The sequence below is a fragment of the Acipenser ruthenus genome, chromosome 13 (assembly GCF_902713425.1).
Source record: "Acipenser ruthenus chromosome 13, fAciRut3.2 maternal haplotype, whole genome shotgun sequence".
Classification (NCBI taxonomy): domain Eukaryota; kingdom Metazoa; phylum Chordata; class Actinopteri; order Acipenseriformes; family Acipenseridae; genus Acipenser; species Acipenser ruthenus.
In genome coordinates, this window is record NC_081201.1 from 1790384 (window position 1) to 1920000 (window position 129617).

The following is a 129617-nucleotide window of genomic DNA, read 5'->3' on the forward strand; positions in this document are numbered from 1 at the left end:
TGATTTCCTAAGAAACGCTATGCAGTACAGTTGGCTCGTTCCTCACCTCCTCAAAGACACCTCCTTTTCAAAAGTGCATTCCATGCCTGTGACATCATTCTCCAATCAATCAATCATCAATCAAGCCATCCCAAAGCGCTTTACAAAATAAGCACAAATTAAAAGATTAATTCTCCACACACATCCTTCATAAAATATGTATTTAGAATTGAATTTTTCCCCTCCATCATTCATTTCTCCTGATCAATGATACTGTATCCTTGGTGCCATTTGTGCATGACCGATAAGGTACATACTGGGGGAGCGATATTTCAAAACTTACCAAGAGAAAAGATGTTAAGGCTACCGAGGCAGTGATTAATAACATTAAGTCTGCATTAATCCCGGGGCAGCTATGATAGCTAAAGAAAATAAATAAGTTGTCGAAAAGAACACTTTTGCCTGGAGGCATCTATTAACTTTAAAGGTTTGAATATGCTTTGGGCAATTAGCTCACAGAGAAATGCTGCTTGAAGCACAGCCTAACAGAAACGTTTCTCTCACATGGGAGTCCTCCAAATGGCCTTTCAATGCATTTCTCACTAATGCTCATTATATTTATTCCCTGGATCTACATCATTTCATATGAAATGAGAAATAAAAGATGAATTCAAAAAGCAATGGATAAAAAAATGTCTAGGTCTCAGATAGAAATCTGTCAGCTCTATACTTCTTATTTCATTTATGAATTTCACATAAAGTTTCCCTGAACGTTTAATAAACAAACAATGTTGATAGCCAATTTATGGTACACATTTATTTTCCTTTATTGTGCAGACAGCAAACAATATTTCACTGTCCCCTAACCTAACACATACACAGAACGATACCTTATAAAGCTGACTGCTGCTGAAACCAATCCATTCCAACCAGGTCATAAGGCCTGGGAGATAATTGCATTTAAGTCCTTCGCATTTACTGGCATGCTAATGCTGATGTCAAATGAGATTTTGCCGTACTCTTTTTGTAAGCACATGTTCTAAACTGTGTCCATTGGACCCTTAAATGAATCTATTATTTTACTTAGATCATTATTTTAAGATGTGCATCCAAACTATTTCCTCAAAAACTGCTTGTAGTGTTGCATTGTTAACTCATTGGTGAAGCATTGTACACTGAAGTCTGTTCAGCACAGGTATGCTTCCCCACAATCAGCCTTGTGGAGTCTTTTCAGAAGCATTGCTTGCTGTAATTTAGTTAGTAAGCAGGGACAGCAATAGAGAATCATACAGAACACACATTCTAGGAAATTAAACATGTAAGATATTAAATGTTAGGAACATAAAGATGACTGAAAGCATGCCTTTCAGCTGTAGTACAGGAGGACGGTGAAATCTGTTCATTTGAAACAGTCAAATTGCAGCTGATTTCCTGTCTTCCAGTTCACGAATGATGAGCTGAATAGCACGCACATTCCCAGAGGTTCAAAGCGTTGGTCCTGGAGCCCTCAGGAGAGCCTGCTTTTCAAAGACAGGTGACCAATTAGAGAAGAGGAGGAGCTCACCTGAAGAACACTTTAAAGGCAATGTCCATAGCTTCACATCCCAACTGCGCAGTGTGATTTATTAGGAATGTCTGATAGCACCATGGGCTTCCTGGTTTCGTGAGGACAAATTCAACTGAAAAGTCTCCCTCACTGCTGATATTAAATGAAGCGAGACTCTGGTAGTCATGTGTTCTTACTGTTCACACTGCAGCAATACATGGAGGGAGGGGAAATGTGGAAAGCTACAGGGAACTCCTCTCCTAGACAATTCAAACCTAACAAAATATTATTATACACAATTTTTGTAATGGTAATGGTATAGAACACTCCATGTTCCCACTTTTTGCATCAACCGCCTCACAATTCTCTCATACCAGTTCATAATGTATACATAATAGTATTTCTCAATGGAGCAAACTTGTACACAAAACCCGGGACAATATCTGGTTTGCCAACAGTGTATGCAACTAAAAATGATTGCATGTCTCACTAGTTGTGTGTCTCAACAGCAGTTCCCAAGTCCACCAAAACCACTGCAGCAGTAAGCAAGAGAAATGATCCCTGTAAAGTATTCATGTTTTAAATGGCCTACAATATCTGAAGATACAGGCATTATCATTAGGTTTAGTCCACTGGGCTCCCTTGGCTTTCCCTTGAGATTTCTTACCCATCTTAATGCATGTAGTCATTAACTAATGATAATGAACATGTATCTGGAAGCTTTTGTTGAAATTACTCTTGTATAACCCAACACATTAGGAAGATAAAAAAAAAACATTGACTACTCAATTATTATTATTATTATTATTATTATTATTATTATTATTATTATTATTATTATTATTATTATTATCCCTGTGAAGTAGTGTCTCTAATCACTAATTACCATATAGCTAAGCTTTTCATTTCAATCTAATGGCAGTAAAAAAAAAAAGAGTCAAAACACTTATGGGAATCGACCAATTAGTCTAAATACAAAGCTTCATAATTGTTACCTGTTTTCAGTGTCAGTATATACAAATCGTTGGTAATTTTCCATGTATTATCTTCCAATAAAGGTGTTTAACTGCGTGCTGCTACTAGATAGTGCATAGCTGGTAGGGACTTGTTTTAAAGAACGTATTACGTCTGACCTTCATTATTGCAGCTGACTGCACTTGATAAACACCATTTAAACCTGAATGAATATTGGGGCTCTGAGACAATGTAAAACATGCCTTTGCTTTGACATTCCCCTGTGGCCGTGGCTGCCTGGAAAGAAAGGTAAATGTTTCTGAAATTAATTTGTCAAAGAAAAAATAATAAATCACGGCTTGTAAGAGATGCTTGCTTTTCCTTTCTATAGAGGACAACAACTGCACTGTTCTTCCATATGATACGACAGCCCCGTGGCAAAGGAATAGAAACTGACACTGTTCTCTTAATAAACACGGACTGTTTCAGTGACTCAGGCAGGGGCTGGTGTTACAGGGTTAAACCTCTCCTAGAAAGCACTCATTATAGCAGCTGGTTGTTTTAATATATATGTAGTTTGCATAAAATATAGCTGGGTTACCACAAGTGCATTGACTTCATGAATTAATGTGAGTGTTACTGTCAATACAAAATCAAAATGGTATGTGTCATGTTTAACGTTGTGGTATTTACTTTATATGAACTCAGCAAGAAATCACTTCCAATAATATGCAGTTAATTGCAGGCATCTTCTAATTATAGGTCCCAACTGTTAATAGCTCATTACAATATTGTAATTGTAGAACACACTGTTCTATTGTCTCGCACCTCCCAGGTTTTATAAACACCACCTTATTTAGAGTCACTCCTGATTACCAGATCTCTCTCTAAAATACTGCTCGTCTTCATTTCTTACTTTACAAAGACGTTCTTATCTGCAGACTATATTTCCTAAAAGGCCCATAGACTATTCGAAAAACCATATTATTAAGAAATCTGCAGAACTATCTGAAGACATCACGATTGTGCCAATTGTTAATTTGACTGTCACAAGGTTGGGATAGGAGAGCAGCTTGAGTTTGAAAAGCTGGGTTTGCCAGTCCACTGATAGGGTCAACTTATTTAGATTAGTAAATGGAGACACTGACTTCAAGCCAGTGCCATCCGTTCGAACGATGTATGTGTCGTTGCTTGAAAATCCAGTCTACTGCCACATGCAAAGCCAGTGTTACAGCCTGTGTTCTGGAGCTATTAAGTCTTTAATTGAAGGCAACCACGCACAGAGAGTAACTTTCTCTTCTATTTTTACCTCATATACGGCTCAGACTTGCATGCAAGCTGCAATTGGTTTCAAGTCCCTCCTCCACCAGTGCTTTCTTGCTTCCAGTGGTTATTAAGTCAGTTTCACTTTTCCATCTTTTAAACCATCCAGCCCCATACTGGGACACCTTTAATCCCTAAGTGGCAGTGCTGGGGATTTGGAGCCTGACCTAACCTTGTTCATTCAATTTTTATGTTGTGTAATATTTGAACTCAATGCCAGTTTTTTCAGTAATCCTGGTCTGTTGGACAAGAATATTTTTTTTGTCTAGCTTACTATTCGGCTCAAGTTCTCTATCCGTGAGCATTTGCTTCCATTTCCAATTCCAATGTTTTTGGAACGTATCCCAGTGTTCTTTTGAAAAGAAGCGATCCTGCAGCACTTGATACAGCAGACACTGCATACTAGATAAGGAACTACTGCTATAGTTATTATCGCTATAGTGGAAAAGCAAAGCATCTGACACAGTGAAAGTTGTTGTGCTTTGCAGGCATCCACCTGCGGGATAATTTCAGCAGAAACGTGGAACGGAATTGCTTTAGATAATCCCAGAGGTTTACATTGTGTAATCATTTATAGCATCAACAGACACAATTCTGGGGAGATGTGGAACATGATATGGGTCCTCTTGTGTATCACGTGTGATGGGCATTGTGGGTGAACGTTGTTGACTTCCAAACGGCCTGTTCCACTTTCCTTTTGTGTTTTGTTACACTATCATGTTCTGTGTGAATGGAGCATCATGATAACAGCAGACTTAAACCAGACGACCCCGCAATGATTAATTCCTGCCCGAGGGGGAGTTACTGTTAAGGAAGCCTGGCAGACAAAATCGCTTGGAAGTAATTTCAATATTATTAATTGTGCTAAATCACTTCTACTATATCGCCCACCAGGAGACCACATTCTGTCTGTCTGGTGGCTCTGGGCAAGTACATTACGGATCATCCTGAAAGGATTGGATTAATCCGAAATGCGTTTGTGTTATTAACAGTCAAACTCTCATTTTTAGGGCAATGTAGTCTGTGTTTATTTCAGTGTAATATTTGTAAGTATTCCATTTTTTGGGGGGTAACACTTTTTCCTTATTAACTGTTATTAAATACAATTGTCAAAATATAAAAAATGGTATGCCCTTTAAAATGTCTGTTTGGTGACCTCCTGCCATCAATACTTTACAAGTGTCTCTAATTACTGTGTATCTACATAGTAGTTAAATAGTAAATACATGTGTTCTTAAACATAATTAGTGTTATTATGTATAGTTACAATGTAATTCTTTTTGCATGATATTATGTAAGTTAGGGTTAGGTCTAGAGTCAGGGCTGGGGCTAGGATTAGGGTTGGCACATTAAGTACATTGTAACTATGCAAAATAACATTGTAATTATGTGTCAGAACACCTATATTTACTATGTAACTACTTTGTAAATACACACTAATTAGAGACACAATGTAAAGTGTTACTGGAATAACCGTATCTGTATACAATCTGATACAAAGTGCCCTTGATGCGTTTAATAATAATTTGCCATGTGCTGCTTCCGCTCAACCAAATCAGTCAGGGTTTATTTGTTGTAAACTGATCTGTATTGCTCACAAGCAGTCCCTGTTTACCTCACAGGGCTGCTCTCATCTTCTTGTGTCACTGCTCTACCTGATTATAGTCTTCCGTTCAGCTCACCTGGGGCAAATTTACATTACTGCTCTTCATTGCAGTCAGCAGTAGGGCTTTAAACCGTCAACTGTCAACCCACAGCTCAACAAAAACAGCAACTGACAGAAAAACCAGGGACTACACTATCTGAACAAACTCAACTGTCATTGGGAAAATTATTATTATTATTATTATTATTATTTATTTCTTAGCAGACGCCCTTATCCAGGGCGACTTACAATTGTTACAAGATATCAAATGATTTTTTACATTCAATTACATTATTTTTTTTACACATTATTTTTACATACAATTACCCATTTATACAGCTGGGTTTTTACTGGAGCAATCTGGGTAAAGTACCTTGCTCAAGGGTATAGCAGCAGTGTCCTCCACGGGGATTGAACCAACGACCCTCCGGTCAAGAGTCCAGAGCCCTAACCACTACTCCACACTGCTGCCCCACTACTCCAGATATATATATACACAAGATATATATATACATACATACATACATACATACATACATACATACATACATACATACATACATACATACATACATACATACATACAAACATAAATACAACAGACGAAAGCATGCAAACTACAATTTTACAAAATAGAAATCTCTTAACTGAGAGAACATTGCGAAAGCCCCATCAAGTTCAAAGCTATTGCCCGGTGTACACTGTCCTCTTGATCTCTCATACGATTACCAAACACATTTTGTAAACAATGACAACAGTATGCTATAAAATCAATGTCTGCCATAATACTGTGTGCTGCCAGCCTCAGAATGTGAGAGGCCTGCAAAGAAAGTGCACTGAAGGGAAGATTACTAGAATCATTTTTCTATTACCTTTGTTGAAGGAGTTTTGTGTGAGGGGATTTTTCAACATTTGGCTTAACTGAGCAACAAGGACCCAAGCTTTGGAATCAAGTAAACCAGTGCAGACATTTTTACTCATGGGTTTGTCGGGCTCCTTCTCTTTTTATAACCCAGGATAATGTTACCCATTACAGTTGCTGATGTGAAATGGTGCCTGTGAAAGCTCAGATCAGAAAACCTCTTATAGTTATTTTCCCAGTGAATAAAGAGGTGTCGACTGGTGAGCGGAGAAGCGACAGTGAAATGCAGAGTACTTCAATAGCTGAACAGGATGGCTGCATAGCCTAATAGCCAACGATTTCATTTATATATTTAGGAGCAAGTGGCTTTTATCTTGCACTGAAATACATGTTGCTTTAATATAAATGAATGATCTCCCACTTCCCAGAGGCTAAGTATCAATAGTGAGGTTACTGGGACCATTAAAAACACAAAGACATGCTGAGAGCTGCATTTCCAGTCCTGCATGAGGGTGCTGAAGAAAGAGGCCATGGGTGCTCTTGGCAGATCTGAGCTGCGTTTGTCACGAGACAGGCTGATAGGGCTGCTAATGAGAACCTGGAGGCTCTGGCCATGGGGCTGCAGGCTGGAGGAAGCCAATCAGCCCAGACGCTGTGGGCTATTGGGTAGAGCAGAGGACTGGGATCCTGGGGACGACAGTACAATTAGGAATTTACAGACATCCTGCACCTGGAATGAGGAGATCCGAATCAGTAAAGTCACCTGTGGCATTCCTTCCTTTCTTTTTCTTTTTTTTCACATCCCACAAGCTATTTCCTGTTATGCCACAGATACACATCACAACTCTAGGAGTTGCCAGGGCTCGCTGTCCAGCATGGCTAGTCAAACTGCTGGATGAAATCAATGGCAGTGCTCAGCCCATTAGCATGGTGGAGTTATGATAGCCACCTTGAAGTGTACTGTGCACCAATACTGTTAATCTTGGCATAACCTCTCTAGACTTGTATTCCATGTTTTTTGCAATATAGCTTAACATTCTGTTTGGACTAATCAAAACTTAGTGGTTGTTGTTGCTTGAAGAATAAATTATTTGCCTCAGGAATTTGTTCCAGCATTCATCAATAAGCTCCCAAATAAGATCCCACTGTAGTTTGTAATGCATACATCCTCAAACTTTCTCTTGAGAAACATCATTAATACATAAAAAACATGATATATCAGAATTGGTTAAAAATCTATTCTAAAAAGCAGTCTTTTCTTAAAACGGGGATATTAAATATTTCACTTGTCGCATTATTCCCCATCTCGGGGACTGTAGACATCTTAAGAAGAAAAATACTTTCTCACCTTTTATCTTAAATTAGAATCCCTTTGCGATATTTCATTCAATGAAATCTTGAGCTAGTAAAGGTATTTTTTATCACAGTAATAATTAGTCCTTAAGTCTATGCTGGCATACCTCTGCTTCTTAATGCTGGTAGCACAAAGGTTCATTCCAAAGGCATAAGCTTTTAAGCCACATTGCATCAAGTCTTTTTATATATCTTAACTGGCTCAAGTAAAAGCAGTTTGATACTCATAGCCGTGGTTCAGAAGTGTATAATGATGATTGACTTCATTCCTTTGAGTTTGCTCTTATCAGGGGTCTCTGAGTAATTATCAGAAAATGCGTTATTACCCAGGGAGCCTTAATCTACTGCAGTAATGCCATGGAATGGCTGTGGTGGCATGATAAACAGGACAAGGCTTATGAGTAAGGACACAGTTTATATACTGAACAAGGACAGACAAGGCTTCAAGGACGGTAAAGAGATTCATTTCAGTCTTCCTCTATGTTTTTCATTAGCAGATGGGGAACATTATTGAGGGGCATGTGCAATGTTTTTACTCCAAATCAGTTGGGTTCCAAGTTCATGTTTTATTTTCAGCTAATCCTTTTTTTTTTTTGCTTTATTGCTCTCAGCGCATTAACCCTGGCAGTTCTAGGCAGTGTTTGTGGACACCATGTCTCAGTGGTATGAAAAACTTATTCTGCCTCTGGCTTCAAGTGAGATATACTGTAGAAGCTGGCAAGTAAAGCTTTCTCTTTCAATGACGCGGGTAAAGAGGCTCATATCAGTGAGACACACATCCTGATGAGTCATAATTTCTGTAGAAATAAAAAAGGGAGGTTTGGAATAAAAGACTGAGAGCCTGGGAAAGCAAGTCACCCTGCTTTTAAAAATATTATAATCCATGCAGACCTTCCGTACCGTGCTAGTGTTTTACACATACTGCTGTATTGTTAATATTTTTTGAATCTCTGTTAAATTGAAGTCAGATTCAGTTGTCAGACATATATAATCTTTATTATTGTACATGTTTTATTTAGGTTATATAGGTAGTTTTGGGCACATGAGATTTATGGCACGGATGACAGATTGGTAATGTCATTTAAAATGTGCCTTGTGTGAGCCATACTGGATCAATTGTATATTCCATTACAAGTTATAGGTCATTGCAATGCTCTATTATTCTAAATTATATTACTGGAACCAATTATATAGCCATGATGGACAGAATGCCTCTACAAGCACTGTTCACACACACACACACTCAGATCCAAGGCAAAGGTACTATTACTACCATAGCAGTATTTACATTATGTCAGGGGTGTCCAATCACGGTCCTGGATTACCATTCCACTCCAGGTTTAACATGTAAAATGATATAATTCACTACTTAACTACAGGGTCTGGATCTAGGTTTAATTGGTTAAAACATTTCGAACAGGGTTGGAACAAAGACCAGGAGTGGAAGGACCAACCTTGGCCAGCCCTGCATTATTATATTATGCATATTATTATGCACTAGTATACACTTCTCCAATATCTAACATGATTAAATCAATCCCATTGTATGTTAGGAACACAAGTCAAAACGCAACCTCATCGATTTGGGGGTTAACTGGTCATGTTCGGCTCATCCTCATGCCCCCTTTGCGATGGAGAACCTTGTCAACTCGATCACATCAGTGGAATGGGGTTACAGAAGAATTTATTTTAATCCACCAATTACCTTAATGTGAACTGAGGTTCTGCTACGTACTGGAACTAAGGGACTCTGATGTCTTAAGACAGTAACAAATCCATCTCCCAGAACAATGTAACAGGCCGATTGGCTCCTGGAATACCAACACATCTCGGCTTTCTCAATTTGACAATAAACCAACCAACTCCCTGTTTGAGCACCAAGGTATTTCAACCCAACTTAACCAACATATAAAAGCAGACAGCATTCCATTTCTATTTTTTATAAAATCGACGAACACTTACATTCACAAAGACAAAGGAACTCCCAGTTACAGAGTATGCTTATTTTGCTTGCTTGCTTATTTTTTCATCATAAGATTTTGCCCGTGGCAGATGCAGATGCAGGGTAATTAGAAAACCTGCGTCTTTAGATAGTCAGTCACCAAACTAAATTCCCTTTAATTATAGTGTTATTTGACTGACTGACTCTATTGTTACATCCTAATATGATGGAAGATAAAAAAAAGTGATGTAATTAAGAGCCAATTAAGCCCTAATCACCAACATTATTAATTATTAAACAGGCTCTTGCTGTAGATGAATACCTAAGTATTTCTGCTGTCTGCATTTGAAAGCCACTCTGCTTGTTGCTATAGCTCAAGGTGTATTGTACAGATCTCACTGCAGAGGTGTTTTACCTTCTCAAACCTCATGTGCTGTTGGAAAACAAGCATGAGCAACAAACATTACCAAGTTTGCAAACTGTCCAACTAGGATTTCTAGCCTTTTGTACTCCTGAAAATGTCCATTGGCACAGCTATATACACTTGCTTTTCCTTTCTTACCTGAATTCTCCCTTTTCTTGTCATTGTTGCACCCTTCTCTGACAATCAGCAGTATTCTGTAAGGCTCTGTAAAGCTTTTGCACTATCCCAAGGCAAGACCGCCCTAATTAAAACAGAATGTGTTACTTTGTTTTAAAACCAGAGGACTGTCAAACCCAGCATTTCCAAGTTCATTGGATTGTAATGTCAACCTCTGCTGGGATTTAAGCTCTGAAAACGTAGCCCTCAAAAACGCTTTTATTTATAAACAGCCCTGTCTGTGTTGTGAAGAGAGCTGTGGGGGATTGGGTTTCATCGGCTGCGTACAAATCAATAAGGGAAGCATATTTGGGGTCACAAAACTTAAATGTGATTATTTTAAATGACCTACAAAGGCTTTCTTCCCTGAATACAAAAACATATCCTTATGAAATGTAGATGATGTTTTAACTGCATGCAGTAAATGTCATATCCTAATTTGCTCAGTGAAGCGACAATGATACAAACTGATTAACATTTTACCAAGAAACATTAAGTAAACTAGTTAGAGTGAGTGTGGATGACTTAAGAGATAAATATTTTATAAATGTACAGTTCGCTTAACAATTTTGCTGCTTACATTAGAACCATTACTTAAAGAGTGTTTTTCATGTGGGTTAATCAGAATTCCATGGCCTCATACAAATGTACCAGAATTATTATACTTTGGGTTAATATACTGTCGGGCAAGGAAAAGAAAATATCGAAATGGAATCATTTTGATGGTATAAAGCTAACAAGAAACTGCAATCAGTAATCAGAATACTGAACAACTCCTTCCAGAAATGAATTGTGTTACAGCACTAGAATTGTCTTTTTATTGTCTACAGGTTTCAAAGCAGTGATGATAATAGCACTCTACCAGCATGCATTTTTTCAGACCATTTTATGGTCACAAAAATGAGAAGCATACCAGGAAACATTCTGCTAGTGTCATTTACTTTCGGCTTAAAGATGCAAATGTATTTCAAATTCTTGCCCTCACTTCCAAATTGCTGGCAGGCTCTTTCCTATGCAGCTTGCGTCCCTGCTGCCACTTGGGTCACAGCACACACTGAGCAGGCCTGACACTGAACATCAACTTGGGGCACCAACGCTCAGGACTGCTTTGCATCCAATTAGACTAGAGAGACATTTAATGATAGAGCAATATATCATTTACGGCATGGAATTTGCTGGATTAGTCATGGTAAGACGCAGTTATGGAATTGAAAACAAAAAACACAAAAGCGTTTTTGTTTCTTTAAATGTATTTCTAGGAGAGCTTCTTCCTTTAGGCTGTGTCATACTTTATACAAACCAACAACCTTGTAAACAGAATACAGAGCTGTGACTGGGAACACACTTTACCAACTAATGCTGCTGTCACTGTAGTTCAACATCACTGAAACGGGATTGTAACTGTGGATGTGACCCAGCTAAACTGCAATTTAAGTAGTTTGTGGGTGCTGTACAAAAAGTCTATTGAAGTCTACTTGGGATAGACTTGGGGCCCTATTTTGAAGCAAGTGCAAAGGCCAGCACAATTTGGTGAATAAAGCTAGCAATAAATGCCTCAGAACCACCGTTAAGCTATATAGATATACTGTTTGATTTTTGTATGTATAGACGTTCTCCCTGAGAAAGTGTTTTCAGTTCCTCCTAGAAAACCTTGAAAGATGCAAATTTGTGACTTTTTATGAGAGATTCTGTACCATTTCAGCATGGTAAATCCATAAGGGATACACCAGAGAGTACAGATCTCTCATTGCCACATGATGAATTCTGTAATGACAGCCTGTAACCCTGTCTCAGCTCTCCTATTCAGTAGAAATGGCATTGTCGTCCCACAAGGCCTTCAGCAATAATTGATTTCCAGAGAGTTCTCAGGACAGTTGTATTTAAGTTTTGTAAGTGTCTGTTAATGAATTAATGCATGTGTGGTGTCGATACGCCATTCAATTAGTGGGAAGCCTCATATCCCTTAATAGCTGTAATTAATGTAATGCATGTGAAGCAGAAAAAACGGGACTGTGTAATTAAGTGCTATAGCTGAGAATTATTTTAAGTGATCTGTCGATTCATCATAAAAATGAGATCCAAAAGACTATTACTCAGCTGTCTTAATAGGAATTATTTTGGGACCAAATGGGGCCGAGGCTTTCTTTGAAATTATTAAAGGCAGGACCTGCTACTGCAACACCTGTCAAAACACATTTGTATGTGTGGCACAGTTTAATTGGTGAATATACAACATACGTTTTAACAATTAGAGGAAGGAAGGGAAATTGTGAACATGATTTTACCTGAGATGTTTATGGCTTACATTTACTCTGCTGGCTGAATGGAGGATCACCCAGACTACAGTGCTCCCACTTTATGACGCTATAGTCAGGAATAAAAGGCATGTTCCTCCTTATACCGACCATGAAACTGCTAGTGGAAAATGGGAGCCATGACCATGCAACCTTATAAAAAGGAAGCACAGTATTTAGTGGAGTATAGTTAGTTTTGTGAGTTTAAATCCCCTGCCTTACTTTTTAATGATTGTTAACTCCTAGTTGCTCATTTGTAAGTAGGTTTATTAGTGGGTTCGCCATGATGTTTAACCATTTGGGTCGATCAGTCATTTTTGAAGTGCCATACAGCACAGTCTCGATGTTGTGTGTTGAGACTTGCACCACCATCATTGGCAGGTCAGAAACTTAAAGGAACATGTAAATGAGTCGAATTTGCTAAAGCATCGTTCTTCACAAGAATAAAATTAGATAACTGATTTCCATTTTTACAATTAGAGCTCACCCACATACTTTAAAGTCTGATTAGGTGGGTTATTGTTGTCTCCAGTGCAGCTCATCAGCATGAAGATTTGTTGCACTACAAGATGTTTACTGAGACCATGCACACAGCAAACAGCATTTTCTGTGTAGGGGACTGTGTGTGGCTGAATACAGATTCAATACAGATTCCACCACCTGTTAAATTGATAACTTCTCTGCTCAAATGCCACACGGCATAGAGAGCTATACTGTCAGGCATTCTGAACGATTCAAACAAAGCACAGCATTTGTCAAAAAAACAAACAAACAAAAATAAATAGCTGATAATAGTTGAACCACTTCTTTCAACTGCTGCTTTTTTCCCTTGGTTTCATGTTGTGTGGAAAAAAAACACAGTCTGAAAGAAAGAAAATGAAATCTGACAAGCCAATGAGTAGAGCATCGATCAGGGAGAGGCAGGGGCACGGGAATGGATTTAACTGCAGGAGAGCAACTCCACCATGGGGTTTGCTGTCTGCACTGGATAGAAAACATGTGTACTTTAGTGCCAGCCAAGGCCAGGGAAAGTGTTCTGTGAGGCTGCTTATACTGTAGATCAGAGGAGCCTACTGCAAACCACACATTGTATACAAAAATTAAGAGATCACATACAACCCTGCACCACGTAAATGTAGATGATTCTAAATGTGCACTGACCACTGACTACTAGTGACATACATGCATGAATACATATATATATATATATATATATATATATATATAATAATAAATACATTCATACTGTGCACGCAGAAATACCAGCGAGAAATTCCAGCAAGACGTGCTTATCAATATCTTCAACAAAATGTTTGACTTCCTAGCAATATTTCAGATTACTGTGCATGTAGACAGAGAAACCATGGATCAAATAAATAGACTGGTTCTACAGCATATAGACACGGTTTTCCAGTTCGTCGTCTCCAGATGTTATCTGCACTTCCATAGTTGATTTATTGTCTTCTTTAGCATCTTCTCTTTATTTCTCCTTCTGAAAACTCATTAAAGCCATGTAAAGCACGCTTGTACGTTTGCTGTCAGATCCAATCACTCCTATTTTATTTCTTCTGCAGACTCTTGTGTCATCATCTGACAATTACCAGACAGGATGACAAGAGTTCATTTAATACCTGTAGAATTAGGACCTCGCTGAGCGTGAATGACGCTTACCATACTAACATACCATGTGCATTTCCTTTGCAAATCTTATTTAGAGTTGCCTTAATGGGAGAAACTACAAGATATATGCTATATGACCGTCAATTGGAGATTTCTGGAACAGACAGGCCTGGTTTGAGACAGACTGAAGGATTTTCCAGTTTGATTATTACTGTATAACAGGCCGAGATACTGCTGGTTTCTGAGGACACTTCTCAAGATGACTTCATAATCCCTTAAAAAAAATGAGTTGAAATGAGTATGTATAAAATGGAGAGGATTCATTCAATTCCTACAAGCTGGGGGTGGAGATGTAACCCATTCTATTACACAAGCTGTTTCGTGACAACCCTTTATTATTTATCTTCTTGGTCAAACAATCTCCTTCCATCACCATTAGATTGAGTTTCTGTACTTTCTTTAAACTTTACAGATTGAAGCTCACCTCTAGGTTAGGTAAGCATTAACTACAATGTCACTAGCTTTCTAAGTAAATACAGTAACACAAAAAAATAAAATGGCTATCTAGAGCTTAAATGTACCATACAGCTGTTTACTGATGAAAATGACATGGTTTGAAACTATTCAGCCCAGGTGGACCCCCGTTGGGTACCGGACATTTGTGAAATGCAATCACCTTGCTAATTACATTTAAACACATTGCTTTCTAAAATCCACACCCTAGGGATGTAATTATCCTGATGTTAAAACATTATCCTTACCTAATAGTGCATGGAAGGTTGTTGTATTGCCACAGCATCAGTAACACGTCATTGCATTGTCGAGGTGGAATCAAGGCACGTTCTTAAGGGGCAGTGGCCAAACAGCAGCATGTGGTCAATTTAAATGGCTCCTAGCAGATATAGACACATGATTCACTTCAAGCTTAGCAAAAGTAGACAGAGATGAAACTAAATGTTGGGAGTAATTAAGAAAACAGTAGAATGCCATTTATTATGGCTGGATAGTTTTAAAAATGTAAAGCATTTTGCACAGGCATTTTAACTGAATCTGATACAATGCTTTTCTTTTTTTGACATGCTTTAGATCTCAGAACAAATATCAAACATTTCTGTTTGTGTTTAAAGCATTGCATTAAAATATATAATACATATGAACTAACAACTGTGATGAAGAGCATGGATGCACAGATCACTGTGCTTATGAACAGAACTGCCTCCTGAACTCTTCAAGCCTAGAAACTCAGATATTTCCAAGCTGCTGTATTAATAACCCAGCATCTGACCCTGGATGCTTTTACAGATCATTATAATCCAATGAAACAACCTCCTATTGTCAAGATTGAACCATTTCAATTAATTGTAAATTGCACAATGAAGTGTGGAAAATCAGCACCATGGAGAGCAACACCACACAAAGGCATTGTGATAACTCCACCTTGGTGCTGGCATGTACAGTGCTGTATCCTGTGTAGAATCATACAGACCAGGTAACTTCAATGCTACAGCTCACATGTAAAAACTAAACTGCACCTCACCATTAGTGGCTCTCCCTTTGGCACCCATTTACAGTAGTTTAGCAAGATACAATCTACATGGTCATTTTGCAGTGTAATACTCAATGCATTTATCAAGGTTTATTAATGTTAACCTCCTTTATCTAAGGGAGCTGTGGCATGTTTATTTTATAAGCGGTGGGTACTCAAGAAAAAAGAAAAGGGTTATATTTAATGGGGTCTGTATTAATGATCTGAACAATGGTGGATCTAATCAATGACGCTCTACAGTTTCACAACCTCATTGTTGACTGAATAATGTCAATAAATCACAGCAGAACAATTAATATAGAGCTGAAGAGCGGTGCTATGAAGATCCACCAACATTTAGATCATTTAAATAAACCTCAAATGTGTTTAACACACACACACACACACACACACACACACACACACACACACACACCTTGAACAACCTCTCAAGGAAAACTCTACACCTATCCAAGTCCGTGATCCATGTTCTGTGATGTATGTCTAGTTTAAATACAGCTTGGAAGGCATTAGGTGTTGGTCTCATTTCTTTGGAATTAATTCACGGTTCTTGAATTCATTGATGTTTGCAGTTCCATTACGGTTTCCAGTTCATTGAAGCAATCAGCAGCAAAAATGACAGGTGTCTAAACACTCATTAACAAAGTTGCTGTTTTATTTGCAGAGGGATGTACAGTATAGAAATAATGCATCAATGCCTGAATCAGTTATGTATTTATTTGTTTTTAATACTTAACAGCTTGATGAGTCTGTAGCAAAACAAAGCTCCCATATTATTAAATGTTTAATAGCCGAGTCTATAACCCTGCGGTGGAAGCCTTTCACAGCCATGATTTTATGGGATGTTTATAACGATATCCTGGGAGGCTTCCGAAGACAAGAGCTTTGATACATTTGCTGTAGCAGCCCATTTACCAGAGTGCCACTGGGGACTCGTAGCATTCTCTTCACAGGGATGATAGCTCCAGCATTCTGTGACTGTGCAAGTTAATGTGCAGTAAGCGATTGCTGTTGCATGCTTTAACTACTCTCATTAATTAGGTCCTACAATATTTCTGCTTTGTAACAGCCCCTCTATCGTTCTCAGTAATATCCTGCCAATCAAAAGACACAGTTACGCTTTAAGACCCTCGGCACTCTTTTCCCTGTTCGATGGCGCTGCACATCGTAAGAGTGGATTCAATCCAAAACTACTTGTTCTATGGCATCATTCAATCAAACGTTCCATGTGTGTTTTTATGGGGTAAAGTAATCTTATGGAATGTTAACAGAAGAGTTTTGTATGTTTGCTAGCACAGGGTTAAACTCATGCTGTACATATGAAAGCTCCATTAAATAGCACCATATTGAATTTACATTTCTTCCCTAACACATACATTGCATACAATGAACTTAACAGGTTTATTGGAATATTGCATAACAAGTGCCCGATCTAGTGGACCATAACAAATGTGTAAAGCATAAGGAAGAAAATCTGAATACAACAGTCTTCTCATCCCACTGAAACTGCAAACGTGATGCAAAGAGAGAAATGGTGGAACAAGTGGATTAAGGTCCTAGAACCATTACATTATATATGAAATGAGTATGGGCTAATGACTGTCATGCTACTTGAATACAGCATGACATGAGCTCCACTACGCACATTATTATTATTATTATTATTATTATTATTATTATTATTATTATTATTATTATTATTATTATTTATTTCTTAGCAGACGCCCTTATCCAGGACAACTTACAATTGTTACAAGATATCACATTATTTTTACATACAGTTACCCATTTATACAGTTGGGTATAAATTTATGCATGCAATGCCACTCAGAGAGCCTGGTACTGTTTAAAGTGCCATGCAGAGCTAACGCAGCATGACTCGAACATAGCACAAAGAATGGTGCGGTCCACACAATGGACAGGCATAAAAAAAAAAGATTATGTAAAGACAGAAAGACACATTTTATATTCCAGTATTATCGCAACGTTCTTAGTTTTCCGATGACTTGCATGCCCTGACTGCATGCCACATATACACATCACTCACCCAAATAGCTCTTGTCAGTCACAAAATTGAAAGACAGGTCAGACGACTAACATTTTGGTAGTTACGTGAAAGTGTTTTGTCATTTCCTGATTGGACCTTTAGTGAGTGCCAAGTCCAGGCATGCAGTAGAGACACCCAATTTAATTCAGTCTCATTGGCTGCAACTGAACTTATTAACCCTTCTCAACCCCTCTGAATTGCTATTCACTCTTATAAATGGTACGTCTCAAAAACAGAACAGTGGGGGGAGATGTCATTCTGAGCTTGTTTAGTATTTATATGCTGCTCTGTCTAGTTGACTGAAGTGTAGGGTAAGCATGCATATTTTTCATCATAAGTCCAGATTAATTCACTCATTTCTGTTCTGTTGATGTTCCCTTGCCTAGCTTTTCGTTACTGGCAGTGTATATTCACAGTAGAGTGAATAATAGATTTTAAGCACTTTCTGCTTGTGGAAAGTCCTAAAAATGATTCTTTCAGACATTCTCTCAAATGTACACTCCTGCTGCTTCATAGCAACGGACCATGTTGGTTTAAACCAGTATTCTCCTCGGTGTATGTAACAGTTTCTGGATATATTTTCTTCTTTTATTTAATTTTTTATTGTATTTCAAAAAGATGAAAAATATGGTGATCTCTGCGAAACAGATTCAGTGCTTGAGGGAATTATTACTACAGGAGCTAGTAATAGAGTTCAAATTTAGCGGAGTAATTTCAGAGCACTCTTGGTTTAAAGCCTGTGGGGAATGCTTAATTTTCTGTGAAACGTATGTTATGAATGACTTAGTATGAGCAACAGACCATGAAACTAAATCAGGCTGCAGTGGCTGGAGCTCCTACCAGCTTTACTTTAAGAGGAGTCGGAGGCCACATTTAATACCATTAGACCAGCACGTGCTCTGGTTTACAGAACAACACTTTGAACACATTGAAACTGGAGGTGCCTGCACCATTTAATTGAATATTTAATTGAATTGTAAACTTTGTAAAATACACTGGGAATTTGGTTGCATTCTATTTTTGTATGTTTGTATAATTTCTTGCTTTTTAAAATTTAAAACGGGTTGTCTTTTATCGCCATGCAAGTAACAGAATGAGCTTATTGTGTAGTGTATTTAAAAAATCTATTTGAGCATAAGGGTTTATCTGATAAACCATTTAACATGAGGTATTTCTCAATGATGGACTATTTTAATAAAGATTATATTAGTAGCTAACGGATGCTACTCCCCATGCAGCCTAGACAAGTGCACTGGTAGAAAAGGTCGAGGGGTCGAAAGGGTTAATAAAGAGTTAAAGGGCGGCACAATTTGGATCCACAACAGTTTCAATCATTAAAATAAACCCACCAGCATGTTCCCACGTGGTTAGTTATTGAGTATTAGCATCAATAAAGACAATGAAAAAGGCAATGGATTGAGGTCCGTGAAAGTGCAGGTTTAGAAACGGTAAGAATGAGGCTCTGACACTGTTTACATCATTAACGCAGACATTATAACTCTCGTACGGGTGCACTTAAAGTGTGTGGAAAAGCAATGCGGATCCCAAGTTATCCCCTTTGTTAATAACTGAAATATCTCCTCGCTCTCTCTCTGTTCTGTTATTTCTTTGATGCCTGAAAAGAGGCAAACACCAAAGCATCATCTGCCATAAATCCCACACATTCTTTTGCAGCTGTCAATTCTGAAATCCACTCTTGAGTTTCATCATAAAACGCAAACACGACTAAAGCCTTTAAACATTTAAGAGTACAGCCATTTGCTAACCCTGTTACCAGTATACAGTATAAAATACAAATATTGGGTAGAGATCAATGTGTCCTTCACTGGTATGAAAAAGCTTCTCTTGCAGTTGTAAGAAACCAATAACTGAGCAGTAATGGGTTATGTTGGGCTCCCTTATGGCGTTGTTTATTGGTATTGTGTTTGGCATTTGGAGCTGATTTAATTTGCTGTTATTTCATTGAACTGATCTATTGTCTCGTTCTTTCTGCTGTGGAAGACCATCTGTTCTGCTGATTCAAATCTTAGTGCCTCTGTATTATATGTTTTATATATGTAGTAATTATATAAAGCTCACATACAGCACACTATTGACAAGTTTATGTGATTGCAGGATTAAAGGAAATTCATGATTCGTAGATGGAAGTGGACTGTCTCTCAGATCAGATGGAGTCACTGACATGCATTCCGTAATATATGAACGCTCCCTGACCAAGGCAGCAGACTTTGACAGAAGGATGAGAGTGGACACTCTGTTGGCAGGTGCTTCTATATCCTGTAGGGGTCAACGAAGGTTACACAAATATTGGGAGCACACTTGAGAGCACTGTGGCTCCACACAGCTGCAAGGTAAGCAATTGTGGGAGGATGTTTTTCAACTCATTCAAAAGCAACAAGGCATTGGCAAACTGGGGTACATTTGACCTTGTGTCAAAGACATGTACGTTCAGTGTGTCTGCAACAACATTGTAACTCATGCCAAGAAATTAATAATGTTGAGATAGTGTTGAAAACAGAGTGTAAGCACAGTTCACACAGTTCAGCTTCACACACAACAAAAAAAAAGAAAACCTGTTTGCTGCGCATGGTTGTGCATGTTGACAGAGGAATCTGTCAGTCCTAGTTAAACAGAGGAGCAATTTGTCTGGTCACTTGGCTATTGATCCAAGCAATATTAATATAACAAGCGTACAAGTGAAAGTTCAAACTAGGAATTATTGCTGCCAGGTTCTGCAATGGGATTACTGTTCTGTGCAGCTGTAAGTTTCCCCCTCCGTTAATAAATGCCGTTATTAAAGCCTATATTGAATCAGGAATGTAGTTCACAGAATTTAAATTTTTACTTTTGGCATTCCAGAAAGTTAAAACCCAATTACAGCACACTTTGCCTAGGAGATGGTATGAATCATTGAGCAGAGGCACTTCACAGAGAGAAATTAAAGGTTGAAACAGAAACAAAGGAAGGATATTAAGCCGATACTCGAAAGGTCAATGGAAGTAAAACCGAATCCCCACCACATTCACTTACTGCACATGGATCTCGTTTGAGCTATGAATCTGAAATGCATGTATCAATGAGGGATTTCCATTAATAATCTAGTATAGACAGCAATTCAGTTAGAAGAAATTCATACTGTCCAAAGTTCAGGGGAAACGTTTTGAGGATTTGGGACAAAATACAGGAACATGTGTTTGGCAAAGAAATAGAATGTAATATACCAGCACAGGGTGTCCCATAAGCCAGTTATCATGGGCGATATCACATATTGTGCCGATTAGAATGTTCTCTGTTAAATCCAGCAGCCACACCCTATCTGCACCACAGGTCAAAATGATTGCAGTTTGTTCCTTTTAGTTTAAAGACCAGAAATAAATAGAGTGACAATCTATATTAAAAATGATTCATATGAATACTAAAGGGGAATACAAAAAGGAATGGAAGGGTAATGTTTGAACATTCAACACTAAGCCGCAAACAAGCTTGCATATCCTCCAGCGTTTCCCAGAAAATATCCTCCCCTCTTACTTAAGTGCCTGGGTGATTTAATTAACCTCAAATTAATTAACCTCATAAACTCCAGCACATGAGTTTTTTTTTTTTTTTACAATCGTAAACTCTGCAAAGACTGAGGACAAGAGCAATAAGTGAAGTGGTCAGCATGGCTGAATACCCGCTGCATACCGTACATCTTAGAAAAAGAGATTAAATTAAGCACAGAGATAACTGTGGCTAATGCAGCCTCCATCACAGCCCATACCTAACCGCAACTTTAATATAAATCTTTGATATCACGAATCATTCCTCTCATTGGTGACGGAAGGAAGGCTGGGGCTTTATTTAATAGAGTCAGATCCCAGCCTTCTCTACCAGGATTTGGTCTTTATGTATTATTTAATACAGTCTTTATTACTTTAATAAATAACAAAGATTAACTGTGCTAAATGTTTAATATTGCACACAAACTGCAAAGAGCACAATGCTGCAGGTTATTTTATAGAAGGGCAAGAATACCTGTGAGTACTGGGAAATGCATGTACTGGGGTCTTTCCTTTGCGTGTCGTACTGTTGCTCCAAATTTGTTTTTGGTCTTGTTTGTATGTTGTAATGCAGGAAATCATTTTTGCAATGGTCTTATTTAAATGGTGCTTTTGAAATGGTCGTATAAAACTCCTGTCCTTGTTCCTATTTAGTACGTAGCACCAGAGATCTATTCACCGATCCCCTGGTCTAATCTAAAGTGTTAACAACTCTATGGCTGCAAAAAGTTAACGTTCAACAAGGCGATGTTGCCCATCTCATCTCTAGAGTTTTTTAAATTTTGTATATCTATCTGAAGAATGAGATTGTTGGGCTCACAAAATGTAACACAAACCGACCATGTAGAAAGATGTTAGCCTATACCACAATGTGTGATCCCTAATGTATAGTTTGAATATGTGTTAATGTGTGAGATATAACACCTAGGACCTTATCCTTACAAGCACTGTGATGGGATGGTCTTTGTCAGATTGTCAGCATTACCCTTAATCTATCACCAATGCGTAATTATTCACGTTTGAAATTAACATTGCTGGTCACTCGAAGTGACTTGCAGAAATGCTCCTTTATTGGTGTCACCTAGCACAAGGAGAAGTACACCCAAGCTTTTATTACACTGTGTGCAATAAATCACATTTTACATTCAATTATGAAGTGCAATTTCAGCAATGAGCTGGGGTCAGGCCCTGCAGTTTTACGCTGATTGCTCCGAGACGTTTGGAAGATTGCTGCAAAATGTTCACGTTTAATAGTTTGCTTTTTTTTTTTTTTTTGTTCTTGAGAGAACATTTTTGTTGCCTGACCAGTCAACCCCTCATAAAGTCATAGCTTCAAGTACTCTCATAGTGAAGTGCTTGGTAAACCACCCCCTGCAGCCAAAACCTAATGGACAACCTCGATGCGGAGTGCTCTGATTGCGCCGTCACAAATTTACTCCACTTGATTGTGGAGCTGTGTCAACAGCAATACAGTATGTCAAGATTTGAAAGAAACGGTTTAATAGTAGTTATGCTGTTAAACTTTCAGCAGGTTCATTTTTGACATTTTTTATTTTTAAAGTATTGATTCACTATGTCAATGTGGACCGATGTTGTAATGAAACCGTAAATGGAGTCGATTTTAAGGCTGTAAACTGCGATGGATCTCAATACCACCACCACCATCACGTGCTTTAACTGGCTCTATGCTGGCCATGTATACTCTGTATTAACCATGCTTTCCCACAGATCCCTCCCTGTAGGTCTCCTAAACCCCAGCAGAGCAAATAGTAGGACATGTTCTGTATATTACTGCCAAATTTTTAGCCAGCCGAGACAACTTTCAAAAGTGTAATTGACTTCTTTAAGCATTTACAAAATGATAATGATAGTGAAATGCAAACATTGCCCCCAAGTAATACAAACATCTCCTGACCCCTTGTGGTCAGCCTTTGAAGTGGTGTACCAATACTGACCCTGTAGTATACAAGGATAAAGATATCGGCTTGCTTGGTAACAGAGTCTGTGATGGACGATATGACACACTGTTCAGTGTCTTATTCCAAAATGTAGACATTTATTTGGTGTAAATGTGATCACGTTTAAGGAAAAGTGTGTGAAGTAGATGTGCTTTTTACTGAGTGCTGAATGAAGTTGTTCTCCTTTAAAAACAAACCTCTATAACAGGCTAGAATGTATTGCATGTATCAAACACAGAACTTGCTCTTAAAATGAAATAATCTTTCATAGAAATTTGACTTGTACTATTTGCACATTGCAATACATTAGTATATATATTATAATCATCTTTATATAGCGCCTTTTCATAGTGGACCACCATCACAAAGCACTTTACACGATATGAGACTAGGGTGTGTGAACTATGCGTCAGCTGCAGAGTCACTTACAACAACGTCTCACCCAAAAGACGGAGCACAAGGAGGTAAGTGACTTGCGCAGAATCACACAATGAGTCAGTGGCTGAGGTGGGATTTGAATCGGGGACCTCCTGGTTACAAGTCTGTTTCTTTAACCACTGGACCACACATAGCCCTCTTGTTAGAAAGTATTCCAGTTATAGTGTGGGAATCACACCCCCAAGGGCATGACGCTGTTGGTACTTGTTCTAAATATGCTGCTACTCCGTCCTTGCAATAACTTACTGTATTGGACACTCAGGCTACGGATCCCATTCAAACTGAAACCCAGACATTTTTAACACTCCCTCGTTGCAAATGTTTGATTTCCCAGACAACTGACGAAGTGTGAAAGAAAGAAAGACTATGATCAGCATGAATAAACAGAGATATCTAATGATTTAAACAAAGCAATTCAGGAGATGCTTTGGGATCCCAGCGCACCCATAAATCATTTTAATTTAGATTCTAGTATGAACAAGTCTGTCTGTTAATACTACTCCCGGAACACCACAGAACTGCTAAAGGGACATGAGGGAAGTTAAAAGAAAACATGAACTCATAACTGGTGATCACTGCTTCCTATCCAGCGCGCGTGCCATTAAATATCTCTCATATCCATATCACGGCGTACTCACAAGAGAAAAGCTACATACTTTTAAAGGAATTATCTATGAACTGGGGAAAACAAAAATGTGTGAAAAGGAATGTGATTGATAAGTGATGTAAAAGCTGTGAGGATGAACCCGAGACAGTGATAGTTGTTTGGTAATTAGTGAAGGAACAGATGGAAATAATAAGTAAGTTGTGTTTCCTCTTTTGTTTTACATGGTTCACGTACATTCTAACAATATATATTATGCATTTGATTGTGTGTACACTTCAATGGATTATGGGAAAATGGGAAATGACTAATGTGTTCTGGTACTTACAAATAAAATGATTAACAGAACCTATGCATTAATTACCCCAATATACCGTTTTACACAGACATGTGTCAGACAAAAGTTTCTATCAGGGGCACCCTGTCACAAAAGCATAGCAAAGTGTACTAAAGCATGGAGATACCATAGTAGAAAAGCTTGGTAAATTGCAGATAAGATTAGTAAAAACCGCAACTAACCACAGTTCAATTCATTAATGTATTGCAACAACAACAAAAAAAATTATGTTCTAACGTGACCAGTGCATCTCCCCGTTTTCTCTCAAGCTTAGTGAACCACTGCTTCCCTGACACAGGCATGTGCTTCCTGCATTACATATCCTTAATGCCTATGGCTGCCCAAAGTATATTATCAAATAATTACAACTATAATAATTTCATATCATGTGCACAAGGCCCTGCAATTACCCTGCTTGTAAATCGCTTTTGCATATGTAGAGTGGCTTTGTACTTAGATTTAAATAATGGAAAATGTACTCAGTATTACTGCAGCCGGGGCTGTCAGATTGTGCTTTATTTACAGTTGCTATGACAAAGCTATCAGTGGTTTGCAGTGTTGGAGCGCCTACCCTGTCCAGTTATTACTGCAGTACCAGGATAACTCTCAGCCCAGCCACAGGGCTCATTGAGTTCATCAGGCACTGAGCAAGTTACTGGTGGGAAGGGACAGGCTCCCTCCTGGCGCTTTGGTTCTGAAACGCTGCTGAGTGGAGTCTCTGTTTCTCAAAGGCCAGGTGAAGAGGAATATCACAGCAAAGGACGGGTGGTGGGGAAGGAGGATGTCATGAAGATTCATTAAAGACTATCTAAGCATGGCACCACAAATATTTAAATGCTCAACCAGAAATGGATCGTTTGTACGGCAATAGTTCCACTCATCAGAATTGAGAGTTTCACCTGCTTTATGAAGCCTCTGTGTAGACTTAAGTACCAAACTTGAAGTCCTGTCCTCTGCTTCTTTAATAAAATAAAAGAGAATGAAAAGAGAGAGTGTTGTAGTCATTATTAAAAAAAAAAAAAATCACTCAAAATGGTGAATGAATCGATCATTCTTCTCCTTCACAGTTTATTTATATAGAACTCCAAAACACAGCAGCAAAGTACACAAAGTTATAATGCATATTAACCTCCTTGGTCCTTTTGTTCAGTATATACCGAACATATTTCATTTGAAATTGCCCAAGCTACCGTTAGTCAGGGGGCCCTTGGGTACAGATGCTCAGAATATTGAACATTCATTATTTCGGGGTCCCATATTTGATATGTTTTTGTGGTCTTGTGTAAAGCAAATAACGCGTTTCACAGCCAAATTTCTTTTTCTCTTAACAAACCTGGTCTCAAGACCGAGGAGGGTGTCACAGGCTCAACTATGTTTTTCCAGCTTATGAATTTATAAGATCGAGAATTTTTTTCTTAAATTCTGTTTTAACCAGATAGACATCTATACTTCAGATCAGCATCTATAGTCCGACAATATGTTTACAAACAAAATTCCCATTAAATATTAAAAGCTGAATCTAAACACGTCACCTGAGGAAACAGAATATAACATAAAGATCACCTGCCAGTTCATTTATAATGAAAGGGACACCAGACAAGAGCATGGACGCTTTATCATGACATTGCACGTACTGCATCCCATGTGATGTTATTGAATTTGGATTGACATAACAAATAGCATTTGACATGATCTCAATTTACTCAACTTCATGTGTTGATGCTAAAACCCGCTGTGAAAATAATAAATGTTGCAACTGACGGTAAACGTGAATCTTTTGACTGTGAAGCCAGTGGCATGCGCAGGTCACTGCCTAGACATCGCTCGCTTCCACACATTATTATTTGAAGTCACTGAGCAGACACAATGATGGACGTGGGGGTTTCTGAACCGGCAAACCTCGCGGAAATCAAATATAATTGCAGTTATGCTCAACCTAATTACAGCTGGTTTCAAAACCATCAACATGTTACAAGACATCCCCCGTGGCAACAGTGCAATCCAAACCATGGCCTGCCCCTTGTCATACAATTCATTACATTATTATTTCATGGGGCTCCTGATTTCTATAATGAAAGAGCCCCGCGGAGAAGAAAATGTAATGTACATTACAGTGTGCATAATACAGAACACGGAGAAAAAGCCTTATCAATCTTGCATCGCGTCCATAAATCTTGGTAAAATGAGGGGTTTTGCAGACCTTGTGCTTTGCTGGGATCTATTATTGAACATGCAAGGCTTCACTCCAGCCATCAGACTTCACCAGACTAATTTAGCATACGGTTGTGGGTTTTTTAGCTCTCTGAATTATTTATCAGTCACTTAAAGCAAACTTTTTTTCTGAGTGGACACACATAAATGGAAAGTAGCCCTGTTTTTGGGATCTCTTCTTGTTATTTTAGGACAAGTGGGCTTCCCTCTTATATCAGAATGATACAGTATGAGATATCACCAGAACCTCTCCTCCCTCCCTTTTTACATCTCTCTCCCTCCCTTATCCTCTCACTTCTTTCCTTTTCCCTTTCTTCCATCCCTCCTTCTCTCTCTCCCTTTCCCCCCTCTCTCTCTCTCCTCCCCTTCCCTTGCTTTCTTCCTCTCCACTGTGCACGTCCTGTATGCATTGCCCCTGACAGGGAACCCTGCCAGTTTACCGGATGAGATTAAGACACTTCATGTCCTTGGATGCTATTAGATACACTCATCAATTAGAAGATCAGAGTCAATCACACACACACTTACAGTGAATTATTGTTTTTCTTGACAGTCTAAAAAGTTTTTATCCTCCAGAAACCCTATGCAGTATATTGTATGAAACAGAATGCATGCCACAGGCACCTGGGTTCTCCACAGACAGGGGACAGGTTTAGTTTTTTACCGAACGGCATTTAATCATTAGTATTGAATTCACTACCACCACCACCACAAAGCAGATGGAACATCACAGCCCAAGCTCTTCAGTTTAATGTGGCATTACAGTGGAATTCCATTGGTTGTAATCACTGTTCTAACAGTTATATGCTGTTTATCTATCAATTATGAAACTCTAAATCGTAACTTATGTTGAAATAATTTAATACAATTATTTGACAAATGTTTGGACTAGAAATCAATCAGTTCTACAGTTCCGGTATGTATCGAATGATGCAAGAATATTTTATTGTATGTTTTCCGATTTAGTTTCCCTATTCCTGAATCCATTCTAATTGAAGTTAATTAATGGATATGATCCTTTTGACCTGTTAAATGGCATATTTTCTGTAAAAAGAACAACATATCACCACATGAAGTTTCAAAGAGTAAAAAGTAAAACATAACCAGTGTGAACTGCAGCCAACCAATCTACACACCCCTTCAGAAGAAATGTAACACCAGTCCAATATCCATCATACAACAAGCCAAGGCAACCGTACCTTACCTTTGTAATGTAACTGCCACGGTAACAACCTTAGCGCCAGCTCCAGTCTGTGAACGTTTCTATAAATGATGCATCGCTCGCCAGTATCACACTTTGGTGTATTATATCAACAATGAAACACAGTGGGGGTGCAAGGATTCAACTCCCTTTCAATGCATTTACATTACAAACACACTGCAGCAGCCAAGCAACCCATCGCCCCATCAAATCCAGATGCCTTATGGCATTTCCAGTTTTCATTTTAGATGTTTTTTAATAGAAGATCCTGTTATTTTTTTTTTATAACACTATAAGTAACCATGTTCCATTATGGGTTGTTTAATTTTTATTGTATATCTATGTCTTCAAGTGGAAACAATCACCCATGTTTGCAAGATCCTTTTAAAGGCTTTCAACACAACAATCAAGATAAAAAAGCTTTGCATGTACGGAATTGGAAACCCATTTATTTATATTTGGCAATAAAAATATGTCTACAAGGAGTGAATCGAAATGACACATGCTCTAAGAAATACCTAGCAGAATTTGACCCTGGGCACATGCAGTCTTGATAGCATATTGCACTGTGCGAGGCGTACTAGCCACAGAGCATGTGCTGTTCTTTCAGCAGCCGCGCACACCAGTGTAGGATTTGAATTCCAAATTGCTTTAAAACGTGTCTTGCTTTCCAGCAGGCTAAGACCCAGCCACCGCAGTGTGAATGATGAATGTGCGAATCTGTCATGACAACTGAAGTGCAGTCTTTGCCACTGTGAAGTGTGATGCAAAACCTGTTTGTCATTTCTGTGTTTTCAGGGGGCCTGTCTTCCAAAACTTCATACAATGAGGACTAATTGTATATACTGGAGATTGCAGAAGATATTGGAACCTTCACAATAGCATGTATTCTGCTCTCAGATATTCACAGCAAAGATCACAATACAACCACCCACTCTTTACTCCGGGCTGTTTGGTAACGCTTTGCCTTGAGTGTCTTACCTACACTGTACCTACATTGTAAATATGCAACCACTACACTTGGAAATTCAGCGCAGTTATAAAAGATGTTCGCAGATGTCAGCAGTTTTCATTTTGTAATTAAACATGTTGTTGCATGGTGACAAGCACATGTGTAATTGTTGTTGTTATGATGGATTTTGTCACTTGTGTAACGGATGCTTGTTTTGATACCTCCTTTATCAGAGTGACTGGGCTGGAGAGGATTCTCTCAGTACAAACCATGATGATTCAGTTCTGTTGCTGATTGTAATGAATGCGATCAATTATATGTGGTTTACTATTTATTTATTTATTTTTAATATGTTTTTCTTACAGCTAACGCAATGCATTTAGGGTTAGGTAAATTTCTTTTTATCACATATAAAAGTCAGCTGAACAGAGCTCGTGTGACAATAAAAGCTAGCGTTCCTGCATTCCAATTAGCTTGAAGTGCCACTGGATCAATGCACTTATAACAGTAGTGAGTCCGCGCTGTCCCTAAATGCTTGTTGTACAGGATTTGAAGAATTCAGACAAGTAAATCAATCAGCTTTCCAATAAGGATGTATTGAAATTCCCATCTTGTAACAGCAGTGAAGTTGTCAACTGCATCTTCACAATGGGTGAGCTGCTAGTGAGGGGAGACATGCATCTTTACAATGGGTGAGCTGCTAGTGAGGGGAGGCATGCATCTTTACAATGGGTGAGCTGCTAGTGAGGGGAGGCATGCATCTTTACAATGGGTGAGCTGCTAGTGAGGGGAGGCATGCATCTTTACAATGGGTGAGCTGCTAGTGAGGGGAGGCATGCATCTTTACAATGGGTGAGCTGCTAGTGAGGGGAGGCATGCATCTTTACAATGGGTGAGCTGCTAGTGAGGGGAGGCGTGCATCTTATATTTATAAATATACATATAAATATTTTACAAACTGGGGTTACACTTATCATAAAATGTCACTGGTTCAAATATGTATAAACTAACAGATGTCCTATTGAGTTCATATTCAGGGTACATTCAGTACATTGATGATCAGTACAGTGCTTATAAATCAGCTGACTAGTTAAGGTTAGGGGTAGGTTAATGTTTGTGTGGGTTGTTCACTTTATTTGAATGTAATATAAACACATATGCTTGCTCACGTGTAGTTATATGGGAATTACAGACACTTATTATAAAGTTTTACCCAAAAAGTAATTGCTAGTTTTACCGTATCTCGATTAAATACATACTGTCATAACCCTTTTCAATGATTATACAAGAATATCCATCCTACAGAACGTGAATCAATGCAATAGAGTACCTCTCTAAAAATAAAGCTGTATTCTTGCAATTTCTACCACTGGCAAGGAACCCATTGTAAACAATACAGTGGGTTAAAAATAAAGAGACTGCATTAGAGCCACAAGTTGTGCAGTCAATGATGTGGTGGGTATATTTCACACCAATGTCTGCCACTGCTGACAGCATCACATCACTCATCATATGACAGATGAATACATTACAATGTTTTAGACTTCCTGGAAATATCACTTTGTCATCATTTCTATCAGATTGTATAGAAATACAAAGACCAACTACGTCTGTCATGCACTTATTAACAGCATGAAAAACATCATCTGTTTTGTAATGCAACTAAAGCAAAGAGGTTTTGTGGAGCAGCCAGGCACTTTTTTTTTTACTGTGCATAACCTCATAAAAGCTCTGCCATTGTGGACACTGTTCATAAACATATGCATCATTATCTGCCATTTTGAATCTTCATTTTAACAGTCACATTTTGTTGGCCTCAGTTCAGATTCTGGGAAAACTCTGCATAAAAAATACATTATTTTATTACATACAACTCTCCAGTGAATACATTTGAGCATTTTGAGTGATGAAACCATACTGAGTAAACTTAGTTAGACAAACACATAGACATTGTAACTGTATACAGTGAGTGGTTTGGTCAAACATCAGACAACAATAGACATTTACTTTCATTACCACTAACCACCTGGTTCTAATTACAAGAAACGAGGGGATAAAATAGAAATGGTGTAGGAGACAGTGCCATTGCTCTCCATGGAAGAATCATGCTCCTAAATCATCTTCTTCATTTCAACAAATACCTTGTAGCAAATTAAACAACGTATTCAACATGCATCTTGTCATGTCAGTGGAAATGATGTTGAGAAAATAAAATAAAAACAGGATGGCATCGTAAAGATTTCAGTCTTAAAACTGCAAAATCCCCTTTTTTATATATAGCTTCCTTTCTATATCAGCAATTAGGGAAAGAGAAAACTGCCAGTGTTAATAATGGCCCATCAAGCTATCCGTCCACCTGACCTAAACTGCCAGTCCCTCCAGGGTCATTGCAATAAACAAGTAAATAGTATTTTCCTCATTTAAGAAAGGCTCAGTTATTTCCCTTAGGTGAGGCAAGTTTGCATTAGTAGGAATGGCACCCGAGGAGAAAACCTCCACATACGAATAAAAGAAATAGCCTGAGTCATCTCCATGTGGCTGCCTGACCCAGACAAGTGTATTACATTTACAATCACTGTGAATTATTAAAAAGCATAAAGAAACGATATTCCGTGTGGTTTTCGAATGTCGGTTATGGCTAGGGAGACAGCATCCCTATCCATCACCAACATTAAAGAAGCAACGTCTAAAGGATTGAATGGGAATCGCATTTGGGATTCCAAGATGCACTTATAAAAACATCAGATATAATGGTATCATTACCTTCCAACAGGTATATGAAAACTAACAATACTGAGCATCACAAATGGTAAATGATGCGGAAAGATAGATCAAGAAGCTAGTTTCACAAAGCAGTCCAATTCACAAAATTTAAAATAACACATTCTGTTTATCCTTTAATCATATAGATTGCTGAGTGGATTTCTACTACACTTTATCGTTTTATATTATATTTTTTTGTTTAAACAGATAGCTTGTTACAGTAGCTAGCAGCCTGCTAAGTGCTAGCAGTGCTTTGTGAAACTCGTCCCAGGTGCCCAGTTTGTACATCAATATTTCTCGATTGTTCACCTTTCTTTTATTTCTTAAAATCTGGATAAGGCAGACGGGTGAGTGGAACGCAACCATCAATGATATCCACAGTAATCTGTTGTGATAACAAACACTGACATCAGGAGCAATGAGCTCTCTGCATGCTTTAATAAACACAAAGCTGGCAATGCAGCTTTAACTATGATTCATTACTGTTTCTGCATCTCCAACGGGGATCAATGCAAAATGCGCATTACCCTAAATTGCTGAGTGTACTGGATTGTGCATTTAAAATACTGCGTTTTAATTCAAAACTCCTACGGTTCTATATGTCTTTCACTTGAACAATGAAAAGCAGGAGGTAGGTACATACAGAATTGCCATATGCTTCTGTTGTTTTATGTTCTAGCGCCTCTGTCATTGCAAATTCTCACACTATCTCAAAGATTTGCAGAATAGGTTCACGCTGTCTCTGAGATGATGTACGATTACTCTCTCTGCTGTTGTTAACCCTGTTATAAACAATACTGCTTCCCTTGATGTGGCTTCTGAATGCCTGCAAACCTGTCTCTTACTGACTCTGCGGAGCACTAGCCAGCTAGTTATATATGCCAGAATTATAACACGCGCGGTGATTTGATTTCTCTATAAATAGAAGCCATTAGAGAGAGGCGCAGACAAATAAAATGCAGTGTCTCGCTGTTTTTTTTTTTTTTTTGCTTTCATTTTTCATATGACAAGAAAAGTAACCCATTTTTAAAGCCTGCTTATTTTTTAAATATGTTTCTATGAGAGCAGGATTGTTTGCGTTACTTTGGATAAAAGAGGGATGTCATAAGCTTGCGTAGCTGAAGTCATTCCCATGGGCTGGTTCATAAAGTTGAGTCATGGTTGTTAGAAAGTCACATCAGGAAAAGCGTAATTGTGTCATTAAAAAGATAACCCATTCACTTTTCTTGCGGGAGATAAATTGTCTGTTGACATAAATCCGTTCTAAAACCTTTATTGTAAAACACAGATCATATTGCGCCTAACGAGAAACACACCTTTGATACAGTATTTGTTGTACCAACATTCTCATTCCTTTTTCTTTTAACCTGGACTCGTTTTATCCTGCTGTTTCTGATGGCATCACTGTGCGTAATCACTCATCCTTAACTGATGCATTGTCTGGCTTTTGAGTGGTACCTGAAAAGGGGGACAGGGTCCTAATCAACCCTCTAGCCTGGGTCCATAGTAAAACCATAGCAAAGTGTAATAAACCATAGGTAAACATTTTAAAGCCCAGAGAGGTATGGTGAAGCATAAACAAAAATGACAAACCATGGTAAACTATGGGAAATGCACAGCATAACCATAAGGAAAAATCATAGGGAAACTGAAGAAATCCTGTGCAAATTTACCCTGGTAAACATTTTTAAAGGCAGTCGAGTTTGATCCTAGAACCCATCATATTGTATGCTGTCCGTTATGAGAGATGTGTCAGCAGGCTGTGTTAAGCCAGGGTTTTTGCTAATAGAGATATCAGTTTTATGTTACCATAAATTGCTCACAATTGTACCAATCTCCACAACGGAAGGATCAATACATACCAGAGGAGGTAAAGTGCTGATAAAGGGAAACAAAATAGCCGAATTAGAGCAGTATTTTAGGAGTCCAAGGGGGTACAGATGACATTGCTAATAAGTTTTGATTTATTGAAGGTCTCTGTAGAACACTTCTTTTCCTGGCTTTAAAACACACAGCAGCTGCATCTTAATAAAAAGTAATAAGAAAACGCAGTTGCTGACAAATCACATATAGTGCCAATTTAGTTTACATTACATGTTTTCCAGTGCCTCGATAAATATTGTTTATGTTACCAACAAAGTTTCAGCAGAGACGTGCTCATTAACAGGATCCAAGGAATGTGTTCTAATTTGCATTTTAAGTGTTGAGGATGACTTTACATTAAATATTAGAAGACGTGAATGCTCTCCCTCGCTTGAGTAACAGGGCAGAGGCTGGGCCCGAACCTGAGACCCCGCGCACCGCAAGCAAGCGTCTTAACCACAATGCAAAAGAGCCGGGCATCTCCTCTCATCCAACGGGACAGGACAGAATCCATACTGGCAGTGCATCAAACATCACTGCCCGTCACACATCAACCCGACAGCATCACACAACACTGCCCGTCACACATCAACCCGACAGCATCACACAACACTGCCCGTCACACATCAACCCGACAGCATCACACAACACTGCCCGTCACACATCAACCCGACAGCATCACACAACACTGCCCGTCACACATCAACCCGACAGCATCACACAACACTGCCCGTCACACATCAACCCGACAGCATCACACAACACTGCCCATCACACATCAACTGACAGCATCACACAACACTGCCCGTCACACATCAACCCGACAGCATCACACAACACTGCCCGTCACACATCAACCCGACAGCATCACACAACACTGCCCATCACACATCAACTGACAGCATCACACAACACTGGCCGTCACACTTGTGTTCTTTAAGAAATTCCTCAATGTGTCCAATGGAGCAACCTACAGCACTAGAGGCGTAAAGCCTGGTGACTATGTTAATAAATCATTCATTACAAATTCTTCCTCCCATATGCAGTTGTTGATAGCAATTATGAAGAGTGACCCATTTTATTTCTAATTTGAAAATTGCTAACAAAAATCTGTTGTACGTTTAAAAGTGAGAGATTCATCTTGGCAGTGTTTAGTTTAGCTTTTTCCAGTAAAGCAGCCTACCTAATTAGTGTTTTACAGGGAACAGGCTCTTGGGAAGAAGTCAGAAGACCAGCACTCTTAGAATCACTCTCATTGCCTTCATATTGCCAATTAAGGTATCTACAGATTTCTTATTACGATAGAGCGCCTAGAAATGGATGTGCCTCTGAGACAGAGGTGACGAAATCACTTCAATTATTTTACTGTTGTCTTTATATGAGAAAATGAATCTGCAAGAATCAGAAGTTCACTGCAAATCCTATCTACCGGTCTGCTAACTGTATTGACCTTGACATTGGTTTAAATTAATGAACAGACAATGCCAACAATGGACTGTTTATACTCTGAGCTGCGGCTTGGCACTTGTTTAGTCATAGCATGCTTTCAGGAGCTGGGTCGGACTCGAGACAATTAATCTAGAGGAGACATTTAATTATGGAAAAGGTCAGCATCACCAACCCCAACAACAAACAAACAAACAAACAAACATGCAAAAATGGTGAAAACTTAAGTGGTGAATTCGTGGACCTTGCATGTTAAACATGCATTAGGGAAAAAGACTGCTGCCAGTAGATCATCTAGAAGCAGCTGTTGAATGAGTATTTCATTTCAACAAGTCCAGGGAGCTGCATATTCAGGTTCTGCTGTTTGATATTCCTCAGATCAGGTAGCGTGCATAAGTAGCATAGCTAATCATCAAACCACAGGCATATGAAGACTCAAACTTAAAGAGAGTGCTTTATACTCTCCTTACATCCATTCATTATAGCAGCCACAGTGCATTTTTCTTCTGATGCAATGCTTTCAATACTAAAGGACAGCGGCTGAATGCAGGTACAATCCAAAAAGAGCTGTGTCATCCATGGGCAGCACATATAGGCTGTGTGGTCCAGTGGTTAAAGAAACGGGCTTGTAACCAGAAGGTCCCCGATTCAAATCCCACCTCAGCCACTGACTCATTGTGTGACCCTGAGCAAGTCACTTAACCTCCTTGTGCTCCGTCTTTCGGGTGAGATGTAATTGTAAGTGACTCTGCAGCTGATGCATAGTTCACACACCCTAGTCTCTGTAAGTCGCCTTGGATAAAGGCGTCTGCTAAATAAACAAATAATAATAATAATAATAATAATATAGTGTGTGTGTAGTGTGTATACATGTGTTATTCCATGCAACAGTGTATAGCACGCAAACTAACACAATGAACAATGGTGCGTTGGCTATCAGAACTGGGAGTCAATCCATTTGATCTTTACGGCAGCTGATCTAAGTATCTCCACTGCTGGATAAAAGGTACAGGGTAATGAAATATCAATGTTAGCCTCCAGTTTATTTCTGCCTGTGAAATTGAACAGGTTGAAGCCTAAACAAAGAAGACCACTTCAAAGAACCACTGCTAAAAAAAAGAGTACAAACTGCTTAGAGGGGTGATCTGAGATAAGAGATGTCCAGAGACTTAGAAATAGGCATTGAAGTGCATCTAGAAGCAAAGAAGAGTAACCAGATCAATGCAGGCACAACCCATTGAAAAGCAAGCAGGCGGCTCAGCTGTGCAGGCACGCAGAACTCGTCTTGGAATCAAAGCCTGTCAGGCGATAGCTTGCTCTTGTGTCTTGAATTAAGTTGACATGGTTGTTACACCGGCTATGCATGCATGGAGTATGACTTCCTATAAACAACAGAAGCACTGGAAACTGAACTGTTTGACCACATGGCAAGCAGAGATGATAGGTCTAGGGTTAGGGTGAGACATCAGGGCACTGGGTCCAGGTCCAGGTCACTGGAAGGGAATGGTGGTGGGGGATAATATGCAGGTATTATCTCAAGGCTTTGCAAAGAGTAATATATCTGCAGCCCACTGTACTGTACCTGGACCTTGTAGTAAGATTGTAAGAAGGTGTTTGTGAGATTAATGATCACTCTGGGTGTTTCCTGTTATTAAGCCGTTTACCCATTTCTCTATACTTGGCTTTGAGCTTGCATGGGGAATCCTAACTGCCAGGCAGTGGAACTTCCTCACTCCATTAAAATCCAGTGACAATGTCAACTCTGCTGGCCACACCTGCTCAAAGCCAGGTAAAGGTAAGGATACAGAGGGAAATGACAATAGCCCAGATCCACTGCGGATGATTGCAGACATCACTGTGTACAGTGTTCTTAACTGCAAAAGGTACACAATGCCACTATGCTGGGATGATGCAATCCCAGCTCCCATGTGTTTTTACAATTGGCAGGTCGGACCTATTTCAGTCCTTTTCTATAGGACTAGAGGGTGTCTCATATTCAATAAGTGACAGACAAACCCCAGCTTGATTTGATCAAATATTGGCCCACATAATACACATTACCAAAAAAATGATATTATCTCATAACTCTTTTCAGCCTCAGGCAATATTAATATAATCCTAATATAATCCTACATAAATAAGTGATGACCTTATAATTTAATAAGGCACCTGCCTCCTAAATTCAGCATTAGCACCAGGCTTGGCAGAATAACAGTGTAACCATCTCTTGTATTTTAAAGCGCTGCGTGTTTAGTACTGTATAAGAACTGGTCTTTTAAAATAACACATAGAAAGCAAGAATTTTCAGATTACACATTAAAAGTGAGAAGCACCATACTCAACCCATCACTGCGATTTGTACAGACTGCTGAATTGGCCTTCTTTGTGTACCAGGCGTCTTAAACTTTGGTTAATGTTTGTTTACAGAACAATAATTGGTAAAGTTACAGCCTCTGGAATTTACATACTTTTTCTACTTCAAATTACCAGCTTCGATCTGATGCATTTGGAAAATTGCCAGTTCCGAGGGATTTGAAACTGATCAATCTGGTTTCTGTTCATCTTTTTAGTACTAAACTGGATACACTACTGACTGATACTTGGAATTGTTAGATCTGCATAGAATGATATGGGTTGCAGTGTTTTGCTGTACTTATTTTAGAGTTGTGTATGTATTTTTTTTTTATGATGGATGTTCATTATATGTTGTCAGCTCACCATTGTAAATGAGAACTTATTCTCAACTGTTTTTTTTTTTTTTTTTGTACCTGGTTAAATGAAGGAATTGAATTGAATTGCGAATGCTGATGGAACAGGGTGGAAGCTGGGAGAGAACCGGCGACCCCACACACCACAGGTGAGCATCTTCAACACCGGGCTCCTCCGCATTCATAGTTTTAGAGCTTTTAACCTCATCTCACCGGCAGGGAACACATACAACACTGCCTGTTACACTGAAGCTCTTTTTAAAATTTAAATAAAATAAAAGCATGCAAACGATTCGCTCATCGTATACCGTACAGATTTCTTTGATTTGCACTTCCACTGCTGACAAAGTAACATTCCTGCGGTGTCTGGTATCCAGCAGACATTAGCAGTCTCATTCATAAGTGCTACGGAAAAATGATATCAGCCCATTTATACCCAAATATGCTTCTTGATTGGCAGCTTCATTCTTCAGCACTACTTTGTCTGAAAGTAACACGGATTGCTCTCCAAGCTGCAGATTCCTGGCCCTTGTTACATGAAACGAATACTCTGTGATATCAACAGCATCTGTAATATTGTGCTATACTAGAAAGAAAGCGCATCCCGTTTCATCGAACACACTCTCCTCTTAAGGCTGCTCACCGCACCGCCCTCTGCCTCAGGAAGTGACCTGTATACAGAATTGATTGCAGTCTTGCGTAATCAATAGCTGTAACTAGTGGGTTGTGATTGACATGGCTCTTGATCTTATCTCTGGTACATGGTGCTGAGCTGGCCAGCCATACACATGAGGAAACTGCTCTTTAGATCCTCCGCAGGCATGGCAACCTCTCAAACTCCAAAGAGTTTGAAAGTTTCTAAAAATGACACTAAAAATTCATGGCCGGTGAATGCGTTGTTCAGATGCAATCCCAGACATTTATTCTGAATTATATGAAAGCTGCATCTCCCTGCGTAAGTCAGCTGCAGTCACAATATGCCGGGCAACAGATCTGACAGTCGTTGAGCAGGGCAGACTCGTCACACTCAATCAGTGCCGTGCTCAAGCCCTGTATTAAAGATTATTCGAGCACATAAGAGCCAGAGCATGAACAGGGCATTATCATGGACCCTCAGCAGGCGGATAGCAGGTGCTCTGCTGTCCGTAGCCTCCGTCTTCAAGACTGTGCAAATTACTATTGATGTTTCACAGAGACGATCATCCGTGTCATTCAAATTACATTAGATTTGAATAATCAGATTTCAGCTGGAAGCCTAAAGAGAAGAGCTGGGCTGGGATGAATAGCCGGCTAGATTGAAAAGGAAGTGAATACATCAATCAGATTGAAATGCGAAGAAGAAACGGGTACATGTTGCACTGAGTCGATGCCTAAGCCAATAAGGTAGTAGAGAACTAGCTTTGGCCCTAGACGGGTCAGAAAGCAAGAAAAGGTGAAATGGTATTGACAGAGGAAAGTTGAAAACAATGGCAGCTAGCAGGTCAACTTAGAGGTGCATTTATTTAATAGGGGTGGAATTGTAATGAATACTGTATACGTGCGTTTGACCAATGGCATGCACAAGGTGGCCCATGAAAGAGACTTGTACTCTGTAAGCAGCATTATTGATCCTGACATGACATAGAAATGTTAAAAGGGGCTCCTGCAGCAGCACAAGAAACAGAAAGGAGACTATTTCAATGGGCTACCTTAATGGGGCAGACATGCAAGATACATGGGGCTATTAGGGAGGTCAAACAATCCACTTAAAAAAAAAGTGGAAACTGAAGTGCAAAAACAGAATTCATTAAAAGAGGAATGGCAACTTCTTAGAAATTATGTTTAAACCCTTGCAAAGCTGATATAGACTAAGGAACTAAGTATGATTATTTTTCAGTCGTGATCATAAATGTGTGTCTATCTTTACTACACATCTATGTTTTTCAATTTACCAGCAATATATGTATTCCTTAACATGTATTCCTTAAGACATCTAATATTCAGATCATTTGGTATCTATAGAAATCTTAAAGATATGTGATGTCATTGGTTTCTGAAGTACGTGTGATCTTCTTGTAAGAGAAAAAATATGGACTGTTTTCCAGGGAGATGTTTATGGTACATCAGTGGTCAAATCTTCAAAGCCTTTAATCCTTTACTTGAAATACTATCAGGCAGGATATGTCATCAGTTAGATATGGCCTCAGTTAGACAGTAACAGGGAGGAGTCTGGGAGCGGACCGGCGACCCCGCGCACCGCACGCGAGCGACTTAACCACAATGCATTCATTCATGGTTTAGAGCTTTTAACCTCATCTCATCTCATCGACAGGGGACAGAATCGATCGGCAATGGCAGTGTATCACTCAACGCTGCCTGTTACACATGGTCGATGTGTTTCATTTATCAAAGGTTTATTCAATATGCTGGACAAAGTAAGGAAACCATCTTAAATATTTGTGCATGTCATTTAGTTGAAATGAATGCACATTGTCACCGGCAATGGATTTTCATTGCTAGAACAGATGCGGTAGTTTTGACTTTGGAGTTTTTTTTTAAGAACGTTTGATGATGTAATACTGTTTGTGCTTTGAAGGCATTCAGAAGTTATAAGTCTCACACACTTTGCTGGGGTCTCTGAAGGGGGTGTCACATTGGCTCCGACGCTCCCAGGGGTGAGGGACGGGAAACCTGCAGAGACTACTTCTCCTCATCGCGCAACATGGATAAAAAGCAGAGCTGATCTCTGTTCTCCGAGATCGGTAGCCTGCTCTGGATTGCTCGGTGTAAAAGCGATTCTGGCTTTAGGCTTGTGAGATCGGAGGATGCTCACACACCCTCAGAACGTCTGTGCTGTGTGGGGACCCGCTGCATTGAGGAGAAAAAAAAACCTAATTGGACATTTCAAATTGGGAGAAAATTAAATAAAAATAATAATTGGTCACTAAATTAAAAAAAAAGAAAGAAAAAGTAAAAAAAACAGCAAAAACAAATCAAACCATCCAAACAAGAAAAGGTATAAAGAAAATGTCTGCACATCCGGCTCACGTATAAAATAGCCACTCCTGGAGTGTAAAGCTTTCAAAATGAGTTGATTTTTGAAACGTTCAGCAGCATTGGCAATTCAAATCATCCATAACTTCAAAACAATCAATCACAATGTAAGCTTGTAAGAACGCGAGTCTGCAAACTGAAGAACGCACTGGCTGAAACTCCTATAGTTTTACCTGACAGTTCAAATTAACCTCAACAACAGAGAACAACAACAATTACAACGTCATGCTGTTGAGAGAAAGGCTAAATAGAGCCGGCTCCTGACCCAGTTTCACTCTGACTTCCTCGGTATGTTTTGTTTTTTTTCAGTGGTTTGTTTCTTGGTTTGGAAAGTAATAAAAGTGCATCTGCCTGCAAATCAGTGATTCACTTGTTGGGTCTGATTAAAATCAGAGTCAGACCATGTCAGGCCTCTCAGTTCTGTCTGCAGAACGCACTCCGTTTTGTTATTCTGATTAGGTACAGCACAGAACAAAAAGGAAAGGCGAATCACGAGAAGCAAGTTTGTAGAAAGCTAATTCCCCCTCATGTCTGTAACAAACATGCAAAGACCCCGACGAAGAGCAACAAGCACATTCGCTTGACAATTCGATCAGTTTGAGTCGCTGGATTGAGGATGGCAGCTACTTTAAAAGAGATGAAAAAGTACCTAATCATCTCTAGTGGCCAAATTAGAAATATTATACAAAAGCAAGAGAAAGAGAAAAGGATCTGCCAATGCCAGAGGTGGTGTGTGGGGTGGTGGGGGATATTGGAAAATCGGTCTTGTTGACCAAAGAATTCTCTTTATTGAAAATACAATAAATGTGGTGACCTTAAAGGGCAGGCATGCAGTGGAAAAGAATCAAACCTGGTGATCTCGGTGGGCTTCACAGCATCAGCAGTGATTCCAAATGCGGCCGCAGAGTTTCTCGATGGAGAGGGACGAGGTGTGAAAGGAATTCCTGATTGCGCCCCTCTGAAGGGTAAAATGATCTCCCAGACGTGAAGCGCTGAATTACTGACATATAAAAAGGATTACACACGGGGAGGTACGCTTTCATTTAACTGGCAGCGGTTTCTGATGGCATTGTTACATTACAAAGTTGTCAAATGCTCACATCCCGAAAGGACATTGCTTCCAATTTCTTTGTGAAATGGCACAGCCTGTAAATCTATTTCCAGGTCATGCAGTAATACAAATAGAGTTTAGGACAGACCTTCATATGTACAGCTCCCGAAAACATACAGAACAAATGATCAGCGCTATGCAGCAAGGAATTCAATCTGAACGCGTCAACTAAATGCACATTACAGTACATTAAGGGTCCCTAACTATACAGTGCAATTGCAGTGTTATTAGATATGTCCAGTGTATAGTCTTACCTTTATTTAATTTAAAACAACTAAAGTACTGGTATTTGTGATATTGAGGTTATCGACTGATGCTTTTCAGAATGCAGTTCTCTGCAGCCGTCATCTTCCCCTGACAGTCACCAGAAGTTATTTTCTGTGATACTGCAGCCCTGATCTCCTTGCTGTACCCCCTATTCAAATTTAAAATACATATCAAACGTCTTTTTTTAACCAGGATAAGAACCTTTGAGATATGCCACTTGTGTCCGCACCCCTAGAAAGCAAATGTCTTTGAGACAAGGGACAGCAATAGCTCCTTAGAGGACTGCTTCTTTGATGCAAGCTCATAATGTACAGGCAACACAGACCCCTGGGAGTTCTCACTGTCAGTACCATGCTGTAATGTATAGGGTGATATGGTTAACTTTTTTGTTATCTAAGAAACTCGACATTTCCATCGCAGTCCATTCCGATTAAAGGAAAAAAAAAATGTAAAAAAGATCAAATGTAATGCAATACATTTCTGCTAGCTGTTGCGTTCGCTGGCACAATGCTGCTGCAGTGAGTTAATTGAAGCTGCTAGAGCAGTGCTCAATATAGCCAACATTCTAATCGATAAGGAACAATCCTTTTACAGACCGGTCTGCTGGGAATATAAAATCCTATTTAGGAGGGAGCCAAGATCAGACTGTGCTAAATGGGAAGGTCACAGGGACGTGGGACTGTGTGTGCATGACGGAGAGAGATAGTGGTGTGTGGAGACTCACAGTGCCATGCCACGTGTGATTTGAAAACTTGAGATGGAGGAGCGGTGACTCAGAAACAGCAGGGAAACAGGCGGAGGCCACTGGAGGTGGCATTCAGAACTATTTAGACCCTGACACAGGTAATATGGTGATCGTGCCACGGTGCCCCCACACACTAAGGGGGTTCTTCACCCTCTTATTCTCCTGCTAACGATACCCATCCTAGTGGTTGCAGCCTGAAATATACAGCATTTAAAAAAAATGAAAACGTCCCAACATCAATAAGGTTATTGACTGAACCGATTAGCATTAGTCTTGGACTACTATATCTAAGTTAGTATTAAGTAGCCCAAGATCCCATGTTAAAAAAACAGCTGTTAGAAAAGTTGCTTATTAGGATCTGGAAGATAATAAAATTTGGCTCGAATTAGAGGAACAGAATTCTTAGAATCAGTGGTCATTGTCCTTGGTAAGTGGATTGCAAGTAAACTGACTCATTTCTAATCATTTTTTAAAAAGTTAAAAAATCTGCTTTGTTTTTGCATTTCAACTCAGACTCTTTGCTCAGAATAGTCAAGTCATTGAAGTAAACATGCAAAGAGAAGCAGACTCACCACAAGGTACTCTACCAAGCTTTAGAAAACTGGCCCTCCGTCACATGGTTTTGAACCTCTGTGCAGAAAGATCCAGTTTGTTAAGATACAAAATTAAATGAAATGTAACAGCTAAAAAAAGTGGATACCTCCACCTCACAGGTCTTGTCATTAACTCCTTTTTCCCAGTCAGTGTCAGATTCAAGGTCTTCACACAAGTGCTAAATTAGACAGTTAGAATGGCTTTGTTTCTTCAGCCTTGAGGAATCAATTGCTATTGATTTTCTTATGAAGTTCCCGATGGCCTCTATCAGATTGTGTCAACAGGGGGCTGAGAAAATAAAATCACAAGTAGATAGCTTAAGCTGTCCCCTGCTTACGGGGAGACTAGAAATTACTGAGAGCAAAATCCTCTGAAATCCTTATAGCATTGAACACGGCAGGGTGGATTATATTTAGATGGGTAATGAAATGTTTTTTCCCCTCCCAATATTAACCACATTCATTTACTTACATTCTGCATGAGTCAGTGATTACCGTTACAGTGTGTGTTCATACATATGAGGAACTGTCCTAAACAAAGGGATATACTGCCCGTGTACCACGTTCATCACAGCACACACAAGCCAATATACCTGTGGCCAGTATATTTCCAGTATATTGCTACATCTAGATGATGTGTACAGGGCAGTATATATTGTACCAATAACATTATATTAAAAATCTATTTTATATATATAGATATATATAGATATATATATATATATTAGCTCAAAGAGCCAGCTGCCCAACGTTTCGATATGCTGTACATATCTTTCTCAAGGGAGCCTGTGTTTGAATCAAAACATTGGAGGTATTTATAGGTTTTTGACGGCATGACAACTACTTGTTATTGTTTACATTCAACACATACATTACCACACAATAATGTGGAACTGGAGTTATATTCCTAATACTGTAGCATAACTATTACGATAGTATAATATTCGACTATCATCATGTTTACACAAGCAATGAAAAAATATGAACACAACTTTACCATATGCGAAAAACTATTACAATGCATATTTTTATATATATATATATATATATATATATATATATATATATATATATATATATATATATATATATAGACTTTATTAAACAGTTACAACTTCACACACATTTTTATATGAATCTATCATTCCAATCATATTGTAAAAATAAATAATGTTAATCCTTAATAACAATTGTCAAAAAGTCAATCATAGATGCTTTTTTATTGAATTCTTAAACTTAAGTGTGACCAGTTCATCTCCCTGCAATACAATCCAAGCTTAGCGGTTTTATTTGGAACTGCAGGACGTGTTATTTGAAGAGTATCCGTCCTTCGTTGCAATAGTACGCCGGGAGTTTGCACGTCTTGGATGACTGATATACATCAGTGTTAGTTAATAGACAGTGGCATTCAAAGATGTCTCGGTGTCGCTGACAGTTAAACAGATCTGTGATTGTTTGGGATGACTGGTAAACAAGCATGACTGACAGAGCTCCCCCTGTGGTACAGAAAGGGATTACAGAAATAATAAATCTCATCACATGGGAAATCCCTTGTGCCCCGACCGAATCACTGCCTAGAAAAAGAGTGCTTCCAGGCTGCATTGCCAAGATACAGGCAGTGAGACAGAGAAATCCCATTACTCGGCACCTATTACAGAGAAAAAGCTAACGTCAGTATGGTCAATCAGGAAAGCTATTGACACAGAAATAAGATCTTTTTTTTTTTTTCAAACATTTGGCATTTCATATTAAATATTTAGCATTCTGCCCAACAAATAAGACTCTAAAAAAAAAGGCGAGGTCTTATATGTGATTAACATTTTGCCTAGAACCTCTAGCAGCGCTGTCTGCATTTCAGATATTGGCACAACTGCACAGAACGAAACTAAATGAAACTTTCCCTCCACCAGCTGCTTTATTTTACAGGCTGATTAATGAAGCCCATCTCAAAGGATTCCTCTCATTGATTACAGCTGTGGAAAATCAGCTCCTTCCCTCATCAATCTGTACACCCACCACTCCACGCTGCCACACTAATTGTTGGATTATGTTGGAAAAATCAACCTCACAAATCGATTTAAATTCTTAACCCATTTTTCTCTTTATTTATATTGGGTCATCCATCCTGTCCCAAGTACTGTAATTCACCTAATGCTACACTTCTTTCTAAACTTCAACTGCAGCGACTCTCGATCCTGTTCTTCTGTTCTACTGTATTGTACCACTCCAAAGTAATACCCTTTAGACTAGAAATACCGTGGTTAGAGTGCCATCTGGTGGACAAACAATCAATCGTCTTTTGCAAGTCGCATCATGTGATTTATACCTGGACAATAGCAAGTCAACATTTAAATGCGACAGTACATTCATATTAATGCAAGGACTACTAATAGAGATAACAGCCAAACGTCTCAACCAAATAGAAAGTGCATTATATGTATTTTATGGTGAAGCCGTAGCTTGATAGGTATGAAAATGAAAAAAATGTATCTATTCCTTTCATTACAGAGATGCTGATGCCATCTGGTCAAAAATATAAACTACCTCACAAACAAACACACACACACAGGTGGAGATCAAATTTGCATTCAGTGATAAACTGGAGCAAGCTAACAGCTGAGCAAGTTTCATCTCAGGAAAGCCGCCAGGCAGTTAGTCATGGAATTAGACAACTGCCAGGGACTCTCCTGCCTGCATTCCAGACATTCATTCACTTCAGTATTTAAACTGGATTCAGAATGGATGCCAAAAAGATTATTTTGACATTCAAAAATGCATGCCAGGGAAGCAAAATATACTAATTAGCTTGAATGAAAGACTGATGGGTACCAGTGGCGCTAAAGGCTAAAATTCATTTCACTGTGGAACTATCGCCCTCTAGTGGTTGACCATAATGACTGCACGTACATTTAAAAATACAACCAGATTGTTACCTCCAGGCCCTTGCCGGCTTGCAAGAGCTAAACCGTCAGGCGTGGCTTTAAGGCTTTACTAGTTAAGACAAAATTAACTGTATTTAATTGGTGTTATTACCGGAGAGTTACTACACTACCCTGTGCAACCCATATACTTGTTTCCCCACCCCACTTTTTCTTGGAAGTCAACATTTGAGCGAAGAAGGATGACAGAGCAAGAGGAACTTGCAGACCTGTGTCACTGTCTGTGTCTTGAACAGGACTTGTCTGTGGCAGAGCTGAGAGATGGATAAGCCTCCCTTAGCTGTACAGTACACCCCAAAGAGACAGTAGCCTGGTAGAAAATACAAAAGAAGATTTCAGCTCCAGAGCAGGATGGCTGTGTTCCTGTGTCCAGTTTGAGTAATCACTGGCTCATGGCTCCACAGATCACAGTTGCACCAGTGTCAGCATAGAGCCAGCATATGTGTTTCATTAGACAGGAGAGGTGGTTTGAATAGTGCTGTAGCTATGAGATGCCATGGTCTTGCCCTTTGGGGGAAAAACAAAACTACCAAAACTTAAGTGATGACACTTTAGATTAAATGATAGATTTACAGTATCAAACATCTATAAGCTTATGGTATTAATTAGTTTGACAATTATTAACAAGTAATACGTTTATTTTGCGATATCACTGGAATGTTTCAATGCCCGTGTCACATGTTTAAGCCTGTGTTGGTTAACAGATCTGCTGAAGGGAGAAATCCTGTCTCTAAACTGCAGGGCAGCAGTGTGGAGTAGTGGTCAGGGCTCTGGACTCTTGACCGGAGGGTCGTAGGTTCAATCCCCAGTGGGGGACACTGCTGCTGTACCCCTGAGCAAGGTACTTTACCTAGATTGCTCCAATAAAAACCCAACTGTATAAATGGGTAATTGTATGTAAAAATAATGTGATATCTTGTAACAATTGTAAGTCGCCCTGGATAAGGGCGTCTGCTAAGAAATAAATAATAATAAACTAGAGAGTAAACTCTGAAAGGAACCATTAGCAAATGAAGTAGGCATATCAGGACTTCACATACACACAATCAAAGCCAAGAAAAAAATGATGTACATTTTCAGTGTTTTATTACATTTCACGTTTTTGTCTGGTATGCCCAACTTCATGTATACAAACATGTTTCACTCTTCAAAGAAATGCATTCCTTCAAACATAAAAAATAATAAAAACTTCACATATTAAAAAGTGCACACACCTCAGATAAAACATACAAATAAATTAACAAAAAAGGCATGGACAGGTCATGCACTTGCCCCAGAATAACTTAAATGGTACATTTGTTTTAAAAAACAAAAATCTACAAAACAACTTTCCTGTTTTTCAGTTTTTTTCTACTTTTGTACAGTTTAACATTAAAACACAACCTAAATAATAAAAGAAGTAGTGTACAGTAATATGGCATGCCGTCCTCTTTTGTTAAAGGACAGTATTTAAAAGTCCAGTGTATAAACCAAATGAGAAAACTGACTGAAAAAGTTCAATGTCATGTGTTTCTGGCTCAAGGACCTAGAAAAACGAATAACACATTTAAAACAGAATCATGCCTTTCAGAATTTCCATGTCTCAAACCATTCCAATATGTACTTACAATACATAAAAAACCTATTATTAACCTCCAGCGCTGAAACGCAGTAAAGCACCAAGAACCATGTTCCCAAAACACCACAAACAGAGAGACTGTTCTGCAACGGCGGTGAGACGGCTTTGATGCATGAATTGAGTGCCACATTGCGTATACTGTATGCGACTTCCACAAATTCCAATGACGCTGCTCTTTTAGGATTTTGAGAACAGGGTCACAGGTCAATGAAAACAAAGTGTTCATTTGTTACTCTGTTACCTTGTCTGAGGTGTATGCCACCAAAGAAGCCGACCAACTCATCCATGAAATCAAAAAGGGGGCGGGGCTGTAACAAACAACAGCATATAAACTAAATGTAACAATTGCAAAGGTTGAAAGGTATGCTACTGTACACAAGCGGTACAGAAAACACTTGAAATGTTATTGGCATCTCGGATAAAAAAAAAGAAATGAGGCTTAACTTCCCCCGCAGATTTGTTCATGAAGAATTAGTGTTTAAAACAGCATGGGATAGACCAATAGCAAGAAGCGCTAACCTGCTGTAGAGGGACACTCTACAGGGTAGTATGATACTGAAGACCTGAAATAATTCTACAAAATGCCTATTGCGGTGTGGGAACTGACTATTTACACTAGCCTGAAAAACATGTTTAAATATTAAAAAATAACCTAGATATGTATAGTATTGTATATATTTATAAAGGATTAAAACCGGTTTCAAATGTTGTCAGAGATTTAAAAAAAAAAAAAAAAAAATAGCCTATCTCTTATAAATAAGTTTACTGTTTAATTACTGTTTACTTTACGTTCTGGCAAGCAGATTAGCAACACCCATTCTCACAGCAAAGAAAATCCATTAGAAACGATGTGCAAATAAAGCAAATGCTGTCTTGAATACACAGTCAGCTTATGAAAAAATACAGTAAAAATATAGTCTAGTCTTCTACATTAGCTGTTTTACTAGCTCAGTGCAGCCCAGTTGCTTGCATAGTTAAGTGCATGCAGAAGCATAATCATGCAAAATTGCTTTCATAAATCTTAAAACTGCATTTTCTTTCTGCTTGTAAATTAGTGCTGTGAAAAGCTATTAGCTATGCTTTTAAGCATAAAAGCCTAAATTGGCTACGTATACAAATGGTGGTGTAATTTCACTAACATTATTTTACTAAGGAGGTGGGTACGGCTGTATTTGATATGATAAAACAACAAATCTTGAAGAGGGCACTGCAGTGTTGTGCACTGGTAACAGTAATCTTATCACAGTGCATATCACTCATTCTTAATTCAATTCTTATGAAATGCTTACATGCAAACCCAGTTCGGTCAAGCATTTGCTATCTTATTCCAATATATTCTTTTAGGCAAACAGTTCCTTAAATGGGCAAGGCATTTGGAGTCAGTCGTTCATGAAAATGAAAGACTGAAACACCAGAGTGAATCTGGCCATAGGCTGCCAATTCTAATTGATATATATATATATATATATATATATATATATATATATATATATGTATATATATGTATGTATGTTGTTTTATTCAGATTACTACTTTCATCAAATAAAGCCAGGGTTTGTAGTCCAATGCCCAACCTAGTATCTGGGATTGACACCAGGGCGTCTATTATAATGATATAAACAGTGGCAAATCTAAATACCACCGCCCTTTATTCTTGCTGGAGTTGTCCCATGGGGTGATTTATTGACCCTGCTTATTACATTATTATAGACCAGCCACTTCCAGTTTAAGAAAATAGACCCCTAGAATGACTACAGCATAAAAGGGTTGACTGCTTAAACACTGTGACCCCCTGAAGCTTGATGGCAGGTAGGCTACTTTTAAGACGGCTATAAGACTTAATATCTCGCAGCGCGCTCAGCAGGGAGATGTGTTGTGTCTGACTGCAGCAGTGAACAGCAAAAACATAACTGGGCATGGTTTGCTATCATCATGCAATCTGGAGGGCAATATTTCACAATGTAATTTGCAGAAGTGTTAATATCATCTCTGTGTTGCTGCTGCTGCTGCTGCTGGTAAAATACCACACATTGATTAATGTGTACTAACTCAGCAAAAGGGGTATTTAAAACAATGGTGTTCACTTAGTCACAGGGGCTTTGATTTTCATGTTTTATTACATAGAGAGTCACCCACTGATATGCAGTTCAGCATATCTGCATGTGACTTGATTCACATCTGACAGAGTTACAGAATAATAAGTAACTCATTTATAGAACACCCTAGTCACATGCTCACTATAATGGCCTTCTCGAACAGAATAACACTTGCTTTTAATTCATTACCCAAACAACACAGTAGGCATATCATTACATTAACATTTACTCTGTGCTACTAGTGTTTAATTCTTCACTTAGGCTCAGTTCATTAAATATTTAGTTACTGGTATAAGGTACTGGTGATAAAACTCTTTCCTGAGTGATATTTGCAGTAGCAGATGCCTTTCATGCACTCACAGGTGTGAGAGGTATTAGAGGTTAAAGTTAATGTATACCTAGCTCATATCATTCTGTACATTGTGTTATTTGAACTGTGTTATTTGTATTGTATTGGGGAAAAAGCATTTCAGGATCATCTGATGCCCTTGCTGTTCTGTGAAACTACATGCTACTGATTCTTTGTACATCAAAAGGATGCTCTCCCTTTCTGTAGTCCTTATGCTAGACACGGCAATAGCTTGAAATTATCAATTTATTTCAGATATTTTAAGTACAAATGTTGCTAAGCACCAATGTCTATCCAAGTCGGTGTTCTATACCTAATGTGTAGTGCAAAGGGATACATTTCACTACAAATGAAGAGGGCTGCTTTGTCTCAAATTGTCATCAATAAAAGGTTTCTGCTCATCACCTTGTGGAAGTCCGAAATTTCAGAACCCATTACATCGTCGACTTGCACGGCTCGTGGAACACAGTGAATAATTTGGTCGCGGTATGTTGGAACATTGCTTTAGGGTGGAATGTCTTTCCCAGAAGTACACACAGACTGTGTTTTATCAATCATTTCTTTGTAATATTCTGGTTCTAGTTATATTAAACTAACGTAAACCATTTGTTTGGCGGCTGAATGTAGTGGAGTGTCACAGAAAATAGAAAAGGATACTGCATTATTTTATGGATTGGAGATTTGTTCAGTCCCTGCAAGTTGTAATTCACTGAGGGGAGCAGGTGGTTTGAAACATAAAGACAGTCATGTTCCCACTCGACACTTTAATGTCATGTTGGCTTTCACAATGCTCTGAGCTCTGAAGCTAAAGATTATGAAGCTAGTTATCCATTTCTATTGCTCTGTAATAGAGCGGACAGTTTTGGGTCACAGTTGTAAACACTGTCCTCGGTAGTAAGAAACAAATATATACACTTCTCAAAATGCAGGCTAAATTAATATTTTACTAAGCTAAGTGCGAAGCCACTACATTACTGCCCACTTTTGAAAAACTCTAGTCCTCTTTGACGTTTGATCTTTGATTTATAATATTGCCCTTTAAATAGCTTGAGTTAAAAATAAGCAGCCTCTCAGTTTTTTTTTTTTACCTTAAAGTCTGTGCTGTACAAATACAACACACTATACTGTAAAACCTATTTGCCCCTCGTCCATTAATAGTTTAAAAAAAATCTGCCTAAAACGTACCTCTTCAAAGCATGCTACAGTAACAGGGAGTTTAAAAATGACCTTGTAATCAAATGTACAGTTCATGAAGTTATATAGCATTCTTCGGCAAAAAAAGATTAAATATATACAAAGTGCTTTGTTAAACACACTTCTATACAACTATTCAGTCCGTGTGAACAGTAGACTTAGTATCAGATCTGGCAAATGGCAATTATTTGGTTTGATGGCAGGATAGAAAGATGGTTTCACTAATTTACAATACGTTTTCTTTAAGAAAAAAAATATAATTTATATTAGGCACATCAACAAAAGAAAAATAATCAAAAATTAGCTGCATTACCAGAAAAAAAGAAATAAACTGCTTTGCAAAATATCACTGAGGCTTCAGAACAGACCGTGCAGGTGATTGCATGCTGGAAGAAAGTTTTCTGGAGGATGAGGTCTTTTCAAGTGGCTTTTTCCCATTAGCAGGAGAATGAGCACCTATTTCTGGTGTGGAAGACTTTGCTTTACTTGCAGACAATAAAGACCGTTTGACAGGGGTGGAGTTCTTAGCAGACTCCTTTTCTTTCTCAGAAGCCTTGCCTGTTTTAGGTTCTGGTGACTTACTTGTCACCTTACTTGTCCCCTCAACTGCCCCAGTGCCATTTTTCATACTAGATTTCGTGGCCGCTTCTTGGGACTTCTTAGACAGAATTGTGGTCTTGCCGAAATCTGCTGATCTGCGGGTCTCCTTTTGCCGCAGCGCGGTTTTAAAGAAGGACAACCCTTTGTCCTCCGACTTGCTGTTCCTTCGGAGATCAGTCTTCGAGGAAACGCTGGGAGATCGCAAGCTTGTAACAGAAGAACTGCTGCTGGAGCTTCTAACTGGCCTGCGCTCCACTCGAACGCTGTCACTCCCTGTCACCAAAGACCTGGCAGAGCTGCTGGTTCTGGCCACACCAGGTTTCTCTGCAAGGGGGCTTATGCAAGAGGACTCCCTGCTCAGGCTCCTTTGGGACAGCTTTTTCCTCCCAGCGGACGGGGTGGAAGAGCTCCTCTCGGTTGCCGTTGAGGTCTTCTTCCCCGCTGGCGATGGTGAAGAGGACTGAGGTGAAGATGCTCTGTGCTTCTGAGGCACGGCACCTGAAAGAGTTTCTTGGGAGGAATCCTTTTTGGAGTGAGCCGATGAGGAAGAGGCTTTCTGGCTCCCCGGCTTGGTGGAATCTGCTTTGACTTTCAAACTGGAGGTCTTCTGGGAGCTTTTGCCTTGGGGACTGGAGGAAGCTTGAGAAGCAGGAGATGACTGAGCGGATGAGGTCGTTTGTTTTTTCTTTGAACTCTTCTCCTGCTCCATAACTGCCTTTGAGGAGCTCCTTTTAGCTGCTGTGCTCTCCACTTTCTGAGTCGACACCCCCGAGCTGCTTCGAGGTTTTGTATCTTTCGATGAAGAGCCGTGACCAGAATGACTCTGATCGACAGAGTTTGTTTGGTTGTTGTTATCTATAGAGTCTGCTTTGGACACCCTCTTCTCTGTCTGTGTTGTACTCTTGGTGTACTGCTCATCTAGACACGTACTGGGTCTCTTGTGACTGTTCTCATCACTTGCTATGCTTTCCATAACAGCGAGAGGTGCTTTCCCACTGGACTTGTGCTCGTGTTTACTGGAGCTCCCAAAGCAGGAAGTAGAGACTTTATCATCGCATGCTTCCCCGATCCTTTCTAAAGTAGAGGAAGAATGCGAATCTAAGGAGAAGCGTGACGGGGAATTCGATCTCATTTGGAGTTTGGCTGACAGTGACCACAAGGGCTTGCTTCCATTTTCATTCATCGTTAAAGGGCTAGCCATTGAAGATCTGGAAGATAAGCTCTGGCGTTGGACACTTTTTACAAAAGGTCGGGTTGAGAATCCTCCTTAACAAAAACAACAGAAAATTATAAACTAATGCATCGAACAAACAGAACGGTATGCACACAAATACTATTATAATATTTTTGGATTGTCCCATCCTTACGTTTATTTCATATTCTTTTTACCCCAAGATTCAAAAAGGTATACCAAGAGAGAGCCTTGCAGGTTTGAGCTGCTTCTACTGATGGCCAACACACTCCAACACCATGTCTCCTCTTGTGTGAGGACCCTTCTGAAGTTCAACAAATAAACAGATACACATATATGCTGCTCACCCTCATCCTCGCTCCGGTCCCCTGCAAACTCCACAGATTCCGAGAGAGATGCCAGCGAAGTGCGCCTTGACGACGCTGCAGAGGCAACGCTGGGCGGCTTGCTACCAGGTAGCCTATTGATCCAGTGATCACACAGAGACGAGCTCGTGGAGCCTGGAATAACCACAGCACATCACCAGTGAATTAACAACCCGGAAACTGAAACATATTGATCCTTTTAACATATTTGCTATCCTAAAGACACACGTATCTCCTTCTCACCAGAAAACTAAATTCAGACTAGTATTACAGCTACTGCAAGGGTTGGAACAATAATACCCCTTCACAAATATTGATAATTGTACATTGTAAAGTGGTCGGATATGTGTGATACTGCAGTAAGAACCTGCTATTCCTAATGTGCGATTGCAATGGTTTAGGAAGTTCTCCTCACCTGCTACAGAACTGTTGGCAGACCAAGACGGAATGGTTGTCCTCCGCTGATAAAACAGGATATACGCGGTCTGTTTGCAAAGATCGTCGTCCGAGATCGGCTGAACATCACTGTCATCAAAACAGTACCACTGGCCATCGACCGAGTTTTTACAGTAAGCTGTGAGGGAAAAAGTTAGAAAACTTCACTCGTATATCCACAAAGGAAGCTCACTGAGGTGGGTATTTTCAGAAGTTGGCAAGCGAGTTTATGTTTTCCATTGTCATTGTTGAAGCTGACACCCGGGGATCCTTCAAGAAGCTGCTTGATGAGATTCTGGGATCAATAAGCTACTAACAACCAAACGAGCAAGATGGGCCGAATGGCCCCCTCTCATTTGTAAACTTTTCTTATGTTCTTCTTATGTTCTTATATTCTTATTACAATAAATAAATGGAAAATATATGTGGATTAATGTGCATTGTGAGTTAACATATGTACCAAGGTGGGCTGCTGGTAAATTAGAGATAGCCTATAGTCTATTTTTTAAATCTATTTAGCTATGTAAAAAGGCAACTGGCAAAATGGCATTTATCAACAAACCCTTTTAGGAGCAATTTGTTATATTATGTGTAGAAGCACTACATTGAACAACCTAGTATTTATCTTATGATGCAAGAAAGAAGTAACATGGATGTAAAGCTATTCACAGATAACAGCTCAGACTGCAGCAGCAAAGACTGCTAGTTCCACTTATACAAACCTGATGAAATGGATACACATCCAGAATGCTTAACTGATAGCATCATCTCCTTCCACTCAGAACACTCTAGCACGTGTTGGCACAGTCTGAACAGATGACGGCTGGTAAACTTCACTTGCTTAAATAAAAATGACCTGAAGGTTGCAGCAGTAAGTAGTTTGCTGCTTATACAGTAGAATTATTCAGTACAAATCATTAGAATTATTCAGTGCAATATTTTTTGTTGAATAAAATATTAACTTTTTTTTTGTGAGCTGTGAAAAAAATTTGATGTTATTGTATTGTGTTGTTCTGCTTGGTTCTATACCTGTATAATGGCCTCCATGCATTGTCCCGTGATGATTGCACACAGCATACAGATCATACAGGTAGTCTTCAGGGTCTCTGCCCAGTCCGTAGGGCCGTCTCCAGGGTGACCAATGGGAGGGCAAGCTCCAGCTGCTCTGACTGCGTTTCACTACGTGAGGGGTCATGTCCAGGCCAATTAGGGGGAACTTGACCATGTTCTGCATTTTCATTCTCCTGTCGCCTTCCTGTTACAATACAATACAGCTGAAAACTTGCACAACATACCTTGAGACGTTCCAGTAAAATAACATTATGAAATCAATACAAAACAAGGATAAAAAGCAAGCTAAAATGCAGCTGCCTCTAGGGTTTAATGTGGCAGCCAATCAGCACCATAACATCATAAAACAGCTTTCATTTTGTAAGTAAATGAAAAAAAACACACACTACAGAAAATTCAAAGCGACTTACATCCTGTACAATACAATATAACAACCAACACACAAAAACCAAACCAGTGGTTCCCAATGCCAAGATTTAGCTTTATTGGAAGTTGGGAATGCAAAGCAGTACCTGCCTGAACCTTTTCAGGTGCAGTATGAGAACATCAGGAAGCGTCCACAGATTCAGCTTGATGCTTCCCTGCTGCAGCTGCTTACAGTGAGGACAGCGCCATGCATCATCGGGAGCCAGCTGGAACAGTTCAAAACAAGGAAGAGGTGAGGGAAACGCTGTCTCTGTGTATGACCAGCGAGAGAATGAACTGCAGAGCAATGAAACTGATGGGGGCACCACCTGACAACAAGATTCTAGAACCACCACCAAGTGCCCTACATTCCATACACAGGAGTTATTTTGCACTCCCTAACAAGAGAGATTAGTTCCATGCATTAGGACATCAACAAAACAGTAGAAGGCAGCATCTTCCTGCTCAACGCCTCTTGGCAGATCTCATCTTTCGTATTATACTGTGAAGTGATGCTCACACATCGCACTTTACATAACAAACGTGACACTCAAGCAGAGCTCAGATTTCTAGCATGGAGTTCCCGTGCAAATATAAGCAGTATTTATAATTTGGGTCAGCAGAGAAATTCAAAATTGAGATGCGAAAACTGGGACTGGGTCACTTATAGGGCTTTTCTTTTGTATCATTGATGACTGCAACACATAAAAATCATAGTAGTCAGAACAATAACACACATTTTATATTCCAGAACACGGACAACAGCACAGCACAACAAGGCAGTATCAGGTTTAGCACGAAAGTTAGTTTCCACTCTGTACCTGTTCCTCTTTGGTGTACAGCTGGAAGCACTGCGAGAGGGTGCAGGTCTGAGGCTGGTGGTGTTGCTCTCTCTGCTGGTGCACACTTTCTGAATCAGGGACGTACTCATCCTCGGTGTGCCCAAATAAACTAGATTGAGGCAACCAGGAAGAGCAGTGAGGAAACAAAGCATGTCAATACGAATCAAGTAAGATCTGTTAGCTTTTTGAGCTAGTAAGGGAAACAATGAAGGCCTAGTACACTTTGTGTCACTAACATCCACCACAATTAATTGCACGTAGGTAAACAAATTAAATACAAATTCAATAAAAAGAAAACATGCACATCACTATTTTTTGCATTACATTAGACACATACACCCGTATGACCAATTAACATACTTACTAGTCCTTGGTCTCTTTGTCCCATTCCACAACTACCTTTACATGAGGAGGCCCGCCTTGACCACAAGATTTGAATGCTCTAAAAACAGAAGATAGATTTTAAAATAGACTGTTGAAAATAAGGAGTTAAAATATCCTGAAGTAAGAAAAGATACACAGAGTGGAATTCAACCCCACTTCTGTCAATTCTCTAGTCCAGGGATACACACACGCACACAGTAGTATTCCCATGGTGAAAGGCACACACTGCTGATGTATAAATATTATGCAGTCTATCAAGGAAACACCTGCACTTACATAGCTTTGAAGATGAAGATATCAGCAGACAGACACATGTTTGGTTTCATTTCATTATCTTTGGAACAGATCAGAAAAGCTCCCACCCACAAAACCACTCCCAATGAGAATAACCACTTCTTTTTCAAAGAGATAGGGCTCATTCGTTCAACAAACACTGCCTGCTGACATCTGTGACATTTTCCCATGCCAGCCACCCGAGGATCCGCTTCAAATCTAAACCCAGGACCACATTTGTAATTAAGGCGCCACTATCATCATATCTGCTTTTCAAAAGTATCAAATTATAAAACAACATTGCAAGTATTTATTGATTTCTGATGCTTTTTGGCATTTATTGAATCATGACCGCTTTAAAAATTGAACGCAATTTATTTTGTACTTTTTTAAAAGCCGCTAGAAGGGCAGCGGTGCCATTATTAAAATGTAACAATTCAGAAAGACATATTCATTTCCTTACCTTTCCACAGTGGGGTGGCAAAGCGGCCGCTCTTCTTGAGGTAAAAGGTATGTAATCCCTACAACTCCAACTACACGTAGGCTAAAGGGGCCAACCTAATGACAATGTAAAAGAGGGAATCAGCCACTCAAAAAAAACACACATTACCAGTGACAGACATGCCCATAAATAATACAAACATAATAAAAAATGTATATTTGGCGTATTTTTGCATAGAATCTGAATCATCATCATCATCATCATGAATATTAACTTCCATAGCCGTGATTAAATAACAAACAAATTATACACAGAGCTTTGTTTCTGTTTGTTGTGATTGGTCCTGCTGCTTAATGCATTAAAGTCCCCTGCAACATCAGGCAACTTTGCAAGCAACGTTTTTAAGAAATGCTGTCCAAGTAGCTCAAGATTTCACAGATATTGTAGCTTGAATTATTCTTATGGTGAACACTGCTTAAAAATGACTACATGTATGTTTGTACATTCCACAGTAAGGGAGTAATGCTCCCATTGTACTATCAGTAACTGGAAGCTCTACCCACCTGAATATACACACCAGGCCTTAACAGGTGGCGCATCTTCTCCAGGATTTCTTTCTGAAGGACATCCCAGGTCACAGTCTGCTCCACACACAGCACGAAGGGGTGGCCGAACCTCGGGGGTGGGGGGAAACCCACAAGGGTCCAAGTTAAAAACATTGCAAGTATTTCACTTTTGCAATTTACAAACCACTTAGTCCCTTCATTCTTGACTGCTTCTTATTTACAGCATCTATGTTATTTTATTTATTGATTTCTTATTTTTAAAAAGCAATTCAATTCAAGGATGAAACGTGGTGTTGCCGAGCATTAGGGAGCCTAGTTCTTATTTTTCTCTACTTGAAAGGTCTATGAAATGTAAATTCTACAGTCTTAGTTTGTACCAGCAAAAGAGCATTGACTTTATTGTACAGCAAGACCTGCAGAAATGCTGCAAGCTGAAGCAGGTTAAGGATCTATTCTCATTGAATATCCTGGCATGCCTGGAAAGACAGGAAACAAAGGAGACGCTGATTCGACTGTGCACAATGCCATGTGTATTTTACTAAATCGTACATAGGAAATGGTTGACCACACCCAGTATCATGTAATTATAAGATTCCAAGTTCAAACTGTCATCATTCATTCAATTTAAAACTGCAGAACCACCAATTTCTCTTAAAAACAGAAACGTTGAATAAAATCCCTCATAAAAAAAAAAAAAAAAAAAAAAAAAAAAAAAACACACCTCAATTTTACACAGTAAAGAAGTTGTTATTTAGTGGGAATCCCTTGAATCATAAACAGTGACTGGCAAACAGAGTAGACCAACTCTCAACTATACCAAGTATTCCACAACTGCTCTCTTCAAACAAACACACTCTACTACACTGTCTTCTACACTCCGCAAAACAGGGGCGATGCATCAAACTGTTGCGACTTTGATAAATACAAATACAAACATTTCTTCTACACTGGCCACTTAATAACTGTACTGAAATGAAAGGACATGACCACATTTTTGATAGCCCCTTCACGTTGGGGCATCTGGCTCTTTAAAACATTTTTTGACATAGCATCAGATGCAGTCTAGTTAAGATTGTATAGTAGTTTATTTCTCAGCACCTGAGTCCAGTCCATGTGAGCCCTTACCTTCTGCCCTGCTGCCCCATACAAGCCCTGTTGCAAACCAGAAGAATGATCTTCTCACTTCCACTGTTCTTATTGGGAGATAATACAGGCACCACTGCTCCATGCATGTATGAAGAAGTCCTGTTGTGCTCTGTGCCATACTTCAGGTTGTTCTGGTTTAAATTTGCATGCAGCCCTTCAAAATATGAATATGAACAAAGAAATGCAAATAAATCAAACAAACATGTTGCAAAATCTAATTTAACATGTACATAAACCTACATTAACACAAATGATGAGTACTGTAAAAATATTTGTAAGACTTTGATAGCATATCAAGGGACCTCTAATCTCTTGTCAACTGCAGACTAAATGGGACACAAAAATATTATTCTAAAATATACATGTGGTATGTATGTAAAACATGGCAAATAAAGAAAGTTTCTCAAGCAAACAGTGAAATGGTATATAAATTGCTTTATCGTGATCTATACCAACTGCAAAAGCGAACAAGTGAATCGGGTATACCTCTTTGATTTAGAATGGTTTCTGGCCTGAATATTTCTGGAGTTTCAAAAGCAAAAATACAATCGCTTTCTTGGATAGAGTCCAGATCGTCCTCATCATCACAGAAGGACCGGTGAAATCCATCATAATACATCTCCGTCAATACTATCTGCACAGAGGGATGAATAATATATAGTCAAGAGTGTTACACACCCTATATCCAGTCTTTCAATTAAACCCCAGTGCTGTACCGGGGATACAAATTTAAAAAAGAAAAAAACATATATTTGGGCATTCGTAACAACTTAACAATTAAACTTAACCTGTCTAGCAGGGTCTTGGGGATACACAGCAACTCAGCTATGTGGGTACACTGCAATATTTGTATACCATTGAATGCAAAGCTTTCAGAACAGCACAGTAATACAATTCGGCATTCAATTGTCTGTTATTGCATTCCACTGTCAAGCAGGATGAGATCACAGTACGTGACTTTGTCCCATTGTTCAGATATCAGGAACCTAGTGGTAAACCAACAACCTGCAACTTAATTTATAGCCTATTGTTACCATGTGACATTGCTACATGACATGCGAGTTCATCAAAACAAAGTTTAATTGTTTCATTTCTCACAATAGCTGCTTCTTTTCTTTGTTAACAAAGGACTCCATTTCACATGACATCGGCTCACATACCAATAGGATATAAATAATGGACTTGCCCCAGTTACTGGATTTAAAAAAAAAACAGCCAGAACGTTTAAAACGAAGCAAAATATTATAACAAAGACCACAGATGTGCTTTTGGGAGGGGGCTGTAAAACAAAGCCCTTTTTTTGATAGAATCATATTTCATTTGTGAAACCAACACTTGTGGCAAGTAAAATCAGATTTGTCAGCACACTCCTGATAATAACCAGATAGAAGCGCTACCTGATCAGTAGGAATCTTTGTTTCCTGTGACACAGCTTCTCGTAGCCTGGATACTGTACTGGTCAAGGGCACAGCCACTCCGATTCTCATGCAGTGAGAGCATTTCCCTTGGTAAACCACGGTGACGTACAGAGGTCTGTGGGGGGAACAGTAGACATATTTTTAACTTCATTGCACTATTTAACAAAAAATCAGTGATCGTTAGATGGTCGTTAATGTACTGTGCCAGCAGATTTTTTTAAAATTATTATTATTATTAGATCTCTGTTTTTACATATAAATCCAATTCGGAACAAATATAAAACTACTGCAACATACGATTATCTGAGAAAAGCGATATTAAGCAATGTAATAAGAATCTACTTTTCAGTTTGGATGGAAAGCATAATTCAGGTAAGCATGTTGATCATTTCTGTGATGTCATTGGACTGGTTTAAACTGGGCTTCTGTTTTTTTAAGTTGATTTCTTAATAGTGCCAATAGGGCCAAATCTGTTGCTAGGCAGGAACCCAGAGACACTGCCAGCATGCAAAATGAAATGTGCATAAATGAATATTGAGCTTCCACAGCTGACTGCTCCGATTATCCAAGAGCAACGATCAGATGCAGGTTTCTACTGCCTCTACTATTAATACACTCTGCTAAAGCTGTTAATAACCACTTCCAACATTAAATCTCTTATTTCATGAACATTAGCTCTTTTCAGTGTGTTGCAAAAGGTATGAAGTGGCTAGGAAATGACACACCAGTAACGATAAGCTCCTGATTTAAATTCAGATTCAATCCTCTCTAACACATGATAATTCCACAGGTTGCCCACATAATCAAACTGGACCTAGAGAAATCATAAAACACAGATGTCAAATAAATAAATAAATAAATAAATAAATAAATAATGGGCCTGGTGGTAATATTGTCCATTTAATATAAATACTGTGAAGGCTTGCAATTTGCACACTGGGAAAAATATACAGCCTAAAATCTTTCTCATCTATAAAGCAAAAATAGAAGATGAAAACAATATGGCGGACACATTAGGTCACAGGTCAAGATTCACATTTGTTTATTTTAAGCTGCTGTTTCAAACTCCCCTGCCCTAATTAGGCAATCAAATATTGAACACAAACAGGTCTCATGAAATTTGATAGCTCGAGTAGTTGTGCCCCGTCTTCTTCTGGCAAGTGAGAACCAGCTCTCACGTGGCCGTCATAATGAGAATAATGGAGATACTCTGTAGCACTAATGCATCTGTCTATCTTACGGACAACAATTTCCAGAAAAACTTTGACATTCTTAAGCACTTAATCTCTTTCCAACAAAAATGATTTTCAATAACCAGCATGCCCTAGTGCACAACGCACTGCTGTTGTCCAGTGGTGCATGCTTTTAACAGCTTTGCAGACCATGGAATGTAGTGCACTTATGGACCCCCAGATACTGAGACCAATTTGGCTTAAAAGGTACAAAAGCAACATAGTGAGTGAGATTGTGGTGATCTTTTAAAAACGTGGGGAGACCATCAAAGACATTCCAACTTCAGACCTCGGCAACACAGCAAACAGTCTTCATCAGTTAGTTTTTCTTTTCTAAAACAGTTTCTTCCAAACTTTTGCTAACCCAGCAACAATAATTAAGCCTGCAAACTAATTCCTTCATGGAAAAAAAACACACACACAATAAACTGTAATGTCAGTCCAAGGACAGTTAGCATCACTTAAGGCATTCCAACTTCCTGTCTACCCTAATTAGGTTGTAAGTGTGACAGGCAGATATTAAAACAATTGCTTTATGCCCAAAGCAAAACTGGCACCAAAGCTGTATGATCCACTGCATGCCACACACCAAGCACGCTTTCACAGAGCATGTGTTCCTGGAGCACAGCCGTCTGAACAGCAGCATTCTAAATGACAGAATCTCATCCGAAGGCTAACAGCCAATTCCAATGTCAGTTTATTACAAGCATTATATAAACCCTCTCGTGTAAAACAGGATTATAGAGCTTTCTTTAGCACTTGCGTGGCTGCTCGTTTTCAGCTAGACTACAGTAAATAATTCATGCTTCTTACCCAAGATGTCTACAGAAATAATGGGGAAAAGCCAGTTTTATTATTTTATTTCTTAGCAGACAAATTATTTCTTATTTGTGTTACAATTCTGACTTTAATATTAACCTGTCACAAATACAGAGCTACTGTGATAGGCGTGGCCACTGGCTACCCTATATCCAGCACTTACCAATCACTTATTCTAAATATTAGCACAGGATAGGCAGTTGGAAAAAAAGTCTGTTCAAGACGTGAGTCCACCACCACCCCTCAAAAAAGGGCATCAGTCCAATTAAAAAGCCTAGCCAATAGCAATTTCAGAAATCCAGAATGCCAGTGTGACATTTCAATAGCCCGCATATTTCCCTAACAGAGTCACATCAAAGGTGTATCAGGGTTCTCGCCAAGAGTTCTGTTCAGCCGGGCAGCAGAACATTATAGCCGGAGCACTTTTAACGGAACAATAAACTTGCCTTTTACCTTAAATATATAATACGACAAGAATTTGAATAACGTGTTGTCTTTCCTTGACTATTTCTGGTTGCACTTTTTTATATTCTACATTTTCTTTTTCATTACTGTTTTTTTTTTATTATGGTAAATGACCGTGCTTATTTAGGCACTCTACAATTTGACTAAAAGATAACGGAGGGTTATTGGAGTTCACACACAAAAAAAAAATAATTAAAAAGAACTGTTATTAACCTTTTTTTTTTTTTTTTTTTTACACAACAGTGCTCGCACTTGTTTGTTCACCATCATAATTGCATGAAACCGGAGGGCAATAAACCAGCACTGAAGCATTTGAGCTGACAAGTTCAGCTGATATCCCAGCACGCCTTTCTTCTTAAAGGTGTATCAGCCTCTATACATGAACCCCCAATATCTCTCACAACTTAAACACCTGGGTACATATTTTTATGATATCACGATAGGAATACTTTTTTTGCATATGTATAGTTATTATGTACTATATATCACCTTACAGTGAACACAGAAAACCTGCCCCTTCAGCTCGCTGTTTGGTTAAATATTGTGTCAAGACGTAACACAGCTGTCATGTGGTTCCAAGATATATTTATTTTGTTCACCCAGCAAAGTGGTCTAGTCTGCTAGAAGCACAATCAATCCTTATTGTTAAAGGCACAGTAGCATCTGCAAGACGGGAGGATCGGGTTTCTTCAGCCGGGCGGCGACAGACAGACCTGAGGAGAACCTTGTGTATATTCTCATCACTGATTTACAACTCCAGAATTCCCAGCAGGGGCGCTACACTAAGCGCAGTGCTAAATCCCAATACAATATACAATGTGACTGATTTTACTCTACTGCACACATTGCATTATGTGTCATTATAAAACAACCCATTAACAAACCTTTACATCTGGTTGATCAACTTTCAACAAGCCAATAACTCCCAGTGAGATGCATCAGTTCCTGCTACGCAAACAATCAATACTTCATGCTATCTTGCTGTGATCAGCAAGTCAAAACTGTATTTCAGAAGCAAAGGTTAAATTCGAACCAGCCCGACTGCCAAGCAGAGACAAATATGCATCACATACAGTAAATTTTACACACCGCTGACAGAAATGTCACAGGGCTACAAATTATGGGTCAGGGCAGACACTAAATTATGACAACAGGCTGAAGACAGGTGTTTTAGAAAATAAAAGATCTAAAAGATACGGATTTGCAAACTTCCAAGGGCAAATAATCAAAGGTCATTTATAGTTGTGTAAATATACAGTTGTAGTCAAAAGTTTACATACCTCAATGGAAATGTATAATTTCTAGAAATTTCTTTTAAACAAATAATTTTAGGAAAAATCTTTTGTAGCAAAAGTTTTGCTTTTGTGCATGAGGGGAAAAAATTTCTTTAGAAATTTCTTTTAAACAAATCATTTTAGGAAACATTTTTTGTAGCAAAAGTTTTGCTTTTGTGCATGAGGGGAAAAAAAAAAAAAGTTGGAAAAAATAGGAATACAAATTTATTTTTGTAAAACTCAAAAAATGCTAACTCAAAAGTATTCATATCCTGACAAGGAAAATGAAATTAATAGCTAGTTGAGGCACCTTTAGCAATAATAACCTCTTATAAATGATTAGGATATTTGTCAATGTGACTTTTGACCATTCTTCAAAGCAAAATTCTTCCAGTTCATTCAAATTCCGAGGACTTCTCTTGTGCACAGCCTTCTTCAACTCATACCAAAGATTCTCAATCGGACTTCGACATGGACTTTGACTAGGCCATTCTAGAACCTTGATTGTATTCTTCTTTAACCATTCAGAAGTAGATTTTGGTGCGTGCTTTGGATCGTTGTTGTGTTGGAACGTCCAGTTGCGCTTTAAACCAAATTTTGTAGCGGAGGGTTTCAAATGATTGGCCAGTATATTTTTGGTATGCTATGGAATCCATTTTACCGTATACTGGTACTAAATTTCCTGTGCCACTAGAGGAAAAACATCCCCATAGAAGGATATTACCACCTTCATGCTCACAGTATGTATGGTGTTCTTTTCTTTGTACACCTCACCAGACTTTCCCCAAACATAACGACCGTCAGCGTGACCAAATAGCTCAATTTTTGTCACTCCACAATTCACCATGCAATACTGGACCAATGGTTGAAATGGAAACCCCAGTCACACTTGCAGCAAATTCACTTTGAATATCTTTGGCAGTCAATCTCAGATTCTTATTAACCTTCCTCACATTCTTCTACTTGTTCTTGGTGAAAGAACCTTCTTTCTTCCAGATCGAGGGAGCACTGTGACAGTACAATGAGTCTTGATAATAGAAAAAATAGGTGAAATTGGGATACTCAAACGCTTGGAAATCTTCTTGTATCCTTCTCCAGCTTTATGTCAATAATAATTTCTGCCTAATGTCTTCAGATAGCTCTTTACTTTTTCCCATATTGACTTATTGGTAATGACAGCAATCATCCTATGCCTAACCCTTTTATACTCTTTAAAAATATTCACCTACAATCCAGCATTTTCTAGACTTTTCTAGAATTAGGTTCTGCATTATAATAGTGAAATGTCTAGCACCTTGTAGACAATACTATCATAGCATCAAAGGGTATGCATACTTTTGAATTACCATTTTTGGAGTTTTGCAAAAAAAATTGCTGAAATAAATAATTGCAGACATCTAATTCTTGTAACTTTTTCCTCATCCACAAAAGCAAAACTTTTGCTACAAAACTTACTAAACTTCTTTGTTTGAGAAATTTCTAGAAATTATACATTTCCATTGGGGTATGTAAACTTTAGACTAGAAATGTGTGTGTGTGTGTGTGTGTGTGTGTGTGTAAAATATATTATATATATATATATATATATATATATATATATATATATATATATATATATATATAAATGGGTTGTAGGGAGATATGCAAATAAAGCATTACAAGAGCCAATCAAATCGTGTGAAAGTTGCCTAACGGCTTCTACATTCACAGCGTTTTAAAAGTCAAAATACAGTAGCTGCATACATGTTTCGCCCTTTTTGGGGCTCATCAGTACAGCACAACTGTATTTTGACTTCAGAAAGGCTCAGGAGAGTAAGTAAAAACAAGTAGCTTTCGAGTTAAGGTGAGTGAAAGCAAAAAACAAATTTATATATATATATATATATATATATATATATATATATATACACACACATATATATATATATATATATATATATATATATATATATATATATATATATATATATATATATATATATATATATATATATATATATATATATATATATATATATATATATGTGTGTGTATATATATATATATATATATACACACACACACACACACACACACACACACACACACATACATACACATCTCATACTTACCGGGTGTGAGGCAGAGGGATAGGTAAGGAAATGCAAAGGAAGGGATCAAAAGTGTTGCTCTGCTTCTGGCAGTGAGGGCAAGTCAACGAAGACCTGGAAGATAATATATATATTTTACTATAATGCCCAAATCAAACTTTATCTTGACAGTTAAAGAAAAACCCAAATGCTAGTAAAATAAAGAATAATAATTTACTGGAAAGAATAGGTTGGATTTCATAAATATTTCTTTGAGTTGTCTTGTACAGTACTAGTGTTGTAACTGGGGTTCTCTTTAGATTGTGAGTAGCAAGGAGTTCAGGATTGGTCATTTTTAATAGTGCAGCTATCCTACCAACACACTGGTGTAACAGTAAATACTGGGTCACGCCTTATATTGCGTGGCATAAATTCATATTAAATAGATATGCAACTGCATATTAAATTAATGTTAAATTAATATTTAATAAATATGCAATCGCTGGTTTCTTGCTAAATGTTAAACAAATGTCGATTGATAATGTAATTGCATATCACATCCATTTATATTATGTTTTGTTACCCTTGAAAATATGTAATAATTTCCCATTGTTTACATGTTTTTAATTGAAAATAGTTAATCTGACAAATGTTAATGAAAAGTAACAAGGAATAATTGAACGTAAATTTAATATCAATTGCATATCTATTAAATATTAATTTAACATTAATTTAATATGCAGTTGCATATCTATTTATTATTAAAGCAATATAAAGCTTTACCAAATATTGTTACTTTATAAAAAAAAAATTACAACAGACAGCTTTTAACGATGTTTAAGGATTCTTTTTCGTTTTCATTATGAAGGTCCTCCATTACCTGTACTGAGCCTGGAAAAGCTCCTGTACAAAAGTGCTAGCGACTGGAAGGGATGGTCCTTCAGAAGCTCCATCTTCTTCTATTGGAGGCTGGAAATAAAAAGGAAAAAATAAGCCAAAGGCTCCCTGTATATATACACACCACTACAGTAGATATTGGGTTATTTTAAGTTTAAAAAAAAAATCAAAAAATGTGCTCCTTTACATTTTTATATTAAGGCTGTTTATTGAAATATTACTGCTTGCCTGATAACTAGTGATCAAACCATATTCATTCTCCAGCTGTGCAGCCTACCTTTATAGAGGGTCTACCATGCGGGTTCACCCTGTTGTTCAGGTCTTCATGCACCCGGTCCAGAAGCCACAGCAGGAACTCCTGGGCATCCTGCTGCGCATTCCCCCGGTACTGCAGAGCACTCTTCGATACGGCATTCTGAAAAAAATACATCATAGCATTTGTTACAGAAATATTGTAGGTGAGCTTTCTTGCTCTTTGGGCTCCTGGGGGAATGGTTAATATTACTGAAACAGCACAGTCAGTCTTGGTCAGTGGGTGGTGCTGTGGTACTACTGCTGAAAGAAAATCACACTCCATGCAAGGACAGAAAAAAACGATCTGGAAGGCTGTGATAATGAGACAATGGTTGTGAATACTGCAGAGTAAAAATAATAACTATGTAGTGAATTAGGTAGACAATTTATTTAAATATAAAAATTAGTCTCAGTCGTCCTCTCATGGACGTTAAAATGTAAGAAATGAGACATACCAAGAAATTTGATAAAATGGCACAGATCATATCTCCACAACGGGAGTAATCGCTCCACTAAATCAGGACAAAAGCCCCGAGGTAAAACTGAGACATGGGATAAACATAAACAGAGCCCCCAAGAGTCGGCAGACAGTCAGTCTGACCTGGGCGTGGCTGTGGCAAGCTTTGAACCAGATGTACTCTCTCTCCTGCCAGTGGTAGATGTGAATTGGGTTACAACAGCCAGGCAGCGACACGCCCCCCTGACGCATGACCAGTCAGGGACACTCCTCACTCCTATCTCAAACTGAGAAAGGGGGGTGGGACGGGGTGAACTGCTGGAAGACTAGCCTGCCAGCAACATTGCCTGTGGGACTTTAGAAGTTTCACTTCTGAAGTGTTTTTTTTATGTTTTTACCTCAAAACTGACTAATCAGAGTGTGGCTCTTTTAGCTAGTTTAACGTATGTCCACAATCTGGAATTATACTTAATAACCAGAGTGCATGCAGTGTTTACTAACCCAAGAGTGAAGTAAATAAATCGCTGCTAATTTGACAATTACTTTGATATCCCATGCTATACTGGTAAGGCTGGACTAACATAGTTTGTAGGAATACAACTAATTCAAAGTCCAAGATTAAAAAGCGATCATGCAATATGATCCTGAGTAATTGACTTATATTTCAAAATATAAGTCAATTAATCTCCTTGTGCTCACCCAAAAGACTGAGCACAAGGAGATAAAGTGACTTACCTTATCAATCTTTTTAAACACTATCCTGCCGTTTACGCCCTCTGCCAGAATGGAGATTTCCTTCCCCACCTCCCTAGTAAGACGGAGTTCTCCAAAACAGACTCAATTACTGTGTATCTCAACATTTTATCTTTCTGATTCAATACCGAGAACTAGCGTGACCATGGACAGATACCTGGGAAATGATGTGGCTGTGTCACAAACCTACTCTGTGCATGGCAGTTTACTGTATGAAAACACAGACTCCTTCGGCACTGCTGTATATGCCTGCAGTTTAATACAGTTGTACCAGTACTGTCTAAAAATGGATTTCATAACAAGGGTTTCCGGTAATGTTGAAAGGATAAGAGGCTCAGCAAAATAATCCCCTCCATAACTACAGCACAACAATGTCTGTAATGAATGACATAAACAAGAGATGTACAGTACATAGGCTGATCGCTCTGGGAAGGAAGTTGGCATGGAATCTTAGGAAGCACTGTCGGAATTTTGTTGCAGAAAAGCTCCATATGTTTTCATGCAAGTTACAAAAAAAAATTAAAATAGTTACCAGTCTCCAAAATACACAATGTGGCATGAGTTAATGCCGAGAGGGAATGGGCACTTCAGGACAAAACTTGCCTGCAGTACACTGGCTGCAACTACACAATCGGCCATCCGCTTTTCCAGCTGGCACAGGGATTTCTACCAGTGCAATCACTAGAACATCGTTGACACAAATCCAAAATAACAGATCTTAATACCCTTCATAACACTAAACAGACAAGCACTGCTTGGTGCGCTATGGACACCCACACAGTAACAGTGCAGATTTAAAATAAAGAACTCTAGTGTTACACTGTTAGAGAATAATCAGCCATTTTACAGAGCTTTTCATAAGAACCATCAACGAGTCTGCACAAGGTGAATTGGGGCTCCTTATACAGCACTAGGGGGCTGGAGCAAACAGTGTCACATTTCAAATTCCAGAGAAGCAAATTCCTTTCACTACTTCATCCTGCACACCTGGATAAGATTACTGGACTACAGCAGGGTCACAATTCTAAACCCATACCACTAATGCTTATAACTTGCCCTGAATTTTGCACTGTGTATACAAACAGTGAGCTGCATTTGTTTTATTTGTGCATAAAAACAGAAGGTTATCAAAAGGCAAACAACTTCCATAGACTGACTCAGATACATCATATACTGGCTATGTCTTGCTGTGGGGTTTCTAAGAAATGCATAAAAACAGTACTTTAAATTCTAGATAGCCTTTCTTTTAAATCTGTTGTCACCGATGTGTTTCTGCACAATTCTTTTGGAAATATACAAAATGATTTTGTAAGCAAAAGGATTGCTACAGTATATCTTCGGTTTCAGTGGTAAACCAGGCAGCTACAGAGATCTAGTGGTGTGCCTGAAGGTGACTGTAATACAAGAACATCCTCACCAGCATGTCACAAAGCCACAAGGATGAACATGACAAGCTTTCTTTGCTTAAAGTGAAATGCTGTCCACTTTACAAACACACAGCTGGTTGTTATCCCTTCGGTTGTCAAAGAGCTGATAATCTGTGATGAACTGCAGTATTACACTAGATCAAAACTGGTAAAAAGGTCACACCAGCATTTAATTATACATGTCCCTCACTGATAAAACATGTTTACACATAACCTCCAATAGAATATAACTAAAGTGCAGTGTAATTAATGTCTTGGGAACATTGCAGCATCACTGTTATTTCCCCAGACTTTGTTCATTGGAGGTGCAGCACTTTGTTTTCTTCAATGTCTTGCTTTTCTTTGTCAAGCAACTTTGACAAAAAATAAAAACTGGCAGATTGAAATACATGGACACAGCTCATCTATCAGACTAGGGTTTAGAGATATAAACAGGTTATTCAGGAAACATGTCCTGCAAGTTAACTCTGTATGACATTTAGATTGGGTTTTAAATGAATTCCCTGAATAAAAACAAAGCAGGCATTTGTTTTGCCTCAGAATGCAAACATACTCACCTATGAATAAATAAATAGCTACAGTGAGTTGTGAGAGGTTAAATCTGTAAATGACAATTTACACAGATGATTTAAATGTTTACTCTAGAGCAGCACATGCAGATCTGCAGCCATACTACAGTGCACTGATGTGACTTGCTTGATAATCAGACCCATGCCTTCCAATTACATAAACCGGGCACAGAACAATCTATTTATTCTGAGAGTCGAATAATAATATCATTGAGTTCATTTGTGTGTCATGGGAGGGTCAAGAGTTAAAATAACAGGGCTGTCCAGATACAGTACGGCAGTACTGTATATTATACAGAGACATGGCAATAACAGAATAAAGAAAGGGCATGCTGCTTTCATAGATAGCATGAAAGTGTACCATAGCATGGTATTCAAGAAGAATAGGTCAGCCAGGATTTAAGCTCATCAGAGATATCTGATACTGCAAAGGCTCAGGCTGAAACACGAAATGGTGTTGTGGCTCTCTTGTCCTTAAATAGAGAGCAAAAGCGATGATCATTTGGGATGGATTTGTGCCAGAGCAGGAGGCAGATTTGAAACCCAGTAGCAGGCAGGCAGGCAGAACTCCGGGTGTGTTAGAAACCATCAATGAAGCTAGTTAAGCAGGCGTGTTTTACACAGTGCCACACCTGGTGCGGCCGATACCTATTACTCTTCAACTACTCTCACAACTAGCTCCAACAATGACAACTCCGACAGAATGCAGAAGCAATACAGAGACCCCCCAGGTAAAAAGAGGGCTCTCGTCTGATATGGGGGTGCTTTAGCTCCCCCGAGCACCTGCATATTTTGAACCCTGAGTCAATTAATCATAATATGCTTCATTATATTGTACTCTACAGCTTATAAATTAAAGCAGAAGTGTTAGCTTCAATTTGTATGAAGGCTAATTAAATTAACTAAGCAATATTTTCAGGGTTGAATAATCATAAAGCATTTAAAAAATGCTGTTTCACGACTAGGTACATAAATTAATCAGACCACTTTAACATATTGGCTAGTCCAGGAAAAGCACCGAGCTTAGTTAATATTAGGTCTTCTCGTCTTCCAGACCATCAGATAAGTGACATGTGAAAATATATATACTGTACAGATGCTAAATGTTAAAAGCACTCTAAAGATTTCCTTTAATTTAAATAATATAGGCACTGGTATTATTAGGCTACAATACAAAAATGACAAGCTTACTGCAGTAGGCGGCCACACCTAACTAATTGCTTCCTTCTTGGAATGTGTTTTTAATTATAAGTGTGTTTTCTTCTGCTCTGAATCCAAATAAATGTAATTGAAGGACCTAGAGTATTTAAAACTGAGTCTGTCACTAGTGTATTCCTTCATTTTTGTTCTAATCCAGTTAGTTAGCATACTCATTACCCTGCTTCACCAGTTCCTATTCATTCAGGAAAGAAATTATTTTTTACTTGTTTTCTTTTGTTTTGTTTAAGGATGCATATTGGTACTTAGAACTCAGAGTGGTCAGGCTTTGTTTATAAATTGTGCAACCGGATCACCACCACTATAATATTCAAAGAGATTACATATGCCAGTCCTACAACCTCTCTTCAAATTCAACAAAGTTCACAGCAAAAAGCAGTATAGGTGAGGCTAAACTATGGATGAACGTATGTCATGTCTGTTTATTTATTTGTAAAACTGAACTTTATTTCGGGGTATAAATTAAATAAGTGTCTTGTTGCATACATCTGATTGAGTCGCTTCTCTCTCAGCATTTGACCTTAGAACATAAGAACATAAGAACATAAGAAAGTTTACAAACGAGAGGAGGCCATTCAGCCCATCTTGCTCGTTTGGTTGTTAGTAGCTTATTGATCCCAGAATCTCATCAAGCAGCTTCTTGAAGGATCCCAGGGTGTCAGCTTCAACAACATTACTGGGGAGTTGGTTCCAGACCCTCACAATTCTCTGTGTAAAAAAGTGCCTCCTATTTTCTGTTCTGAATGCCCCTTTATCTAATCTCCATTTATGACCCCTGGTCCTTTTTTCTTTTTTCAAGTCAAAGAAGTCCCACGGGTTGACATTGTCTATACCTTTTAGGATTTTGAATGTTTGAATCAGATCGCCGCGTAGTCTTCTTTGTTCAAGACTGAATAGATTCAATTCTTTTAGCCTGTCTGCATACAACATGCCTTTTAAACCCGAGATAATTCTGGTTGCTCTTCTTTGCACTCTTTCTAGAGCAGCAATATCCTTTTTGTAACGAGGTGACCAGAACTGAACACAATATTCTAGGTGAGGTCTTACTAATGCATTGTAGAGTTTTAACATTACTTCCCTTGATTTAAATTCAACACTTCTCACAATATATCCGAGCATCTTGTTAGCCTTTTTTATAGCTTCCCCACATTGTCTAGATGAAGACATTACTGAGTCCACATAAACTCCTAGGTCTTTTTCATAGTTCCCTTCTTCTTTCACTATCTCCCATATGATATTTATAATGCACATTTTTATTGCCCGCATGCAATACTTTACACTTTTCTCTATGAAATTTCATTTGCCATGTGTCTGCCCAATTTTGAATGCTGTCTAGATCATTTTGAATGACCTTTGCTGCTTCAACAGTGTTTGCCACTCCTCCTATTTTTGTGTCGTCTGCAAATTTAACGAGTTTGCTTACTATATCTTTGTCTAAATCATTAATGTAGATTAGGAATAGCAGAGGACCTAATACTGATCCCTGTGGTACACCACTGGTTACCTCGCTCCATTTTGAGGTTTCTCCTCTAATCAGTACTTTCTGTTTTCTACCTGTTAACCACTCCCTACAGTAAAAACTGTAAAAATCTGAAACTCATGTGTTGCTGCAGCTTATAGCAAAATTGATCAAAATCTCAATAGAGAAAAAGGAACAGTGTGTCTTCATGTGCCAAAAGCACAACTCTGGTAAGCAGTTTAGCAGAGGTAGGCTAAGAACAGGACAAGATCAGTGGTAGCAGAAGTTGCAAAACCAACTTTCAAAATGACACCTGAATCACCTGTCCTGTAAAATGATAGATAGATAGATAGATAGATAGATAGATAGATAGACAGACAGACAGACAGACAGACAGACAGACAGACAGATAGACAGAATACAGCTATGCTTACCTTGAACTCCCGGCTGTGCTGCGGGGTGTACTCAAACGTCCACAGGGCTCTGACCAGACCAGAAAGCTGCTCCGTGACCTCTCCTCTCTCCTGAGAGTCTTTCTTTTGAAACAGCACCCCATTAGATTTGGGCTGCTCCTCTTCATCGTCCCCTTTGTACTGCTCCAGGGCGAGGTACTCGGCGAACAGCTCGGTGTTGCTCAGACACTGAAGGATCGCATTCATGAAGCAGGTGTTCCCATGGTTCTTCAGACCTGCTAACCCGGGGGTCCTGTCCCCAGTCGGCAGGAAGCCTTCACAGTCGCTCACATCAGATTTACCTGAGCTTTTGCCACCAGCCGTGAATGTCGTGAAGCCACCGTCATCCTTGTCAGCCTCTACCGTGTGTTCCTCGGTACCGAAATGAGATAAGGTGGAGAGGGTTTTGAGTACTCGACTCATAAAACTCCCCGCCGATCGCACGGTACCCTTCCTGAACAGTTTCTTGCTGAACGATTTTTTCTCTTTTGTGGCCGCTTTAGACATTCTGAAGACTCTCACTTCAAAGGCATTTCTGAAAGACCTTTAAAAAATGTTTAAAAAAAAAAAAAAAAAACACATTACTGTTTGGCACAGCACAATTTGTCTGGGCTTAGGAACTTAGAAATGTCATTAAAATCCATGCTTCCAACTTATTTTATCAAACGCTTGTACCGTTTTATGGTTGCCCATTGTTAAATTCGCTAAACTAGAATATTAAAAATAAAAACGAATTAAGTTCCCTTATGAGTTTCCATGGAAGTACTAAACTACTAGTATCAAAAGTCAGTCACATCTCCTCTCTCACTCAGGACTCAAATCTTCAAAATAAGTCGTAGTGTCACATCAAATTCAAGGTCTGTAGGGTCATGGAAAACTAATAATATTAAAGCTTAAACTTTGCTATCCCATCACAGGGTATTATGATGAAAAGCATTAAAACTCTAAAATATTCTTCGCTCGATTGTCGCTGTGTGTGCGGTTTTTTGGTTTTTTTTTTCACGCCTCTCATGTATTATTAAACAAACTGCAGATTCACCGCTGAAATGGGATTCCCGATGACTTGCGACTCCTAAGCACGACACCTTTCCCGGAATCAAACGATTATTATTATAATTATAATTATTTTATTTTTCCATTCACTGCCAGTATGCAACCCGTTTAAATGCCTGCCGGTGTTGATGTCCTCTCCCCCCGCCGCTGCATACAGGAAACCTCCCTAAAGCCCACAGGAACTGCAGAAACCCCCATTCACCGGGATGCACTCGCGGTGCCTTTCATGAATCAGAAGAAATAAATTCGCTGAGATTTAGATCGCTTCTTCTTTGTCCTTTTGTAATTTTAATATGTGGAGATACCGCCCAAATCCGTCTACATAGCAACGAAGGCCTCCGCTCCCCTCTCCCGCATCAGCTGAAATCACTGACAGCGCAGGGCGGTGGTGGACTGTGACGTCATAAACAAAACAACACGAGTGTCCACAGAACAGACTGCAGGTAGCAGTTGGTAATGTCTGAGAGAGAAAGCGTATTCCAAGGTGGTCTTTCTCCTCCAAACAAAATCAGATTTAATGAATGAGAAACCCCCCGGTCTTCTGGAACGGGAGCATGCAACTATGAACTCTGCAGTCGCGTAAGTCGCGAAGGAATAAATACAAAGTAAAAAAAATATATAACTGCTTTTTACATTGATGAACAAATGTATAGTTTAATAATATTAATAATATTTGCAATGCGTAAAGCAAAAAATAGCCAGCTTGATTATTAAAAAATCAATTCACCCATAACTATGTATACTGGTACATTTAGAAATACTAAATGGAGCTTTAGGAAATTCAGCAGCAAACATTTAGACTATTTTCAGTGAAATGTTTTTTTAATACATGTCTGGCATAGTGGCCCTTCGTTGCCTCGGAGGTAAGTAGCCGATTTGTGTGAGCTGTGCCGTGGTATTCAGCACTGACAAAATATAAATTCCTTTATTCAGGTTGCATGCATGTTTGTGAGTAATAAGGACCATAGGTCACGAACCACATTGCACCAGCAGTGTAAAAGCATTCCTTCAAGTTGCATAAGTTTGTGGATACACAAGGTGTGGCTGTTGTGTGGGAGCCTGTTAAGAGGCAACAAGTGCCCTTCAAAATGAATGACTGTTCTATGTGTCTCTGCCTACTTTCTGATTTAAGACTGTAATGTCCCTGAATAGTTTTTGTTTGTTTGTTTTCAAGCTTTGAAGTACTGTGGCACTGCAATTTGATGGTATTAGTCCAGAAATGCGTTTGCATAATGATGTTGGGTTTAGCATGCTTTGAATACAGAAAGGGTATGGAAAATAAATCAAAATGTTCTGGATCGCCAATCTATTCCGAGTTTAATAGGTGTAATTAAATGAGGACTCTGGTTAGACGTGGAATTGGTTTGAACAAAGACCCTGGACCAGTTTGTGCCAATGTTATCTACCCTTGGTCTAAGCTGCCCTGTAAAACAAAACTGTTATTGGCACAGGGACTGCCTTCCAGCTTGAGTGATTGTTACTACTGAAACGATTAGTGGAGTTAATCTGTGTCTCAGCACAGGCCATTGTCAATTCAGCAGCACCCTTCATGTATTAATTGTGCACTTTTATTAAGAGCTGTCCTAGGAAATTACCTCCGAGCATCACTGCTATTAACATTTCTATTAAACTGATCTAAACCAAAGCTTGCTGACCCATCCTGGCATGATTTATCATGTTTTAGGAGCGTTGCTAATGCTGAGCTTTCCCGGTTGAGCTCTCTCTCTGTTTTTAAATGTTATTGCAATGGTTTTATTTAGACACCTATTCATTTTCACAAGGGGTGGGGGTGCTACTGCGACTGCACAGAATAACAAGCCATGGAGATCACAATGATGCAATATAAAAATCCCCCTCTGGGGGGCGCTGTTGAAGTTCATATGTGTATAGTAAGCATGCAAGCTTCCATACCCTATTTGCATCTCAATTGCCTTTACTCTCAAAGACAAATGGAGGCTGCAAAATCAATAACACTGTATGTGACTCCTCCTTCTTGCCAAATATACCACATTGAACAATTTAGTGAGCACCCCAGTCATTTCATTCCTGCCTACTCCCACATGTTCTCAGAAATGGCAGCTCTTTTATGAGTCAAGTTTTAATTTGAGTATTTAAAATTTTACACACATTGTGTCTGCCTCTGACTGCAGCTTGCAAAACGATAGGCAAGTCAGTCAAAGTGTTATAAAATGTGATGAAGTCACCTCCAGTACAGCAAGTGTTGCAGCGATGCCCGGCACAGGTCCTGAGAATACAGAGGGTTGCAGGTCTTTGGTTTGAATAATATGTCCATTCAAAGTTGGGGAGTTTGTTTTTTATTTGTAACAGCTGTATTTACATAACTGACAAGCGAATCAATACAAAAGAGGAAACGGCAGACATACAGTTTATGTTAAGAAAATACATTTTAAAAAGTGTGTCTTCCTCCCGCGCTGTCCTGTAAAGCCTAATAATCTAGCCTTCTCATTGCTGCGAAGGTGGAGGCCAGTCTTCTCGGCAGGGTTTTCGCTGTTTGTCTGTAGTCCTCCGGTTTGGTCTTCAGAAGAGTTACAATCTGCTGCAGCATGCGTGACGGCTGCAAGCCCAGTGCATCCATCACATTACTCAGGTAATCTGGGGGGAAATGAACAGAAATGAACATGAATCCAAACGTTCTTTTACCATAAATCTGTCGTCAATCACTCAGCCTGTATGCAAGCAACAGATCCGATTGCACAGAAACACAGTACCATATTTAAAACAACTCCCAAGTTAAGAAGAGTGTGGTCAATATTCAGAGAGAGTTTTTAAAGTTAAACCACCCTATGCTCAGTACTGTCCTTAATAGATGCAAGACAATACTCGGTATTAGCCACAAACAAGCACCCCTTACCTATGTCAGTAGCCAGCTGTTTGGTGGAGTGTGGAGTGAGTTCTGGGATCTGCAGAATAACATCACAGTAGGTCTGCATCGTTGCTCTGGCAACTGATCCAAGCCAATAGTCTGCGATATTGTCCAGTTCTGGTAAATCATCACCTATTAGGAAAGAAGAAAAAAAAAATAGAATTAGTAAGACTATTTAAAAATACTGAGTTTTTTTATTTTTATTTAGAGATCACTTTTTTAATAACTGCTCCAGCACCTGCCAACCCGACACCTCCTCTCAGCCCTGTATGTAAGTCTGCAAGATTTGCAACCTCAACATAGTAACAAGGGAATCAACCTTGTAAGGTTTTGACTTTACTTACAACACCTAGATCATGAAGGAAAATATCAAATCAATATTGCAGATCGGCCCAGTAAGGTGTGTTCTCTGTCCCTTGTACTGCAACCACCTGATGAAGAAAAGCCAAATGGACAGTATGGACAAGTGCTACCTTGCTCTGGAGGGAATGGCAGTTTCCCTGCATGTAATGCCAGCTCCAGGGCAGAATCCTCCTGGGTGACAAAGGGCTCCAAATGCAAAGGCAGTGACATGATATACTGACCAATCTAGGGAAGAAAACACAAGTGTTGGAATCGTTACTGAGTGCAATTCAAGCATGCAAATAAAAGCCAATGCCTAAACCTAAGAAGCTTTGAACGGTCACTCCACCAGCAGACAATAAACCCTGTACGTTGGTGATGTATTCAAGAGGGGACAAGCTGAACGTGGGCAAGGCCTCCGTAAGAGTCTCCCCACTGCCACTGGAGCTCCAGCTCTGTGGAATAAACACAATAAAACAAGCACATCACTAAACATCATGTACGTATTAAAAAAAGGATCGATATTTAGGTACTTGCTAAATAAACAATGTAACCTTCGCAATAAAAAAAACATCTTGCTATGCTTAACAGAGAAATACATTTGAGCAGGTCCTGGTTTATTTGTTTCTACGTTTTAGACAGACATCACTGCGGTACGGAATACTGTAAGTCTCAAAGTGATTTTGGGTAAAGCAGACTCCATCTTCATCTACCTTTCAACCCCTCTAATCTTTGCTTTCATCTTATTCGCTCAGTTCTAGGGCCGAGACACACCTAGAGCTACACACATATGAATCGGGCAGTCGAGTCTCTAGTCTCGTTTCATTCAGTGTCCGTGATGAAGGCTTTTAGTCTCACCTCCAGCTTTGAAACCAGGACGAGCTGCTGTTTGATGCGCAGGAAGACCGAGTCAAAGGCCAGCTGGTGTGCCTGCTGGTTCAGACGGGTCAGTGCAGAGCGAGGCTCAGCCAGCAGGCTTGAGTTTCCCGTCCCCTTCTCCTAAAACAGGACCACACTCACTTTAGATCCAGGAACCCTGAACTGCCTGCTTTACCTCCTTATACTCTTGTAACGCAAAGGAGGCACGTTGAGGTACAGGTGAGGTAAAGGTGTTTAAAACGAATCAGTGCCATGATCTGTGTGAGATTTATTTTCAAGGGTAAAAATCACAATGGAAATGGAGAACAGTACAGAGTTGTGGCTTGACCTGTTTATTATTATGTGTTACTGTTCGTTGAACATTGTCGGGTTTATTTTAGTCTGATTGCTGTAGCTGATAACGTATTGTGCAGCGTCTTGCCCCAAAATGTTCTCTCGGAATTTAAAGCTGCATCGTACTTTGAGATCAGCGTAAATGAAGGGCTTTCTGTCATACTGCAGATCATTGCTGTGAGCAGTCATCTGCATCTAACCACAATGTAACTGCATCCATTAATGCATTACACAGCCCCATCAGAGCACTGGAAACGTTAGCAATATCTCACTGTGGAAGTGTGTTTTAAAATGAGTTCTTACCTTTAAGTTATAGAGGACATCCATCAGGCTGGCATACTCAGCTACGTTTCCCTTCAGCAAGTAATTGTACTCCTGCCACGGGTTTCGAGTGGAGCTCCTTCTGTCTGCAGCGCTGGCCTCCTGAATACCGGTCAGGCTGCTGGGGCTGTACGAATCAGACAGGTATCTCCCTGCTGTCAACAAGAACCTACAAGCAGACACGGTGGGTTCAGTTCACATCCCCATGGGATAAAAAAACGAATTACAGTATGTCACATGAATGGTGTTTCCAGTGATGCTACACGCTTTAGGATAGCTGCTTTTAATTTTAAAATCTACATGCTGTTTCCATATAGTTTTCAGATACATATACCCTCCTTCTCATGCCCAGGGTAATCTTACCTGTTTGCCAACTGCTGCTCATAAGCTCCGCACTGCCTTAGTAGTTCACCGCAAGTTGCTATTATTCTGAAAGACACATTGAATCAACCACAATTTTTCTTCAAGCTTAAAAACAGTTACCGTTATTTAAAAGAAAAAGTCTGTATCCCTCTATAAAAACGACAGCACAAGTTTGCCATGACTTCCCCTTAAAAGTTCCTGGTATTGACAATCAAGTTTGTTTGCAGTAATATCTGGCTATGGTGGAATCAGTCAATTGTAATGAAGGTGTCACTGATGGGTTTCCTGCTCCCTTTCCTATTCCGCAGTAAGACAGTCAGGCCTGAAGACACTGTGGTTCACTTATCACCACTATCACCAGACCGCAATCTGAAACAACTGGCAAACCAACCTAACCTAGCTGAACTCTGAGACTCACCTAACAGAGTTCTGAAAAGCCGTCCAGTCTTCTTGAAACAGGGAGCCGTTCGGCATGTCTTCCAGTTTGCATTTCTTTCGTATAGACTGCAGTGTGCCAGCAAAGTCAGAAACATACCTAGGTGTGAACAGAACATGCAGCAAGACAGTTACAAAGCAAGACTGGTACAGCAGTTTAAAAAAAAAAAAAAAAAAAAAAAAACCTAATGATCCCCGTTGTTCCTGTGCACACATGGAATTACTTTTTAAAATTACGTCTGTAATGTAATGTTATGTTAGCCACCACTTTTGGTCCGTTTTAACGCAACCGGTATGAACAGTGACGTAAATCTTCTTAAAATCCATGTGGTTTCTTGCTAATAATGTAATCTACAACATCGTTTTCATAATCGGAAATTTCACAGTGTCATGATACTTGTCCATGATCTGAGAGAGATTACCATCAGTTTCACATAGCGTACTTTGTAAAAAGAGCCTTCAGTGCTTTCAGCAGCCCACACATCCCCAGGCCATCCGTCAGCTTGATGCATCGGTCCACTGCTGCAGTGGCCAGGCTGAAGAGCTTGTTGACAGAGTGACTCAACTCCTGCACACAGTCCATCACCTCCCCTAGTTCCTGCAGATCAGACACAAGACGAGCACGTACAGTACTGGCACCCAGCAGCCAACAGAGCCAGCAAGGCACACACACTAAGCCAATACACATGTATCGAAAAACAATATAACTCACAGTGATGAGCATGGGATATATTATATCTATATATGTATCCTCCCCAACAGGGTTCAAAACTGGGTAAAGGGGCAACGACAAGTACTGTAAACTCCTTCTTCGAAGGAGACTCAGACGAAGTTTCAACTTACCAGCGGCACAGCACTGATCTGAATGAGCAGGTGGGATTCCTCTAGCTCTCTGTATTGAAGCTGGTATTGTCTATAAGGTCCGTACACCGTGGTGACCAACTCCCCAACTTTCAGCAGGTTGCTTTCACCTGCGGAGAACTAAAGACTCATAACCTGGTTCATTTTGGATCGTTTTTAAAAAGGCATCCTGAAAATATTTCACGGGAGCTATGCACAGGAGGAAAAGGACACTTCAGACACATACCAAGGTGAGGTAACATGGCAGCTTCTAGTCCCTTAGCAAAGTGAGCGGCTGTTTCATAGAGATCCAGCAGGGTCAGGAGCTTGGCTTCCTGTCCTGCTCTCTCCATTCCTGTGATGAGGCACACTGGGATTGAAGGCACCATGGCCCCAAGGGTCTGAATCAGAAGAACTGTCACAATCTCATAAGGGTTTTTAAATACCTGTTGAAAAAAGACAAAATCCTTTAAAATTTGTGAATGCTAACAATACAGCAATAAAAACACAAGTTAAAAAAAAAAAAATTCTAATAAAATAGAAATCCAATATTATGCAACAAGGCCACACAGAGGTTTCATAAGAGGATAATTTTATGCAGAAAAATTGGAAGTTGGATTATGTCTTTTGGAAGTTGGATTAGGGGCTGTTGAATGCTTATCATAGTTAAACAGAACAGTGCTCCACAGAGTAATAGTGATCAATACCAAAGAAGGGCGCAATTGAGTTATTAGATAAGCAGATAAACAGTGCTCTGCCTTTATAACGCTGCAGTAACAGATGTACTCTGCGTGTTCCACATTATAACGAGAATGTAAGTGCAATAGTGGCGTAATGGGTCGAATGGGAGATGTGACCATACCTCCTAATAAACAGCTTGGCGGTATAAAGGGCCGTCTTGAAAAAAACTATCGACTTTACAGTTGTAAGTTTATGCTAGTTGAATGTGTGTGCGTGTGCATTGCATGTTTGCAGCTACAGTACTGGACCTGGCTGCTCCACTGAAGCTGAGCATGCCACGTTGCCAGCAGTGTGTCGTAGAATTCTGTCAGCTGCCTGTCCAGACTCAGCTCACTCTGGCACAGCTCCTGCCAAACAGTCACCAGCTGGCCCTGCAGCGAGGAAGAGGAGGATGAAACAACACAGGTGAAAATCAAAATACCTATACCTATACATAAAAAATGAATTCACAAAGTATTTTTACACAAAGACTACTCGTTCAGGGGTAAACAGATGGGCACAGATACACATATTATACTAGTTTACTGATACTAGCATAGTGCTCTGCAGATTTGAGAGGAGCACTCTTTCCTAATCCTGTATACAGATCTGCAGTGTTAAATCATACATACATATATATATTAACGCATGTATGAAAGGACACCTTGTGGCACTTGTAGTAGTAGGTGAGGAGCTGGGGCATCCTGTCAATCTCCATGAACACTTTCACAAACACCTTGGCTTGCTCTGCAAAAGACACAAATTACTACCGTTACTGTGCACGGTACTGTAGCATTTGCACAGCTCTTTTCACGGCAAACAACACAAAGAGCTTTACAGATCAGGAAACCGTCACAGAAACTCATGAGTCTCGTGACAAATAAGTCTTTCATTCTTTTATATTGTAATGAGTGAAAGACTGTTGGTAATTCAATAACGTTTTTTCAGCAGTAAACCAAAACATACAGTGTATCGAAAACTTTAAAAACAAACAAACATGTCAACCCTGCACTAACATGCTTAATAAGACAGTCAGTAGCAGAATTTAAATGAGTCATTTTATTAATAATAATATCCTTTTCGTAGTCATACTTAGGGTAACCTTATGATTTGGAAGCGATTCCACTAGTATGTTAACACAGCAGTGGTGCCGTCTGAAGGTAATTTGTGGCATTGCAGCTCCTGTCCAGTGTGCAGTATTGTAACGCTCACCTAGAGACTGTGAATTGAAAGTGGCAACGATCTTAGGGCTGGCCATAGCCTCCAGCCTGTTCTTCAAGGCCTCCAGGTGAACACATTTCTCTGAATAATCGGGAGTATCCACCAGCATGGCTAAACTGCTCTGCATGCTCGTCAGCTTTGAAGAGATCACGACTACGTCCTGTGAGATGACAGTCATACAAAGTGACAGTCTAGTGTTTATGCAGCTTGTACAAAAAATCATGTTGTGTACTGTGCTGTCAGGAAGAATGCTGTACCCAACACAAACACTGTACTAACCAGTTTCAATTTAAGTACAAATATACAGCACACAACGTGGGTCAGTAAATGCTCAGAGCGCTGGGTTGAAGTTACCTGTGTTTTGAACGTCTCCTCGATATCGGCACTCAGCGTGCTCCACTTGTCTGCTTCTTGCAGTGCCTCGGCAGCATCCTGCATCCTCGATTTAACCTGGTCGATTTCCACGAGAACCTGAAACACAGAGCAAACCAGGGTTCCGCCACTGGCAGCAATGAATTGCCCATTCTTCTACAACGGCACACTGTGAACGAAGCTACCAGATGTGGAACATCCAGGCATTCTGGGGTGACTGAGATGTGGTCGACTGTGTAAGACAGTTTCATAATCTGTTCATTGCTTAGATTTAGGGATTTGTTGGCTGCACGTTTGGTTCAGAGGTTTTAATTGCACTCGTTCAACACCGACGGAAGCTTCGTTGACATTGCCATTTATGGTGTTACCATAATCAAGCTTGTCACTGTGGCAGCTTTGAAGAAACCTGGGTCGTATTTCCTGTTCTGGGTTTCCCAAAACATCATAACCGTCAGCATCAATACATGCATACTCAGCAAATGAAATAAGTTGGTCTCAACTTATCTCTGCTTTGTAACACCAGACCACAATGATCTGCTCTAATTTCAATCTTCACGAAATTTAACTAGACGAACAGCACGTCACCATGGCTATGTTTCACATGCTAGTGAACAGATGATTAAAAAAAAAAACATTTTGTTCCGGTTAGAAAAAAAACATATATGCATGAGCTATTTTGTTTTTAAACTGATGATGTCAAAATGCACATCAGTTTGTTTACTAGAATTGAGTTTGCAAATCCTGTTTTGTACTCATAGATGCCCATACATTTCTTTGCTAGAACCGTGTCCAGCTTGTGAATGGAAACATAGCCAGAGGTAGCAGTTTTGTGTAATACCAGCCTGTCGACCGATCAGATCTGATTCAGACCTGATTCAGACACAGTCACAAGCTTCCCCATTTCTCTATACGATTGAGTGGTGGTCTGTCTGAGCGGTGGCTCTGGTAATACCTGCATGGACTGCACTGTGTCCTGTTCAAACTTCCTTATGTCCTCTTTCACAAGGACCATCTGCTCTTTCAGGAAGGAGGCCTCCTGTTTCAGGGCCTCCACATCACGCAGCACTCTGGGCATGTTCTGCAGGGCCTGGTGACTGCTCTCTGTGCAGTCGAAAAAGAAGGGAATCAATGTGGACGAGGGGTGAAGAAACTGGTCCTATTGTGTAGGGCTGAGTTTCAGCCAGACCAAGTTCATTAGACAGACAAACAAACTCAACCACCACACTGTTGTGGTTGCCATGGGTTACTCAGAAATACAAGCTTGTGAGGTCATAACGCCTTTATGACACAGAACTACACTGCATTACGACGTTCATGGCAAAATGGAGGGGTTTTCGAACCTCATGTACCATGTCTTTCTGCAAATCGGTGGGCGGTTAATATTATAGTGAGAGACTAAAATTTCCAGGAAGTATTTGCTATGACTTCATGCCTGACTGTGAAGTTACATTTATTATAGTGGAACACTTGCTTCTAGTCGGCATAAAAAGATTTTACGAGAGTCACAGAGTTGGTGAGATTGTGCTGGGATTGAAATGAGTGCAATATATTGGTATCAATGTGGTTGTCCCGTTACCTTCAATGGCATTATTGACTTCTTGTATGAAAAGCTGTAACTTCATGACCAGAGTTGCGGCATGGCCGTCCACTTTGCCAGGTGCGTCCTTCTGGACTGTCTTAAAGGCCCCGTTCACCCAGTCCTTCACATCAAAGTCATCATCCAGAAACTTGGAGAAGTCCATGTTCCCTCCTGCTGACACTAACCCTCAAGAAGATGACCCCTGGAGATTTCACATTCCTTGGATCTCTTGCCTGTAACAAACAACAAGTCAGTGTGGAAACCCTCAATAGCTGTTAAATAATTATATTTCACCTGCTACCAGAAGGTACTTCCAGTCCAAGATAAAATATGCAGTCGTCTTTTCTTTTTTCTCTCTCCCTATTGGTACAATGCTTTCTTCGTAATTTTGTAAGGCAGGGGTGTCCACAGTCCATTCCATTCCACCAAGTTTAACAGTTAAAATGATGTAGTTACCTACTTCAGGGTCTGGGTGGCGGTTTAACTGGTTCAATTCAGCAAAAGCCCTGCACCTAGACATCTTATTCAGAAGGAAACCAGCGTTCTAATATGACATTATTCAGAAAACACCAAGCGCAGTATCGTGACAGTGCTCAACAAGTACAGTTTCACATGAACATCGTGCGTATGAAGGCTACGAAACCGCCTCAGACTTCGAAATTAAACAAGCTGACGAAATGGTTTATTAGACTCGAAAACAGGATGAACCGCACAACCCAATCGAGAAACATTCCATACTGTAGTCTAATATTAAGCTAAACATCAGTATCTACCTGTCTATTTCCCAATAGCAGGTCTGGCTACGAGGATGAAATACAGCACCCAGGAGAAAGATATAGTCATAAAAATGAACTACAGGTCGATCAGAGCCACAGCATAGTGCAGAACAAATCCTTAAATACAAAGACAAGCAAAACCACAAACTATATGCAAATTAAAAAAAACTGAATATCGAAACCTGTCCGCTTAATGCGGCTTCCTGGAGACCAAAACAACGTTTCGCTTCCTCTGGTTCCTACTAGACTCACATTAACTGCTGAGAGAAATGCAAGAGTTCATACTTAAAACTAACATTGCATCACATGTTAGCAGTGTATGTTTATGCACTGTCATTACATTTACAATTCGGGTATTTGCGTGTTAAATAAGACACAGTACTTTGCAGCTACGTGGCCCGGTGTTCCTTTATTTGAGTTCCGACTAGCGCACAATACAAGAAACGTAGTTGAACTGGAATTATAAAGCGCTGAAGCACACTAGCCCTAACTTAATGTAATTACAACAAAAGTGCTCATTTTTGTGAAATCTTGGTTAATAAACTTCAAAGCACTGTATTGTTTAGATATATAATTACCAGAATTATATTATGAGATACTATGTAGGCGTTTTAATTCTGATTTGAAACTAGTTTTGGAAACCTGTTTTGAAACATAAAAAAAAACAAAAAACAAAAAAACATTTATAGATTACCAACTGGTCTATCAAAACCCATAGCGCAGGGTTATATATTATATATTCACTTGATTTATTTATTTATTTATTTATTTATTTATTTATTTGTTTATTTATTTATTTTTGGATGAAACATTTAAGACCAAATGCACTGTAATGACTGAGTTATGCTATTAAAAAAAGGTGGTTCAAAAGTAACTTGACTTGACCATCCCAAAGTAAGCGTGCGCCCCTCAGCAATGGAGCTTGCCATTCAGAGGAATAGGCTTGTCTCCAATCCTAGAGAGAGTGCAGGTGTTCAGTGTGCCCACAGCACTTTACAACCTATGGCCCTTTAAACTTATAATTACGAACCTTTTTTACTGGTATATGTTTAGACGATGCATCTACCATGGTTGTGTGCTTTACCATGCTGTTAGCTGTACTTATAACTCATAACACAATTGAGAACGTGTGAGAACATGAACGCGAAAAGTTGAAATAACTGCCTTTTCGTTGCTGCTGTTGGACTAAACTGCAACCAAACCACGTGGTTTCAGGTCCTTGAACATCATTTGAAACGTTGTATCCAAAGTCTTTTAGTTCATAATGTTTTTGTTTTTATTATTATTATGTGTTTGCCCTGCTCCTCTGTGTGGTTTGCTGAGTACGTGTGCTGTTTTTGTCTTAATAATTAAGAGGTTTTTTGTTTTGTTTTGTTTTGTTTTTTCCACTAGCTTTGAAGTGGGCATGATTTGCATTATAACAACCCTTTCTTCCTGTCTCACAAAGCTGCAAAATATCTTGTTTTACCAGTTGTGCATGAAAACAAAAGCCTTTTCACAGGTGCTGTTCATTTTCTGCAGAATAATTGCAATGTAACTGCTCACACATCACACAAAAAATAAACAGATTTAATGCAATTAACAAAACATTTCCCAGTTGTGTCTTTTGTATGTGAAGGCCAGGTTTACCATCTAAAATTTTTTCTGGTATATTTTTTCAAGCTACCTGCATGGTTGCACGCACTATATAATAATGCACTGTATGACCTAAAGTCACAAGTTACATAGGAACTTGTACAGTCTAGTCATGCATTGAATCAATATGTTACAGCTCAACCAGAAATGACCTTTACCCCCACCACATTTCTTAGAATTAACCAATTGGTCTCGGTTTAAACTGATAAATACTTCCAAGTAGAGTTCTTCAATAAACTTTCACTACATGTAACTGTTTTCACTATGCAATGTAAACACATCTAAACATGTAGCATATTTGGCTTACAATGTACTTGAAGATAAAGCAACAAAATCATTTTATAAAAATGACTCAATAATAATTTGGGCAGTATGTGCGTAAGTATCAGCATCCTTACAGTAAAAACAACAAAACCACCCCCAGGTTCTGCTATGATGGCATTGATCTTCTTGAAGATAAAAGAGAAAAGATGCCTTTCTCAGAATGAAAACACTAACAAGAAGGAGCATTTCAAATGTTTGAATCACTTCTGCAGACAGCTTTGTAAACCCTGAGACACTAGCAATTTTTTTTCTGCACTATTTTGGTGCAAATAAAACAGTTAACTGACTGCTCCCAACCAGCACTCCCTAGAGGTGGTCCCACAGGGGCAGATTTGAGAAAGGCTTGCAGGGCAATGTGGGAAGTTTTGATTGACACCTCCCACTTTGTATTAAGGGGGAGCTCTTTGGCCCCCAGTGCAGCAAATTTAAAAAAAAAATTAAAGAACATTACTTTTCAAGTTAAAAGTAGCCCCGTTTTTGGAATTGATATTCTCTTGTTTTAGAAAGTAGACCCATTATTTTGGTTAGAGGAAGAGCCTTAACTCTTATTGTAGTTACTGTAGATTTGCTTTTGTTTCAAGAAACCTGAAGTAGGCTGGAGAAACATGAAGTGCTGTGTTTTTACTTGTTAGAAAACTAAGTGCCTGCTTCCTGATACAAAAAGCAAGAGAAAAACACATAGTATATTATGGTTCCACTGCTGCAGTTTGCACTGTAATTTTTGCAAAGGGAAAACAAAACTAGCAAACAACTTGGGCACCCTTTTGGGTCCTTAACTCTTTCAGCACTGAGTAACTTTACAGAACCTCATTATTAAATTAAACCGTGTTAGTAATTGACACTGAAAAATCATCTAAAAATGCATACTGGCTATATAATTATTTTTTACTGGTTTGCTGTTTTGAGTGGAATTTTCAGTAGGGGAGACCAGGGACAGTTGTAACACCTTGAATCTCTTCAATCAGAAGCAAGCTACCATCACTCACTCAATACATGCTCAATTCGGGTCTCTGTCTGTCTTTGGCAGAGGAGCTGCTTGTGCGAAAGCCTTGAGATTTTATCTTTCAAGATATTTTTTGACCTAGGAGAGTACATTCCCCCTCCCCAGTTTCTTTTTTGTGATTTATGCCTGTGTTTCCCAGTTTGGCTCCAGGCTGTTAGCATTCTCATCCCTGATCTCTACTTATAATTCACACAATTTATTGCTCTTAGTTTTGTTGTTTGTTCATGGAACATGTGGTTTAATAATGGCTCCCTGGGTTGGGGCTGACCCCATACAACTAAACAAAATGTACATATGTCACAATTGTGACTCAGAGTGACATATTTGCTTGTGACTGATTTTTTAGATTTTCTTTCCCAAACCACTGGTGCAAAGTTTGGATTAATAACTTGGATAAAGTCCTGTCCATTGTGATGTCCAAAGCCGCAATGGCCTATCCTGAAACCTGTCTGGTAAAAGTTCTCTAAACAATACAATAACTGGAGCAACTTGTGACAAATGTCCTTTAGTGAAGAGACCGAATACTCCCAGTCACCCACCCCTTTCACAGACGCTCTTCTGCAAAGCGTTTTGTGTAGGTGAGATGCATGATTTAGAACTTGGTTTGCTCTCAGCAACCACATCCTTTCATAAGCGCTCAGCTTCAGAAAATGACGTTGCATTTACATTTGATTATGTACCCGTTATCATACAGGAGTTACTCCTGCTTTCTCACAAGCTAATCGGTGCCTTGAAAATAAGTTGTAACACCACTGCTACTGAAACAATTGCATTTCAACACGTTATTGATAAAACAAACAAAAAAAAGACGACGACAATAAGGCTTTCTGGATCATTCTCTAACGGTCTGAATGAAGATAAGGTAGGTAAAATAATAAGTACATGCTTTTATAAACTGCAAGTGCTGTTCTGTGTATGAAAATGAACAGCCATCTTCAGTGAAACTGCACAGAGTTACATTAAAATATAGGCTGGAGATCTTTGTGCGGAGGCATTATACGGGTTAAATATTTCATTATAAATTAAAACGTCTCCGGCCAATGAGCGGTACTTGACTGGTCTGAGTATCCTATTTACACATTGACTTCGCACTGGGTACTGTATGGTGATTACAGTTTATTTTGTTTGTTTTGTAACTTAATTGACAGTTTGTGTTTTTCTTGATATGTTGAAGTATAGTACAGTATGTATTGTGAATCACGGGTACTTTGTTGGTTATAACCCGTATAGCCTACAGCTTATCAGCAATACACCAAAACTGTTTCAAAAAGCAATACAAATCGTGTTCGATGGGGAAAACACACTTGTAGATTTTTATAGGAGATTTTTTTTCTTTTTTTTCTTTTTTTATTATTATTTTAAATAAATAAAATACAGTTGAATAATCGTGAAACAACTAGTGCTGTTGGCTTCTTTAACAAGAACAGTCTAGATTTTTTTTTCTTCATAAATATCAAAATTACTTGTATTTAATAAAACATACTTTGAATAAAATATTCTTTCAATACTTCCATAATGTGTAGGACCCGTTTTAGAGTGTAGGCTACTTACGTATTGTAAGGTGTCATTGGAAAAACAAAACTAATGTGGTTTAACATTGTCATCAGTTCCACACAAAAGCACTAGAATTCTATTTGTGTTCCATAGACACGCGTCATGAATTTCGCACTGCTATTAGAGGTCAGAATAACGTATGAAACAATGCGCAGTACAGTTTAATAACAGGTCGCTATTATTATTTTGCAGTGGAATTGTTACAAGCTAATTCTTATCTGGAATGTAATTTCCTCTATATAATAATCATAATAAGTCATTCATGTTTTTGTCTTGTTTTTTTCGTGTTTAATACTTGCCTAATATGGTTATTCATGATGCGATATTTAACAATAAAACGCTGTCCGGCCTGTATTAGACCAACAGGTCAACCTGTGTATACTGACCACTTTGATGAATCCCCATATAACTATAGATAAATAGCCTGGCTATAACGGCCACTAGTCCATAAAGGCCATTTTCCCAAGTTAGACTGTGGTTAGTAAGTCTCGCTTAAGGTCTGTGTCTAATAGAGCGTTATTAAAATGCAGTGTTCTCAGTTCAAACAAAAAAAAAAGACGCATTAAGAATGCGAGTAATATCAGAAGATGACACAGTAGCTTCAATTGCATATTGCTACAGCTTTCGCGTGTAGGGATTTTCTACATTTGCATAGGCTGGTAGTGCGTACAGTATAAACTGAGTTGGGGACTTTTTCTAAAACATGAATAAACTTGTGCTTTCAGCTTATTTTTATAACGTTGCTTATTTTAAAAAAAAACTCACAGCCTTTATTATTGTAGGTACATCTTCTTAACTGTACGAAACAGCGTTAAATCAAACACATGCTGTGCACGGAAAGCTCTCTTGAGAGTTGCAGTTACAATAGGCAACCAAATCTGCAATATATTATACAATTCCATGAACACATACTGCTCAGGTACTGGAATGGAAACGAAAAATCTTAATTAAAAACATGGTATGCTTATGGTAGCTTCTCTGACCACATCAGTCCCCAACCCGATCACACCCGCATCCCACCCATTAAGTTTTTTGTTAACTGAAATATTCACTGTTCCGAAATCTAGGGTCAATTTTGCAACCGGTCTATCAGAACGAAACCATCAATAAGTGTTTTGAACTCAGAAAATGGATTGAGGCTACAATAGAACTACTTACTGTAAAAAAAAAAAAATGTCCAAAATACAACAATCTTAGGAATGCTATGTTTGTAAAAACCCTCCACTGTACTTCAGAGCAGCTCCTTTGTCAGTACTATTTCTTGTCTTAGTGTGAAACTCAAATGAAGCAGTTTCTTCTTTACTTTTTGTTTTGCTTTGTTTTTTGTTTTTTTTTTGTACTATTTCAAGAGACCCAGCCCTACCAGTTTGGTATCAACCCCAAAGGAGAACAGTGACAGTTTCATGAAGAAGTGAAAGGTCCTTTGGAGGTGAAAACAACAACAGTACCTTCCACCTTCAATTTAGAGGACCAAAGCATGAAAATAGATATTTAGTTAGTTCAAACATAGGTTCTGTAATGCTGCTCACCAGATGGACACAATCGGAGCGTCCCAGTTTTTGTTTGCAAGCTGGCTAGGATATGATCCTCTGTGATCTGATATATGACTTGGTTTTCTTCTGCTCTCCAGGTATCATCAGCCTCATCAATGAGATTCTAGAATTCGAAACCTAGTTCCATCTTTCCATCATGGGAGTTCTGCGATCATTCACGTTTTCATTGCTGCTCTGTGGCCTGATTGGAAACAGTAAGTCTCTGTTTAATTGGCATCAGGTGCTTGCCCTTTGCCTGGACTGTGTGCCGCACTGTCCTTTGCCATGCAAAAAATGATCATCTAAGAATCTGGGAGATAAACAAAACCGGCTCTTGAAGTCTCACATAGATGAGCTTTTAAAAGAAAGTGCTCCTGCTTAGATTAGTAGATACCATGGTATTTGTTCAAAGGACCGGTTATTAAAATCATTGGTGCAGTGAACAGGTGCAGTGGAAATTAAATGTCTTCTGTTTCTCTGCAGCTACGTGCTCCTGTAATGTGACGGACTGCTTCACAGACTACATCAGCTCATTGAGCTGCTTCTGCACCGGTGCCCTGCCTTCCTCCCAGTATGAGCTGCTAACTCAGTGGTAAGTTTAGGAGTTTTAGACACCACCTTCCCTTTTCTAAATGCCAGGCTCTGCAGAAAGGGCAACTCTTGTTTTTTTGTTTTTGCAGAATGACATTTCAAAAGTGCATCATTTCAGGACCACATTTATTTGCCTTTTTAATAACTTTTTCAAAGATTTTAAAAATAATTATTCATTGTGGCATTTGAAGAACATCATTAGCATGAGCGAAGAAATTCTGTAACATTGCCATGCATGCACGCAGAACATATTTATTTTATTTATATATATTTATTTAAAGAAATCTCATGAACTCATGGATCTCATGAACCGTTTTCTAGATTGGATTTTCTGCATTGTTAAAATTATACATTAATTGCACACAGTCATCATAGTTTTTATTATTTGGCATTTCAATCCTAGGACTAGTGTATCCTTATAAATATTGTACAGTATATTTTTTAATGAGCCATATATATTGATGATGCACTCTTCTGTAGCTGTGATATCAGTGTGAGACCAAGTCAGAGAAGGGATATAAATGTTTGTTTGTTTTTTAAAGGGATAACTACCTGTGGAATTCAAGCTGTAAACTGGAGCCTGTTGAAAGTGATTCTGTGGCAAGGCACTGGTGTGTTATGAGTATGGAGGATCTTTTAACAAATCCGAATTACACTGTGTGTGTGCGGAAAGTGAGCAGCGAGCCTGAGGAGGAACGCACAGGGTGTGCCTATGTGAGCATTGCGGAGAACAGTAAGTACAGAGAACATTCCTCCAGCACCCCAAACAGAGACTGTACAAAAAGATTTGGCTAATGCCTTCACCAGTGTTATAACAGGGACAACAGAGGGGGAAAAAACCTGAAAAGTAGCTTGAGAATGAATTCACAATCCAAAAAGATTTTTGTAAAATAAAAAAAGTTTATTTTGAAAACAATGTGTTTTTATTCATTTCACTGTCGGGAGAATGTTTTGAGATATTACGACTCATTTAAGATGAGAGATGAGAGAGAGAGAGAGAGAGAGAGAGAGAGAGAGAGAGAGAGAGAGAGAGAAATTACTTTATAAAGGCATATGTCCTTACCAAAGAACATACAACTAACGTGGGACTAAAGTAAAAGGCAACACTTTCAAAGGGGGATTAGGGGAAGTTTCCTAAAAGACCCCATCCATTATATGAGCTTCACTTTCACCTGCGTCAGAGCTGTCACAGACCAGGGCTGGTTTCGTTTTCTGTTTTCACACCTGTAAAATATCAGTGACTCTTTCAGGAAGATAAATGTGGTTAACGCCTCACCCTTGCTACCTTGTCAGCAGATTGACTCAAAACAAGCTGTACTTTTTCATCCTGAGCTGTCCGCACTGATAATGATGGTAATATTAATAATCGCACAATCTGATTCTGTGAAAGTGTCGATGTTTCACGGCCCTCTTCAGCTTTGCATTTTGAATCCACAGTATGAATCCTGACTGCTGCTTTGGCCAAGTCTGTCTCACCCTTTGTTATGTGTTTCGTTTGACAGTAAAACCACCTCCACCTTTTAACCTTGGACTAACAAGTGACGACAAGGGTTTCAATATCTCCTGGGAGATGATCTACACTGAGGAGGACTTGCTGAACGATGAGCTGGAATACGAGGTCCGCTACAAGAAGAAGGAGCAATCGTGGGAGGTAGGAACAGTTTTCATTGTCAGCTTGGGGAAGTGAAACCAGGACAGTGTACGAGGCTCCTGCTGAGACGAGGGAATGCCAAATTCAATTAATGGAATGCCAAATTCAATTAATGTTGCATTGATTTCACACCTTTGGTGCCAGCATCAGTTTATACACAAGGCAATGCACTGTGCAGTCAGGTCCATTGAAACATTTTCCTTTTTTCGCAGAGCCAAACTAAAAAACATATAGAGGAGGACCAGAGAAACATATTCCTTCCGTTTGACAAACTGGAGGACTGTGCGATGTATGTTGCTGAAGCCCGGGCCGGACCCAAACAAAGCAACGGCTATAGTGGTTCCTGGAGCGAGTGGAGTCTGCCGGTCACTTGGAAGACTCAGTGTAAGTGTGTATGGAGGGGACCCCTGTTCCATCAGCCCCCCTTCGAGGAGGTGACCCAGCAGGTCCTGTCACTGCATGCTGCAGCCTGTATGTTCTCACACTGCAGCCCTGTACCTTAAACTCCCTGGGGTAAAGCTAAAAGATTCACTTCTGTTCATTTTCGTTACCAGCAGACAAGTCATTTTGAACTGGGACTCTCTCTGTCCAAGTTAGGATTAGCAGATAAGATTTGTTCAATTGCCTTGCTGTCTTTCACATAATCTTTCATACGCAAATGCCACTGAGAATCTGCGGGAAAAAAACAAGCATACATAACTAACATAAGCAAGTGATGGCCACGTCAATATGGGACACATTAATTTCTACTTCGTCAATCTTTCACACTAATTGTTTAATGTACAGCTGTCGCTCATTAGATTGCATTAGCTAGGGAGGGGTGGGTGGGGGCTTCTCTCATACAGCAATATATTGAAAATCCTAGAAGCACCAGTGTCTTTTCCTGAATATGGTTTGAAAATAAACGCTAGTACAGATGGAAACAATGAAATGTTGTGATGACGTGCTGAGTGCTTAGTGTTGCTCATGCAGCGGCAGTCCTCTCATTAGTACTGGGTGTGGGCCTCAAGAAGACACTGATGATTTCATTCATTTTATTTCTAACAGGTAAAGGCAGGCTGCGGTACGAGATCTACACAGTGTTGGCTGTGTTGGTGCTGCTGCTTGCAGTGGGGCTCTCAGTCGGAATTAGAACAAAGTAAGCATCGGGGTTATAAAATAATACAAGAGAGTCTGTCTGTCTGTCGTCATGTACACTGGATCGGATCAGACACTTTAATAAACTCAAGAGTGAATGCTGAAGTGTCCTGAGTGGGCTGATGCTGGGATCGCCTGGGCAACAATGGAATAGGTGGAGACTTGACCCTGGTTTTAATCCGCCCAGATCTTAACAAAAGAGCCAGACCTCCTGCCAATGAAATCGAAACAAAGACCCTACATGCATCCCATCTCTATCTATACACTTTATGGAAATAATGTGCCCTAGCAGCGGCAACATCACTTTGTAACATTATTGACATTAATATAGTTTTCAGCATAGAGATCATACCGGATGTGTGGTTAAGATGACTGTAAGCTAGCTATGCATTGATCTGGTCCCTTATATATCAGAGTAGTCACATACTTTCCTTGCAATACCTCCTACATTTGAAAACCACAAACCTTGCAAGTCATATATAAAGTATCTGAGTGGAAAATAAAACGGAGTGGAAGCATATGAATACAGGAAATGAGCTTTGAATCCTGTCTTAGCGGTATTATATGCAAAACTTGCACAGTTTACAAAATCTAGAATAATACCAGAGCTTTGATTGTTTTAAACAGTAAAGGACATTGCTGAGATGAGTGCCCAAAGCTAACCAGCTTTCTGAGAATCACTGTTCATACACTTCAGCACTGCTGTCACAGAAACACAGTCATATCAAAGCTGTTTGTGCAAAGCAAGGGAGACGTTGAATCTCTTTCTGATTCACTGCTTTACTGCTGATGCTGAGACTGCAGGGTGAAAGGCTGGGGGGCTTCAACACATTCTTACACACTTACAAAACAAAAAAATAAAAGAAACTTAGTTAGAATTGTTTTTTCAGCAGGTATTTAATTAATCCATTCATTGACACTGGAGACCAAACGCTTTCCTGGCAGCCAGCCCTGTGCTTATCTATATTGAATTGAACAGAGATCTCTAAAGCACAGGCTGGTACTGTCCCTCTCGTTTGCACACCGAAACTCTCCATTTCTGCTGTTTTTATCTTTTTTCCAAGCGCCCACTTGTCAGAGGCCCCTGCAAAAACAAAGCTGCTGACATTTCACCTGTGCTTTTGAAGCCATTTTGCAGAGGAGGATACAGACAGTCCAAAGCCCCCACTGCCATCCCACACACTCGAAGAGCTTTTAGAGGGGGGGGGTGCACCTGTGCTGGCTCTGCATGCACAAAGTGAATACACTAAACTCAATTCTGTAATTCATATTAGATTCTCTATAACTGCATATTTTCCTATAGTTAACATGTTACATTGTTTAATGATTTTTCATAGCAATGTAATGAATGAAATCCTCCCCAACATTCCCCCTTGCACTCTGAGAGAGGTGTAAACAAAAAGGAAAGTGCAGGCTGAGTTTTGGGAAGAAGGGATAAGGCAAGCTCTTTCTGATTGAGTTGGGAGCCCTCCTTGTGCTTCAGCTCTGCTCATTAACAATGACAAGGGGGTCTGGACTTATGTCTTGTTTCTGTTTTCTCTGACAGAAGGCTGCAGAAGAAGCTGTGTTGCCTCATCCCCAGCCCGGAGGATTTCTTCAAGCCACTCTATGTTCTCCACTCAGGGGACTTCAAGGTAGCAACACTGATATCTCACTGCATGACTCATGCAGTCTGCATGGCGTTTTCTATATGGTGGGGAGTTTCACAGACAGAACGGAAGAGGGGAAATTGTAGGTGGGGCATTTTGACCACAGAGTGCGCGTCACTCTTCTGTGAAGAGGTTCGGCAGCAGCTGTCAGCTCAGCGCTCAGTGGAAAGTACCATGAGCAGCGTCTCTAACTCAGATGTTGTTACGTTTAGCTCTGAAGGGCTATTTTTAGATGTTTTCTGTTTCAGGGGTAGTTTTTAAAATATTCCAAAGGTTTTTTTTTTTTGTTTTTTCTAAAGGGGCTGGGGACTAAAGAGCTGTTCTGAAAAGGAATGAAAGTCATTCATATTAAATCTTTTTTTTAACTTAGAAATGTTCACGGGGGGGGGGGGGGGGGGGACGGGGGGGACGCTTTTTCTGGACTTAGTTAAGGGCCCTTGTAGTGGAGTTGTTTATTCAATGTGGAAGACACTAGAATGGTCATGTAATTTCTGTTTGTTATCAGTAAGGTTATATAAGGACTGCAATTATATTTGCATTACAGTACAAAACTTGTATTCTTGTATTAAAGAAAACTTGGTAGATGTGTAAAGTAAAAGAGTTCTATTAACAAATGGGTCTTTTTGGTGTTTTAGATCCATTTTGGATCTCTTTCTGTTCCAGTCATCTCATGCACCACTGTAGCCTCTCAAAAACAAGTCTAAGTTCATCTGGTAGAGTGTAATCATTAGCCTGCCCCCTGCAGCGCTCTGCTGGGAGTGCATACAAGAAATGTAATAAGAACACATGTAGTAATTATTATATCCACTAGAGGGGGTGATAGACATGATGCTGAGAGCTATTGTGCGACTGCTCGGGTGCAGTGAACAACGAGAAGTGTGCTATATTTCAAATAAATCTTGAAGTGCTGTTGAAACACTGATATAGGAATCAGAAGTAACACTAAGTTGTGAGCTTTGCTTGTGAGCAAATTATAAGATATATACAGTGCAATGAAATGCATGACAGATAAGCTTACAGACGATTTAATCAGCTATAACCACTTTGTCCACAAGGGGGCTTTAATCTGTAACTCGAATCCTATTGCTTTTACAGATGTGTTTAAGTCGTGCATGCTTGCCTCTCCTTACGGCACCCACTGCTTATGACAAAATACAGCACAATGTTTACCAATTGAATTGCCTGGTTAAATAATGTTGAACTGTGCTGGGAAACCTACTATAAATACTTTGAGTGTGGCACCATGAACTGACAGTAGGTATTTTTGTCAATATGAAAACCTTAAGCTTTCAATATGACTGTCTGTGTGACTGATTAACAATCGGTATGAAATGAATGGTGAAAAACTAAAGTAGACGCCTCTGCATGCAAAATACACACCCGCTACGTGAAATGATTTGCTATTCTCAATACGAGAACAACAAGATCCGGTTACAAGAATCCTCTCACTTTGTAGGATTTTACATTTTTTCCTATGAGAGTGAGGCAAACAAGTCCACACATACACAGCATGTGCACACACACACACGTACACACACACACACTTACAAGCATACATACAAACTCACACGCACACGCACACACAAACACACTGACACACAGACATACATACAAATTTTATCGGCGCATCAACACGTCCCAGCTTCCTGTGTATCTTGAAAAACGCACACAACATGCTTCAGATTGTTTGTTTAGTATTTTTTTTTTTTTTTTTTTTTTTTGTGGCGGGTCTTACTGTATTTAAAGCAGAAGTGGTACAGTTTAAAGTTCCCTGCCTCTGGTTTAATACTGCACCGTGATTAACCACCAGCAGAACCATTAGCAGTCGCCATTTATTTTCTTTGTGAGGATTCAAAACGTTATGTTTCAAGGCTTTTACCTGCAATGCACTCTCAATTAATTCTAGAGTATAAGAACTATGAAAGTAAGGGCATGTGTTTATGAACTTAAGGATCTTTACGATCAAGAGGTCATTCGACCCATCCGTGCTCGTCCGGTTCCTAGTAGCTGTTTGATCTGAAAATGTTGTCAAGTCGGGTCTCAAAAGATCGCAATGATTCAGCATCCCCAACACGACTAGGTAGCACATTCCAAGCCCTCACCGTCCTCTGTGTAAAGAAATGTCTCCTAAACTCATTTAATTTCCAATTGTGTGGCCTGTGGCGCTGGTTTCTGTGCTGCTCTCAAGGTATTGACTTGGGTTAGCTCTGTCAGCTCCTTTTAAGACTGGAAAGACTTCCAGTTTGTACTCTGAAGCGTTGACCGTCACAGTTTCTCAGATTGACCCTGTGGCACCAGTTTTAAACCTGGAGGTTATGTGAAATAATATCTGGGAAGATTCTGTGCAAGCTTTACTGGGTAGAACTTGTTTTTGTGCAGCTCTGTGCGCCTGTTTTTGTGATCTTTGTGATTACAGCAGTATGTATCAGTCAGGGTTACTTGCACAGCAAACCGCTTGTCAACCCACACACTTTATAAAAACAACAATCTCTTATAGATTTGAATATGGAGATACTGAATCTTTGGCGGAAATGCATTTTATCTTACAAAGCGTATATGCGAAGTGCAGCACCCAAATAACAAGCATAAGCAAATCGCCTCTGTGCATCCAATTATAGAGACAGAAGAAAGGTTAAAAGTTGACATACATTTTCAAGAGGCAAGTGCTGCATTCAGCCGGTAGCTAAATGGTTTAAAAATACACACAATACATAGCAATACATCAATAGCTGTGCTGTTTTATTTTTGTGCTAAACACTGTCACGCTTTTATTCTGGTAACCAGATATCCGGGGTTATTGCTGTTTTTATTTGTCCAGTGCAAATCCATTTCTGGTCTGTGCCATTCGGGAGCAGTGCTTTTTACTTTAGGAGTGTTAATACAACCACAAGGGGAATGTTGGTTATAGGTCTTGATGACATGATGGCTGATGCTTTTGTCTGCGTCCGACAAGCAGAATACTTCTGAACTTCAGATAAACCGACACATGTATATATAAAAAAACACTGCAGATTCAGAGCAAGGTGTCTGCCGAAGCGATATAAAGATGCTGCTCCTGCCTGCTCGTTCTCCTTTATTACTTAACAGGCTGTCAGCTTTAACTTAGAGTTACCAACAAGCTCTCTTCACAAAACTCTCAGGACTGTTTAATGGATTGTTTGTAGAAATCTGGATTCTTGTGAGCTCTGTCGGGAGCAGGGTTAGGAACTAAAAAGGGTGGCTTGATTCATGTACTGTGTGCCTCTTATACACTGAACTAAGTTCCAAAGATGATGAAAGATACAAAGGTTATAGCTGGTGTTTTGATACCACACATTTAACAGGGTGTTGAAACAGGCATTGTTCATAAGTGCATTCTTAGCTACCATAAGGTCTTCTAGCTAATGATATATACTGCACTAGGATTGAATTGTATTATGTAACATTGTAATTGCTTATTTGCTTATTTACTCAGTCATAATATCTGATTAAAACCAAAGTACCTTCTTCGTCTTGTAGACAGATAGAGAGAGTATTTTTCAATAAGGATACTTTCATTTTTAGTCAGATTTGGCACAAGTTGCTGTAACATGAAATAAACAGGCCAGTTGAAGTGTGTGTGTTCTAACAATGTGACTAACCTCACAGTTCACAGGTATTGATAACGAGAATGTGGATCTCACACCTCATATATCTTTTATCTGCCACAATATTTACTTCATAATGCTTTTGAAAAACATCAAGGCAAATAAGAAACTGTCGTCCAAATGTCCCACAAGACTAAACGATGACTTTCGAAAGTGAATGGCTATTAACTTTTAAAAAGGTGTGACACCTTAGGGTTATTTTTCATTGCCAATTGTACTGCAGTAAATGTGTTTGGCAGAAGAGCCGGCCAGCAGTTTAATCAGTTGAATGTGTGGCTGTCAAGACAAGGCAGTCAAACCAAGCATGGAAACAAAGGACTGTTGACATGATGAAGTGAAAGTGTCAATTAGGCTCCTAAAGTTTAACTGCTTCTTTAAATAGAAATGTAAACACTATTTATAGATAGGCAAACACGTTTTAGTCAGCTACAATAATATCAAAGCAAAAAAAAAAAAGGCGTCCATCCTAAATGTTTGTGTATTTGTGCTTCGTTTCAGAGCTGGGTCGGCCCTGCCTACACATTCTCAGCGTTCGACTTTGCTGAGAACACGGCAGTTCCTGTCGTGAACGTCCAGCAGGACTTCCGGAAGAAGCTGTGCGAGATTGAGGGGGAGAGCTCAGGCAAGCACTCGGAGGAACAGGGCAGGAGCAGGGACTCCAAACTCTATTTCTCCAGTGGAAGCGTCACCACTGACCAGAGGGACAAATCTACGGGCCACGTTTCCATCGACACGGTTACGGTCTCCGACGAAGATGGGCTGTGCTGTCCTCAGTATCATGAGTCTGAACAGGAAGCCTACAGGGCTGGCCGGGGTAGTGACATCAGCTTGGACTACCCATCTGCTGGGGATCTAGACAGCTCCAGCAGCTCCGAGGAGGACAGTCTGCTGGGCAGCAGGAGGGGCGGCGTGGTCATCTCGTCCGGCTGCTTGTCAGTGGATCAAGGGAGAAGCCACGAGGCAATGAACTCAATGCAGTCGCCAACTCTTGGGCAGCTCTTTCACTCCCATGATTGGGAGCCCGAGCCTGGAAACCTGTACCCTCAGCGCGACGCGGAGAGACTCTCGCTTGATTCTTTTGCCTCCAACGTTCGATCCGAAGAGGAGTACGGGTATCCAAGAATAGACCTGGACACTATTGACAGTGGGTTCGTGGAATCGGACTGCAGCAGTCCAGTGGAGTCCAATTTTGACAGCAAAGGCCAAGTGAATTGTCCCATTCTAAGTGACGAAGACCACTCAACGAACTATGTGAAACAGTGGGTTGCGTACGCAGCCGCGACATCAGATGAAGGCTGTTCCTCCAGTTAAAGCAGGACAATAATCTTTCATTTTCATAACAGCATCTTGTGGTGAGGAGATTGCAATGGCCCTGCTCTTGAATTGTCTCTGGTGGTCCTGTTTCTGAACACGGTGGTTCATGGTGTATTAGTGACAGTAAATAGGTCACAGACAAATTACAAATACTACCTTGAACTTGAGTTTTTTATTTGATCACACTTGGATTGTATTGCCATGGTCATGAACTTGAACCATGGACTAACCATGGGCAGAATTACCGTAAGAGAGCAGTGAAGACTATTGATACCCTAGAATGACTCTGCCTGACCATAAAAACAAAGAGCATCATGCTCTGGGTATTATAATGATCAGTACTGTCTGCCGTATGTGCCAGCTGTAGGCAGTTAAGAAAAATAGCATTGTTTGTCAGATTTACTTTATGAACAACATACTTATTACTTAGTCTTACAAAAAATCACACAAGTTTACAGGAGTATAAAATTAAGAAGCGAATGAGTGCTAGGCTTTCTGACTCAACAGCATACAATGCATTACATGTAATCTGGTGTCTCTGTATAGCCTGTATTTATAAATATTGTTTTCTATGGTACATTTTCACAGTAAATTAATATTGTTACTGCTATACATTTACCAAGCTCTACATTACAACCCTTTGCTTTACCAGTCCTTTACTGTATTTTACTACACTTTCAAATGCATTTACCTTGGTACTGTATATACTGTAGTAAACTTTTAAATGGCTAGTAACAGCCATTACTGCAATTTTAACTTGTTTTGTGGACATTAATATAGGTTCTGCAGCAGTTAATGTATACTGACATAAACAAACTTTTATATTACACTAGAAGAAAAGCTGTCATGCAGTAGCTGTCCACCAGTGAATGATTCTGCAAGGTCAGCTTGACTATTGACACTTTGGCATGTAACTGTTTGTTTAGAAAGCTCTAGACAGTTGTAGTGTTCAGTTGTAGTTGTAATGTCAGATATAGTGTATCCTTTGCATTCAAAACACATACATTTGATCAGATTTGAATTGCAAAATACTGACTTCATTTTTGTTTTTCCGTCCCATATATCTGCTATGGAATGTTGATAATAATGTATATTATGAGTTATGAATGTACTGTATACTTCACTTTTGTTTTAAGAAATACCCTTTTGGCCTACCATATTAATGGTAAGCAACGTCTTCTCATTTGTATAATGTCAATAAAAGTGGAATGGAGATAATATTTCTTGGAATATAAAATTTTCTTTTGAAGTATTGAAACTCTTGATAAGTAACGCAGGAAGTGGATCCCTCCAGGATAAGTACAGACGGTAGGAATCCTGAAAATGACTGATAAGTTCCTGCAAGACTAGAGTCCTCCCAGATTGAGCAGCACCACCACTCTCCCATCTCCTTCATGAAGGGCCTACAAGATTCTGTAGATTCTAGTTTTTTTGAAGTGCAGAGAATATCTGTTCTGCTGCTATAGTCGAAAGCATCATTCGTCTGAAAGGAAAAAATAACAATTTACTGTTTTAAAACTAATCAGAAACAACTTTAGACCACTCGCAAGATCCTCAAAGAGATGTTGCGGTTGTTCAATTCTGGTTAGGAAACTTTATTGTCTTTTATTACCTACAAAAGTCATGCTAATGACAGTATGATAAAAATGCTATGAGATCCCAGAGAGGTATGGTAAATAAAGCATGGTAAAGATGCACAGTTACCAGAAATTCCATCGCGGTAGTGTGTTCTAAGTGTATGGAAACAGCACACCTGTCAGTTAAGGGACAGCTTGTCATGGGGTCAGCAGGATTTAATCATTGTGAGATGCATGGCATTTAAGTCTTTGGATGCCTTCATGGGCTCTGTGACAGAATGGTTGTAGCTGAGGTAATTTTAACAGCGGTAAGGTCTTCATGACAACTCCCAGAGCAGAAAAACCAAGTTGCTTACCAGCAGGAGGAATGGTCTGATCGAGCTGATAGCGGTGTAGTATTTGAGTGGTATACTGGCAGGGTTCTGCAATAGAAACACTTTTCTTTTTTGCTTTCAAAATGCATACTTAATCGATAGTTAATACGGGCCTGAAGTTCTTACACTTCCTGGTGAATGCATGTTGTTCAACACGATGCCCCCAAGGGGAGAGCCAAGGGGATTGCATTTGACAGTGTGTGTCGATAGTGTTACATTGTAGGCATCATTGATGGGGGAAAAAAACACATGTTGCCTCTTGTATCCATAACTGTTGATCCTCAAAGCAGGATGAGGAATAAATACTTTAAATTATTGACCATTTGTGAAATAAGTGTCAAATGTGCAGCTGTGAAACATGTTCGAGGAAATATACATTTTCACTTTGTAAAAATGGCATCTGGTTCTATACTAGTTTAAAGGAAGTTCTCAATTTGTTTACCTTTACATTACTGTTTAACTTAGGCCATTTGAACTGTCACTGGCTGCAAAGCATGTCACTCATTAGGGGAAGCAGCTGGTTGGTTACTTGCAGCAAATAAGCCGTTGAAGGGGTAGAGACAAAATGACCAAGGAAGAGCAAGACTACTAAGGTAACAACTACCATTTTTTGCTATAACACAAACCTCTTTCAGAACTGCATACTTGACACCAATTCGAGCTCCTCAAACTGAAACGACAAGGCCACGTGTGAAATGGAATTTTTTTTTTTTAATCTTTAATATGCCCTAAGCGGGTTTCTGAAAAGAGAAGGCATTATGTCTATAACCGTGTGTCAGTAAGTGTGTTTGAGCGAGTACAGATGCTTTTGGCAGGCTGCTTAAGCACATGGTATGTCTCTTATCTCTATAAATGATATCCTGTAAATAGTTTCGAATTTGCTTTCTCTTCATCTTTTTTCATAGATAAAGAGTCTGCAAAAGAAAGGTCACAAAACCCCCTGTGACTAGACCAGTCTGGCAGTAACTTTTAGAAGAAAACACCTGTATTTTTTTTATTTATTTTTACCATTACCATTTAAGAATATACAGCTTTGAATGTAATTTCATTAGTTGCCTTTTCAGGGTGTTTGCCATAATTTTGAGTGGTTCTAGATTATGACCCTTTGCTTATCAAATCAGATCATTAAGCATGTGATTGTATTCTGTATTGAGATCAGGTAACAACAAACCCATTCACTACCCAGTACTACAGAGTTCAACAGCGAATCAGACACTATTATTATTCCAAAAGCCCTGACAGCAAGTGGCATCCAAATTTGGATCATTTTTCGTTTGAATTTTTTAAATTCCAAAGACGACACTCCCAACCAGCACATGGTGCAACCTCTGTTTTCAGTACGACATCTTTGCCATGATTCTGCAGCAGCTTGTGTGACTATGAGCCTAATCACCTTTACTGAGCAGTATTAGGGAGACAGGTAGAATGGGGAAAGCCTGCTGAGGTGACACTCTGAAGACTCTTACAGCTTAGTGTAATACCAGCCTTCATGTTCCGGTATTCTACAAAATGAAAACTGAAGCAACGTTGCTTTCTGGAAACGGACCATTGCTCATTCCAAGAAGCTATTGATTCGAGATAAAGATTACAGACGTTCGTCTGGCTGCCGTTCAGGGTAGGGCAGCCAGTGCTGGTCATGATCGGCCACCAAAGCATTTCTCTCCTGTTCAGAACCATGCTTGTTCTAATCAATGGACTGTCTACGGGGGCCATTGCATCGCATAGCAACCAGCCCCCTGCCTCTGTTTAAATTCGGGTTGCATTTTTGAATAAGGATGGTGAAGGGAGTGCATTCTCAATTTCTTCAAAGTGTTTCATTGCTCTGTGGGCCCTATTCACAACACTGTTGTCAAAATCCGTTGCAATAATTTAAATGCATATTCATATCAAGAGAAAGAGTCCAGAGCAGTTACTTGAATATCAAACTCTGTTTCATTCTTCAATTAACTTTGCGGGTAGGGTCTTGTCTTACTGTGAAGTTTCTTTTTTTTAGTTCTCAAACTGTCATCAATGTAACCCCCTTATCTCCAAGGATCAGCATCCGTTAGCTTTTCTGCCTTCTCTTTTCTAGTTCTTCGCTTTCTATTTCTTAGTCAGCTAGTTCTCCGTTAGCAAGGTTATTCTGTTTTCTTAGCCGCAAGGTTCACCCCTCCGATGAGGCCCACAAGCAGATCTTTTGTTTCTTTTTACATATAGTACATTTGTAATTTTATATTGAATTCATTCACATGTTGAATGCTGTAAATTGCGTACTGTTGCTTTATGGAACGTCATTTAACCATGTGAGTGCTACAGTCACACAGGGAAAGAAGGTTATTAATGGCAGTGTACCGAGATGGAAGTTAAACGTATTAATTCTCGTTGGACAAGCAGAAATAAATGCTGAAAAGTTTCAGTGCTGTGGGTGAGACTGTTCAGCCGCTTTTAGAGATTAACCGTTAAGTGCTTTCAGCTAACAAAACCCTATCCAGTGCTCGGTTAATGGTGGCCCGGTTGCCTCCTTGCCAGAGCTGTAAGGGCTGAGCGAAAGGGGAACTTCATTTTAAAAATACCGCAAGGGGGCTGTCATGTGAGATTCCTCGTATGACCTTCATATAATTCTTGCGAGTAATCAGAAAATTAAGTGTTTTGCAATATTGATTCCAAAATACAGTAGGCCTACTTGCTGATTAGGATACATTTATGTCCACTGTTTACAATGGTTTGAAAAAGGTCCCGCTAGAATTGTCTTACAGCACACCCTGTCATGCGTTATTTATTACATAACATATTTGCATATATTTTTCATTTTGACGTCATAAAACTAGTCCACAAAAATAAAACATAATAAATTCAACACGAAACGTATTTGTAGGATTTGGCTGATTTATTTCTAATACACACATAAGTAATTCATAAAGTTCACGGGTACAGTGACCTACAGGAGAATAAGGGCATGATCTGAGGTGAAACAATAAGGGCATGATCTGAAAGAATAAGGGCATGATCTGAGGTGAAACAATAAGGGCATGATCTGAAAGGATAAGGGCATGATCTGAGGTGAAACAATAAGGGCATGATCTGAAAGGATAAGGGCATGATCTGAGGTGAAACAATAAGGGCATGATCTGAAAGGATAAGGGCATGATCTGAGGTGAAACAATAAGGGCATGATCTGAAAGAATAAGGGCATGATCTGAAACAATAAGGGCATGGTCTGAAAGAATAAGGGCATGATCTGAGGTGAAACAATAAGGGCATGATCTGAAAGGATAAGGGCATGATCTGAGGTGAAACAATAAGGGCATGATCTGAAAGAATAAGGGCATGATCTGAAACAATAAGGGCATGATCTGAAAGAATAAGGGCATGATCTGAGGTGAAACAATAAGGGCATGATCTGAAAGGATAAGGGCATGATCTGAGGTGAAACAATAAGGGCATGATCTGAAAGAATAAGGGCATGATCTGAGGTGAAACAATAAGGGCATGATCTGAAAGGATAAGGGCATGATCTGAGGTGAAACATCCTCGCGCTATGCGGAGAAACTAAAGTCCGACCAAAATGATTCAGATTTGCTGTGTTAATGAATTCAGTTTTCAGCAACGACGATGCCTGCAAATCTACTCGTTCTAGTTGCAGATCCGCTTCGTCGATTGCGGGAAGCACTTGCTTCTCGTGGGACGAGAAATCACCATCGGTGTTGATTGAAAACGGATCACAGACCAAAACGATTAGGTGCCTGCCTGAGCAATGCTGAAGTCATCTCTACTCGACACATGCTCAGTTCAGGACTCCGTCTGCCTGTGGAAGAGGAGGTGTCTGTGCCACATCCCTGAGATTGTATCTACAAAAAACAATTTTTCACTAGTACATTTTTCCCCAATTTACATTTTGTGATATATACCTGTGTTATCCAGTTTATGGATCCAGGCTTTTTCTCATCCCTGATCTCTGTACTTATAATTGACACAAATGATTGCTCTTAATTTTGCTGTTTCTTGCTGGAACATGAGGTTTAGTAATGGCTCCCTGGGTTAGGGCCAGTTGTAACACGTGCTACAATTGACCCCATACACCATTACCAGAACACATGAACCTTGCACTGAAGGAAACAACATGTTTATATATCACAGTTGTGACTCAGTGACATATTCTTGCTTCATAAGGACTATAATTTTAGGGATGTTAAAAAGTTTTAAAAGTAGGACAACAACAAAAAAATGCATTATGTGAACATTTTTATCTTTCAATAAAGATATTCAGTTTTTGAGTTAAATAAAAGCAAACACATTTGCTTTATGTGAAAATTGATCTTATTCAATAAAACCTTCAATTCTTGAGTTAAATTAAATGTGTTGTTGTTTATTTAATTATTCTTCACAGAATGTTACATCTGACCCCACCCCCGTTACAACTGACGCTGGATATGGGGTCAATTGTAATAATGGACACATTACATTCCAAGCCCTCTTTCTGCATTGTGTCAGCTCTTAAAGCAGGATAACTATGGGGATTGGTAGAGGATAGATGTAAGCTGTTTGTATCAGTCTGGTCAAACTAGCTCAAATCATCTGTGCTTAATGGCGAGAACGTTACAACTGTCCCCGGTCTCCTCTATAGACGTTCCATTTTCAGCAGTGCAGAATAGTTTATTTAGTGCATGTCAAACTATTCCAATGATGAAAACGAACTTTTAAAAACGCATGTATTGTTATAGCAGAATAGTGGTGCTAATCGGCGTCATTTCATTTTGAAGATTATTTGATTACTTCAAGGAACTGATAACAATCGCTGTTTAAACTATGCAATCGTTTTGCAGCATGCTACCTTGGCTTGAACACACAGAGAGTGAGAAAACAATCTCATTGTGTATATTATAAAAGATATGTTCATAACATATGCGAACCATTTTAATTATTACTATAAGCGTACACTAAGCATTGCATTATACCATTATTATTTTATTACTTCATGGTACTCCTTACACCTTATTCAGTGTATCAGTATAAACTTTTGCTCACCCCTGGATCATCATTCATCTTATCTCTGTATTATGATCTTGCACTTGAATGGTTCAATAGGATGCGGTTAGTGAACAACCTGTTCCTTATTTTATGTTTAATTAAAAAAACGCACTAGTTCGACTTTACTTTTTTGATAGCTGAATGTACCATGCGCTTTTAGTATGACAGTGCAATGAGCTCAGTGGAACACCCCCTCCCCTCCCATCTGTGGTGTTCTTTTTAAATCTTCTTTTTGAGTCGCATCTTCCACTCGACAGAGCAAAGAGCCGGTCTAGCAGGGCGCTGCGTCCGATGACAGTCGCTGATTTACAGTCAGGTAAGACATTCTGCAAACTGTTTGCGCTGCATTATCAACCAAAAAACAAACAAACTATAACTATCAAGTTCGTTACATGTCTGTCTAATTTACAATATGCATGCCTCTGTAAAGCGACAAAGACATGTTAGAGTAATCAAAATTGCTTTTGTTTTTTTGGTGAGTGTTATTGATTTAGTCTATACAAATATATACATATCATAGTAAAGCGTATATTAAATATACACTATCAGGTACTTGTAATTCACTTTCTATACTTTATTCATCACGAGAGAGAGAGAGAGAGAGAGAGAGAGAGAGAGAGAGAGAGAGAGAGAGAGAGGAAGGAAGGGAGAGAGAGAGAAATTTGAAATAAGGTATAACTGCAATGTACATAAATGAAAAAAATGAAAAAACAAATAACAAGCTTACTTTTCTTTCTATACAGCTGAAGGAAGGCGTTTGTAAGAATATAGATATATCAGAGTCCGAAACGTGTTGATATAATAGATTTTTTTGTTTCAATTATTCACCTTTGTGTGTACCTACATTACCTTTTTCTTTCTGATTTTGCACCTTATGCTACACAGCAGTTTTCCATTTGTATATTCTTATTGTCAAACAACCAGTTAGTGCATTTAGATTTTTTTTTCCACTCCAAATCGCATAGAAATGTGTATTTCTGCGTCACCTGGTGTGTGTATGTGGGGAACTTCCTCCCATCAAGTTTGGAAAATGATCTTGCTTTTTAATTACAAAGGTGTGTAGGCACGTGTAAGATGGTACGATGTCAACAGATTACTCATAAAGGCTTTCAGTCGCACTGGAAAACAACCTGGCAAGAATGGGTCTTGGAAAATGTGAAGATGTTCAAATCAAAGGAGCCCGGTGTTGTACTAACAGCATCCCATGCGTACCTGTTTTTTTTCTGTCCATAGGCGTGGGTTTATTGCTCACTATAAGTAATTATAATTTCGTAAGGGAATCTTTTAATGGTATGTTTTGGCAGTAGTAATGTAAAATAAATAATCGCTAAATGGAGAATAATCGATCGCTCTCAATCTTTCTCTCTGTCAATATAATTCATATTTACAAAGCTAGTGTATATAATCTAGGATGCGACCTTGCTTTTAACAGGTTTTTTTTAAATTAAAGGATACCGTACTAGTAACAAAACGGGTAAACATCACGTTTGTTTTGTAACATCTCAAGCTTTATTTTCTCTTCGCTAAAATTATGCACAATACGGTATAACCACAACAATTGCGAAAGGAAACACACAACACATTGTATGTTTATTTTAAATTATATTCATTAATAACAGCACGGCTTGACTCATCAAGGTGTGGGAGGCGGGGTTGGGCGGTGCACATATTAAGAGATGTGCAATAATGTCATTTAGAGGTTTTGCAGCTGCTGGCCCAGTCTTGAGTCAATCCAATACAAACGCAGGTGAGACTATTTTAGTTTTTAATGACAAGAGAAGGTCGACTTATATTAAATAAAGGGGTCTGGACAATATATAGAGCCCTAAACAGTGGGTTTTCAAAAGCATTGCAAAATAACTGGCATTTGAGCCACCCACATTGTGTCACATGTATCTTATTCATAGTAACAAGTGGTTTGAAGGGTCTGTTTCCAGTATGTAAATTATACCACAAGAACAGGTCCAGTAGATGGATGCTGTATTCTGCTATTGTGGAGTCAAGGAGTGAAAACTATCATGCCATTGTTGGGATCCTCTTTCCCATGCAATGATTGCAGAAATTGGCAAAGCCATCCGTCTAAGAATTTGATACGCTTTTGGAACTGAGAAAAGCATGTCTTTCTATGGCTGTTACCATGTTCAAGATCCAACTGTCTACCTTATATAGAGCTACTAGGACAGCTACTGCAGTTCTGTTCTGCTAAGACAAGAAACTCTGGAGACACACGCAAGGGGACCCTGGTGAATCAGCACGTAAAAGCACCATCGCTTATAAAAATACATCAATAAGGAAATGTAGACAGGTACTTTCCAGTAGACATGATATACAGATTGCAATACCATGCTTTAACATGCTTTATCATGCTTTATCATTATGCCCTGCAACACTTTGCTTTTACAATGGCGTAGTGCATCACACAAACAGAGAGATTCCTAAGAGAGGGACTGATGTTATGTATGCATGCACACTACAGTCAAATCCAAACAGCACATTAATAGCAAGATGTTTGTTCAAAAACTGCTTTTAGTTCCGTTTCTGCTAATGCAGATTCTTTATCTCTGAGCGATCTCTTTCTTCCCGTCACTGACTAGAACTAATTTCTGGACACAAAGTCAGTTCAGTGGCTGCAGTTTATCAATCAGTACTCATAAGCACTTCGATGGCTAGTCAGGAGTGAACATAAAGGAACCTCTTGGACTGTCAATGGTGTTGCAAACGACAGCTCTGATCTATTAAACTTACTGTGCCATGATGGACATTTCTGTGACTCGAACCTCTTTACTAAACTTACTGAATACAGTAGAACCGTGATGATCCGAACCCTCATTATGCAGGCAGCCCCTTGGTAACTTGTCTTGTTGTGTGCTGTGCTCTTCTGCACTGTTGTCTTGGACTCTCTGGTATTTACAGTAGGCCTACAGTACAACCACAAGCAAGTTTGCACACTCGCAGTCAAGGTTAGAAATGCATGCCCTGACTTTAGAACATGAGCATCAATTCAAGATTCCTCATAAAACAGGACGTTTTCGGTTGAAAGTCTGTGAAATACAGTGATTTATTTACGTTTGACTTTAAGAAATACATTAATTTATTTACGTTTAACTTTAAAATGTCGACATGCAGACAGAAACCTCATGTTCTCGACCGGACGTCTTTTTTAATATCTTCAGTTTCTAAAGTGTCACAGATATCACAATACTTTCCCTTCTGTGCTCGATGTACTTGCTTTTTCTCAGCACTTATGCAAGACTCAGTCGATGTACTTGCTTTTTCTCAGCACTTATGCAAGACTCATACAGTGCTGCACTATTTCAGATACAAATCTGCAGTTTTGCCTTATCAGTGAATGAAGTACATCCGCCTATGTCTCAACCCTCCCATTAGTCACACATTTACAGTCAATGATAAATCAGAAGCATGGCATTTGCTTTGTTTCAGTGTATGAAGTTTATCTCTCAACACAAGCGGGTATTTAAATTGATTGTAAAGAGCAGTTATTGGTATGGGTAGGAAAAAAGATTCACTTTGCATATCATTTGCTGAATGTTAAAGCAGTGCTGTGGTTTCAATACAGCTCTCAAATATGTCTTCTCTCTAAGTACAGGTGGTACACCAGGGTGTAACCAAACCCCCCCCCCCCCCCCCACAACAACACATTAGTAAGAAGTTCCACATTCTTTTCTTGCAGCTGCGGGTGTGTGACAGGTTAATGGCTCCACTCTGGTGCACCAGCTGGAGTAGATTCTTTCTCTCTTCTGTCTGTTAACAGATTCTTTTTCCCAAACTCAAAAGCATTGCTGTATCTCAACAGGTACCCCTCAAATATGTTGTTCAGTCAACATCTCCTTCTCTTCATGAGTTGTGTTACCAGCTTTCCATCAGCAACAAAGAGAAGTAAGCGACAAATGAATGTTGCCCAATATAATATATAGGACCGCCTGTCAATACAGGCCATAATAGTGTGTATCACAGTATGATAATGTGTATGTGTGTATATCTGTATGGAACATACCTTAATATGTTAAAGGGTTCACAATTTAATGTAGACATATACTTTACAGTGCTCTCCTTTTATAAGGCAGGCCCATAATGCCATTACACTAGCACTTTATTTCTGGTTATAAGGTAAAACACAAATAGCACAGTGTCATTACCATGGCTCCAGACTATAGCACTGTACAGGGGGAGCAATGTATGCCATTTCCATTTTGGGTCTCATACATTAACAAATGGTTAAAAGCATGTCAGCTATCGTCCTGTGAACTGACTCACTTTCCCTCGTCTCCCAGCAGAAAAACCTGACCTCACGTGTCTGAATAATTACTTACAAACCGTGAGCTGTACACTCACAGTCAGCAAATGGAGGAATTCTGAAGAGGAGAATGCTACCGTCATTGTAGAATTTAAAGAGTAAGGACTGTTACAATTCAGTGAAGGTATCTGTGCACTTAAGGGGTGAGGGAGCAGTCTCCATGCCTCAAGCCTGCCCTGCTCTGTTGTTAAAGGCTGAGCTGCATCTTTCTTATCACTCTCTTCTGTCTGAATAGCTCATTTTAGCACAGTAGTATTTTTTCTTCATATATTAATATTAACTCTGTCGTCCTTTTTGATGTGCAGTAATGTATTGTTATCAGATGTATGTTGCACCTGTCTTCTCTCCAGTATTTGAAATCCTCTGAACAGCAATATACACGAGTTGCACAGTGTTAACCCTTGTCTTTGTGTTCTAATATAGCTTGTATACAGATGATGATCCGCCTGTGCAATGCACTCTTGTGAAAGAAGCTGAACATTTTGGCAGAGTAAGCTACAGCTGCTCACTGGACTTCGAGGAGAACATCATTAGCGATGACAAATATCAAATCAGCCTTCAGAGACAATTCAACGGCACAACAGAAAATACAGTGGCAGATACAGATTATAAACCATCACTGCACAGTAAGTAACAGGCTTTATGCTGCATTATTGTATCGGTGTAAATATGGTAAAGGACAGAGCTATCAAGGTTATTGCAGTAACTAATAGCAGTAATTTAGGATTAGGCTCAGGGTTAGAGTAATAGGGTTAGAGTAGGATGGTTAGGGTTAGGGTTAGGGTTAGAATAGTAACTCTTTAAAAACATTCAGAATTTCTGCAATTTCTTTGTATTCAACATGTAAAAGGGGCACTAGAAACTAATACAATACACGTTTGCCATAATATATGCATCTTTCATATAGAAAAATATAAGACCTACAGATTAACGGTAATACGTATTAGGTAAGATTCACGGAATCGTGTTGTTTGTTCTCTGTGTTAGAATGAGACCTAACAGCAGCCTTGACGCTCTGATTTGTGTTCACAGTTAAACCTCTTCGTCCGGTCAATCTGTCTTTCACTTTGAGCTCAAATCAGTATAACTTCACCTGGGATACAGGCTACCCTGATCATCATTATCTGGACGATCACCTGCAGTTTGAATTGTCATACAGAAAGAAAGAAGACCCAATGCACTCCGAGGTACTATTGCTTGAACCGCTTTGGTCCATTGCTTTACAGTATTTAATCCTAGTATTTCATAACCTGGCCAGTGATATGGGACAGCGATAGGGAACCCATACAATTGCATATTAAAGAGGAAACTAATTAAATCTTGTGAAAAAGAAGATGATAGAAAGTATCCCTTTAATATTTATGTTTTAAAAAAGTTTGTTATGCTGGCGTGATTTAATTCACAGCGATTTCACTTTTAGTCTATTTACAGGGGTGGTGAAAATAATACTTGATTTGTGACTTGCCTTGCAGGAAAATGCATTGTCCCGTGCTAATAGCATGAGGTTTATAGATCTGAAAGCATCCTTTCTTGAAGCAGACACTGTCTACGTTGCGAAAGTCCGCTCCGCACCCAACAATATCAGTTACACAGGACACTGGAGTGAGTGGAGCCAGCCGGTGGAGTGGAAGACAGGTAGACACTATTCAATATGCTTTCATTTCATTTTGAAATAAGGAAAAGGCAGCATGTTTGTTCAGATGTTTATATTCTGCTCCAGTAAGAAGCATATTCTAGTTTCGTTTTGAAAAAGTGGCTCTAATGGCCAAGTGGTTTGTGGGGCGGTGTGTAAATGCGGATGGTCATGTGTTTTTTAAAGATTAATGAAAGAGCTCCATTTGTGGCCTACATTGTGCTTTATATAGTTTCCGTTGTATTATTTTATTAGGTGTCCTCGCAAAAAAGAAGTCAGATATTATAGTAATCATCGGGTCGATTGTCATACCTTTATTACTGGCAGCTGTCATACTGGTGTCTCTGTACTTCAATCTCCCAACAAGGTATTGTCTTTAAGCTTGTTCTTTATCAGTTTGAATTAATAATGTTTGCCATCTATTTTTATATATACAGTATATCCTTGTTAAGTACCGTGTTAGAATTTACTTAAACAGTTTTCAGATTTCTAAACAGACTTGCTTAAATGAGATTGAAATCTAGCCGTTCTTTATGTGTTTTTATTACAGTGTGATTATGCTTATTGTAACCTTATCAATGGAGTAACTCCAAGTTTAATTACACTGTGAATTAATACAAATGTCAAAACGGGAATTCCTCTGCCTGCGTCAGACTGACGCTGGTCTACTTTGAGTGTTTTATCGAAGGTGTCAGGAGTTTGTTCCTGGAGAATAAATAAATAAACATAATCTGTGTGGAACACAGTCTCTTTTTGAATTGCTTGGATCGGAGGCAAATAAAAAAGAAACTTCAAAATAACTGTGCAATTACATCTTGCAGGTTTAAATGTGTGCTGTTCACAAAGATACCAACACCAGAACCATTCTTCCAGCCTCTCTACAGCAACCACAAAGGGAATTTCAGGGTAGGGATATTTATATACTGGGTTTATATCTCTTTATTTATATATAGTGCCTTTCATAGTGGACCACCATCACAAAGCGCTTTCCAGAGGCAGGCTGTGAACTTTGCACTATATGCAGAATCACTTACAATAGGACATTGATTTAACATGTCATCCACAGGACGGAGCACAAGGAGGTTAAGTGACTTGCTCAGGGTCACACAGTGACCTTCTGGTTACAAGCCCTGGACTTTAACCACTGGACCACAATGCCTCCTATTTAATAATGCTGTACTTAATCTATTAGTGCACAGATAACAGCATGCCGATCGTACCCTCCTCTTCATCATTACCTGCAGCATTTGCTGCTAAGCTCAATTGCTCTATAGGTTAGAGACTGTGATGGTACAATATGGTATTGTGTTAATGATAGCCTAGGCATGGGATGTGTAAGTTATATTAACTTCGAATGAATGTTTTAACTCAATCAGACTTCTAGACACGTTGCTGAACATTCCACTTCAACAGCAAAAGAGTCAGAAGCTGTACTAACATTCTGTAAGTCGCAATCTGGCTGCCGTTTAGCATTTCCGTTTTACTGTTCACTTGCAGAACTGGCTCAGTCATCAGGGGGATCCACTGAGGAAAGAAGAAGAGCTGACATTTGACAGCCTCGTGCAGACCAAGCAGGCAAAGACTGAAGACAGCTTCTTCCTGTGCACTCAGGAAGAGGTCCTCAATCACATCACTTACATCAAGCCAATCTACCATGAGTGGAGCTGCCCGGCTAAGCACGGTAACGGTGATGACAGCAAGGGGACCCAGGAGGTTGCCTCTGACATCGCGAGTAGCCCCCTCGCGGCACTGCCTAAGTCCTTACAGAGTTACGATGAGATGTTTAGCGCGCTCTCCTTGGATCTGGCAGGAGTCACCGACAGTGATTCCGGGTGTGACGATATGACAAGGAGTCCAGACAGCAGCTGGCAGCAAGCCACCTTTTCGTTTGAGCTGCCCCCTGAACCAGAGAGCCTGTGCTACAGCGATGATTACTGCACACTCTCGGACACCAACAATGGACTGATCCCCACCAAAATGATTCGGCAGGTGGTGAAGAGCGCGCAGAGCCCGACTGACAGCTGCCCCCTGGCTGCAGAGTCCGGAGACGACAGCAGCGACCCGCAGGATTCCCAGAACGAATACAACCCCGAATACGATTCCTACAGCGAATGCCTGACAGACTCCAGCTTCTCCCCTCACAGCTCTTCCCGGAAGGGCTCCTCAGCTCTGTAAAGGGTTATGTCACACATGTTGCATTGCTTTTAGCTTGTTCACACCCAATAGGGTTTACACTTTATGTATGTCAGATTGTTGTTCATATACCACAAACATGTGTTATTATTAAACTAACGTGAGAGCAGTGCACATTAGAGAGCTGTGATTTCCCTATCAGTGGTTATTGGGGGGAGAGTAAGATATTGAAAATGCCGTTGTTGGGCCCTTTCTGGTTTCCTACTCGGTTCAGGATAATGGTTCACACACACCTCGACACCTCTAGTGCTTTTCACACAGCGTCACTTATTTAATTCAGTTGAATTGATATTCACACACTGGAGCACTGAGCTGCATTGCATCAATCTGCCAGCGGGTTCCAAGCATCTTCAGTATTCATTCTATATACTCTTAATTGTTATAGAAGTTACAGCTTGCTTTCCAGTGGGACTGTCTTGTGAAGGCTTAGAAACCAGCTGTTTTTCTGTATAAATATTATAGTTCGAGCCTTTATTAACTTAGTTTGTAATTAACTGCTGCCAGCTGTATGTAGCATTTTAGTTTTGTGTTAGAAAAAAAAAAAAAACAATGTCCCACCAAGAAGTTACGTTTAAAACCACTGACATACCAAACCTGTTCCGCAATCCTTTTTAACCTGTGTGAAACCTCAGTGCAAACTGTGGGAGGGTGTCAGGAGAAAGACGCAGTTGGGACTCCATAAGAGACTCCCTGAAGGGGAAAGCCTCTGTTACTGCCTTCTCAAGAGAGCCTGGAAATTTTGTGTAGTGCTACATTTATTTGCTGCTTTACGGTTCAGGTATTTTGCTGCTGTTCATAAATAAAAAAAAGTTAAGTATGTCTGAAATGTGCTGCACATTTTATAGATATGATTTATACAGAATGTGTTGTGTTTCAATGGCAATTCTGAGCCACCCACGTTATCAGCAGTCTAACAGTACCAACACAATAGAAGGCTTCCCAGCACAGAGAGTGGGTTTAGACAGAGGCTGGGCGGTGCAAGTTTTCTTCAAAATGAATATGTGCTAATGGCAATCACACACTCCTAGTTGTGCAGTCCGCTCTTGTAACATAACAATAGTAAATAGCTATATTGTTGCATTACTGTTCTGAATGAATTAGTCTGTTTATTAATTGAGTCAGGTGATGGACTGACAGAAATGAAGGTCCCATATGTCTACAACAAAATGATGAAGAGAATTAAAAGAAATACTTAAAAACTGTACAAAAAAACCTGAATTGCTGAATGCAGAAATTCTCAAGAAGTAAACGTATTTTAAAGTGATTCGTCATTTAGTCACGTTTACTTAGTAATGAAAGAGATTTATGCCAAAGATGATTTCTAAGTTAGTAATGTTTGCTATTTTTATTTACTCGTTATTAGTAACAACAACACAAAAATCAAATGACTTAAAAATAATTCCCATTTCTGTCATGTCATTTGTAATTTTTCCCCACTCTTGTTTAGTTTTTGTTAAAGGCTTGTTAACTATCCACAGACCCAACCTAGCTAATGATTTTCAGCTCTGGTTTTCAATATGTTAAAAGGTACAATTAAAACAAACTGTATTTTCTAATACAGTACGGGCTGCTGTGCAATATGGGAACACCCCCTCACACACTTACCCAACATGCATGATTTTCCATGACCACGTCAAGCTTTTGTAACTGCAGACGAGAATTGCTTTTCACAGTGCAGTCCACAGTGATTAGGGGAGCAGTGAAATGGTATTTAATCCTTTAAAGCAAGGGCTGGCCAAAGTTGTCATTCCACTCCTGGTCTTTGTTCCAGCCCTGTTCTACGTTATTTGAATTGAATCAATTAAACCTCCATTCAGACTCTGAAGTAGTTAACCTTTTGGCCAAAGGGGAATTCCTCAGAATGGAAAACAGCACTTAAGAAGCACATGTGCTGCTCAAAAGGAGAGTGAGGTACAGCACTGCAGGAGTGGGAGAAGAAACAGGGTTCTAGTGAAAGTATGTGGGCAAGAGCTGGCTTTCTATCTGCAGCTTTCTCCATTGTTGATGATGAATTGACATTTTCTGCAATGAGTACTTTTTGATACTTTGAAGGAAAAGATTAGATCTGGCACCTACTCTTTTTGGTGTCTCGTTTCATGAACGACTGAAAAGACAAAAATGTTTTCTTTTGCAACTTTATAATAAATAAAGTTGAAGGTAGTTGTTTGGTTTTGTAAAAATGACTGGGGTTTTACCTTTTTAAAAAAAAAATAGGATTTGATTTGAGAATGGAGAAAAATATGGCCCACAGTATGTTAATCTGTAACGTAGCAGTGATATGACCATTCGTGCTGCAGTTTAAAATTGTACCTGCATGAGCTCAGCTCTACCCTTCCCAGTCTCTCACAGACAGCAGGCAGAGGAACACAGAGCATGTGCAGTCTGTTTAGCTCAATCACAGTAGAAGATAATGCCTGCTTTTGTGGTGTGTGAGAGATGTTCTAACCGGGGGGGGGGTTCATCAGGGCATTGCTTAGAGTCACTTCAAATACGGACCTGTGCTACAACTGTTCATTTTACTTTTTTTATTTTTGTATTTGTTTCTGTTCTTTATCGTTTCTTTAATATTTCATTTGATTTCCAGGAAAGTACTTCAAGATGACACATTTCCTTTTTTTGCTGACAAACAACCAGAGCTTTAATTTGCTAGCACTTGATAAGGTCCTCTTTTTTGAAACTGAGAAAAGCGTGTTTAATGTTCCTGGCATCCTCTTAACCGGTCAGCGGCTTCTTGCTTTGACTAGGTATCAGAAACACTGAGTATTATGCTGTGACTCTTGAAGCTGCGTCTTCTGTTCCATTGCAACGCATATTTACATGAAAGTGTGTGTTAGACCCGATTGCAAGTGTGTATCCAAACATGAAACTTTACACAAGTATACTGCAGTATTTAATATGGTATTGCTACATTGAACTACAATATAAACAGTATAATTAAGCAATACCGCAAACTATGTAGGGTTAATATATATATATATATATATATATATATATATATATATATATATATATATGTATATATATATATATTGTGAGGGATTGGTTAAAGGAAACGAACAAAAAAGGTGAAAGACAACGTAAACCAACTGGTTGGTAAACAAAGAAAATTAATAAAAAGTGTTTGGGATCAAAAATGAATGGGTTAAAGAATACACTTTGTAAATAATAACTGTGTGTTAAATAAGGGAAAGTACAAATGAAGAAAAAGTATGGTTTAAAACAAATATTTATTATTGTTCAGAGACAATACCTGGGGGACACTAGGACCAGGTGGAAGCTACTGGAGTCAAGGCTGGCTCCAGTTCAAATCAATTATCCAATTTAATTACATGTCAATTGTTTAATGATATAATTGGTTACCATTTAAAATGTCTGTTTGGTGAGTGTTTGAACGAGGGTGATGGTAGGAGCTGAGTGGGAGAGTGGGAGAGTGGGAGAGTGGGAGAGTGGGAGAGTGGGAGAGTGGGAGAGTGGGAGAGTGGGAGAGTGGGAGAGTGGGAGAGTATTGGGAGAGTATTGGGAGAGTATTGGGAGAGTATTGGGAGAGTATTGGGAGAGTATTGGGAGAGTATTGGGAGAACATTGGGAGAACTGGTTAACGACATTTTGGAAAGGTATTTTGGATTTGGGGTTTGGAGACGAGGTAACAGGCTTAGCCTGCCCCGTCATTAGTTAGGGAACGATTTGTTTAGTTAGGACCCGGGACTGGGTTAGGTTTTGTTTTCTTTATTTTATTTTCAGTGTGTAAACAATAAACACACGCTACAGCGTTTCTTTGCATCTGGTTGTCGAGAGTCTGATTGAAGCAAAGTCTGCGATAGGAACGCAGATCATCACAATATATATATATATATATATATATATATATATATATATATATATATATATATATAATATATATATATATATACAAAACATTGGAGGTATTTATAGGTTTTTGACGGCATGACAACTACTTGTTATTGTTTACATTCAAATCCATGATTTATTCTTACATCATTTTTACTTCTATCTTTGAATTTGTATTAATTCTAATTAACACTACTTTATATAAACTTATATTTTTATTATATCATGCAATGCTGGCTCTGAGGATCAGTCTAGATTTGGCCTCCCCAGCGCATAATTATGCACAACTTTTGAATGAATTTTGTTTATTTATTTAAATGTTATATATTTATTGATAAGAAAAGAAGATTAAAAAATATTTTATTTTCAGGACGTTTCGGGCAAAAGCCCTTCTTCAGCTGTTTAAAAAGAAAAGTAGACTCAGTGCAGTAAACTTGTTGTTATTCAAGAATGTAATTATACAAAAATTCTGTGGATGATGTCATGATTATTAGAATAGAATGTTCATACCCAGAGGTTCCAAAGTTCCCAGTTTGAAGATAAACTCTTGTTACTTTTTGTTTCCGAGCAACATTTGTTCCATGGCACTGATTGATCACACAGACTGTGATGTCTTCAGCACTGTGATCATCACTGTTGAAGTGATGGGCTACTGGAAATGCAGTGGTGTTAATGCGAATGCTTCTTAAGTGTTCTACAAACCGGTCTGCTAAACGCCTTTTAGTTTCCCCAATATACAATTTGTTGCATTTCTTGCAAATAATGCAGTAGACTATTCCTTTAGAGGCACATATAAAATATTCATGAATGTTGAGTGAAGATTAAATGCCTCTAATCTCTGTTTCAGAATGAATGTATTTACAGGTATTACATCGTGGTCTATTCCATGGATATGTGCCTTTCAAAGGTTCCCCAGAAGGATGAATAGCACTGTGTGTCACATATCCTCTTATATTCTTGTCTCTTCTATATGACATCAAGGGGGGAGTCTTGAGAATAGGCGCTGTAGATGGGTCTTGTTGTAAAATTCTAAAGTTTCTTTGCACAATTGTCTGTATCTTTCTGTTGGTATGGAGCAGCAGTGTGGATTAGTGGTTAGGGCTCTGGACTCTTGACCGGAGGGTCGTGGGTTCAATCCCTGGTAGAGGACACTGCTGCTGTACCCTTGAGCAAGGTGCTTTACCTAGATTGCTCCAGTAAAAACCCAACTGTATAAATGGGTAATTGTATGTAAAAATAATGTGATATCTTGTAACAATTGTAAGTCGCCCTGGATAAGGGCGTCTGCTAAGAAATACATAATAATAATAATAATAGGGTGGTAAGTGAGGACCAGAGGGATTCTATTATCTGTGTGTTGTATATTGTTATTATAAAAGCATTTTTTCTATTTATATTTGAAATGCGGGATTTAGCTTTAGTGATGATCTTCTCTGGAAAGCCACAATTTCCAAAAAACACACACATTTCCTCGCTTTTGAGGAAGGAATCTTAATCATCGCTGCAAATACGTCTGAGTCTTAACAGTGAATAGGGAATCGAATCACGGCAAGCCTTAGGGTGTGAGGAGTCATACTGCAGATATGAATGAGAATCAGCTAAAACATCAGAATCAGCTAAAACAGTTCATTCAGTCAGTAACACATTTCTACCCAGCCCTGGATTTCACATGGAACACATCAGAACCTGGCAACAGTATATCTGTATTAGACATTCCATCACTGTTTTGAATTCCACCATTAACACCACTATGTACTTAGGTTCTGATGTGTTCCATGTGAAATCCAGGGCTGGTTGGAAATGTGTTAAATCCTCACTGGAGTTGATGGAAATTCCAAAATTCCAAAATGATGTATGGTCTTTCAGCAGAAATAATCATTTAATTCACAGTACTATATATGTAACAATATAATATATAATGAAGAAAAGTAATTGATAAACTGAAAAGTCACTATTATGGGACAATGTATATATAGATTTATTTATATTTATGTTCCATAGAGGTGTGTCTATAAACTCTCTCTGAGTTTGCGCACTGATTGACAGCACAGTGTTTCAAAAGGGCGGAGCGAGGCCGCGTCCTGCTAGGAGAATCATTACGACTTCATCGCCCTCTAGTGGAAACATGTTACAGCAAAATGGGCATGTACACGTGCTGCTGTCTGATGTCTCCACTCCGTGTTTACCAGGGCTAGGGAACGCTTAATGTAGATTTAATAAAGCACACACTATTAGAAGAACATACCTCGCAGGGGCTTCACAGTCTGCAGTGTAACCCAGAACACGGTGTGCTGATAGAAATGCGCTGGTTGACAAGGGGAGTTCCCATAACATCATGCTGCTGTTCAGTAAATGGATTTGGGGGAAAGCACGCCATGGGTCGGGGGGGAATGTATGCAAACTCATTATATTTCTAATTTTGACTTGCTTTTCTTTCGCTTTGAATGGTACATACAGTAGTATTAAGTGTATGCAGCGTAAGAACGTCACTGCCTTCAGGTGCCTTTAGGTCTTTCAATTAAACATTATTATTTATTAACAACACCACAGGCATTATTGATAGATAGCTGACGGCAGTGACACGGTATTAACCCTATTATGCACTGATGTGTGTGTTTTAATAACGTTCTCAATATGCGTTTTAAGTTGTTTTCTTGGCTGAGACAAGCGCCACCTATGATTAAATGTGGAAAATTGGTAAGACTGATACATTTTTCCCCCCCCCCCCCTTATTTAGAGTTAATAGTTTAGGCTTTATTGTCATTCTAATTGCTCTATTTTGTTGAGTTTAAGTATAAAGAATAAGAAGCCGTTCACAGGATTAACTGCAATTTACAGACGAGTCATCTGAATGTAGAAGAAATGTTGGGCGTTTCAGCCCATGCACTGCAGGAACTGAAGTGAGGGGGGGCTGCTGCCCTGCTTGGGTTATTAGAGAGCCTGCAGGAACGTTCCAGCTTAGCTGACAACCTAGCAAGTAAGTAAAGGGAGAGAAGAGTGACGGTGCAGCATTTTTTGCTGCTGCCTCCTCACTGATGGACGTTCGGCGTCCAAAGGGGTGGTTTCGGGGAAGCGCTCCTCGCCACTCGGCTGCGCTAACATTGTTGTGGAGTGACGTCACCGCTAGAAGATGAAGGCGGAGAGGCGGCCATTACTGGAGGTTCTGTAATTACAAAATTCAAGTAAATACTGGCGGAAAGCTTCCATGGCAAGAACCACTAATCAGATTGTGAGTATCGTGGCTTTTATATGAACATCGGCTCCGAGAGCTCTGGAAAAGCTCAGGGCGCGTTAACGCAGCTGTTCTAGGATATGATGTAGGCAGGCCCTTCTTTTAGTATCCGAATTTGCTTAACTTGTGTATCACTTGGCGGAGGAAAAAAACAAAAAAAAAAACAAGTTTATTTGTAGACGTGCACATACAGTAGGTGTTATGTGTTGTCGTCTTTGTTTAGTACTGGTGGAAGCGAATTTGAATAGCGTATGTATTTAAGGAAATCGAATTGTACCTGTACGATTTTAACCACCCTTCCTTATTCTCTTTAGCAATTGCAACAGGAGGCTGTTTAAGTTCTATCAAAACTGTTTAAATCTAACCATATATATTAGATATATGTAAATGCCGGCTTATGGGTACGGGCTTGTGTTTAGCGACAGCCTATAGGGAAATAAAAACAACGCAATGACTAAAAAAAACAAAAACAGAAGCTGTTTTATGAACGGCCTTAAAAACAAAGCTAGGGACTTTTATTATTATTATTATAACCTTTTAAAGTAGGGAAATTGACATACTAGATTGCACCGGTAGCGTGTGCTTTTAAAGAGTTAAACTGTATTATTCTGTTTTGTCTTAACAGAGCGTGGAAGATGTTTTTGTTTTTTTTAAAAGTTGCGGTTGTAATTAGAGTTTGTGATCTGGTGGTCTGCAGGCTAGGGTACACAGCCCAAGTGTATGCTCAACTAGGCGGATGCATTGGTGTGTAAAGTTGTTGCACTCTGTATGTGGTAAGGTTACTTTAGCTGGCTGAATTAGAAAAAGATATGCATTTGTTTATGTAATTGGCGACAAGAGGCATATTCTATATAGTTAAGTAGCTTGCTGAGAATAAAGCAGCGCCGAAGTTTTATGTGGGGTTGTAAATATCGTTTTTTTTGTACACTACATGGATTATCCAGAATGCAATGTTCACAGTTTGTAAAGCAGTACAGTACAGTATAGGATCGTATTTGCTATAAAACAATGCAAGTCACACGCTCGCTGTCTTGTTTATTACAATCTCAATAAGTGAGCAGCACACATATGTTGGAAAGTTTCAACCAATGCAGTATAGTCCTACTAGTACAGTACTCTAAACTCGTAATGAAGGGTTGCTGTTTTTGTGTCTGCCTATTTAAAGTCTTCCCAAGTATACATGTACAGGAAACGATAACACGTTGACTCCCATGAAGATTGACTGTCGGCCAAAGGGTCAAGTGCTAAATCAAATCGGCAGTATCTTAATCATACTGCTCCGGTTTACAATGAAATGTAATCGAACGGCAATATAATTGACAGATTGAAACTTACAGGGCAATTTGTGTATTGTTCAGTTTGTATTTTTGTCGTCTGTAAACGCTAAGAGGGTCCAGTTTCAGTGACCAGTCGTTTTGATCATTATCTTAAATGTTTTTATTCTGATCAGTTCGATCATGTACTGTAAACTTTCTTTTTGTCTTTCAGTAGCTAAACATAGCCAAAACGTCACAACATGGGCCCAGAAAGTGCATCTACGACTATTCAGTTAACTAGACAGAATTCCAAGTACAGTAAAATCGGTTCAATTGTGTACAAAATACGTGGAGCTTTTTGTCTTATCTAATTTCATCGATAAGATGAATCGCACGCAATGTATCAATGGCAGTAATCTATCTCTTTCTATCCTAATGCAATCCCAAAGCTCAATCCTTTTCGGTGACCAGTAGCCAATTGAAACAGTTCATTTCTGCTAAATGAGGTATGCCACGCTTCTATTGGTTCATTGTCTCACCAATCAGGACACCCTGGACGCAGCGGTGTCTCATTTTGATGAAACTCCTGGGGTGCTTTTACTGAGCTAGATACTTGATGTTGGTGTCTGAGTAATTTAAACAGTTCAACATAAATTACAGAGGCATCATTTGCTTACTTAGTTCAGCACACATTTTCGCTGAATTGTGAGTGGCCTGACAGTTTTCTCCATGTTTGCGAATCAGTTAAACAACATCAGTCAATTAGACAAGAGAAAAATACACTGATATAATTTATTCATTTAAACCACCCACATTGTCAGTTTGACTTTAGGTTTGTTGCTGTACTGTAGCATAAACAGAAACACTAAGCAACATATAAGCACATGTTTTTTTGTTTGTTTTTTTAATCACTTTCACAACATCAGGCTTTAGTTGCTATAAAACAATGAAAATCAATGCTAAAATGTATGGCACACATTTCTAGTGGTGAGAAAGCAAGGTTCAGAATTGCATTAGCCAGACAGTTCACAGGTCAGTCTGCAAAGTGATTTGTTACTGCACATGAGATTTTTTTGAACAATTTGTGGTAATTGCATGTTTTGAGGGTTATTTTACAGTTCATGAAAGCCTTAACACTAAAATATAATTAGGCTAGATATTGTTTATATTGTATACGCATAATAATAGATATTATTAAAAATAACCTTTAAAAATGAAGGTTATTTTCTGTTCTAAATGTTATAACTCTTATGATACGGGAGTCAAAGCAGGCATTTTATGAAGCTAGGTCTGCTTTCTCATGCAGACCTAGATTCTGTGATCTGCTCAAGGTTAGGAAAGATGCGCCTGCTGGATAGACATTTCCTTTTCTTCAGTGGTGATTTTCTTCTGACTTGACTTAATACTGACTAATGGCGTACTGTAAATAGGCTATGTGGATAAGTGAGACGCTGTACAGGTTTGTGAGCTGTGCAGTGTATTTATACATTGTACCATATTACATTATCTAATCACATCCCATTGTAGTTCTGTTAATGCAGAACTGCCATGGTTTTGTCTGTTCTGCAGATCAGTTTTAGTGAAAACGGCAGCTTGGGGCTATGAGCTGGTTCTGTTAAATTTCAGCTGTTTTTTTTTTTTTACAGTAGTACGACCAGGAGCATCACTCTCGGGCATTTTAACCAATCGCATTGTGAGATACAGTTAAATTTCTAGTTCTAAAACAGACCCAGTTTTTGCACCTCAACAGATTCTCTTTCTGATTGGCCCTCACTTTTTTAGGGACGGAACTAGGCCTGTATGCTGATTGGTTGCTTCTTTACATGGTGTTCTTCTGTGAAAAGGTTCTAGCCAGGCTACGTAAAACAAGGTAGCCTGGTTCTACCGTAGTTCTCGTTCTGTAAGAGAAAAGAATGTTGGTGGTCGACTCATTTTGAATTAAAATGCTGTGGAGTGCCCCAGTGACATTGTGGGAGTTGCATAACAGCGTTGCGCTCCTTCATCCTAATTCCCTGCTTTAGTTTGATACAAGTGCTGGGAATGGCTGGCAGAAGACCAGATCATTTTATGTTTCCGTTTCAGCTAGTCACTGATCTTGCACAGGCTAAATCTGGGTCAGGAGAAGGCAGAGACTGCAAGTTAAAACCATGCGATGGAACCATGGTAGGTGTCCATGAATACACTGTAGCCATCCCTTTGCTTTATGCGTGCATAGGGCCCTCCCTTCCACTTTTACAAAAAGGTAATTGCACAAAGGTAAATGTATGTGGTATAATTGTGTTTTTAAAATCTACGAAAGGTTGCTCATAACTAAACCTGGCTGTACTGTAGTACTGTGGGTGTTTTGAACTGTGTCGGCACCATGGAAGGCACGTCTCTTGGGTAGGTGTGTTTATCAGCCACTTATAATATATAATAGCTATAATTTAGAAGAAGCTTCCAGTGTTCCTGCATACAAAAACTCTCCCTTGGCTTTTGTCTTTTTGGTTTTACCCACTCTCAAGACTGTTCACTCAAAAAGTGCACTCTAGTTATCGCTTATTTACATGAGTGTCCTGCAAGCATATTTACACGCTGCGTGCAAAAGGGAGCTTTTGTATCAAATTGCACATCAGCAATGAACAGAAAATAAGCTGTTTTATTATAATGCTGTACTAGTACTAGTGTGGGTGTAAAAGGAGGGGCTTCCTATTGCTTGTTGCTCAAGAAATGTGCCTTTATAGCTTCCCCACTCACTATCTGTGCAGACCATTAAAAGGTACATGCATCCCAGTATTCAGGGTCAGAGGCCACAGCAAGAGGTATCTAAACCACAGATACATTCACATTAATAGTAAGAAACAAACATGTTTGGGTTTTTATATTTATTTTTTATTTTATTTTTTAAATCAAAAGTAGCTACCCAAGAGCTGTGCATTAAAGGGATACTGAGAGCTGAGTTTATTCACACAGGCATGTCAGAACAGGAAACCACAATGACCTAATCCATTCATAAAATGCTTTCATTTAATACAGCGTCTGATCTACACTGATGTTTGTTTAGCAGCTGAATGACCTTGTGTATGAACTTTCCAGGGCTTTACTCCTGTAGTATGCTTGTTTATGCATTCAAGGTGATATGATTTTATTGCCAGCAATAATACCATTTACAGATGGGCTTTGTCACTTTTGTGATAGGAAATTATTAGATTTTCTGTTTTTCTAAAGCGGATTAGTGCCTCCCCCCAGCTCGCCTCGTATGATTACAGTAGTAGAAATAAAAAAAAAAAGGGGAGCCTGACAAAGTGCTCAGGGGACGGGTTTTATAACAAGGTGTTTTTGGAATTTGCCCATCCATTTTCAAATGGGACATGAAGAATAATGCGCACAGATTTTAAAATGGAAAGTTTAAAAGAGAAAGAGAAAGAACGAAAGTGATATTAACATAAAATTGTGGACTTCGGTCTTGGAGCTTGTTGTCAATGCCAAGGCCCAGACTTGCCTTCACACGTTGCTCCCATTCTGTGACGGGTCATAGCGTGGGCTTGGTCCACTTCCACACTGACTGGAGACCAGCGGTATTAACAGTGGTCCACGTGCAACGTTTTAAAGTTTTATTTGAAAACAAATTATTGGACACGTTTTTACTCTCTTTTTCCATTTAAAGGAGACCTCTTGCAACCTTTGAGATTTTAAGAGAGAGAATTCAACAGAAAAAGCTAATTATATTTATAAAGGCTACCTGTTATAATACAACAAAGGCTAATGGTTAGTAAAAACCTTTGAAATACAGAATTAATTAGGTTGAGTAACTAAAAGAGGAAGATGGGATGGGGGAGGGGACAGATATGTCTTTCATTGCAAAACGATCAGTTACCATACTTTGTT

The 129617-nt window shown here is 39.2% G+C and overlaps 5 protein-coding genes across 16 annotated transcripts in view; 3 read left to right on the forward strand and 2 right to left on the reverse strand.

The window, feature by feature from the left end:
• Nucleotides 1-51071: 51071 nt before the first annotated feature.
• On the reverse strand, nucleotides 51072-75683 carry LOC117418276 (ubiquitin carboxyl-terminal hydrolase 31-like). 3 transcript variants are annotated; one of them, XM_034031169.3, is made up of 17 exons: nucleotides 75220-75683; nucleotides 74163-74724; nucleotides 67829-67966; nucleotides 67535-67623; nucleotides 66697-66789; nucleotides 60775-60910; nucleotides 59864-60011; nucleotides 59357-59531; nucleotides 58229-58340; nucleotides 57687-57781; nucleotides 56931-57008; nucleotides 56546-56675; nucleotides 55832-55951; nucleotides 55278-55503; nucleotides 54229-54387; nucleotides 53796-53948; nucleotides 51072-53522 (listed from the first exon to the last, which is right to left on the reverse strand). In XM_034031169.3, the coding sequence occupies exons 2-17, from the start codon at nucleotides 74685-74687 to the stop codon at nucleotides 52003-52005; spliced, it is 3897 nt and encodes a 1298-aa protein (XP_033887060.2). In that variant the 5' UTR covers nucleotides 74688-74724; nucleotides 75220-75683; the 3' UTR covers nucleotides 51072-52002. The 3 variants fall into 3 exon arrangements, with proteins under 3 accessions (XP_033887060.2, XP_033887061.2, XP_033887059.2); XM_034031170.3 differs by having other exon boundaries at nucleotides 51072-53519; nucleotides 74163-75683; XM_034031168.3 differs by having other exon boundaries at nucleotides 74163-75683.
• An 11-nt stretch (nucleotides 75684-75694) lies between these two features.
• Nucleotides 75695-103534, forward strand: LOC117418059 (interleukin-21 receptor-like). 3 transcript variants are annotated; one of them, XM_034030620.3, is made up of 10 exons: nucleotides 89901-90122; nucleotides 92164-92243; nucleotides 92445-92561; nucleotides 92830-92938; nucleotides 93480-93670; nucleotides 94440-94588; nucleotides 94801-94972; nucleotides 95636-95726; nucleotides 97272-97359; nucleotides 101499-103534. In XM_034030620.3, exons 3-10 carry the CDS (start codon nucleotides 92504-92506, stop codon nucleotides 102309-102311), a joined length of 1671 nt encoding a protein of 556 aa, XP_033886511.3. In that variant the 5' UTR covers nucleotides 89901-90122; nucleotides 92164-92243; nucleotides 92445-92503; the 3' UTR covers nucleotides 102312-103534. The 3 variants fall into 3 exon arrangements, with proteins under 3 accessions (XP_058891404.1, XP_033886511.3, XP_033886510.3); XM_059035421.1 differs by lacking the exons at nucleotides 89901-90122; nucleotides 92164-92243 and adding an exon at nucleotides 75695-75812; XM_034030619.3 differs by lacking the exon at nucleotides 92164-92243.
• LOC117417897 (conserved oligomeric Golgi complex subunit 7) lies at nucleotides 77588-86727 on the reverse strand. Of its 5 annotated transcripts, none has more exons than XM_034030284.3 (18): nucleotides 86681-86727; nucleotides 85520-85755; nucleotides 84896-85044; nucleotides 83926-84042; nucleotides 83563-83731; nucleotides 83015-83097; nucleotides 82620-82742; nucleotides 81878-82076; nucleotides 81634-81761; nucleotides 81234-81388; nucleotides 80774-80890; nucleotides 80356-80421; nucleotides 79975-80161; nucleotides 79318-79458; nucleotides 78831-78914; nucleotides 78591-78705; nucleotides 78106-78249; nucleotides 77588-77846 (listed from the first exon to the last, which is right to left on the reverse strand). In XM_034030284.3, exons 2-18 carry the CDS (start codon nucleotides 85683-85685, stop codon nucleotides 77680-77682), a joined length of 2310 nt encoding a protein of 769 aa, XP_033886175.3. In that variant the 5' UTR covers nucleotides 85686-85755; nucleotides 86681-86727; the 3' UTR covers nucleotides 77588-77679. The 5 variants fall into 5 exon arrangements, with proteins under 5 accessions (XP_033886175.3, XP_033886174.3, XP_033886172.3 ...); XM_034030283.3 differs by having other exon boundaries at nucleotides 86551-86682; XM_034030281.3 differs by lacking the exon at nucleotides 86681-86727 and adding an exon at nucleotides 86296-86539.
• A 6029-nt stretch (nucleotides 103535-109563) lies between the features above and the next one.
• LOC117417679 (interleukin-21 receptor-like) lies at nucleotides 109564-119160 on the forward strand. The gene is made up of 8 exons (XM_059035293.1): nucleotides 109564-109588; nucleotides 113568-113685; nucleotides 114011-114213; nucleotides 114620-114774; nucleotides 115060-115222; nucleotides 115476-115587; nucleotides 116042-116126; nucleotides 116718-119160. The coding sequence occupies exons 1-8, from the start codon at nucleotides 109564-109566 to the stop codon at nucleotides 117393-117395; spliced, it is 1539 nt and encodes a 512-aa protein (XP_058891276.1). The 3' UTR covers nucleotides 117396-119160.
• A 4763-nt stretch (nucleotides 119161-123923) lies between these two features.
• LOC117418593 (3-phosphoinositide-dependent protein kinase 1-like) overlaps nucleotides 123924-129617 on the forward strand; it is a 17797-nt gene continuing 12103 nt past the window's right edge. The window contains exon 1 of one of the 4 annotated variants that reach the window (XM_059035422.1): nucleotides 123924-123959. In XM_059035422.1, coding sequence (XP_058891405.1) covers nucleotides 123939-123959 — 21 coding nt within the window. In that variant the 5' untranslated portion in view covers nucleotides 123924-123938. Of the gene's footprint in view, nucleotides 123960-124116; nucleotides 124240-124264; nucleotides 124492-129617 lie in introns of those variants that run through there. The other 3 variants (XM_059035423.1, XM_034031774.3, XM_034031775.3) reach the window with 3 other exon arrangements.

What these genes read in the sequence shown, in the direction of transcription:
- LOC117418276 (XM_034031169.3), bottom strand. Translation starts at nt 74,687, where the DNA reads ATGTCTAAAGCGGCCACAAAAGAGAAAAAATCGTTCAGCAAGAAACTG. An exon ending in ATGGGGCAGCAGGGCAGAAG is followed by an intron (nt 58,341 to 59,356) that starts GTAAGGGCTCAC and finishes CCCACCCCCGAG; the next exon opens with GTTCGGCCACCCCTTCGTGC. An exon ending in TGCCAACAGTTCTGTAGCAG is followed by an intron (nt 53,949 to 54,228) that starts GTGAGGAGAACT and finishes TGGTTATTCCAG; the next exon opens with GCTCCACGAGCTCGTCTCTG.
- LOC117417897 (XM_034030284.3), bottom strand. Translation starts at nt 85,685, where the DNA reads ATGGACTTCTCCAAGTTTCTGGATGATGACTTTGATGTGAAGGACTGG. An exon ending in TTTCAATTCACAGTCTCTAG is followed by an intron (nt 83,098 to 83,562) that starts GTGAGCGTTACA and finishes TGTCTTTTGCAG; the next exon opens with AGCAAGCCAAGGTGTTTGTG. An exon ending in ACAGCTGGCTACTGACATAG is followed by an intron (nt 77,847 to 78,105) that starts GTAAGGGGTGCT and finishes ATTTCCCCCCAG; the next exon opens with ATTACCTGAGTAATGTGATG.
- LOC117418059 (XM_059035421.1), top strand. Translation starts at nt 92,504, where the DNA reads ATGGGAGTTCTGCGATCATTCACGTTTTCATTGCTGCTCTGTGGCCTG. An exon ending in TGTGAGCATTGCGGAGAACA is followed by an intron (nt 93,671 to 94,439) that starts GTAAGTACAGAG and finishes TTCGTTTGACAG; the next exon opens with TAAAACCACCTCCACCTTTT. An exon ending in TCAGTCGGAATTAGAACAAA is followed by an intron (nt 95,727 to 97,271) that starts GTAAGCATCGGG and finishes TTTCTCTGACAG; the next exon opens with AAGGCTGCAGAAGAAGCTGT.
- LOC117417679 (XM_059035293.1), top strand. Translation starts at nt 109,564, where the DNA reads ATGACAGTCGCTGATTTACAGTCAG. An exon ending in AGTCGCTGATTTACAGTCAG is followed by an intron (nt 109,589 to 113,567) that starts GTAAGACATTCT and finishes GTCTCCCAGCAG; the next exon opens with AAAAACCTGACCTCACGTGT. An exon ending in AAGACCCAATGCACTCCGAG is followed by an intron (nt 114,775 to 115,059) that starts GTACTATTGCTT and finishes CTTGCCTTGCAG; the next exon opens with GAAAATGCATTGTCCCGTGC.